The sequence below is a fragment of the Netta rufina genome (assembly GCF_964035555.1).
Source record: "Netta rufina genome assembly, chromosome: 26".
NCBI classification, from domain to species: domain Eukaryota; kingdom Metazoa; phylum Chordata; class Aves; order Anseriformes; family Anatidae; genus Netta; species Netta rufina.
In genome coordinates, this window is record NC_140150.1 from 6,530,054 (window position 1) to 6,670,732 (window position 140,679).

The 140,679-nt window shown below is 47.6% G+C and overlaps 6 protein-coding genes and 1 long non-coding RNA gene across 9 annotated transcripts; 6 read left to right on the top strand and 1 right to left on the bottom strand.

Moving 5' to 3' along the window:
* Positions 1–3,434: 3,434 nt before the first annotated feature.
* CDKN1A (cyclin dependent kinase inhibitor 1A) lies at positions 3,435–7,730 on the top strand. 2 transcript variants are annotated; one of them, XM_084301714.1, is made up of 3 exons: positions 3,435–3,440; positions 5,481–5,891; positions 6,392–7,730. In XM_084301714.1, exons 2-3 carry the CDS (start codon positions 5,489–5,491, stop codon positions 6,439–6,441), a joined length of 453 nt encoding a protein of 150 aa, XP_084157840.1. In that variant the 5' UTR covers positions 3,435–3,440; positions 5,481–5,488; the 3' UTR covers positions 6,442–7,730. The 2 variants fall into 2 exon arrangements, with proteins under 2 accessions (XP_084157840.1, XP_084157841.1); XM_084301715.1 differs by lacking the exon at positions 3,435–3,440 and adding an exon at positions 4,153–4,274.
* Positions 7,731–11,026: 3,296 nt separating this feature from the next.
* RAB44 (RAB44, member RAS oncogene family) lies at positions 11,027–21,072 on the top strand (the record flags this gene model as incomplete). Its single annotated transcript, XM_084301971.1, has 17 exons — positions 11,027–11,212; positions 11,285–11,399; positions 11,640–11,808; positions 12,068–12,211; positions 12,557–12,647; positions 12,755–12,850; positions 13,196–13,383; positions 13,844–13,892; positions 14,144–14,238; positions 14,677–15,916; positions 16,340–16,535; positions 16,920–17,873; positions 18,335–18,416; positions 18,746–18,860; positions 19,635–19,736; positions 20,458–20,534; positions 20,988–21,072. 17 exons carry the CDS (start codon positions 11,027–11,029, stop codon positions 21,070–21,072), a joined length of 3,984 nt encoding a protein of 1,327 aa, XP_084158097.1.
* An 8,782-nt stretch (positions 21,073–29,854) lies between these two features.
* On the top strand, positions 29,855–55,318 carry LOC311218848 (bombesin receptor-activated protein C6orf89 homolog). Its single transcript, XM_084301725.1, has 8 exons — positions 29,855–29,908; positions 34,970–35,177; positions 36,456–36,621; positions 47,524–47,678; positions 48,021–48,160; positions 49,453–49,579; positions 50,226–50,349; positions 50,772–55,318. Exons 2-8 carry the CDS (start codon positions 34,989–34,991, stop codon positions 50,855–50,857), a joined length of 987 nt encoding a protein of 328 aa, XP_084157851.1. The 5' UTR covers positions 29,855–29,908; positions 34,970–34,988; the 3' UTR covers positions 50,858–55,318.
* A 2,227-nt stretch (positions 55,319–57,545) lies between these two features.
* Positions 57,546–66,536, top strand: PI16 (peptidase inhibitor 16). 2 transcript variants are annotated; one of them, XM_084301806.1, is made up of 6 exons: positions 57,546–57,880; positions 60,370–60,588; positions 61,236–61,345; positions 62,156–62,244; positions 63,035–64,768; positions 65,156–66,536. In XM_084301806.1, the coding sequence occupies exons 1-6, from the start codon at positions 57,725–57,727 to the stop codon at positions 65,293–65,295; spliced, it is 2,448 nt and encodes an 815-aa protein (XP_084157932.1). In that variant the 5' UTR covers positions 57,546–57,724; the 3' UTR covers positions 65,296–66,536. The 2 variants fall into 2 exon arrangements, with proteins under 2 accessions (XP_084157932.1, XP_084157933.1); XM_084301807.1 differs by having other exon boundaries at positions 65,159–66,536.
* Positions 66,537–94,311: 27,775 nt separating this feature from the next.
* MTCH1 (mitochondrial carrier 1) lies at positions 94,312–106,739 on the bottom strand (the record flags this gene model as incomplete). The annotated part of the gene is made up of 12 exons (XM_084301972.1): positions 94,312–95,844; positions 96,277–96,352; positions 97,908–97,975; positions 98,173–98,220; positions 98,582–98,675; positions 101,903–101,962; positions 102,556–102,607; positions 103,006–103,063; positions 103,378–103,455; positions 103,901–104,007; positions 105,290–105,374; positions 106,458–106,739. 12 exons carry the CDS (start codon positions 106,737–106,739, stop codon positions 95,770–95,772), a joined length of 1,083 nt encoding a protein of 360 aa, XP_084158098.1. The 3' UTR covers positions 94,312–95,769.
* Positions 106,740–115,256: 8,517 nt separating this feature from the next.
* Positions 115,257–119,853, top strand: FGD2 (FYVE, RhoGEF and PH domain containing 2; the record flags this gene model as incomplete). Its single annotated transcript, XM_084302055.1, has 13 exons — positions 115,257–115,402; positions 115,783–115,939; positions 116,062–116,200; positions 116,716–116,774; positions 117,160–117,306; positions 117,690–117,782; positions 118,119–118,198; positions 118,277–118,307; positions 118,443–118,535; positions 118,772–118,897; positions 119,091–119,237; positions 119,394–119,537; positions 119,623–119,853. Exons 1-13 carry the CDS (start codon positions 115,272–115,274, stop codon positions 119,851–119,853), a joined length of 1,578 nt encoding a protein of 525 aa, XP_084158181.1. The 5' UTR covers positions 115,257–115,271.
* A 5,936-nt stretch (positions 119,854–125,789) lies between these two features.
* Positions 125,790–128,170, top strand: LOC311219072. Its single transcript, XR_014619147.1, has 3 exons — positions 125,790–125,864; positions 127,085–127,138; positions 127,551–128,170. It is a non-coding gene; the product is annotated as an uncharacterized lncRNA (long non-coding RNA).
* Positions 128,171–140,679: the final 12,509 nt, after the last annotated feature.

A 140,679-nucleotide genomic window follows, 5' to 3' on the forward strand; every position in this document is an offset into this window, starting at 1 on the left:
TAACATTCTCCCATGTAGGTCTCTGAGTGCATTTAAAGCAGTTAAGAACATGGGTTGGAGACTTCAGCATCTCACCCACCAAGAGGTCCTTTCTTGGCACAATGTTTTGCCAGCTTCATTCTTCTGTTTGGGCTCAGGATTACTTTAGGCAGATGCCTGTGGCTCAACAATTCCCAACTTACCCCATTCTCAGTGTTTGAAGCCCAATTTCTTCACCCATCTCAGATTATTTCCCCCTTCCCTCTGCATCCCCCAGCACCAGGGTGCTGCTCACCACGTCCCTGGAGAGGACAAAACTCGGTCTGAGAGGAAATGTGCTCAGGCATGCTCCCCTGTCACTGCCCCGGCCATCCCAGCACTGAGCACGGGCTGACTCACGCACCTCTGCCTACTGTGAATAATTTATTTGCATACGTCTGAAGCAGCTGCTTCTTCCCTTGACATCTGCTAGGACTTACCTGCAGTGAGCTGTGTGGAGAGGAAAAGCTCCCAAGGATTTCCCATCCCAGATGGCAACAGCCTTTCTGTATTTAAGTGCATTCAATGGCTTGGAAGAAGGATACTTTGAAGGTTATGAAATGTGCATTAATTTCATATATCACTGTTGCCTTCAGCCCTTAGGATCTGTTTTGCAAGCAAATTGCAAGAAAGGATTTTCCCATGATCACACCATGGGGGTTTGGGACAAGTGGGTGAGGCTGGGACAGGAGAGGTGACAGCTCTGATGGTGTGGCTGTAAAAAGAGGGTGAGAAGGAAACTCTCTGCCTGTCCTCACACCACTCCTGGTCCCTGGTGCTGTGCCTCTGACCTGTTCCTCCTACGTGTTGTTGGGATTGAACATCATGAGTCACCTTTGGGGTTTTCTTTAGTTCCCGTACTGCCTTCTGCATTAATCACACTTTTCCCCCCCTTTTTTCTGATGATGCCACTGCAGACTTGACCATGGACTGTCTGACCCAGACCCTGACACCATTTCTCTCCCCACTTCCCATTTCCAACAACCCACTATGCGTAGGTCTCTACAGCTGCTGTTTTGCTTCCTCCCCTGGGGTGCTGGCTCCACACAGCCAGAGCCTGCAGGTGTAGCTCAGCCACTGATCCCAGCACTAGAACCTGAGGGAGTGAGCCACCCTCACCCTGGGGACCCTAAGCCCATCCCAACAAAACTTCCTGGCCATTGTTACGGAGCCACTTGCTAGGTTGGTCCTGGAACATGCCCCTCCAACTGTAACTGGGGGTATTCACATCAGCCAATCATGTTGGTTGGTTGTCTCACATCACTTTGCTTCTCTAATCCTTCTTTGCAGCATCACTCACTCACTCTCACATCAGCAGTTGCTGGAGTTTGCTGCAGATTGCAAAAGCAAGCCCACTCCTTCATCTGCCAATCAGGTGCTGCTTTAAAAAGCTGCCAGCTTTGACAGCTTCATTCTCTCTTTTTTTTTTTTTTTTTTTTTTTTACTTTTTTTTTCCCTTGTATTTGGGAGTCTTTTATGAAAAAGAGCTCACTTAAACAGTGAGCATCCTCTTGGTAAGTGCTTCTCCATCCAAGAGCCCCAGGTGGCAGCTGGAGACTGCACTACTTGGGAAGGATGCACACTTCACCACTGCTGTGGTTGGGCCGGCGCTGGGCTTCCCTTCGGTTCTGAGCACATCTTTTTGACATCCAGAGGAAGTAAACCAGTGAACTTCAGCTTGAGCAGCACTGGCAGTTGGCAAGGAAATGATGCACAGTGAAACACATTGTGTTGCTGAAAGGTGCTCCTGCAACCAGGAGCAAAAATCTCATGGGAGAACAATGGGAACGGCTTCCCTGCAAGGAAAGGCTGCTCCAGTTTGCCTGTTGTCTCTGTGTATTACAAACAGGAGGACAGGTTGAATTTGTAGTGCTTGTTTTCAGCCTGAGGGGGAGGCTCAAAAAACTGCACTGGAGCCTGTTAAGTTGTGCGTGTGCTGGACAGCAAGCTTCCAGCATCTCCCACTGAGCCCCAAAAACATTAACAGTGGATCAAACTCCAGTGATTTGGCAGCATTTGGGTTCAGCCCCCAGCTTTGCCAGGATGGATTTTCTGCAATGTGCAATATTAATTTAGGATGCTTTCATATTCCCGAGAGGCTTGCAGGGACCTTTCCTCCCCATCCCATCCTGCCTGTTCGGAGGGAGCCAACCTGAATATGAATGTCTTGGCCAGGTCCTGTGCTGCAGTGGGGACCAGCACTGGAAAATACTGCTGCAGTGTGTGGCTGCCTCCAGCCAAACATGCCCAAACATAATCTCTGGCTGCTTGGGCTAGGTGGAAGCTGCTGGTCCAGACAGGAAATGCATGGGGTTTTTGCATGCTGAGGGTCCTGCTGCTGGGAGGGCTCAGCCCCCAGCACCCACCAGTCATGGGGTGCCTGGTGCTCTTGAGGAGTGCCTGCAAATGAGAGCTTGAATCTGGCGTTGTATGCCTCTTGAAATCGTGCTGTCATCTTATTGTACCCCAAAGGAGAGTACTATGTTTGCACCCTTGCTGCCCAAATCATCATGTCCAAGGTGCCTGGGCAGTTTATGTCATGCTGAGGGGATGCTGCAGAGCCCGTCCCTGTGCATCACAGGCAAGCTGACCCTAAAGGCATTGACTCTGGTGCTGTAGGGCAGACGTGGCCCCAGCACAGCACAGGGGTGGGTGCTTTCTGCTTTAACCCCAATGGAAGCTGCCCTGGTTTTGGACCTTTCGTGTGCGTGAACTTGGATGCATTTTCCAGCCACACATCCCTCCAGATACTTCCCACAGTTTCCTGCAGGACATGCACAGACTTGTTACTCCTCCTCGCCCTTGTCTGGGAAGCTGGAGGACTCAGACCATCGGATGCTTCCCCAAAACTATTCGCTGGTGCAGCCCGGTGCAGGGGCTCCGCTGGCGGAGCAGAGCCCGGCCCTCTGGATGAAAACCCCGCAGGAGAGGCCAGGGGCAGACCTGCAGCCCAGGACAGGGCTAGGCAGTGCCTGGGGACAAGGGGTGCATCACCCCCGAGCCGAACACCCGAGGGGCAGCGAGAGCCGCCCCGCGTTACTGCATCATTCCCCTTCCCATTTGAATTCCGCCCTCCAGCGGCCCAGGAAAGACCGCGGTGGGATGCGGAGCCCCCTCCAGCCAGCAAAAACGCCGTTGCTGAAGATCCCAGCGTCTCTTGCTTGGCAAGGAGGCGGCCCCGCGGCCCCCGTTTCCTGCATCCGCTGATGGGGGGTTCCCGCATCGCCCCGCGTCCCCTGTCCGGCAGGCCCCGCATCCCCCCGGACGCCCCGGGTCGGGGCCGGGGTGGGGCCGAGACGCGGGGGCGGGGGGGAAATCCCGGGAGACTCCGTGAGCGGCGGGAGGCACCGCCCCGGCCCGCCCCGCCCCGCTATAAAGGGCGGAGAGCGGCACCGGGCAGCGACGGGAGCGGCGACGCGAGGGTGAGTGCGGCGGCGGTGGCGCTCGGTGCGGGCCGCATCGCCCTGCGGGTACTGGTGCTCGCCGGGGTTAGGCTGCAAGAGGAGGAGGAGGAGGCGGCGGCGGCAGCGGCGGCAGCAGCGGCAGCAGCGGCAGCAGCGGCAGCAGCAGCAGCAGCAGCAGCAGCAGCAGCTCCTCCTCCTCGCTGCCGCCGCTGCCGCTGGGAGGGCGGTGGCTGTGCGCCGGTAACGGGGGAGCGGGGAGGTGGCGGCCGGGTTTAGGGTGGCCCGACGCCGGGTGGCGCTCGCCCCCCGGTGGCGGCGGGCCGCAGAGCATCCTTCGCCCCAGCCGAGCCGGGGGCGGTGGAGCGGGAGCCCCTTCCCCACTCCGGGCCGTTGGCGCCGTGAGCGCGGCGCCCTTTGCCCCTTCCCCGGGCTTAGCGTCGCGTCCGCTGCCGGGTGCAGGATCTCCTCGCAGCGAGCGGGTGGAACCGGGAGCGGGCAGGTCCCGGTGCCGCAGGTGCCAGCGGGGCCGGGAGGGGGACGAGGGGGTCGTCGCTCGCCGCCCCCGGGAGCGTCTCGGCCTCGCCGGACGAGGTCCGACCGTGCGCCCGCATCACCTGCCGGCCCGGCCCGTGGAGCTGGGGAGGCTGCGGAGCGGAGCCACCCCCGTGGGAGGGGACGGCGACCTGGCCCCGGTCCTTCCGCGTTCGGCCGCCCGCAGCCGTGACTCAGGCCGAAGCTGCGTGGTGGCACCCGGGCCCCCGCGGCGGCTGGAGGATGGGGACCTCGAGGCGTGGCGGAGGCGGGCAGGGCTGAGGGTGGCCGGGCCGGGTGTCGGAACATGTCCCCTGCCCGGTACCTGCCGGGGCTTGCCCGGACATGCTGGGACTTGCCTCGCGATGAGGTCACCCTGCTCGCGCTGTGGCTGCCAGCGGATAGGAAGCTGCATTTCTGTTTTTCCTCGGGGATGCTCGCTGTGGGGTGGGAGCAGGGCAGAGGGTCGGGGCGACCCCGTCTGGGGGCCCTCCGGCAGCCCCTGGGTGTGCTGAGCCGGCTGCATGGGTGGTGATGTGTGGTGGGGACCTGGGCTAGGACAGATCTTCCCTAGACTTTCCCAGCTGCTGGGGCTGGGGACAGGAGGCTCACCCCCTATCCTGGGGGAAGTCTGGAAGGGTGCATGTCTGGGGGTCTATTGGGGTCCTGGCTTTGGGGATCTCAGGTGGGGTGAGAAATGGCAAAGCTGTCTTGCATGAAGGGATTTTTGTGTGTTTGTGAATCCTTTTTTAACCAGATCTAGTGAGCACAGCTGCCAAAGTGGGATTGAGTTCCAAAAGCCATTAATCCCAGAGTGGTGTTGGTTTTGCTATGATAACAAAGCTGATCTCACAATGGTGGGTGGTGCAGGGGATCCATTAGCCCCACACATGTGTCAGGGGAGGGCTGCTTGGAATGGAAGCCTTTGCCGCTTACCTTGAAGGTCAAGGCTGTTAGCATTAATTTGGAAAAAACAAACGGGGTCTTGCCCCTGGTTACCCAACAGCTTCTTAGAGTTGACAAATTGGTTAAAAGTGATCAAACTTGCGGCATGTTCTTGCAGCTGCTTAAAAGGCTTCCTTGTCACTGAGCCTGGGTTTTTGAGATGAAGAAACTAGCCAGAAAAACATCCGGTTGCTTCACTTGCATGTGTGCCTGCCTGAGTCTTTGTGACTGTATGGAAATGGGAATGTGGTGGGATTTTAGACTGAGGTGCTGGATGCTCTGCCATGGCAGGGCTTCACCTGCTGGAAGAGGAATGGGGAATGACAACACTTGTACATTTCCCCATCTCTCTGAATCACTCCAGGCTGTGTTTGACTTCATTTATGTTTGAGTTTATGACCAAGACACCACTAAAAGCCCAGAACAAGTGTTGGCAGACAGGGGCTCCACTCTAGGCTGTTTTGCTGCCCAGCAAGTCCCACCCTGGCTGCAAGCTGCTTTGCCCTGGCAGTAGATGTGTCAGCCCTTTGGCTTGCTCATGGCTCACCCAACACCCTCTAACCTGTTCTGCTTTCCTCCCAGCTGCCACGATGCCCCTGTCGCAGAGCAGGGCTGGGCAGGTGCCATGCAGTAGCAAGGTGTGCAGGAACCTCTTTGGCCCTGTGGACCACGACCAGCTCCAGAATGACTTTGAAGATCTGTTGAGGCAACACCTGGAAGAAGCTCGGCACCGCTGGAACTTCAACTTTGAGACAGAGACACCATTGGAAGGACACTTCAAGTGGGAGAGGGTACTCCTGGCTGAGCAGCCTTCCCAGGAGATCCTCAACCTTGGCAAGGCCACCAGCAGTGAGTGCAGGAGCTCCTTGGCTCACAAGGTCCCATCTAAGGACCATCTTGGTGGGTCTCATGCTGAGGCATCTCAGCAGAGCTCAGAGTTTGGCAGGGCTGGTTCTCCACAACACTTGAAACGTGGGCAGGCCACTATTAAAGGTGAGTTTTGGTGTCCTCCTGTGTACTCAGTGTCATTGCTGGTGTCATGACCATCCTGGTGGGGACAGGTGGAGGGGATTAGGTGCAAGAGCCTTGTCTGACTCCTGGCCATGGGATCTTCATTCATCTTTCCTTGGGAAGTGGAACCTGTCTTCCAAGGGGAAAGGCTGCAGACTGGGGTTCCTTTGATTGCTGAGGGGTGGGCAGTGAGTTCACACCAGGGTTGGAGGTCTTGTGACTCAAAATGACCCAGGACAGTTCATCAGCTTCAGTTCCCATGACCTGAGCCTGTCCTCAGGATCAAGGTGAAAATACAGTTCAGAACAGTCACTCCTGGGAGAAGAGATGGTGGAGGCTATTCTCTCCTGGAACTCATGGCTTTGATAGGTGGCTCTAAGATGAAGCATCCCTGGGCTAGGTTTTGGGGTGCTGACATGGGAAGCTTCTGCTGCTTCTGATGGGCTGGAGGCATTTTTTAACCCTCTCTTCCTGCCCTCCAGACTTCTACAGCTCCAAGCGAAGGGTTGTCCGTGACAAGCCCAGGCTGTGACTGCTACCATCTGGGACAGATGCTGATGTGCTCTGGGGTTATCTCTGGCTCTTTCCCCTACCCTGTACTGTGTAAGTTGTGTGTATCAAGCAATGTTGAGTCTGTAGTTCCCTATTTATGAGTCCCTCTGGGGTCCTGAGAGACCTTCACTGTGTGCAATGTGTAAAGAAGAGTAGGAGCCCATGTTGAAGATTGCAGCCCTGCTAAAGGGATTGAAGAGGACTGAAAGGGGGCATGTGGGACTGTCCAAGTCTATCCTCTGTCCTGTGTTGGTAGGACCAAGCACTGTCCTTGCACCATTTTTGCACTATCCTGCTGTCCAACCACGGTTCTTCCCTGCCTGATGGCCAGCTACGGAAGATGTGTCAGCTCTGTGGCACTAGAATTCATCAAGGTCACCAATATGGATTGCAGAGCAGTGGGACAGCCTGGCGCAGAGTACACAGCATCACTGGCATGTGGTGCTGGCACAGCAGGATGGACATGTCTTGGTGAGCCTTCTACCACAAGGGGAAGCACAGCAATGCTGGGGGCTGCTCCTTCCCCCAGGAAGGAAGTGCTGGTACCTGGACAACCCTTCCTCTGAGTGGCTCTATGATGCTATCAATGGACACCAAAGTGGTGATGTGCTGGAGGTCCTCAGCACAGCCCCTGTGGGGCCAGCAATGCCTGAAAGACTTTGGGTTGCCCTGAACTCTGACCCAAACTCCCATTTCCTCATGTTGTTGGCTTGAGTGGTGCTGTTTGCCCTCCTGTTGTGCCTCATTCAATGCTGACACTAGGCTGGAGAGCTGCTGCTCTGGCACTGTAAGACTGCTTGAGGGATGGAGTCTTGCTTGTGAGGACGAAGCTGAGAGAAGTTGTAGCCTTTTCCTGAACTTTTTTTCTATTAAGGAGCTGGGGGAGAGAACCCTTGCCTGGCTCTGCAGAGTGAGCAGCTTCTGTTGTCTCTGGGATGCGGGGATGTCCTGGCAGTGCCACATGGTGCTGCAGGACATGTCCTTGCTCTTGAGGGACTCAGTGCTGCCAGGTCTCAGCACTTTCACTGGGTTCATCTCCTGCCCTGCTGCATTTGGACTCTGGAAACTGGTGCAAGATGGTCCCAGGTGGAGTAGGGATGGGGTCCACCTCCCACCTTGTGCCATGGTGCACTTTGCTGTCGAAGAAGCTGGCAAGCTCCCAGCACTAAATGTTTATTTATAAAAATGCTATTAAGGCTGCCTGGGGGAGGGGAAATACCTGTTTGTCTATAAGTGTAACTGAATAAATACATGTCTTGTGTAAGGAAATCAGTGGCTGTGGATTAATGGAAATAACTATGCTTTGTGGTGAGCTGGGAGCAGGGTCTGTCTGTGGGGGGAGGTGACTAGGTACCTGCCTGGTAGGATGGGCTGGGGACTACTTTAGGGATGCAACCCTGCATTGTGGGCTGTGCCTGCCTTTGGTCTGTCTGGGAGTAGGGATGGAAGCTTCAGCAACCATGGAGCTGTGCTTTATGTGGAGCCAGGTGGGGAGGGGCTGTCATAGCACTGGATGATATCTTGGCTTGAAACATTGAAGCCATGAGATGGGAGTTGTTGAAGAGTGGTGGTGTGGTGAAACCTCACCCCAAACAGTCCACTTAACCCTGCCCAATTGTGGAATTGGGTGTGGAATTAGCACTGTGGTGCTCCCCCAGTGTCCTCAGCAGAAGCTGCTGCCACATGTGTGGGGACCTCTGCTATCTGTGTCACGCCTCTGCTTCCACATACCCAGAAGCGCCCCTTGAAATTCTTGTGGAGTGTTATCATTGTGCAGTCTTTTAGCTGTTGCTGTCTCAAGCCCTTTTAATATTTTCCCTTTAAGTCAGTCCTTCCAGCCCCTTTGGCTGTTGCCAGCTGCTCCCCTCTGCTGTCACTTCACCTTTGTCAACAGCAGTGATGGTTGAAGAAGGGAGAAGTAAATCTGCAGCTGAACATCCCCCAGCACTGTTCATGGGGCTCTGGAGACAGCCAGGACCTGGCTCCTGTAGTCCTGGATATGATGTTTGTGCTGCCCTGGGAGACCCCAGCCCTGACTGGGGAGTGGCTCAGGCACTAACCCCTCATGTTCCTAATATGGTGTTAAATCCCCTTTGATCAGTGCCTTCCTGGGGTCTTCTCAGGGCCAAAGAGTGCTATGGCTGCTGCAGGTTTGTGCTGCCCTAGAGCTGCTGAAGGATGCTGGAAGGATTCTGCAGAAGGATTCTGCAGTTGGTCAGCCCCACCTCCCCCTCCCTGCCTTGCAAGCCATTCCATTGTAAGTGCTGCTGTTTGGAGATATTTAGGGTTCTCCCCAAAAAATCATCCCCAAGGAAAAGCAAAGCTGAAATGCAGCCTTCTCTGTGCAGTGGCAAATGGCCACAGGGGCTGCAAGAATTAGAGATCAACGTGAGATTGGGGTGCTCTCCAAACAACCCAGCCTGTGTCTGGAGGGAGGCTGTGTTGATGCAATCTGGGGTTATGGGCACAGGCTTTGCCTTTGGAAAGCAAAACCAGAGCAGTCATAGACTTTGCCCATGTAATGAAGCAGTCCTCTGTGAGGGCAGTAGCTGGATGTAAATTCTAGTTATAATCTAAAGATAATAATTGACATTTCCCTTTGTTCTTTAAGCTTTTTCTTGGGATGTCTTCTCATTTTGCAGTTAAAGCTAAACAAAAATGAGTGCAACCCATTTATTCCGCCATCCTGCTGCAAACCAGAGTGGTTGCAGGCAGCTGAGCCGGCAAGTACTTTCTCAGTACTGGCTGTACGTGGTGTCAGTAATTCCAGCAGCATCCCCTGGAAAAGACTGGTACAAGCAGCATAGAGGTGATTTCTCCAAATCCTGGGGCCAAAGCCAAATCCTACAAGGGGATTTTGCAGGTTTGCTCCTTCATCACTGGGGTGTTATAATCCAGTAGTCTTTTACATAGATTAGTAGATTGAGTTATTTGGCCTTTTGAACTAATGTTTGCTGTTTCTCTGATGCATTTCCCCTGCCTTGCCCCAGACACGTTCCATCCTTGGCCAGATGCTGCAAATGAGGAGAGGACAGGGACTTCTGCTGTGCTTACAAGTGGTGGTGGAGATGCTGCTGCAGGGCTATTGTAGGTTCAGGACAGTTTTAGGGTGTCCAGTGACCCCCTCAGGCAGGCTCTTTGCATACTTGCTTGCAGCACAGCAAACAGGAAATGTGTGCACCGGTAGTTGAGTGCAACCCAAAAACGGAAAGCTGCCTTGAGTAAGAGAAAATGACAGCTTGGGCGTGGGGCAGGCGGGTGTGCAGCAGCAATGCCCTCGGCGTGGGGCTGATATCCCTCTGACCTCAGGGAACCTCACAGCACGGCCAGACAGTGCCCTGAAGCTCAGGATACCTTTCAGCACACAGAAAAGGTAAGTTTTGCTCTAGAGGTGGCTCATGCATCACCTTAAATAATAGAAAAGCAAAGAAAAAATATTTTTGCTAGTGTTAGTGACTTACAGTTTAGATTTCGGCCCTCTGTTACTCCTGGCTGTGCAGCTGCCAAATTTTGGCAGTGATGACCCTATGGAAGCCTGTCAGCAGGAAATATCTCAGACTTCAGTGTTTAAATTCATTTTTTTTTCCATCTTTTCCTTGTTCTGTGTCCCCGTTTCATGGTGTGCAGCAGGCTCAGCTGTCTGTGGTGATGGGGCAGGTAGCTAGGGATTTTTCCACCACCTTCAGCTGTTTCCCCAAAAAAATGTTGCTTATGCTGTCTTAGAGGCTGGGATCACAAAACAAGGTACCCAGATTCTGCCCCCACCTTGCTGGGTTCCCTGTGGGACCCCAGTGACTTTGCAGGACCCTCTTATGTCTTCATGATGCTGTGGGATGGTGCTTGTGGGTGCTGCACAAGAGTTGAAGAGGATGTGGACATTTTGGGGGCCTATTCCTGCATTTCCGGTGCACCTTAGGGCTTAGCAAAATTGCTGTTTCACATTGCAAAAGGAAAGAAGCCAAGGGATGGAGCAGCAGGGGGTTTCCCCAGGCAGAGCACAAAGACAGGCTCCTACCCTGGCCAGCTTTTGGTCACAATTTGGTGATGCTGTGAGGCACCAAGGATGGGAGGGTTGAACCAGGGGAGAACGTATGGGCACAAGAGGAAACCTCCCCAAGGCTGCATGCAACTCTGCTCAGGGATGACTCACAGCTGTGAAAGCTGGGGAGGGGAATTTTAAAAGATGCTGATGAGCTCCCACAAAACAGGTGGAGCCACTCAGCTTTGCTCAGACTGAGCATCACCCCAGCTGGTCCTTTGCTGAGGGCTATGGCACCTCCCAGGTGGCCTTCAGCCCTGGATGCTGCCCTGCATGTCCCCTGTAGCCCGGGCAGCCTGAGCAGGGCAGAAGCTGTGTGCCTGTTGGGTGCTGGGCTCAAAGCCTGGCTGGTGGGGATGGCTGTTGCTGTTGGCTGAGGCCACGTTTGCTCTGTGCAACCGGAGATAAGTGCCTCTCTTCCTATTGCCAAACCTGCCAGCCACTCAGGGCTGTTTCCACCAGTTAAAATGAATTTCTGAGGCTCAGTAATCACTGGTTCCCCCTCTGCAGTACCCAGCTGTGAGCCATGGCTGAACACCGGGCAGGTGCCAAGGGCCGGCGCATGGGCTCCAGCCGTCGCAGGCAGCTCTGCAAGGATTCTGGTCCCAGCGAGGAGCCACTGTGGGCATCTAAAGTCATGCAGAAGGTGCAGGACTTCATCCAGGGGCACCACAAGGACCAGACAGGGTTCATCACTCGCTCAGACATGCAGGTAAAGGATGGGACCACTGGGATCCTGATGACTGGATGTTTTTTTTTTTTTCCTAATTTCTTTTATTCTTAGAAGTTGCAGGAGAAGAATTTCCCATGCAGCACGGAGGAGCTGGAGCTCCTCTTTGATGGGCTGGATGCTGCTGGCACCGGGCAGTTGAACACTGAGGAGTTCGTTGCCGGGCTCTGTAAGTACCAATACAGTGTCTCCAAGCATCCTGGTCCCATCCCAGTGCCCCTTTTCCAAGAGGGATCTGCAACACTCCCTGTTCTGGGTGGCACACAGTGGCCCAAAAACAGCCCTGCAGCTGGGCTCTGAGCCCATGGCTCACGGGGTCCAAGTGCACTGGAGCAGCTCGGAGAAGTGCTGGGATGGTGAATGCCAGGATTTGGGTTGGGCACTGAGGGTTCGGGCTGTGTTTTGACAGGGCAGTTCCTGAGCTCCCAAAAGGCCAGCAGGGACCATCGCCAGCGGAAAACAGCATCCTGGAGGAACTTAGTCTTTGCCGGCCCTTTGTTGGAGGGGGTGGACAGTGAGGAGCAGAAACGCTTTGCAGCATTCATGGACCAGCTGGGCACAGATGACATCTCTGAAGAGTGAGCAGCCTGGCTTAGCACCTATGGGTGTCCTGCAGGATGGGGCAGAGCTGCCTGAGGTTGGAACAGGGCAGGATTTTCCCCCAGTTTGGTCCCCCTACAGGCTGCAAGCACTTTTTCCTGGGTGCAGGAGCAGGGGACAGGATCATGGCCACTGTCAGGACCACATGTCCCCAGCAGCATGGGCTAAATGATAAGAGACGCCAGAACTGGCAGGGCATTGGGGGATGTTTGCTGCCAAAAGCCTCTCTCTCAGCAGGCGGGAGATCTGGCAACTCTGGGCCAAGCTCCGGAAGGATGAGCCACAGCTCCTGGGCAACCTGGAGGACTTCCTGGCCAAGATGAGGCACCGCATTCAAGAAGCCAGGAGCAAGAAGGAGGTCTTGGAGGTGACCCTGAACAAGTGAGTCACCCCATGACATCAGAGAGGGACAAGGAGGGGAACAGGGACAGGAAAGATGGGGTTCCTGCTCACCCCAGCCATAGAGATGCGCCCAAGGAGGCATCCAGCAGTGAATGGAGCTGAGGTTTTCCTTGATTTCGATGTTTGGGATTGAGCTCCCTCTACAGTCACTCACAGGACAGCAAAAGTGTCAGACTCCTGGACACATCCTTGCTGGGTGAATGCCTCCAGGCAGCCATGGCTGCAGTCTGCAGGTTGCATGGGCAACATGGGGTCCCCAGACCTGCACCCTTTTTGATGAGGTCTGAATCCCACCCGACCACTCAACCCTGCTGTCCCTACCAGATGTGTGGCTGACCACAACCTGGAGGTGCAGCGGCTCTGTGCAGCCATGGAGCAACAGATCCAGCAGGAGCAGCAGCGTCTGGAGCAGGAGGTGGGTTTATTAGCTGCTCATCCCCTCCAGTCATCCACTCTGGGTGGACCTAGTGCCCCCAAACCTAGATGGATGGGTGGGTGCCAATGTTCCTGTTGCCACTCCAGAGCATGGCCCGAAGCCACTTGCATGGCATGGAGCTGCAGCGAGTCCTGGATGCCAGTGAAAGGGAGGTGCAGCGCTTGGTCACAGCACAGGTAGAGGTGAGATGATCCCAAATCCTGGTCCCCATTGCAATGCAGAACTTTGAGCTGTGCCTTTACCTTTGGCATGGTGTTGTACACCTGATCCTGGACAGTCCCTACCAGCCCTTGATGCAAGTTACCACACAGGACCTCCATCACCTCACCTCTGCCACCCTCATCCCCTTCCTCTCCTCCTTCCCTGGGAGCATCCAAATTGAGTTTTCCACCTGACACCCTGGGGGAAATCCAGCCCCAGGTCTAGAGGATATGGTGATCCACCATTTAGAGATGGTGATCCATTGTTTTTCATGTTGGGCCAAGGGGTCCCAGCTGGGTGTGAGTGTCATAGTTGTCATCCTGCAGCTGGAAACACGGTGCCACAGCCTCCGCAGCATGCAGCAAACTGCCAGCACTGAAAAGCAGCAGCTGGAAGAGAGCAACCGGGTGCTGGAGGAGCAGCTGCAGCACATCAACCTGCAGCTGCAGCAGACCCATGGGTACCTGTGGACCACAAAGGCCGCGGTAGCTCGAGAGCACATGGAGGAGCTGCAGTGAGTAGCTGAGGGACCAGCATCTCCTTCTGCTCATACCCGGTTTCCTCCTGGGGTTTGAAGCAGATGGGATGTGAGTTGTGATGGTGCTCAGCCATCATTTTGCTTCAGTTGGGGAGGCAGTGGTCTGGATGGTATGGATGAATAGTGGCTTGGTGTGCAAAGTATTGGAGAGGGGAGGGGGGAATACAACAAACAAACAAACAAAAAAAAAAAACAGGACTATCAGCATTATGCACTGAATGTCCTTTGAAGGTAGTCCCAGGAGATGGGGGCAACCTTCACCCAGGAGGACCCCAACCAGCACTGGTGCTAGGGCCAGTGGTGGGTTTTGTTGTCCCCCTCCTGGCTAGACCAAAGCCCATCACTACTTCTGGAGCTAGTGATGACCTGGGGGCAGGGATGGAGGCAGTGCAGAGGATGCATTTCCCATTGTGACCCCTGTGCTCTTTGCTTATAGGGACAGAGCAGTGGCAGAGCTGCCTGGTGAGATGCCACCATCCCTGCAGGTACTGCAGCCATGCATGGTAGGAACAGGATGGGGTGTCCCTGCTCCAGAGCCTGGCTTTCACACAGGGGGTTGGCACCATGTCCCACATGGTTGAAGAGGGATGGGGCAGCAGCATATTAGGGTTGGTACTTCCAAATTTTGTGTGGGAATGTCTGTAAACTGAAGCTGGAAAGCTAAACATCATACGACATTGATACACTCCCTTGTCAAGCATTATTTTTCCCTTCTTTTTCTCTCCGTTCACCACAGATGAGTCCACAGCAGAGTGAGAAGTGTTGCTCAGAGGTGCAGAACAGGCTGGGGTCACAAGTTGGCAAGCCACAACGCAAAAACACCCACCAAGTGTAAGGGATCCTGGGCCCAGGTCCTCCACACTCCCCAGGCTAAACAGCACGTTTCTTCCTTGAAGTGCTCCTTTCTTACCCATCCATCTCTCATCTCAGAGATCACATAGTTCCTTGCTCTGCATTGCTCCTGTTGGAGCAGGCACTCACTGTATCTGACTGAGATTTTTCTTTTAATCTCTGATAACATGAATGCGGAGCTTAGGAAGAAGCACGTTCACTTTCTCAGCTATGATGTGATCCTGGCTCTGTTTCTTTGCTGCTCTCTGAACTTGGCAGCTCCAGCCCAGATTGGAGATTTTGAGCATGGCACTGTCTGTAATACAGAGGGGTTTGGAGAGGGATAGGCAAAGAGGCAGAGGAAGCATCCTCCAAGGTGGAGGTGGATGGAACAGAGCTGCTGCCAAACTGTTCTCACACCATGTTCTGCTCTTGCAGGGTTTGGGAAAAGCTGCCAGCAGAAACAAGCATTTCAGGACTGCCAAGAGCACTCTCTGTAGAAGAGGACCCTTTCCCTGAATTTCTGAAAGAGGAATGTTTTTCTGACCAAGGTTCTTTGCTAAGAGAGATGAATGATGCAATAGCAGCTCTGAACATGCAGCTGAAGCCACAGGCACCAGCTGCACTGGCAGAAGCTGCCTGTTGCCTGCAACATGATGCTGAGCCCCAAAAAGGACCAGAGGCAGCAACACTGCATAGCTCAGCCATTGGGGCCCCAAGGGATACCCATGTCGGTCACAAGCTGTTCAAAGAAGACCTGAGAGAGGGACGAACTGCAGCTGAGCTTCCTGCTTGGAACATGACACAGGCCAGTGCGTCCACTGAGGAGCTGGGGGCAGAGCAGGGAAACAGCATGGAGGGAGCAGGGCAAGGCCTGGAGAAGGTGAAAGGGACATTATTTGGGAAGGGAAAGGGTGCTGATGAGAGGGGGCAGATACTAAAGGAGGCTGAGCGTCCACAATGTGCACCCAGAGAGAGAAAAGAGACAGCTGATCAGGAATGGGTGGAGGTGGAGGAAGCAGAATGGGTGCGCAAAAAGACAGAACAGGAAAAGGCACAGCTGCCAGGAGATGCTGGAGAAGCAGCGTTAAGCCAGGGAGAAAATTTGGAGGCAACACCCGAGGGCTGGGAACTGGAGCTTGTACCAGGTTGGGACTTGGCCAGAGATGTGCTTGGGGAGCTGGGAGGGTGCCTGGAGCCGGAGCTGACATGCAGGGGTGAGGTGCAAATGGCAGCAAAGCAGGAAGACAGTGTCCTCCCAGGGGTGACAACAGTTCCCAACCCCAAAAATGTAGATGGGGAAGGTGACGGTGCAGAGGTGCAGTCATGGGGACAGGACAAAGGAACAGTGCAGGTAGATGCAGAACCAGCTCAGGTGCATGGAGCAAAGCATCGCAGGAGTCATGGAGCAGCCTGTGAGCTCCCAGCTGAGGCTGCAGAGGAGGAGAAGAGTGCAGGAGAGGCAATGCAGGGAGGGCAAGGTGATGCCTGGCTACAGCCCAGTGGGGAAGATTTTGGGGACATGAAGGAAGGGACCACACATGCACATGTGCTACAGCTAGAGGCAGTGCCACAAGCTGAAACACAGGAAGGGGCAGTGGTGGCAGGTGTGCAACAGCTGGAGGCCCTGAGCAGTGCTGCCAGTGTGCAGTTGCTTGCAGAGCTGGGGGAGCTTGAGGCAAGCCCAGGAGGGAGCCCAGCAGCAGAGCTACAGCACCGAAGTGTTGCTGGTGCCACAGGTATAGAGCACGCAGGGAGCAAGGGGCCAGATGTACAGCCCCTGGAGGGGGCTGGTAGAGCACAGCCAGGGCTGGAAGAGAGAACCAGTGCTGCTGCAGTGCTTGGTGAGGGCCTTTCCCCAGCAGAAACCCCTATGGAGTACCTAGGTCTGCCTAGGCTGGTCCTGATTAATGCTCAGACACTGGGAATGGAGGAGGCAGAACACTCTCCAGCAGAGACTCTGCTCCATGGGGGTCTTATCCCAGAAGCCCCAAGGGATGTGGGGCACCATATGGCCATTCGTCTCAGGGAGGAGGCTGGGGATGGGGGACAAGGACCAAGCGAGCCTGGGCTGCCAAATCAGCCTCTGCTTGATCCCCAGGGAGCAGAAGCTGGGCTGGCAGAGGGGGCTGCTTCAGAGGTGCCACAACAGAAGAAGGCTGGAAGCATGGACGTGCTGGAGGCCCTGAGCAGTGCTGCCAGTGTGCAGTTGCTTGCAGAGCTGGGGGAGCTTGAGGCAAGCCCAGGAGGGAGCCCAGCAGCAGAGCTACAGCACCAAAGTGTTGCTGGTGCCCCAGGTACAGAGCAGGCAGGGAGCATGGGGCCAGATGTACAGCCCCTGGAGGGGGCTGGTAGAGCACAGCCAGGGCTGGAGGAGAGAACTAGTGCTGCTGCAGTGCTTGGTGAGGGCCTTTCCCCAGCAGAAACCCCTGCGGGGAGCCCAGTCCCTGATGGACTGGTCCAAGATAATGCTCAGGAATTGAAATTGAAGGAGGCAGAGTCACTTGTGCAGGTGGAGGAGCTCTTATCAACCCCTGGAGGGAGCACATGGGCTGACCTGCAGCCCCTGGTTGAAGAAGGGACTGGGGAAGTGGCACAGAGCCAAGCTGTGGCTTTGGAAGTGGGGCTGTGCAACACAGATGTGTGGGATGGGGATGCTGATACACCTGTGCCCCTTCCAGCTGTGGCTGCTTTGCATCCTGAGTATGCTTCTGCCACTAAATATCCTTATCCAGATGTAAAACTGGTAGCACTTAATGATCCAGATGAGCAGGTCCTGGAAGAAAACCAAGCTCTGGAAATTTTCCAGGAAAAGAGTGCTGATGCAAAGGGGAGGCCTCTGGATGGAGCTCAAGGTCTGGGAGTTTTGCAGGGAGCTAGAGTAGAGGCAGAGACAAGGATCTTAGTTGAAGTTCAGCATTTAGAATTAAAGCAGGGCCATGATACTAATGCAGCCACACTGGTCGCCTCTGTTTCTGAGGTGCCTCTACAAATTAGCACTCTAAATTGGGATATGGTGATGCAGGAGGATGTTCTTATTCCAGATGTGCAATGGCTAGGTGGTTCGGGACAGGCAGCCCAAAGTGAGCTCCTGGAGGAGGTCTCATCACAGGAAGAGAAGATAAGGCTTCATGCTGCTCCCCAGCAGCCACAGGAGAAGCCACCATGTGTGATAGAAACCAAGCGAGTAGCTGCTGGACCTGCTGAGCCTCCAAAACAAGAGGTGCCACCAGTGTCAGCCTTTTGCACAAGGGTCCAAGAGCAGGAAGGTACTGGGAATGATCTGCTGGGGATGAATCTCAGAGACAGCACACTGGTGGATGCAGCCAACAGCAGGGTGCAGCCTCAAAGTCATCTCTCAGAAGAGTGGAGGGAAGACCTTGATGTTAGCCAACCAGAGAAGAAAAAAGAGATTGGGCAGAAAATGAGCCAGGAAGGTGAGCCCAGCCCAGCAGAGCAAGGAGCTATGACTGTGAATGGAGCAGGAGCTTCCCCAAGGGGCTCTTCTGAAGTCTCCCTGGACCCAGACCACTTGTACAATGTGCTGTTTGTCGGTGATTCCCATGTGGGCAAAACATCCTTTCTGTACCGGTTGCATGCCAACACCTTCAACCCACACCTCACTGCCACAGTAGGTAGGTTTCCTCTGACTGCGCTCTTGAGGGCTCTACACCTACTTGTGTGACCACCACAGTTCCCTTTCCTCTGCCCCATAAGCTGCTGGAAGTCATTACATGTGCATTACTGCTCACTCAAACCTGTCACCAAGGACCAAGTAGGACCACCAACATACCTGGGTGCTCACAAGCAGGTAATGGTGGTCCTCCTTGCCCTCTCTGGGGCAATACTGATGGCCCCAGTGGTTTTTCTCTCTGGTCTGCCTTTTGTCTCTGTTCTCTGAACCAAGCTGGTCTTACTCATTGTGAAATTTGAGACCTTTCCAAAATTCAGCCATCAGAGATCATGGGTTCCTCTGGAACCATCCTGCTTCAGATGTGGCCCCACACTATGCCTACACAGCATGGCTTCTCCATCCATTATCTATCACAGTGGTCAACTCTATGATAACAAAACATCCCCTTTCTGTGTATCCTAGGACTGGATTATCAGGTCAAAAGCCTCATCATGGACAACAAGCACTTTGCTCTCCGCCTATGGGACTCAGCTGGGCAGGAAAGGTGAGGTGCTGTGCTGTATGACTGGGAAGAGCAAAAAAAGCTTTTCATTTTTTTTGTAGCTTAGTGGAATCAAATGTTTTGCCTGTGCTAAGCAAAGGCGATTGTTTAGGGATGGACTCTGTGTGATCTGATAAAAAATAATAGAGAAAGTAATTAAGATAAAAGTAAGCACTCAGGCTGTCTGCATGGCCTCTTCAATCAGGATAGGAGCAATTTTTTTTTTTTCCTTTTTGATCAACCCATGTTTCCGGTTTTCCCTCTGGGATTTTAGATTGGTTCTAGGTGAAACCTCCATACTCCATCCTGTTGATGGTTTGAAATGTCCACAGGTACCACAGCATCACCAAGCAGTTCTTCCGGAAGGCAGACGGGGTGGTGCTGATGTATGACATCACGTCACAGTACTCCTTTGCAGATGTGCGCTACTGGCTCAGCTGCATCCAGGTGAGCAAGGCAGGAAAACCTTGTTCCCCCTCACGGCCTGGGGTTTCATGATGACTGGCATCAGCGTTTCACCATTTGACTTCTGTCATTGGTTGTGGCTGGGCAGCTGGTAGCTGCTAAGCACTTTGCAAAGGGCATTCTGCCTTGCTTTGGTCATAAACTGATTTTTATGGAAGGATTTAAACAATTCAGGTGCTCACGTTTTTCATATTTTTGCAGTGAAGGTTGTTAATAACTTTTGTTTTGATTGCTAAACTTTTTAAAATTAAAAACTGCTGCAGAAAAATGGATAATGTTGAAAGTGATTTTGGTAACACTTAAGTAAAGCGTAGTCCTCTTTTGAGTACTGAGAAATAGGAGGTAACTCATGCCTTCTTAAAAACTTCCTGCCAGAGATTTTTCAATTAAGTATAAAATGTTTAAAAAATAATAATAATAAAAAAAAAAAGGAACAAAATAGTCTGTCACTATGCTCAGTGCCCATAAATCACAGTCAGCATCTTCTGCAGGGTTCTTGAACTCAAACACAAAGCAAGTTAACCCTGTAGTGAACTTGCCTGGTTCCCTACCCTATTAATAGACCAGGACAGATGACTTAACAACAAACATTTTCTTAAATGCTGTTAAGTGAGTTTAAGAATTTAAAGTTTTGTTACCAGACCAAATCCATGCACATACTTCATGATGTTCCAGGATGTCTTTGGGCAGTGTGTCTGGCTGTGATTCAAGGAGGATGTAGGTGTGCTCCTGATTCTTCCCTGTTTTATTGTCCAGGAGGGAGCAGATGATGGAGTCACTATTCTGCTTCTTGGGAACAAAACGGACTGTGCCGCAGAGAGACAGGTCCCTACTCAAGAGGCAGAACGCTTGGCTGAGGTAGGTGCATGGCCCTGCTGCAGCATGCTGCCCACACAGATTCAGTAGGGACACCCAAGGATGGAAGCCACCAGCTCCTGCCTGCCTGGAACCTGCATTACAAAATGCAACTTTAGTGCATCAGGGGACAGCAAAACGATCTCTGAACCCATCTTATCATTGCTGGGAAATGCCATGCATCTTCCCAGCATAATCCAAATAATAAAAACACAGAACTCTCTCATGTTTTAAAGATACTGAACACTAAAAATATGATCAATCTCTTAAAATGTAGGTGGCTAATAAAAAGTAGATAAGAAGAAATCCACCTTTACCTATTTAATTTCAAAGTTTCTGAGGTTTGGGCCAGTATCCCCTAACTGATTCTGCCAATGGAAGCAGCAGGACAAGGGATTAGATGCTTTGTTTCTCACAAACCTGTCACTGGCAGGTACAAAAACCCAGTAACACCTCATTGCTCTCTCTGCATTTGCTCCACTAACCAGGCTGGATTGCATTGTTCTCTGCAGTAGTAACCTTCTTCTTGACACTAAATGTTGGTGTTGCAGCTACCAGAAGAGTTGGATTTCACCCTCACATTGCAGTAAATCAGTTATTGAGTTACCTGTTCCTTTGAGTCCTTCTGTTTCCACTTGACCATGATGTTTCTTGGCTATTTGCTCCCATATGAAGCTATTCCAATGCAAGGAAATCACATTTCTCTGTGGACTCTGTCTTCCAGGAGTATCAGCTCATATTTTATGAATGCAGCGCTGCCTCTGGCCACAATGTTGCTGAGTCCATGGTCAGCCTAATCAGGTGAGGCCTGTGCCTGTATTTTGTCAGCTGTCCTGAATTTCATGGACTTCCTCCTGCCTTTTTCACTAGGAAATGCCGGCATCTCACTGTCACCACAGCCTCCGTGTCCCCAAGTGCCATGGAGAGCTCCCAGAGCAGCACATGCATGGCCAGGATGAGCTGGGGAGGTGCTGTGGGATGTCACCTGGATGTACAGCATTGCAAGGGGATGAAGGAAACCCTTCTCAGGATGCTGCTAATTTCTTCCTGAGTTGCTTGAAATCAGTTCTGTCTGTGATTGGATTTAGGTTGGCATTTTCAGCACAGTCTGCAGTTCTCACAGCGTGCTGAGCTGGAAGGCTCTCAACTCTGCACTGCACTGAGTCCCCTTACCAATGCTTGTCCTAAAAAAATATAATAGCAATGCAAAATATGGGGGAAAGCACCTGACTGACTAACTTTCTTATTGCCCAGGTCACTCAAAGTTCGTGAAGATCAATTGAGAAATAAGACAGAAGAGGTAGCAAAGCTGCCTCAGAAGAAAAAGGGCTGCTGCTAGTGATGAACAGAGTCCCTGCTGTAGTCTGAAACTGCTGTGGCAGAAAAGCAAAAAAAAGGATTCTTGACCACCAGCTCTGCTCCTTGTGTGCCTGTCTTGCCTGAGCTCCCTTGATGCTGAGAGCAAAAAATGCTACAGAGGAGAAGGCTGTTGTCTGTTCTGCTCCCTGCTCATCTCTGCTATTGCCAGTTGCCAGAGAGAACAAACCCTCCAAGAGACTTATTGGGAAACTGCACTGCCTTCACTTGAGGACCAAAACTGGGCTAATGAAGGAGGCAGAAAGGAACCCATCTGGATCCAAGATACTAGAACCATCCTGGAAGCAGCAGGCAGCAAAACCCAGTCTCAGGATAAAAGAAATGAGTACAGGGAGTCAGCAGAATGTTTAAGGCCATTTGTGCTGCTGTGCAGTGGGGACTTTGGCTCTGTCTTTACAAGCTGGTCAGATTCGGTTTGGACCAATGAAACATGCTGTATATCCTAAGTGCAGTATAAGTCTCTCCAACTTGGCAAGGCAAAGCTGTTTTTCCCTTTTTCAGTTTCCAATGGCAGTGATCAGCAATGGGTCCTGTCTGAAAAAGATTAAAAACTTTGATCAAAACACCTTGAAAAGCTCCAAAAGCAAGTCCAGGATAACAGAAAGGACACTGAAGTGGTGGGGTGGTGAGGTATATAGACAGAGAAATGCTCATGGGTCCTTGTTTCACTTTAGTGCACCCAGAGCGGAGTCTTGCACTGTCACAGCAAACCCTCAGTACGGGCAGGGAAAAGTGAGCTTCTGCACCCTGCCCTTTAAAAGTGATACTTCTGATGAAGTACTGAATCTCAGTGTGACATCTAAAAAGGTACATATCACAATTTCTTTTTTTTTTTTTTTTTAACAGCTTGATGCAGATAACCATATTTTTGCAGAGAAAGGCATACAGACTAAATAGATAAGAATATGAGTGTTACATTTTTGTGTTTTTATATATTCCAAAAATAAAAAAATAAAAAACCACAACTGAGTTTCTGAATCTGTTATAGCTCGGCTTTCCAATGAAACAAGGTTACAGAACTCCTCATGTATGTACCTAGTTTCTCTTTCCCTGATCCTAACAGTGGCTTTTTTTAATGGTATCTGATAGTGATATCAAAACTCTGAGAAATTGCCACTTCTGTATTAATAAAGGCAGAAGTGACTGAGACTAATTCATGTCACCATTGTTGAAAAGTTGCTATATAAGTTTAGTCTTTATTAGGCAATGGAAAACTTACACTGCTAGGCAAGGACAGACTGCCGTTGCCCGGCTCACAGAATTATCCATTTAAACAGGGCACATGTGCTGCTCACAGTCCTGTCTAAGAAACACAGAGAGGTTTCCCTGCTGTCCCCAAAACCAGGTGACATCCAAAGCCAGGCTGGGGTTTTATTCCCTTATTCTCAAGAAAAGTCAACTCTGTATGATCCACAAAAAGTATTCAGAATTGATAATGATTTGCAGAGGGAGATGAATGGAGACAAAAGAATGACCATGCTCGGAAAAATCAGGGTCATGAGCTCCACCAGGGAGGGTGGAAGGTACTGTCACTTTGTAGTGACTGTAGTTGAAGAAGCAGCATCAGTGCTGATAGCTCTCTTAGACGTGCCATCCCCTTTGCAGTGCCCCAACACCTCTGTATCACCAAAGCCCCCATCCCCTAAGAGTCCTTCCCAAGTCCATCCTTTTGCCAGTGGCCATCCTCCACTGGCCCTAATTTTTAAAGAACTTTATTTGCTTAATGTAATATATGATACCACTCCATGGTGATCACCTTCTACCGTATTTCATTATAGAATGGTTTTATTACTTGTTGCATTGTGGGACCAGCCTGAAAAATGCAACTACCCAGGAAGAGTTTACTTGGCTTTGCTCAGGGCTGTGGCTGGATTCTGGATATCCATAACAGGATTTGTTTGTGCCCATCTTCACTCTTTCTACTGTTTTATCTTAAAACAACATAAAACACACTTTGCAAGTCTGATCTGTGATGAGAGAAGCACCATTTCAGCCTGATCAACCGAAGTGGGCTCCTTTCACCGGCTCTGTAATGGTTCCTGACTGCACGGCCACTGTACAAAACTGCCCATGTGCTGAAGTTCGACAACAGATTACCTTTTCCCTTTACTCGCATTGCATGCAGCTGTTTCTGCTTTTCCTGCACAATCCTGCTACTACAGAAATATTTGTATCTGCCACATAAATGTAAGGCGTTGAGGCCGCCGAGGCTATATTCTCCCGTTAGATGGCAGCAAATGCAGCAATACCTTCAAACCATGCAACTTTGCTGCTCCAGGGAAAGAACAGAGGGCTTGAACAGGGCCCAAAACAGTGATCTGCAAAAGAAAAGGCTTCATAGAGCAGCAAATAGAGAGAAATGTCTGTTCCATTTCACTGGAAATAGGTCTATAAAAGAGGATTGACTTTGTGCCCAAAGGTGTTGCATAAAGCAAATGTTACTGCTCTCAAATCCTCCTCTTCAAACTCTGAAATGAATTTCTCATTGAGAGAAATGCTAGAAAGGCATGAAATATTGATTTTGTTATCCCAGCAACATTTGATACTGTTTCCCACATCATTCTCCTGAAGAAACTGTCTGCTCATGGCTTGGACGGATGTACTGCTTGCTGTGTAGAAACCTGGCTGGATGGCCAGGCCCAAAGAGTTGCTGTGAATGGAGTTCCATCTGCTTGGTGACCCATCACCAGTGGTGTTCCCCAGGTCTCTGGACCGGGACCAGTTTTGTTTAGCATTTTTATCAATGCTTTTGATGAGGGGATCAAGTGCACCCTCAGTCCATTTGCAGACAACACCAGGTTGGGCAGGAGTGTTGATCTGCCTGAAGGTAGGAAGGCTCTGCAGAGGGACCTATCCAGCTGCATTGATGGGCTGGGGCTAAACACTAGTTCTGCACTTAGGTCACAACAATTTCATGCAGCAACACAAACTTGGGTAAGAGCGCCTGGAAGGCTGCCCAGCAGAAAAGGAGCTGGGGGTACTGGTCAGCAGCTAACTGAACAAGAGAGAACAGTGTGCTCAGGTGGCCAATAAAGCCAAAGGCTTCCTGGCCTGCATCAGAAATAGTGTGGTCATCCCCTAGGACTCCCCTTGTCCTTGCCCCCGTGTACACAGCACTTGTGAGACCGCACTTCATGTACTGTGTTCAGTTTAGGGCACTCACTACGAGAAAGTTATTGAGTTGCTGGAACAAATTCAGAGAAGACCAACATCTGGGAAGGAATTAGAAGATGAGTTATGAGGAGTATCCAAGGCAGCTGGGGTTGTTTAGTCTGGAGGCTGAAGGAAGACCTCATCGCTCTCTACAACTACCTAAAAGGAGGTTGCAGCAAAGTCTCTCACAGGCCTGCGTCTCAGCTGTGGAGAAACTTGCTGAAGAGTTCCACCAACTTAAAGAGAATCTATCTATCTTCCTCCACACCTGAGCAAACCAGTGTCCACCAACTAAAAGAGAACACTTGGGAGAAACTTTCTGAAAAGGTTCACCAACTTGAAGAGAGATTATTTTCCTCCCCACCTGCACAAACCAGTGTCTCAGCTATCAGGGGTAAGTGTTCATTCACACAAGGAAGACGATATGGTCGGTACTCACCCCATGCCACACTGTGGTTTTACTTATGAGACTGTGGAGAGGACATGAGAAAATGGGATGGAAAATCTACCACGACCCTAGAGGCACGGGTACGTGAGTTGCAAAAGAAAACAATTGGGAAAAAGGGATTCTCTGAAAAGTTTGCTGCTCCAACTTCCAGCAGACAGTCCTTCAAACACAGAAATGAAGAAGATTCTGACCAGTATTAGGGGGGCCCTGCCTCTAGCCAGGGGGAGGAAAGGTACAAACGAGTTTATTGGACAGTGTGGATTCGATGGCCTGGCACGTCAGACGCACAGAAATATAAGGCTTTAGTAGACACTGGTGCACAATGTACTATAATGCCATCAAGCTATAAAGGGCCAGAGCCCATCTGTATTTATGGAGTGACGGAAGGATCTCAGCAGTTAACTGTATTGGAGGCTGAAGTGAGTCTGACTGGGAATGAGTGGGAAAAGCACCGCATTGTGACTGGCCCAGATGCTCCATGGATCCTTGGCATAGACTATCTTAGAAGAGGATATTTCAAGGACCCAAAAGGGTTCCGGTGGGCTTTTGGTATATCTGCCTTTGAGACAGAGGGCGTTAAACAGTTGTCTACCTTGCCTGGTCTCTCAGAGGACATCTCTGTTGTGGGGTTGCTGAGGGTCAAAGAACAGCAAGTGCCAATCGCTACCACAACTGTGCACTGGCGGCGATATCGCACTAACCGAGACTCCCTGCTTCCCATCCATAAGCTAATTCGTCAATTGGAGAGCCAAGGAGCCACGGAGCAAGACTCATTCACCTTCCAATAGTCCCATATGGCCAGTGCGAAAGTCTAATGGTGAGTGGAGACTACCAGTGGACTATCATGGCCTGAACGAAGTCACGCCACCACTGAATGCTGCAGTGCTGGACATGCTGGAACTCCAGTATGAGCTGGAATTGAAGGCAGCCAAGTGGTACGCCACAATTGATATCACTAATGCATTTTTCTCCATCTCTCTAGCAGCAGAGTGCAGGCTATGGTTTGCTTTTACTTGGAGGGGAGTCCAATATACTTGGAATCGGCTGCCCCAGGGGTGGAAATACAGCCCTACCATTTGCCATGGACTGATCCAGTCTGCGCTAGAGCAGGGGGAAGCTCCTGAACACTTGCAGTACATCGATGACATTATTGTGTGGGGTGACACAGCAGAGGAAGTTTTCGAGAAAGGGAAGAAAATAGTCCAAATCCTTCTGAAAGCCGGGTTTGCTATAAAACAAAATAAAGTCAAAGGACCTGCATGAGAGATCCAGTTTTTAGGAATAAAATGGCAAGATGGATGCTGTCAAATCACAATGGATGTGATCAACAAAATAACAGCTATGTCTCCACCAACTAGCAAAAAAGAAACACAAACTTTCCTAGGTGTTGTGGGGTTTTGGAAAATGCACATTCCAAATTACAGTCTGATAGTAAACCCACTCTACCAAGTAACCTGTAAGAAGAATGAGTTTGAATGGGGCCCTGAGCAATGACAAGCCTTTGAACAAATCAAGCAGGAAATAGTTCATGCAGTAGCCCTTGGGCCAGTCCGAACAGGACCAGATGTAAAGAATGTGCTCTACACCGCAGCTGGGGAGAATGGTCCCACCGGGAGCCTCTGGCAGAAAGAACCTGTGGAAACTCGAGGTCGACCCCTGGGGTTTTGGAGTCGGGGATACAGAGGATCTGAGGCCCACTACACTCCAACTGAAAAGGAGATATTGGCGGCATATGAAGGAGTTCAATCTGCTTCGGAGGTGGTCGGTACTGAAGCGCAGCTCCTCCTAGCACCCCGACTGCCTGGATGTTCAAAGGAAGGGTCCCCTCTACACATCATGCAACTGATGCTACATGGAGCAAATGGGTTGCAGTGATTACTCAGTGGGCTCAAATAGGAAACCCCAGTCGCCCAGGAATATTGGAAGTGATTATGGACTGGCCAGAAGGCAAATACTTTGGGATATCATCAGAGGAGGAGGTGAGTTGTGCTGAAGAAGCCCCACTATACAACCAGTTACCAGAGAATGAGAAGAAATATGCCCTGTTCACTGATGGGTCCTGTCGTATTGTGGGGAAGCATCGGAGATGGAAGGCTGCTGTATGGAGTCCTACGCGACGAGTTGCAGAAGCTGCTGAGGGAGAAGGTGAACCGAGACAGTTTGCAGAAATGAAAGCCATTCAGATGGCTTTAGATATTGCTGAAAAAGAAAAGTGGCCAGTTCTCTACCTCTACACTGATTCATGGGTGGTAGAAAATGCCCTGTGAGGATGGTTACAGCAATGTAAGCAAAACAACTGGCAACGCAGGGGCAAATCCATCTGGGCTGCTGCATTGTGGCAAGATATTGCTGCTCAGGTAGAGAACCTGGTTGTAAAGGTACGCCACGTAGATGCTCATGTGCCCAAGAATTGGGTTACTGAAGAACATCAAAACAACCATCAGGTGGATCAGGCTGCTAAGATTGAAGTGGCTCAGGTGGACCTGGATTGGCAGCATAAAGGTGAATTATTTATAGCCCGATGGGCCCATGACACTTCAGGCCATCAAGGTAGAGATGCAACATACAGATGGGCTCGTGATTGAGGGGTGGACCTGACCATGGATGCTATAGCACAGGTTATTCATGACTGTGAAACATGCTGCAATCAAGCAAGCCAAACGGTCAAAGCCTCTTTGGTATGGAGGACAATGGCTGAAATATAAATATGGAGAGGCCTGGCAGATTGATTACATCACACTCCCTCAAACTCGCAATGGCAAGCGCCACGTACTTACAATGGTGAAAGCAACCACCGGATGGCTGGAAACATATCCTGTGTCTCATGCCACTGCCTGGAACACTATCCTGGGCCTTGAAAAGCAAGTCCTATGGCGACATGGCACCCCAGAAAGAATAGAGTCAGACAATGGGACTCATTTCCGAAACAATCTTATAGACACTTGGGCCAAAGAACATGGTATTGAGTGGGTGTATCACCCTTTTATGCACCAGCATCCGGGAAAGTTGAACAGTACAATGAACTGTTAAAGACTACATTGAAAGCAATGGGCGCTGGGACATTCAAAAATTGGGATACGCATTTGGCAAAGGCCACCTGGTTAGTCAATACTAGGGGGTCTGCCAACAGAGCTGGACCTGCCCAATCAAACCTGCTACGTACTGTAGAAGGGGATAAAGCTCCTGTAGTGCACATAAGAAATATGCTGGGTAAAACAGTCTGGGCTACTCCTGCCTCAGGAAAAGGCAAACCCATTCGTGGAATTGCTTTTGCTCAGGGACCTGGATGCACTTGGTGGGTAATGCAAAAGAACGGAGAGGTCCGGTGTGTACCTCAAGGGGATTTAATACTGGGTGAGAATAGCCCATGAATTGAATTGTACCATGTTAATTACTATATAATACTGTATGTCATCACTACCATGATTACTATATACCCTAGATGAAAATGGTGATTAATTAGAATGTATGGGAAAGAGTGTAACCTGAGCATGACATAAATGGTATGGAATAAGGGGTGGATAGATGTCCTGGTTTCAGTTAGGACAGAGATAATTTTCTTCCTAGTAGCTGGTAGAATGCTGTGTTTTGGCTTAGGATGGGAAGAGTGCTGATAACACCCCGACGTTTTAATTGTTGCAGAGTACTGCTTACACCAAGCCAAGGACGTCTCAGCTTGTTGCTCTGTCCTGCCAACGTGCAGGCTGGGGGTGCAGCAGGAGCTAGGAGGGGACAGACCCAGGACAACTGACCCAAACTAGCCAAAGAGGTATTCCATACCATCTGATGTCATGCTAAACAATATATAGGGGTGGCTAGCCGGGGGAGGGCGGCCAGACTGCTCGGGGTTAGGCTGGGCATTGGTCAGCGGGTGGTGAGCAATTGCATTGTGCATCACTTGTTTCGTACACATTATTAGTAGTAGTACTATTATCATCATTATTGTTATTATTATTGTTATAAGTTGCCCCCTTAATTAATTTTCAGAGAGCATTGCATTAATAATAGAAAGGAATTTATTGAGTAAGCAACAGCAAGCAAAACAGCGCTGGGCGGCCGGGGAGTCTCGGCTCCGCCAACGGCGCGCACCTCACCCCCGCCAGGGTCCCTTTTTATATCTTGGTAATTCCGGGATTACGCAGCACATCCTGGTATATTCTGCGACTGCGCGCACTGTTGCTAGGGGGTCGTCTCTGTCCCTCTGGTGGTCGTGAAGATGAAGGCCGTAGTCTTCCTCCGCATTGTGGTTCAACTTCTTTTTTTTTTTATTTGGTCATGTTGGCCCAGCGTGAGACAGGAAGGCAGGATGTTGATACACTAGTTTAGCAACTTATCAAGAGATGGTTACATGAACTTTGCAGCAGTGTCTTTGAACAAAAGAGGCAACTGAGATGCAGAAGGAGAGAAGGGGAGGGGGTTCTCTTTTTTGTTACATTAAGCAAAAGAATTTTCATAGTGTCTAGCCAAGTATTATACATCTTACTTCAGCAGGGAGCTTTTGCAACTCCTGCTCCTCAAACGGAACTCCTTGTTTTATAATACAAAAGACAATGAACAAACATTTATTGTGTATTACAATTATCATTATTATTTTCCTGTCTTAATAAACTGTCTTTATTTCAACTCACAGGCTTCACTTTCCCGCTTCTCTCCCCTGTCCTAGAGAGGGAGTGGGGAGGGTGAGCGAACGGCTGTGTGGTGTTTAGCTGCCGGCCGGGTTAAACCACCGCAGGGGGCAGGGTTTGAAGCAGGGATTAGAGATGCTTGGGGTTGGAGGAGGGTATCGGGAGTGCTGCGACATCAGGTGCAGGAACGCAAAGGGGGTGATTGGGGTGTCCGGGAGAGGTTGGTGGTGGTGGCGTGTCTCGGGGCGCTGTGGACGCCGGTGGGTGCTGGGAGGGTCTTTGGGGGTTCTCAGGGTGCTGGGGGGACCTCAGGGTGGTTTTGGTGTCAAGTGGGTGCTGGGTGGGTGGTCTCAGGGGGAACTGGGCCCCGGTGTGTGGTGCGGACTGTCCCGAGGGTGCTCAGGACAGTCCCAGGCTCTGACTAGCGCTGGGCGTCCGGGGCAGCCGGAGATGCTCCCCGCGGCGGTGCTGGGCCGGGCCGGAAGCAGGAAGCAGCGGCGCGGCCCCTCGGCCCGCCCCCACCGCGGGCGGGAGGAGCCCGGAGCCGGGTGGCGGAGAGGGACGGCCGCAGGGTGAGGCAGGGGGCGGCAAGCGGGGTGGGCAGCGGGGTGCTGGGAGCTCTGGGGCGAGAGCCCAGCGCTGGGCGAGCGGGCCCTCAGCCCCCTCCGGCCTGCCCGGGCCACGACCACCGGAGGGGGCTCCCCTGGGCCTGAAGCGTGAATGGGCCCTTCCCCCGCCTCCCCGCTTCGGCTCCCGGCTGCGGGGATTGGGGTGATTTCTGCTTCTGTTTGTTTATTTGTTAAAACCTGGACGGAGGTTCTTACAAATAAATAAGGGCGATACAGTGTTACCGTGGCGGTGGGATGCAGGCTTCTTCCCGGAGAGGGCGGGGAGCTTATAGGCCAGGGCTCGCCGCCGCCCCCTCCCCTTCCCCCCTGTACAGGGGGCAGCAGAAACGGTGTTAAAGCAGGTTAAAATTTTTCTCGTATATTGCTATTTCGGGTTTACCAGATAGCAGTAGCAATGCAAACAGCTGTTCCCATTTAAAGACTTCTCTAATAGCATTTCTTTCTAAATATTTATCTTTTTAAAGCCTCAGTCCAAACGCTCCAGTGTACGTCATGGAGGCAGAGCATATTCTCTGCAAAGCCCTGTATAGAGTTTGCTGCTCGGACTGGGTGCATGAATGGAAACCTTTCAGGACAAGATCTGCTGCTAATTCTGGTTGTGGATTGGCCAGCAGAGAGGGGCTGCTTATTCCTCTTGGGTTGGTGGAGTTCATAAAAAATAGCACTGACCATATGGGTTCTCTAGTTTAAAATGCCTGCATCTGAGAGGTTGCTGTGTGGAAGGACTCATTGTGTAACAGCTAAGTGGATACAGTAGTCTCTTATTATTATTTTGTTAGTCTTATTTTGCTGATGGGAAGGAATATAATGTATTATTATTTTTAAAGCTATCTGTTCTCAAAGCAGTGTCTGAGGATAATGCCTTACTTCTTAGCTGAGAACACGGATTACTGTTGAATTTGTCAACAAACTATACAGGGTTTTTAAATGACCACCTGTGACTTGCAGGCATTGTCCTCAAACATACTTGCTCAGAGCTGAATACAAATGTAGAGGTGGGGAGAACTAAGATGTGTCTCAACGTTTTAGTATAGTAGGATGCTTCTGCTATTTGGAAAGGGAGAAACTCATGTCTGACAGCATTTCTGTAGGGATAATTGTTTTAAGTGGCTCAGGAGAGATTCTGCACACAGAGGAAGCTCACTGAATCTGTTGGAATTCAGCATGGGAGAGCTTCACATGCAAAAAAAGCTTTGGCACATGGGAGTAAAAGAGGAAGCTAGGTAACCTTTCAGACCATTTAGCATACCAATTGTAGTGTCAAGGCAACCACTGTAATTCTAAAAGCTGGAAAAAAAAAGGATTTAATATCATGCAGATGTGCTGGCTCTTGCTTCTTTTATGAATTGGGGTATTACATAAATGAAAGAGTTAGTAAAGCAATGAATTGTTTTTATAGAACCAAATGCATGCCAGGTGCTTTACAGACCAGAAGAAAAGGTCCCTGCCTTGGAGAGCTTATGTTCCATAATAAGATGTTGATCAAACCTGCCTTGGAGTAGTTTTGCCAGCCCATGAAGCTGCTCGGGTAGTAAGATCTGGGACAAATATTTGCATAGAATGCTAGGAAAGGTGGCAGAACAGGACCAGGAACTAATTAACCTGGCAGTGTAATGCAACATGTTCTCCTTGCATGCTTGGTGTTTGGTTTAAAATGTCAATTTGACTCTTTTGTTGTTTCTAGGGCTGAAATCAGATATAATGCAATTTATTTTAACTAATAAATTAATTTAACATCTGACATTAGCTACTTGAGCTGGATGCCTAGGCAGTTGCTGACTAAACAAATATGGGTTGTTTTTCAGCCAGGTAATTTTCCTGATTCACCATGTGACCACATAAATGTGCAAAGAGCAGAACATGGACTTAATCTTGGGAGAGAGAAGTAGTTGCTGAAGTTAGTAGTAATACTGATTTTTTTTTCTTCCCCACTCCTCCCCCAAAACTACACCTTACTATTGAAGAAAATCATTAGAAATGTCATTGCTTGAGTTCTGACTTCTAGAAACCCAGGGTTTAGGAGGAGAACTGTCAGCCAGTCCTTGAAAGGCAAATCAGATTTCAAGTTTGGTTGCCAAAAAGATGATCTTACTTCATGGTGTTATATATGGACTGGTAATTTGTATCGAGAAAATGGTTGACATTAATAAAGAAGGGGGAGATTTGGGAATGTGGCCATGGGGGCTGGAAAACCCCGTGGTTGAGATAACATTAGACTCTTAACGATGAGGCCATCAGGAATATAAAAGAGTTTAGAGGGAACAAAGAAAGGTGATTCAGGAGACTCCATGCAGTCTCCGGTTTCTTGTTCTCCAGCCATTAAGGCATGGATGTTTCGGGGTGTTTGCTGTTGTTGTTACATTCAAAGTTGTTTGACCAATGAAAAGGTGTTTTGAAAAGAACTGCTGTGGGGAGAAGGGTATAAGAGGGGAGCCTGCCCTCAAGATAAAAAAGGCAACACGATGAAGTTACGTCTTCAATAAAGAAGCAGGAAAAAGAAGTGAAGAGGAACAGCCTGGCAGAATGGAGACCAGGATGGGAACAGGCACTTTGATTGCCTCATGAAGATGGGTTTGGCCAAACTCAGCAAACCGCTTAGAGAAGCTTGTACAGAAAGTTGCTGGAAATAGGCGCACTGGAGCTGGAGAGAAGCTCAAGCTGAGAGAAGCGGACCCGTGCACACAACTGCCTCTTGCTGGTAAGCAGTTGCACATTATGGAGAATCATACGTCCTTAGGAACAAAGACTGTCCTGGTAACCTTACAGCTTATTCTCCTTATTAGCAATCGGACAGTTTATGAGCCTGAAATATGGGACCAAACTGAGGTCAAGGTGTGGGACTCTGCAACTAAAAACGACAAGGTTGCAGTGGGATTGCTCGGCACCTGGTGAGCTGTCTCTGAGGCCTTAAAGAGCCCTGTGGGACCACAGTCAGAAGCATGTGGTTTCCCAGATAGTGAGGGAGCTGCGGGCTCCTTTACTGATCCGACTGCTATGCCATGGGCACCTCTGCTGCTACAGCCACCGAAGACCTTTGCTATTATGCCCCCTGCTGACCTGAATGTGCCTTTTGACCCAGGCCTATTGGCCTTGAAAAGGAGATGGATATGCTTTTCTTTGATCCGGGAAGAACGGGATACAAAAGGCCTGAAGGCCGAGTTGCTTGACAACTTAAAGCAAGACATATTGTTCAAAAGGAATGGAAAATGGAGACTTGTATGTAATCAAGAAAAGGAGTGGAAAATGGAGACTGTTGAGTTGTGAAACTTGGAGGATTGTTTGTTACCTTTTCTGATTGTACATATGTATAGGCATACTTGCGTTTAGTATGTAAAGCGATGTTCTGTATATTTAGAATGTTTGATGTTTGTTTGTGCATGTTGGTGGAGTGTAGACTCCCCGCACACCCAGCGCTGTTTACTTGCCTTTTATACCTTTTAGGAATATTTGTTTTATAAATATTACAAAATTCAGATTGAGTTGAGATCTCATTTATAACAATGGTATATACATACGTACATTTATGGCTGATTTGTCCCGTGTGTGCAGCCAGGATGGGTTACAGCAGAGCCAATCTAAGTTTAAATAACATGTTGCTCAGTGCTTGTCAGCTTGTTCTCAAGTGAGCAAAATGGACCTGTGTTCTTAAAATGCAGGAAGTACTGTGAGGCACATGCAGAGAAAACCTGTGTGAAATTAGGTGATTATTGCAGTACAGCAACAGACTTAGCAGGGCAAGGTGTTGCACTGGGTGAAGCAGCACACTGGATTTGTGAGCTGTTACTGATGTCAGGTAGTACATAAAGCAAAAAGGGGTTGGGGGCCTGATTTCCATTTTCAGCTGTGAGCTGGGTGTATTGGTCAAGCTCCTTGAGTTTCTCTGTGATGGTTCTCAGCCTGTGCTTTCAGGGCAATGCATTGCTAAACTGTGACTCTCCAGGAGAAGTGTTGGTTTGATCTAGGTTCGAGTTTTCCCATCTCAGAAACGAGAGGCAAAGCAAGACCTCAAAGATACTCACATCAGCAGTGTTTTGTCAAGGCTAAATGTCTGGAACAATGGGATTCTCACACTGCCTGCTATTTCCTTGTTCTGCTATTTCTTTGTATCTTTTCTTCAGCCTGATCTGCTGCTCTTGATATTGTAAGGCTCATCCTTTGTGGCAGGCAGGGGGAGTGGTAGAAGAACCACTTTTTTGTGTGTTTTAATGTTGATTGCTCATAGGTGTGTTCTTACAGGCTTCCCTGTTGAAATTTCACGATGGAAAGTAATTTGCTATCAAATGCCATTTTGTCTCTGTCCTGAGTTCACAATGCAGTTCTTACTGCAGTTTTAGTTACATTATCTTCAGGTCGTTCTTAAATGCAACCTTTCAGAGGAATGCAAGAGTTTTCTTTTTGCCTGCAGACTGTGCTGCTATCTTGTAACTGTTACTCAATAATCAGTTGGCCTGGACATTAGGTTGCAAAAATTTAAACAAATTGTAAACTGTTGAACTTTGCCCTGCGCTTGCTGCTCATTTCCCTGTTCTGTACTTAGTTGCTGACAGGGGATTTAATGAAAAGAAATCTACGTTAAAATAAGTGACTACAGTTACAGTGCAGGAGAGCTTTGCTTGGCTACTGTGTGTGATGATCAACTTTGTGTTGCTGGCATTCATACTTGGTGAACAACACTTTATGGGACAGATTCATTTGGAACAGATGAATAAATGAACTTTAAGTGATTTCTGGGAAGTATTGTTCATTTACATAATGTGAATCTTTACTGTTTTTTTCCTGTTTTCAGGAAAGTATACATATTCTTTTGTTCCTTTGGAGGTACCGGACTACCAGAGATTATTAAGATTGCAGCTAATGTTGTGTCTGTCAATGAATGGGCTTGCTCCAGAGAAGCCTTCCTTCTTGTCTAGACATTCTGGTGTTCCTGAGATCTCTTTGCACATGCTGGTGTTGAACTGGATGACTGGGGTATGTTTTCTGTTAATATATCGAATCTTTCCATAGGGATTTTTCATTGGAGGCCATGGAGCTTTCAGCCACTGACCTCAGCATCTATGACAAGCTATCAGAGACAATTGATCTAGTGAGACAGACTGGCCACCAGTGTGGGATGTCAGAAAAAGCCATTGAGAAATTCATCAAGCAGCTCTTGGAAAGAAATGAACCCCAAAGGGGACCTCCACGCTACCCTATCTTAGTGGCTGTCTACAAGGTAAGGTGTATTATGCATGTACAGGCTATTTGAGGATCTGAATTTCTCCTTTGGCACCTGAGCCTTTTGTTTCCCATTGCGTTTTCCTGATTAATTTTTCAGAGTCTTTTATTCAAAAAACTGTTAAGTGTAGCTGCCTTCCTTCCTTCCAGAATTTGATCTGAAAAAAGAAGACAGATGACCAAGATTTGGAATTGCTTATTTGAATTGAAAGTTGAATATGTCAATGCCCCCCTTTCCTTAAATTATTGAAGAACAAAGCCTTTGGATTTTTTTTTTTTTCAGGCATTGATTCCAAGTGTCAGCACACATAGTGGAAAGGAAGGAGATTCTTAAAGTTCAGGGTTGACTAATGAAAACATCCATGTTCTGTTTCTGACCCTGTCATGAGCTTCTACCTATCTTTACTCTCCTTCTAGTCAATAAAATGAATCAACTGCCATGGTGCGTGATGACAGAAAAATGTTTTGAGGACCATAGTTAGAAGATGTTGTAAAAAGTGTTACAAAGTGGGTGAAAGGATTCCATTCTCTTAGGTAGCTTGGAGATATTACAAGTATGTAAAGCTTCCTATTGACATAATATTCCATAGTGTTTTAGTGTTGTCTTTGAAAAATCATCGTAATAGTTTCTATTTAGAAAAAAATCCATCCCTTCTGTCTTCCCTCTATCATATAAAAGATGTAAAAATGAGTCAGGAGAACAAGAAACTGGAATTTTGAACTTTCAACTTCTGTTCTTGTTTTTGCTGTTGATTCTTTCTGACTTTGGCCGGGTGGGGGGGGAATGCATAATGTCATCTCCTTAAGGCTTATTTGAGGTTCTGTTACGAGGGAGGGAGCTGGCACTAGCGCTGCCAAAGTGTTTCAAGGCTTGGCGGATGTTTACAAAAGGCTTTGTAAACTTTGTGTAAGAGGCATGGTGGAAGTGCAAGCTTTTATTTGGTTAGGTGGGAGGAATCAAAACCATCTGTAGATCATTCTTGCTCTGGTGCTGCATTATTCACAGTGCTAAAATAAATGAATGGAGATGCATGGGTCTGATTTGAAGGCTGCTTTACTTCATCTTTGGAACTGCCCTAACAGTGAAACTGTATGACAACTCCCTGTGTATGTAAATAGAATTGCAGTTGAATGAGGAGCCACAGTAAAAAATTTGAGTGTTCATCTTACGGTGCACAGCCACAGTCCTTTGATAACAGCCAGAAGGTGTGTCATGTTCTGAAAACGCATCAGGTCACTGCAATATAATTAATTACATGGCTGTTTTCTCTCACAGGGCCTGCTCATGCTGGGATTGGTTTTGCTAACTGTTTACTTCATGATCCAGCCATACAGCCTGCTGCCACCTGAAGCTCCGCTCTCCAGAGCCCATTCCTGGGGCTCCCTCATCGGTCACCTCCGACTGCTGTCTCTGCCTATTGCTAAGAAGTACATGCTTGAGAGTAAGGAAATGATTTTTCTGCTGTAACATAACCCTAGAAAGAAATACCAAGTTAAATACCAGCCATGCGAATCACTTGAGTGTCTCCTTAGACACCAAATAGCAAATGCGGTATTGACATGGCACCATGGTTTTCTCTTCCCCTACCACTGTACTTAAAAACAGCATCCTGAATTCTAGCTAGCGTACATTACCTTCTGTTCACTGGTGCTGAGGCATATTTTCTCTCTTAAATTCATCATTTTCTTCTTGCACTCTTTTCCTTGCTTTTAACACATTTTTATTTTCCACAAGGGTTCTCCTTTCTCTAAAAATCTTTGCAGTTCTGGGAACTGTAGTGTGATAGCTATGCTGGATAAATGTCAACTTTCTTTCTGAGTAAGCATGCAAAAACAGTTTGTCTTCATATTTGTGAGCAGGGTGTAGAAACCTCAGCACGTGACCTAGGTTTAAGGAAAAGTGTTTTTTACAAAGTGGCATACTGGTAAGGAACTGTGGGCTTGCGAGCCTACAGTGTTTATAGCAGTTAAAGTAATGTTAAGTGTAATATGTGTGAGGAAGCTAGATAATTTCGTAATGAGATGGTCCCATCATGGGAAAGGAACATGACAGATATTACTAGTCTGGCATAATAGAAGCAGAAAGTATGAACGTTTCTCATTCTCAGTTAATCATTTCAATTGACTTAAGCTGGCAAGTGGTATAAGCATGGGCTCTGCCTCTCTGATAAAATACAAAGACTGTCAGTAATGACAAAGCTGTGAATTATTTTGAGCAGGGATGTGACACAATGTTGATCGTCTGTTGGCTCACTGTAAAAACAAACTCTAGTGTCCATGCTCTTGGGTGGCTTATATTTAACTTCTGCAGCTCATTGTGTTGTGGAATTCTGTTATAGTTCTGACCTACCTGCTGTAGCTAAAAAGGGTTCCCTGAAATGCCAGCACCATTCTGCATTTTCTGCGTCTCTCTCTCTCTTTTCTGCTGACGTGTGATTTCTGTTGATTTGAGTTTGCATGGGTTGGTCAGGGTATCCCCCGTTATTCATTTCCTTATTCATTAGAATCTCTCACAGGGAAGAAAAAACAAAGGTGAAGAGATGGCTCTTATAGCCACTTGACATGAGTTGACATGGCTCGGGTAACTTTGATCTAGCCTCAGAGAAAGAACTTGAGTTAGAGTCTGACTATTTGAATGACAGAGTATAGCACCCAGGCTGAACCTCATCTGGATTCCTGTGGAGATCCCTCATGTCCTGGCTTCTCAGAGGGCAGCTGTGGCTACCAGGCCTTTCCTAGTGCTGGCCCAGCAGTGCTTGTGTCACACTGCTCCCTGCTGGATGAAGCGTGGTAAAATCATTCATGAGGGATAGACAAAGGGAATGGCATGGGGCTGGGCTGGGTGGTCTCCATCTCTCTCTCACTACTTCCTTTTGCAGAATGTAACGTTTTTCCCTTTCTTTTGGCCTTACGGTCTCTTGAAGGGACGGGGTAATGCTACCATTTGTCATCCTGTTCGTTGACAAGAATGTGAGGATAGGAGGTCTTGTAAGCAGGTCTAGCATTTTTCATTTGCAAATAAGACACCATGCAAAGAGTCTGCACAGCAGAAGAAAAACACTAGCCAAGGGACTCAACATACTTACTCGTCTTCCGTTCTTGTGTATATACCTGCTGGATTAATTTTTTGAGGGGGCTGAGGATGAAACTTGAAGTTTCCTGGGCTCAGACACCAGTTCAAATCCAGCCTGGGCTATTCGTGTTGAACACCACCTGTTTGCAGTTTGGAGACTATATTGGCCCACCAGCAATGCTGGCAGAATTCCCGTCCACATTGCTTTGATGAAGCCTGGCCACAGGGTGTATGGGTGGCTCGTTTTACTTCCTCTGGAGCAGGCAGGGGCAGCCTGCCTGTGTGGGGCTGCAGTCTGGGGTTATGCTGTCCCTCCTGGGCCTGTTCTGGAAGCATAGATTTTGGGCAAGTCTACAGGATTGCAGGTTGGAGCATCTTCCATGGCTAGATGTGGGCTGAGCAGTCAGGTTTATGGGGCAGGTTTGGATGCCTAGTTTCTCCAGGTGATAGAGCCCCAAATTAGGGTGGAGGAGGGGCTTTGAGAGAAGCAGGGATACAGGATGCTGCTCTTCTCTCCCTCCAATTCAGCGTGGCCTGCTTTCCTCCTAACCCTTATTCTAGTCCCTTGTACACCAGGAACTGTGCTGTGGATGAGAAAGGCTGCCTGTCTGCCTTTGGATGTGGGAGGACCTTTGAGCTTTTACAACAAAGACAAGGTGAAGAGCAGTGCACACAAAGCTGTGACTATTGCATTAGGTTTGTAGGATTAGGTCCAAAGTAAATTTCCTCTTTGCCTGTCTTTCTGTTCTGTTGCTTGCTTGCTTTCTCCTCTGTATGAATTCACATATTAAAAGTAATGTTCCCAGTCTTTGTGTCTTCAAAGGTGACTCTTAGATTCTTGGGTTTGGCCCCTGTGCTTCTTTTTCAGCTGTTTTCCCAGGGCTGGGAACCAAGGTCCCTTTGGATGGGGAAAAGTTCTACGGAAATGTGGTTTGCATTTGCTCTTCCTGAGCTTGTGTTTACGCAGAGCTTGTGAAAACCTCAGTGCTGGGTCATGCTGCCTGCTCTGGGAAGGATGAACGCCTCTCATCATGTGGGCATGTTTCTTTTAGCTGGATAACTTGGCACTTCATGTTGTACCGCTCCCCATGAAGGTTGCAGATTTGCAGACCTCTGGGCTCAGTCTGTTGCATGCAACACAGATAATTTTGGTTGGGCCTGTGGATTAGCACAAAACTTCCTAGGAGAGAAAGTAGAGCCTGTATAATCTGGATTCATTTCTGTTTTCTGAATAGGTTGGGATGGACAAGTCACTGCCTCTGTGTTTCTGTTCTATGCCTGCAAAATAAGGCTACGAGTACTTCTATCTCCCCTGCAAATGTTAGGAGGAAAGATAATGAGAGTGGAGCTCTTGGAGCATATGGTAATATGAGGCAAATGAAAAGGGATTTTCTTTCTTTAACAGAAGTTTTAAAATCATAATGGGGAATATTCTACATATTTATTAGTGGTTCTTCCTTTTGTGACAGTATGACATCTTTATAGCTTTTTTGATATCTAAATGTCAATTTTGATGTCACGTTGGTAACTGTTCCCTGCCAACCACACAGAGCATTGATGAGGATTTATGTTGCTCTTGCATTAACTCATATGTCTGCCTATGGTAAGTACAGTAAGTCCTTGCAGCTCAAAAACCTCCACAAAGCATGTTGGTCAATGATGAATGAACTGGCTCTCATCCAACAACTTGACAATTCATGTGCTGATAATAACCCCTGTAATAACCTGAAGGAAAATCCATTTTGCTTCAATAACGAGGCCCAAACCTTACCAAATTCATAGCTCAAAATCAACTGGGTCAGTAGCTGCTCAGCACCCCAAAAATCAGATGCAAGCACACACACCTATAAAAGTGATCCTGTATAAGTTACCCCCAGTTCAGAGAAGAGTTGTGATAAAAGTTCCCTTCTGTATAGACCAGAATGGCTAAAAAACATTTTATTGTTTTTTATACAGAACCTATTTTAGAGAAATGAACCCCGTTGGAGGAGTTGTGTTTAAGCAACACCTTGTAAATGACACGTCACTGTCACATCCTGGGGCCTGTGATGTGCCTCTGGGAGTTATTTGTGGGGATGGGTCACAGCAGTCTGGGTTACTGGAGCTGTTCAGCTGGGAGAAGACTGCAGCCTCTGCCTCTTGGCAGGCCATCTTCAATTTAGCTTGAGGCTTGCCTTGGCGCCTGGCCAGGCTCTGGCTTCTTTTTGCAGTTAACCTTTTGCAGGCAGCCTGTGATGGGCCAGCTGCTGCCAGATTTCTTTGTTTCATGTTCATTGCCACCCCTCTTATTGTAGCCCTGAAATATGTTTATCCTTGGCTCAGCTCTGTGCAGAAAGGGAGCATCCAGTGTGCCTTTTTTTTTCACCCGAGGGGGGACATTCTGCTTCCTGAGCTCCCTGTGGGCTAAGCATCTTAGTATTTGGACTGTTTTTCCCAGCAGGTTTTGCAGCCCATGCTGCATCTGACCTGCTGGTTTCATTGATGTATGAGCCCAAGGAACATGGGTCTTCTCTGAATTAAAGGCTTGAACAAGAAAGCTGCTTGGGGCATACCTGTACTGGGCCTTCATTTATTTTGTTTGTTTTCCTCCCTTCTTTTTATTTTTCCCTTTTCCCCTTTCCCTTTTTATTTCCCCTTAGTTAAATTGTTTAGTTCATGGTAGTCTTTATTTAATTGTTATTATTATTTCCCTTTAATTAAATTATCCTTATCTCAACCTGTGAGTTGTTCTTTGCTTTACTTCTCCCCCTCCTCATCTAAAGGAGGGGGAGTGAGAGAGCGGTTGTGGGGTTTAGCTGCCCAGCACGGTAAAACCACCACAATACCTCGAGGTCTGATTTCCAACTTCTTGCTCATTTTAGTAGTCTAATCACTAACTGACCTTTCTTCCTGCCTCCAGCATAGCCTTCCCCTCTTGCTTACAATGGATATTGCTTTTTTTCCTAAACCAAATGCATTTTGGCCTATTCAAGCTGTTTTGCTATTCTGTTTTTACATGCTCTCATGTTCCCACTTTAGGGGCTTGACCATTTTGAGGTGTGACATGGGTTGCAGACAGGGCTCCCTCCCATCCCCATGCAGCTACTAATTTATCTGATTTGTGCGTATGTGTAAACAACCCTTAATAACATAACCTGAGACTGGCCAACAGACACCTGTGTCGGCTCATTCAAAGGGGGGGGGGGAAAAAAGGCTGATATTGCAGTGTAGGTTGGTGCCAAACAGTTTTCAAATACTGCTTTACTTTGGTCTTCATTCAGCCAGTGGACTGTTTACTGTTAGCAAATCCAAATAAACTAGCTCAAAATAATTGTGGTAATCCAGAACTTTAAAAAACTCTTTGTTTTGTATTTGGATGTCACCAGAAATCTCTTGTTTAGTCATTTGCAGAGCAAGTGAATTCTCATTTTGGTTTGCTTCCCTGGAGTGATTGTGCCGTATGTGACCTCTTGCAGAGGCAGAGCTCTGCAGAGTAGCAGAGCTCTGGTTTGCACTAGTGATATGTGCATGTCAGACCTCTTGCAGACTCAAGTCACTGTCAGGCAAGTGGAAGAAGCTGAGAGGGATTTGCTTCAAACACATGCTGTTCCTCCAAGCCACATTGCTCATCTAGACACTGCCAGAGCAGCACAGGCTGCCTTCTAAGGCATGTAACCAGAGGTGCAGGTGGACTTTGGAGGATTTTCTGACAGCTTAATGCCTACCTTCAGTTATGCATATTTGTCCTGGAAGTAGCGCTCTTTTGTCCCAGTGGTCTGAGAGTTTCTCTTGGGCTAGGCTGAACAGACTTGATTTCACAATGTCTTGTTGGATCAAGGTCATTTTTGTGCTTTGCTAGAGATTGACTAATCATCCTTTGGTTGTTTGACCAGCCGTTACCCATTAGTGAAATGAGTGAGAAGTTATTTGAGCTGTTGACTTTTTACCCAGAACAAAAATAAGTGTTTATTGATGGGCTTACTTGTAGCTGTTATTTTGTTGCTAGCTTTTCCTACAAATGCTCTGAAACCAAATGGGAGGTACTTCTACAGGTATAAATACGTTAAGAAAAATCAGAGCTACAGACACGTTCAGTATGAAAAAGAGGTGAGGATCTTGTGTGGAACAGAAGCTCTGCATGGTGTATTATTAAAAACCCACTGTGCTGCCTTCCTTAATCAGAACTTCCACACTGTAATTAATAAGCACTTCTGACTGTTGCTTTCTGACTTACTCAGGAACCTGTTGGTTTAGCCTGAATTTGTCTTGACATGTAATCATGAATTGATATCTTTGAATAATCATGAATTGATGGCTTTGAGTAAAAACTCAGTCAGTAAAACACAGTTTTATCTTTACATGAAGTCCGGGAAAGGAGGCACAACAATAAGTTTATAGTATATCTGCTACAATGGTATAGCTCAACAGCATGCAAACTATTTACTTGAGAAGTGTAGTGTCTGTAAGTCTGCAGTGGTCCCAAAGCAACAAGAGGCTAGTCATATCTCAGGAGCAAGGATGACCTGGCCTGCAATATTCTTTGGCTGTCAAAGCAATAACAGTACATTATGAGCTGCAACTTCACTTTAAGGTTAAGGGCTAGACCTTGCAAATCCCTGTCCTAAAAATAATGGAAAGCAGCATGGTAAAATCCAGCATCTGGAAGCTAGATATATTGAAATGGAGGAAGAGCTGCAGCTTTTCTGTGGTGGTAGTAATTGGAAATCAGAGCACTGAGGATCTCATGGGCCCTACATCACTTGGAATTTTACAAGTGGGACTGAGTGTCTTTTAAAAAGCTCTGCCCTGTGTCAGCTGTAAGAACTAGCTTGTGGCCCTAGCTACAAAAATGAATGGAGGAGTTATCTTACTGGCTGTCGGGTGCGTATCCGTAAAGGGCAGAAGTATGGTCACAGCGGAGGGTAGATTGAGGTCTTAACCTCTTCCCTTCTAAGGGTCTTTTCAGATCCACTTTGAAAATCCCTTGATTTTGACAAATGTGAGGAAACATGGCAAATGTGGAGATCAGCATCTTCTCATTGTTGCATCTAGCACATAGGAATAAGACTGTGGCTGAAGTGCAGCATCATCAATGAGGCAGTGGGCAAGGCCCAGGTGAGTCCACCCCCATCCTGAGCCTACCTTTCAGTTCTCCAATGTTAGTCATGCTTTTTCTGAACCCTTAGGCTTGCCTGCTCACCCACCCTGCTTACAGGTATAGTTCTTGATGGTATGTTGAACCCTGTGAGGGGTGGTCCGAAATAGTTGTGGTTAATGGAATATTTGCAGCCATATAGTACGGTCAAGCCATACAGTAGACCTACAATAAAGGATAGAGAAATGTCTTGTGACTGTTCAGTGTATAGACAAGTGTATAGTCTTTTCTTGACAGTCCTGAATTCATTTCAGGCTTGTTAAAATTGTTCGTATATTCCTGGAACTGGTTTCTAGCAAATTATGTTGCAGGACTAGGGAAGAGTGTCAGGCTCAGAAGGATGAATTGAGGATTTGGAACCAACCTTTGCAGGTTGTGGAGCTGCTTAGTGCATTAGACAGTCCTCTGGGAAGCTTTCTTTTGTAGGTGATGGTGGCAGAAGATCTAGGGTGGCTGCAAATTCTTGGGAGAGGCCCCCATCCCCTGGAACAGATTATCCTGTGCAAATTTAGCTGTCACCTGCCTAGTAGAGAATTCTTCAGCCTTGCAGTCCTGAGTGCTGCGAAGCAAACCAGCTTGTTGGAGAGCCAGCAAGCTGCTTCTGCACCTGCAATTCTGCAATTTTGTTTCCAGCACTTTGTTGGGGTCAGGAAGAGCCCTTGACTTCCTGTGTCATGCTGGAGCAAAAGGTTTCCCTGCTAGATGGCTTCACTCTGAACTTGTTGCACTGGCATCAGCCTGATACTTACCCCTCTATATGGTCTGTTAAGAGACCTGGCCCTTCTCCTGGTCTCACATCGATGTGGGCAAGTTTCTGTAAGTTTTACTGCTTCACTGCAGTGGGTAAAAGCAGGGCTGGGTCTTCTCAGTAAACTCTTAGCCTCCCATCTGACTGTACACGCCTAGCATCTCTGGGGCTGTGTGCACACACCCCTCTGTAGATCTGAGGACAGCCAAAAAGCTTGGGAGATCCTCTGTGAAAATGGCCAAATAGGGTGGGGTGCTCATTTTAAACTAATTGTAAATTGAAAATTATTTCCCTACACAATGGAAAGTACAGCTATAAACTCCTGCCAGCATTACTCAGAGATGCATTTTACGGAAAGTTGTCATCTCTTCGTTTGTGCTACGTTAGAAGCTGGAAGTCCTCAGCACTGGTTCTGCTAGGAGCTATCCAAACACAAGGGAAAAGACATATTTTGTTCTGTAGAGCTAATTAAGTATAAAAGCAAGCGTTAAGTGAGTGTGATCAACAGAGAACAGGTTCTGTGTACGAAGTGAACGCTGCTCCTCAAAGAGGGGTGAGAAAGCACAGGCGTGTAGGAGAGGTTCGTTGGGTCTGGCCCACACTTCCGTCACGTAATGAATAGTTGTATGTGTCAGTACTACAGCTGCTTTCCTGCAGTCAAACTCCACAGGGATAATTGCACACGCCCAACAATTTAACATTTGAATGTGAGTGGATAGAACCATCGTGTGACAGTTGCACGTGATGGTTGCATTGAGATGAAGAGTGCATCTTTCTTTTCAATATCCGAGCAAGCTATGCATGCGCACAGTGTGCATGACTTAAACCAAAATAATCCTCCAGGGTGTCTGGGCAGGGTGGTAATGTAAAAGGAATGCAGGGAGTGTAATCAAAAGAGAGAATAAGCATCCTTGGTAAAACTCCTGCTCTGGTCCCCAGTGTGCGGTTGCATGCCCTCTGCTCTTTGTGCAGTCTCACCTCCCTCCATCCCTGGGAAGGGCAGGCCCTTCTCGCTGCCTGTACTTGTCATGCCAGTCACATACATGCTAGTGCACAGACTAACACCCTAAACAATAAATCTAAAAGATTAATTACAAAAAAAAATAATAAAATCCCACAGTCTCACTTGCGGCATTTGAAATGTGTCTCAACAGTGCTCTGCCTGGGTTATTCATAGGGAAAAGAAATAACCTCCTGAATCAAGCAATTGAGAATGCAAATATACCAGCCTAGCTCAAAAGAGAAATCAATCTCTATACCGTCAAAGCTGATTAGTATCCAGTTATGGGGTACTGTCCTGAGCCCAGAGAGAGAATTTAGGGATAACTGGGCTTAACACTGTAGGATTAACTTTCTAAATTTTGCACAGAAAGAAATTATAGTAATGTTGCTCTCTCTATCATGACAGACCGTAAGATATTTTTTCTTGCTCTTTTCGTGGTGGCTGCCCCTCCTCTGGAGAGATCTTTCAGCCTTTTGTTTCCCATTGCTGACCAGCGGTTTTTCATGAGTTGAGTTTTTTTGTTGTAAAATTGAAGTTTTCTACAGCCTGTGGAACAAAGATTTTCTTTTTTCTCTTGTGAACAGGGAGGGAAAATGCATTGGAGCAGTTTCTCATGGGAGTGGGACTTCGGCTTGCGATAAGGATTTTCTACTTTGTTTTGCCTTTTTACCCCTTTCCTCAAAAACAGGGATGCTTTTTCCAGAAAGACTAGGAATTATGTCCTGATCCCTTTCAGTCTATATACCGGCAGTAGGTGTGGCATTTGTGAGTTGATCGGGATCTGTTTTGCTTTTTTCGTCTGAATATATCCAGTCTGCTCTTTGTTGTTATGTCCTGATGAACCTAAACCCCTCTATAATGTTACTATTTGTACGTTGCAGATGTCAGAGGGGAAAAATTAAGCAAGTGCTTTCCTGTTAAGTGGTGTTCATCAATTATGACCCATGAGCAGGAGCATCAGTGTGGCTGATGCTATGGGAAACCATGACCATAGTAACACAAAGGCTACATGCCTGAAGAGCTGCTGTGTATCATGGTTTCCCAACTATTTTTCATACAGGCATCACTGTCTCTTCTCTCTCTTCTTTCCCATTCACCCCATTTCCCAAATGGGTGGCCTGCACAAATGCCCAGGAGACCCAAGCTGTTTTGACATTTGCTGGCTCTGGACAGGACAGATGAGTCTGTTATGAGGGTAGATTTATGGATGTCTCATGTGAGGTGTGGCCAGGGCCTTGGGTTCCTAACCCACCCTGACAGATCAGGTGTTTGGTTGGGTTTGTTGCCACTGCCCAAGTTAAACATCTTCCCATAGGATTAAAGCTGTTACTTCCACTAAATCAGAGCCAAGTCCTTTTAGTCTGGTGGCTGCAGGTGCCTTAACATAGAAATACATGGGGCATTCAGGATTGTCTTCTCTTGTCCTGTTTGTTCAGTGCAGGAAGTCGATTCTGTTACTGTTTGCTTACTCTTGTGTGCTGGGAGAGCTGCAAGTTGGAGGAGAGAGGTAGGATATAGGCATCAAGTAATAGTTTCACGTGAAAAATTATATTTTTGAAGTAGTAGATATATGCAATGTTCACTGTAGTCCTGCTTAGCTGATGGTGGTGTAACAATGATTTCTGGAACTTAAAACGGATATAGATGTGGTTCAGGAGGAAGGTGGGGGGACTGTGTATCAAGTTAATAAGCTACATATATTGCAAAGTTTTTCCTCATGTTGGGACTTTTCTCCCCAGTTTATCTTCAAGTCAATGCATGAGATGAAGGAATAATATATCAGCACCACATCTTGGTGAAAACCCACATTTCCCAGCATCCTCTGCATATCAGGGACTGGGCAAACTTTGCCCAGGACAGAGTCTTTGTAAGTTAATGCAGGTAGAAAAGCAGGATTTCAGGAATGTCTTAGCAGGGCTCATGGCATCAGTACTAACCACATTAGAGTTACTATTTTCAACTTGGAGATATTTTTTTTCTTAAAGTAATTTTTGTCTTCTGGATGTCTCACTTGTAAATGCTCTTTGGATTGCACTATTGCTTGTGGAGTTGTTTCAACTTAATTGCGCTGTATATGGTGGTTGCCTTCCTCATGTTGATAGCGAAAGGGTAACTTGGCCTGTATGCCTTATATATACAGAGAAGTGGAGTTAATAGAGAGCTCTCCCATTTCTCCAAACCATGAGCCAATTCTCTAACATCTTCAAACTGTGCTGGAAATGTTCCCTACCCCAGTGAAGCTTGCTTTTTTGAGTAACTTGCATCCATTGGAAGCTATAAGTAATCTCAGTGTTTCGTGTTAGGGATAATGAATTTATGTTTGAGTCTGTCTCCTTTCCATTTTGTTTTTGGTTTATTAAACACATTTCTCTTATTTCCTCCCAAGAATGCCAGGACTGGTGGACAGCAGGTTGTAGACAAAACACTTCTACGCTGCCTGCATGTTGCACAGCATGTTCTTCTGTGAAAAGCCTTCAGATTGTGACAGACATTGGAGAACTATCAGGAGAACTCCAGAGGTCTCAGCCTTTTCTAATCAAGGTAATGTCTTGATTCATAAGGCTGGATGCTTAGTCCAAGCTCTTGAATAGCACCAGCCGAAGAACGCTGCCATGTATTTTCAACCACAAACTCAAATTGTTTATACAGGTGGAACATATATCTAAGAATACATTTAGCCCCATTTTAAAAATATTGGGGGTGGAGAGCTCTCTGCAACCTTAGCAAGTTGTTCCTCTGAGTAATTATCATTGTGGTTGAAAATTTAGCAATCTAGATGGCTGTTACTCTTGGATGTTCTTCAGTGGGATGGAAATGGGAGAGGGGAGAAACTCCAGGTGCACAACTTTTTTTTTGTTTTGTTGTTGTTCTGTGTTGTTTAAGACAGGACAGCATCTCTCTTATGAAGAACTAAAGCACTTTCAGTCCCAGCATCCAGAACTGGCAGAGGTTGTAATAGAAGAAAATTCATCCGAACTGTGGAGCTGCCCCCCGAGACAGAGCTTCCCATTTTTCTTTCCCTGGTGAGTCAAAGATAAAGGATGCGATGGATGTATATATCCTGTCTTCAGGGGTACCCAGGCTTTACCTCTGTGTGTTAGCAGGAGCTTGCAAGTTGCACTTTTACTGGAGTGAAAAGGTGTGGGTTATAGGTGCTGTCCACCTGCTGACACTGACTGGATCCAAGCAGAATACTTGTGCACTAAAAATGGAATGTTATGCGTTGGGACTTCATGTGTTGCTCCCCTTTCAAGACAAAAATATCCTAGTGACTGCTCAGTCCTATTCTTTAGGCCGTATATTAGTCATCTGGCCTGTGGTCTGTGGCAACCTGTGGCAACTGGTTTACGTTTCTAGTAACCTCTGGAAAATTTTCCACCCTTAATATCAACTGAGAAAAGGTACCATGACTTTTGCAAAACACTGAGAAGTACCAGAACACTAACGGATCCTGTAATTTGTATTTGGTCTCATTCAGGAAAAACAGCCTGGCCTAATCCTGGACCTCTGTTAACTGTGGTACAACTTTCAGAGTGACTACAAGACATTTGAACAATTCAGAACTCTCTAAGGTTGTGAAGCAACCCTGTATGTTAGCAAAGTCTTTTCATGTGGATAAGAAGTAACATGGGAAGGTGCCACAGTGGAGCAGACTGCTCCTTTGCTCATACGAACGTGCCAGGTAGTGTCCTGTTTGGTTTGTGCAGACAGACTTGGAGTATAACAGTATTAATCATGTCAAGCCACTTTACAGAATAGTAAAAATAACAGACCCAACACTGCCTTTTCCAGCTATATTGCCCGGCCTAGAGAATATGCTTAGACATGCCACCTCCACCATCACCCCCACTGCCTTGCCATGTGGTCTCAGTTATGGTTGCATACAATACCACCTCTCTGCATTTTTGTAATTATTGGCTCTGATTGACAATTTGGATCATTTTGAGGGAAGGAGAGGAGGAAAATTGTTAGGTATCTAAGGCAATGTGTTTGTTCCTTGTTTATATGGGCCTGCAGCAGGTACTAAAAGGATATGAAGGAGCGCAGGTTCATCAGCTGAAAAGTCCAATATTGCTCTTAGGAGTGATGTTTGTGCTCTTTTAGCTTCTCTAGTCTCCGCCTCAGTCTCCCCCTCCAAAAAGGGGGAGTGTATCAGCCTTCATGTTTATCAAGCTTTGATCTTGGTGAACAATTTTGATCTTGGATGTAGACTTAAATATAAGCATTGTCATAATGTGATCTTTCTCTAATACGGGTTGTTTTATTTATATATTTACATGTTTTATTTATACAGGTTGGATTTTTTATTTTTTAGGAGCAAATCTGTAGATAGAACTCAGATTCTGCAGGAATTTTTCCCCACTTCCTCTTCATTGTCTTTCCACAAGACAGTGTCCCTAGAGACTTGCTTCCTCATACGCCATCCAGATTTGGGGAATAAGGTGAGAAATTCATCCCTATCACATTATTTCCCTGTCTGTGAGTTGTCATCCATAAGCTTCACACCTTTAGGGGTTTTGCAGGACATTTTCAGTGGATGCAGAGTTGTAATGGTTCTTCCCATCCCTGTGTAATATGGCATCTCCAGAGTTGCTGTACCATTCAGGAGGAGGAAGGAGGTGTGTATAGTTTTGTGCTGCTAGTACACTGCGTCCATCTCCCTTGGCAGTTAGAAATACCCATGGGATGTCCCAGCTCCACTCAAATGTATGTCCTGGCCTTGCTCTGTAGTGGTGAAGGGATGGACTTTGTATGTGCAATGGGGCACAATTCACTTGAGAAGTGCTTTTTTGGAGCAATTCCTGGCAATAAGTTTCATCTATTCTGAGATACCTGCCATGGAGGCACATCACTGAAATGGGTTCTTCTAGCCTGATCTCCTCCTTTGTTTTCATGTGAGGTTTTGTGGGTGTGGAGGGCCTGCATTGTCTTGGAGAGTTTTGCCGTGATCTATTGGTAGCTGGGGGGAGCAGCAAACCTGTGATTTGTGCTGTCTTGCCTTGTTTCAGGGCAGTGATTGTCTCTCGATTAGACAGACCCAAGAAAAGGGTCTGTCAAGGCTTCTGAAATATTCTGCTCTCATCCTAGAGCTACAACTTGCATGGCCTCTTTGTTGTTGGAAGCGGACAGCTCACCATGACTGTTGTACCTCTGGACAAGTGCAGAGGACACTGTGAGATGTTCAAGGTGGAGCTGGAAGCTGGAGATTTGGGTGAGTATCTGCACTGTAGTATGCAGGGTCTGTGAGATCCGTTAAAGCCAGGAGACTTCTTCCAGCTGGATCTGTCATAACTGACACCTGAGGAGGTGGTGTGTGCCATTACCACCTCTGAACTCATGTGTGCCTTCAGTGTTTGCAGCAAGATATGAATGTGATTATTCTGAATGTGGGAATTCATGGCCTGGAACACAAACAGCTGGATACTGTGAGATGCTGAATGGGTAGTTGAGGTTACTCAGAGATGCCTAACACTGGGCAGCTGGGGTTAAGCAAGACTGTGCTCTGCGAGGTGTTACAAACCCAGTGTGGCACAGAGGGCAGGCTCTTCACAAAGAGTGTCTGCATAACACCACCACTTTGTGGGAAATATGAGCAGTGATTAGGCGTTGATTCATCTAATGTGTCTTCCAAAGGTTATGCCAGCACAGATTACTGGATGATGAGCTTCATGGCCAAAGGGACAGAGCCGGCGGTTGTTTGTTATGGAGCTGCTAGCTAAGGACAGTGGGTGGGAAAACAGAACTACTTCCAGGACAAGAAGATTTTCAGCTGTGAAGCCAAGGCAACATCTTGAAAGCGATAGACCTGGGGCAACTGTGGCAGGCAGCTTTGCCACCTTGCATGTTTACAGTGTTAAAAAATGACTGTTTTCCTGATCCTTTGCCCTTCCTCAGATGTAGTTTGGGAGAAGCTCAAGTTATTCGTGACCTTCCCTGTCCCCTCAGGTAAGCCTTGAGCTGACAGCAAAGGCTTTTTCCAGGAGCAACAGAGGGATGTCTCAGGATGAGATTCACCTTTGTGGATTATGGCACTTCTGAATCTTTGTGGGAGGAGGTTAGGAGTGGGAGGGGTGTGTGTGACATTTCTGTATACGTTCCTCCTGGGGAGGAGGCCTGAAGCCTGTGTTGGCAGGCCAGCTCTATAAAGGGAATTGATATGTCCTACATCTGCTCCATCTCTCCATCACGCTTATGGCTGTGTGCCTCAACAGTGTGCCCTGCAAAGCCAACCTCAGTTCTGTGCTTCAGGGCTGACATGAGCCTCCCAGCCTAGTGGCAGGGACACTCACACACAGCATTGTTCTTGTACCAGATTAATCTCTTCAGGGCTCTTTGTGTCTTGTGATCGCTCTTCTACTGTTCTCTATCAGCAGATTGTAATTCAGTCAAATAGTAACTGTGCTTTTTTTCCCCCACTTCCTTTCCTATAAAAACACCGATGCAAGTTTTGGTGGTCATGGTGCCAGGAGTGCAGTAGTTCTGGATGGAGGTGGAGCTGGGTGCAAAGAAGCTTTTTATAAGTTCATGTTCTGATTGTGCACCTAAGATACTGGGGTTGCATGACTGTTTTCATATATATTCTGTTAGGAGAAGTACTGCCTGTGTTCCTGACTTGGGGTACCTGCAGGAGCACCAGAACATTTCCTTGTCACTGGCTTTTTTGTACCAACTTCTTCCAAATCTGATACATTGTCTTCAGAATGAATTTTGATTTTTTCCTGAGTTCCTTCCAAGCTGCCTTTGCATGCTTCCTGTTGCTTGAGCACTGCATTATCCAGTGTCCTGAGAGACTTGGTTTCAGTGTTTGCAGACTGTGGATGCTGCAGTCCCTTCCAAGTTTGATCCTTTGGGTCTGTTCCTGCTGTTGAAGATCATTTACAGATGTGTAAAGCTGAACTCATAGGCCAGGGCTGGGGTTCAGGACATACTCTCACACTTGTTACTATGAAATTGGAATGGGTTTTGTTTGAAAGCAAGCTAACTCTGTTCTTAGAAGCAAGAACCTTTTTCTCTGTAAATATTTTAGGTACACTTAAAATGACCAATTGGAAAAATGTCTACCCAGCCTTTGCTTTTGAGCAAAAGCAGGCAAATGGGAGCAAACGTCTTACTAATCATATTAAGGACTGACAAAAGCTGCCAAACTGGATGACCATGTCTGGCTCATTAAGAAAGATAAGGCAGAGGACAGTTCTTGCTCCAAAGAGTTTAGCCTGGGAGAGCTTAGTCTGCATTACAAATATTTCTATGCGTAACACTTGTTTTTCTCCTGTAAGCTAATGAGAGCAATCTCAGCACCTGTGTCAGTGTGTTTGGCCCTTGACACTGAACCAACATACATCAGATACAGTAGAACCGAAGAGGGAGAGACTGAGTCAGAACAGAAGACATTTAATTTGTAGCAAAGCTATTAAAGGGAATTGAATTAATAAGAGTTATGTTAGTATTGTTAGTGCTTGGAGTGTGTTTTGGACTTGTGACACTACGTACAGTCCTGTACATGCCAAGACACACACACCATCCCTCTCGCTCTTCTTAAAGCCTGGGTCTTAGTTAATGGAAATTTGGGAATTCAGTGATGGCAGAATCATCAGAGGGCCCACATTAGTGACTGTTGCTATTTACACTTTGGCACTTCTCAAGTCAAAGACTGACAAGGTTACTTCACCTCTTACTGTTTTTTTACCTGATCCATTTCGTTGGGTAGGAGTTGTATACGGGAAGAACCTGCTTGGACCCTTTGTTGCAGAGATTGCAGATGGTTTGGTCATGCTGTTACTTCTAAGTGTCCTTGAATGAAACTTGTAAAAGAGCTGCAGAGACAATTCTCAAGTGTCTGTGAAATGCCTGCTTTTTGGGAGTCGTACTAAAGTCATTGTGGCTGTCTGGCTCCTTTGAGAAATAGCAGAGAAAATGGATCTATTTACAGCTGCTGTTTAGGTTGAGGGTAGGAGGGGCGCTAGAGCAAAATTGTGCCTGATTAGCAAAGGTGCTTTCAGATATTGCTTCTCCCCTCGTCAGTGTGTTACAGCTGGTTGGACTGATGATGGTGAATCTGGACTGTCAGCTTTTGAAGTGCACTTTATGGTGTCTTCATAAGTTTCCAAATCTGTGTCTAGGTGATATATTGCATATGTCCCAACCTTACTCCCTTTGGAGTTTACATAATTTGTTTTTAAACTTCCAGTATATTTTCTCTTCTTCTTCCAAGGACTGTAAGGAATTGGCTGCTACACTGAAACAGGAGGGCAATTATTTGCTGATAAAGAGCTGATTTTGGCCATAGCTGCTGTCAAGCGTGGAGCCTCAATCTGTAGCGCAGCATCTTGAGTAGCTCCTGTAATCAACTGCCAGAAAGGTTATGCTAATGCCTTCTGCATTGTGACATGGGTAAGGAACTGGGTATGGACAACTCAGAGGTGAGGCCAAAGTGGGAAAACTAAGATTTAAAAAAAAAAAAAAAAAAAAAAAGGGGGTTGGCATCTTGGTCAAGTGGCCATCTTCCTCATCAGGGGCTTCAGCTTCACACAACCTTACTAAAGGCTGTGGCCTCCCTAGAGAATTCGGCAATTCCTAATGAGCTGCTCAGTCTGGAGTAGAACTGGAGTAGAAAGTGTCTATTTTCTCAGCTATCGAGACATTGTGGCAATGAACATGATCTGGATGAGTCACAGAGGGTGTGTCTCCCAACACAGTCTCCCTTGCCACTAGCTTCACTTTGGCACTTGTATATCCAAGTGTGTGTGCTGTTTTGCATAATACCCCCCTTTACTGGCCAGCTCAGAGGGGTGCCCAGTAAATATGTGCATCCTCATTTTAAAAATCTATTTAAATGCTTCAGAGCGCTTTACGTCTAAGCTGGGAGAGGGATGTCTGCACACCTGACATCCCACAGACTGCAAAGGTGCTCTGAAATCACACTAGTGAGGCCCTGAAACTGGTGCTACCCAAGAACCTAGTGGGTGGAGATGTGGAGGGGTCATTCTTCTGCTTGTCAAGATAGAGAGATGGGCTGCCACCCATGATCTGGACTGTGTTTTAAAGATAGTTTCCAAAAGCAGGGGTCATTGACCATTGCTCTCAGTCAGCCCTGAACTCAGGGTAATTCAAAGGAGGAGAAAGGAGTATTGTTTTCTTCAGTAACAGGAAATCAGTATCCCCTGTGGGGGGCAAGCTGCCAGTTTCTGTTGATTCCTTTCTGTCTTTCTTCCTCTCCCCATTCGCATTGTGCACACACATTCCTCTGGGGCAGCTCTGCAGATCCCAGCCCCAAACTCCCTTTGCAATGTTCTGGAGAGCTTTCTAGGGTCAAGTTTCCTGTGTATCCTGGGCCGTTAACTTCTCCTGCTAGTCTTCTTGTTGTAATAGTCTGTCAGGGAAGCTGGTTTTACTGCAGGGAACAGGGCTGGATAAAAGCACCTCCCTTCTCTTCTGGCTTGGCCTCCCTGACTTTCCAGCAGCAAACCTTGCACACCTTTCTCAGCAGTCCTGCTCACAGCGTGGGAACTCCCTTAGTGAGATGAGGTGGAGAGTGGCAAAGCACGTTCCTCGAGGTGTAAATGCCAGCATCTCAGCAAGGTGATGCTCCTGCTCGCACCAGTAATGCTGCTCTGGAGAGTGAAGTCTACAGGATCTGTCCAATCCTGGGCTCAGTGGTCTAGGTTCTCTGGCTCCCACTTGGTTCCCTTGGGAGCCACAGAGCTGAGCACTTTCTGGGGCCAGATCATTTTGGTGGGCCTTGCAGTGGGTGTGCAGAGAACTTCTACTTCTGGGAAACCTTTCTCCTCTTCCTAAATTTTATATGTAGAGTTATATATTCTCGTCTTCAGGAAACTACTTCTCATAAAGGATATATTTAATGTCCTGCTGAGTTAAACAAGGGAGATGCTGGTCTTCCCCTTTCCTTTGAAGATTCAAACAAATGACAGGTGATTTATTTTTAGAATTCTCTCTCTCTGTGGGGAGAGGAGTCATGTTATAAAGGCTCAGGGGTGCTGGGAAGTAAAGCTATATATGCATAAAGACTGTTTCAATGCTGTACACTATAAATTCAGTGGTGGATAAAAAAAAAGAATGTAAATATGCAATTAATGCAGAATTTTATGGATTGTTGTAATTTAATATATTGCAAACTTTGTAAATACTTGGGAAAAGCCTGTAAAGTGTGTAAATAAATGAGATTTGTATGTAGAGAAGAAGAATAAAAAGTTTTTACTTTTTGCAATTAAATGGAAGTGTTAATGAACCTTTTCCCTCTTCTGATTTTTGCCATGTTGCGTGTCAGCTGTTGAGGGGTTATTTAACCTCTTTTAGGGCACTTTGTGGAAATGTCATTTTAACTTAAAAGTTGGAACAATTTTGTTTGGAAAATGTCAAAAGAAGTGCTTTAAAAACAGTTTGCCAGTTTTAACCTGATTCCCTAAGCAAAGGTTATGCAACAGCTATGTCTGTCCTTCTAGCTAACAGCCTCTGTCACTCCTTCACAATCCAGTATATTTCAGCCAAACCTTGACAGAGAGTTAGAAGAAGATGATAGTCTCTTCCAGACCTGATAAAAGCAGGCAAGTAGAAGAGAAAGATCCCACTTCTATCAGGATAATGTGCTAGCTTTGATAGACACCCAAGCCATGCTGAAGACCCTCAGAATGTGAATCAGTAGGAAACCCGGCTTCATTTCTTCTGCAGTGCCTTTCTGGAGTCCACCAGTGTTGAGCTGAGCCCTTTACAACCCATCAGGTATCAGCACATTGCTCCTGTCTTGTGGTGAGGCTGTTGGCTCCCAGGGGTGCAGTGGACTGGCTGTTCTTTGAGTGAGCAGCAGGAAATCTGCATTCCTCCTGCACTTACCTAATGCTGTCTGGACATGAGCTTGTCAGCTCCAGGGTGGGGCTTGGACCATGTGCTGCTAATCTCCATGTTTCAGATGCTGGCTTCAAAAAGAGCTGTTGGGGCAGATTGGGAAGTTGGAAATTATCTCCCCATGAGCCACATGCCCTGGTTGTGACTCTTCCAGGCCTGTTTTCTCGGAGAGCACTGTGTCCCCCGATTTTTTTATTCCTTGTTGCTATGCTATCTTCAATAAGGCCTAATTAGGATTCTATAGAGCCAGGGACTACTTGCTGCTTGGCTCTTTATCTCTGCGTCACTTGGAGACATCAGCAAGTTCATTGGCGTCTTAGCACTGCCTTGTTCCTCATAGGCAGGTCATAGTGAGCTCACTGGTAGGAGAGGGGATCTAGTGTTGTTCCTTTCTAGCTGTTTCTCCAGGTCTCCAGAGATGCAGCTGCTGAGATGTCTTTTGATGGAGACAGGTTTGCCTTTTTGCCTTGACCCAGACTCCAGGCCTGTAGTTGACCTTAGTGATAAATATGAACCTCTCATTTGAAGCCTCAGACCCTTCTTGCAGAAATTGTTGGGCTACTGAGAGCATGGTAAACTCTGGACCTAATGAAGGAGAAGGTAATGCACAGAGGTAAGAAATCTGGGGGGGCAGTAGGAGAGCAATTGTTGCAAGAGAGGTGATCAGAGTGGTGCAAAGTGGGAGGGGAGGAGCAGGGGGAGAGGCAGAGCAGACTGTGTGATTAACTTGGCTCTGCTAGCTAGGGCTGCCCACTCACTGATCCTTTCTAATAGCCTGTGATCCCCAAAGGCAGATCCAGGAGCAGAGCTGGAGTGACTGCACAATCGCAGATGGGGAGGAAAAGGTGGCAGGCGTGTGGGATGGTTTCTGCCAGACAGTCCCCAAGGCAAGCAGTGTGGCATGCAATTCAAGACACCTCAGCCCGAGCCCGCCAGGTGTCTGGCTAGGGATGGAGCAGTCTGTCCCTGCAGAGAAAATGGTCTAGTATTCCAGCCAGACCTGGAGCCTGCTAACTCCTCTTCTGGGGGCAATTTCAGCTTTGCATCCTGTTCTTCCTTCCCTCATCTTCCTGATGGCGTGGGGAAGGGTCATCAACTCTCTGCTACCCTCTGCCTTCCTAATGGGCTGGGAGAACCTAGGGGCTGTTTTCCAGCTACCTGCTGCTTTCCCGTGGCATGATCAGTGTACAGGTGCAGGGACTGGACAAGGTGGGTCTGACTCCCAGCCTGGTTACAGCACTGGGGTTACAGTACTGCAAACCATTCTCAGCAGTTGCATCTTGTTGCCTTTTCTAGAAATGTCTGTGCCCCAGTGACAGGGGAAGACCCTTGTGTAAAATGGAGCTTTGCATTTATTTGCTAGTTGCTTGGGAATTATTGCAGTTTAGGAGAAAACATGGAAAAGGAACCCTATAACTGATGATTAAAGCAACGTCTAAGATTTGGAGTAGCAGAGGCTTGGATGAAAACGCCAGTGCAGGGAATTACGATTCATGCACAGGGTCTGTCTCAGGGAGTGGACCCTGCGAGCTCATTGGCACTAGATACTGCTGCTTCTCTATCAAGTTTGATATGTGAGATGGGTGTGTTCCATGTGGCTCTGAAATCCTCCTCTAATAAATACATTTCCTCCCCAGTCTTCAAGCTGTTGGGTGTTCCTTGCTTTTGGGAGGTGCTTTAAATCTGACTGCCAGAGCTGTGGGCTGCTAAGAGCAGAAGCTGGCTGCATGATGTTGAGCACAGGTCTTCCTCCTGTTTTCCTGTTGCTCACTGCACTGGAGCTAAGCTGGTCTCTGACTGATGAAGAAAAGAGGATAATCTTGGATGGGCATAATAAATACCGCTCCCAGGTCTCTCCTCCTGCTATGGATATGCTGAAGATGGTAAGTGGCTTTTATTGTGAGGGGGATTTCAGAGGGAGTTTATGTAGTGCAAGCTTGAATCTTAATGCTAGCAGGGATTTGGGAGGCAGAGCAATTATTGTGTGGGTTTGCAATTTGGTATTAATGTAGGGGTTCCCTAAATTGCCTCTAAAAGATGAATTTCCTTTCACTTAGAGAGTTGACTTTGATGATTTTTGGAAGCTCACGAGTGTGATCTGAGTCCCCTGATGCTCTGTGAGAGCAATGCAGCTTTCACAAGGAGCTGGAGCTCCTTGTGATGGATAGGAAAGGCAAATGCTTGCACTGAGACCTTGCAATAAGTGGGGCCCTGCAGCTGGAGGAGGAATTCTGCTCCACCACCTGCGTGAAGTGTCACCTAGTGTGCTTTATTTGTCTTTGCAGGTGATTGGGGTTTAATTTATGAGAGGGAATGTCAAATTCAAGCATGACTACCAGGTCAGTTTGGGCTCCATCACACTCCTACTTCCTACCGTGACCTATGCGTGATGACATGGAGGTGAAGGATCTCCCATTTTTCTGTAAGAAACTGAGTCGGGTGCCCACCAATGCTTGTGGCTTCAGTGGAAGCAAAAATGACGTCTTGAGCTGGTGCTGGTTTTTGTCTTATTTGGCCCCTTTATCCTGTACCCAGTTATTTTCCTTGCTGTTTACAACACATGCAGAGGAGCAAGAGAGCTGTTCATTACAGCTATTTGGGGTGTTGTGCTCTTTTGGTCACAGTGTAGTCAGAGGAGACCTTCTTATCTGGCCTTGAAGTTGCACCACTTGAATTAAATGTTCATGACCTGGTAAGTGGGAGCTTGCTGAGCAAATGAAGAAAGAGGCGATGTTAAGGCATAGTGGGGGCCTAACAAGAGACTTTGGGTTCAGAGGGTGTGAAAACCCTAAGCACCACAATTTCCATGGACACCCACCACAGCAAGGCACAGAAAAAAAATCAGGAAGTACGGGCTTTGGAGCCAAACTCTTAGGGAAAGCATGAGGGAAACGATATCTCAAGTACCTAAAATGTGAGTCAAGGTCCTTAAGTTGGTGGCAATTCTGATCTGGTGAGTGCTGCTGCTGGCTGTAGGAGTGATGGCAGATCACATGCTTTGAGATGCTGCCCTCTGCAAGGCTGTGTTGTCTCTTAGTTTAATACAAATTGCTTAAACACAAGACCTACTGACACTGCAGAGCAGAAGGCTTTCTTTGAAGCACAACAAATGTTTATCATAAAGCAGCCCTAACGATTTCTTATTAAAGGCTTTCTATGTAAGAACCATTCTTGCCTTCCTCCCTGGGACTTCGCTTGTGCTGTGTTTGTCTTTGAGGTCACCTGCTGCTGTGGCACCATGCCTGACTGATGTCACCCTGTGTTTCTGTTTGGGACATGAGTCTTGTTGCTGTGGAAGTAGTTAGGCACTGGGGGGATTCCTAGCCTAAAGGCACTTTTTAAAAAAATGAGGCAAATCCTGCAGGTGTGAGCCTGCTGTTTATGGAACCCAGCTCTGTGCCAGAGGAAGATGGGTGTGCATTTCCCCAGCAGGGTTCCAAGCCATCACTCTCAGCCTGGCTTGGGGCCATGAGGCAAGGTCAACTAGCTCTCTGTGCCCCCACCCGGATATTTTAGTGTTTCCTTCACCTACAGCGCTACTGCTTGGGGGCCTGTCCGTGTCCCCTCGACACCCCAGTGGCAATGCCTTGTAACAGAGCTGTGCTCTGTCCCCCTCTAGAATCCAGCTCTGACTCCAGCCAGGAAGGTCCCATTGAGGACCTGTTGTTTGTTGGCTGCCTTCCAACCTGCTGCAGAAGCAAAGCTGCTGTCACCATCAAATGGTGTTAGGATAGTCCAAGCAGTTGTGGTGTAGGGTTCCTCATATGCCTTTCTGCAAGGCATAGCAGTATGGTCACTAGGGCCTGGGGACTCAGCTGGCAGTGGGGCCACTGCTGCTCCCTGTGCTGGAAGGGCTCTTGGTAGGCAGGCAGCTGCTGCGTTTTGGATCCAGGGGAACTGATGATGTCTTTTAGGAGCATGTACTCCCAGGAACTGTGCAGCTGCCAGGGGAGATGTGTTCTGCTCTTCTCCCATCCCCACCCTGGTGAGAAGGATGTCCCCTGTTCTCTTCCTGTGTGACCCAGTGTGAGCGTCCTCCCTTCCTCCATTTTCACTGCTTCTTCATTGCTTTTCCACACTGAGTTGAGGATGCTGATGTTATGGGTGCTCCAAGCAAGGTTGTGAGAATTATGCTCAGCACTGACCTACCTGTTTGTAAGTTGCGGTTTGTTTTGTGCTGAGATAGACTGAGGAGCTCCCATCTCCTGAGGACTTCTCAGAGTGCACTCAGGGATACCCATGTATTGAGTAGCAATTTTAGTTTTACTCATAAATGGAGAAATTGCAACTAGGGAGCCCAGGAGCACATGTCCTTGTGTGTGTTGGAGAGCCCAATGTCCCTCTCTGTATGCTGACACTGAGGTCCTTTCAGAGTTGGGACACAGAGCTGGAGGCCTTTGCCCAAGCCTATGCGGAGAAATGCATCTGGGACCACAACAAGGAGAGGGGCCGACGGGGAGAAAACCTCTTTGCTATGGCTCCGACACTGGATCTGGAATTTGCTGTGGACGACTGGAACGGGGAAGAGAAATACTATAACCTGACGACTTCCGTGTGTGTCCCTGGGCAGATGTGTGGTCACTACACCCAGGTACTGGCCTGCTGGGGCAGAGGGAGAGGGTTGTCAGGAAAGGAGCTGTACCAGAGCCCTGGGTCCTCTCAGAGTCTTTGCAAAGAGATGGGGAACTAATGCTGGGCACCAGGTAGGAATCACTGATACAGGGGAATCTGGGCATGGTGCCAACCATAACCAGCATTTTAGATAAGACCTCTCTTTAAAAAGTGCTCTGCACCCCTTTTCAGCTACACAGCAGAGCCAGGTGCTGGCTTGTCTTAGGCAGACAAGAGATGTGAGTGTGTCTTTGTAGCTTGGGTGGATGGGTGAGAGTGGAGAAGAGCATAGATGGTGGTGGTATAAATATCAGGATGGATCTGTGGAGGTCCCCAGGACCAGAACAGAGGTAGTGATGCTCTACTTGGGTGAAGTATAGGGTAGAAAAGCTGTGGCACTTGGTTATGTGGGCTGTGGCCCTACGTTGGGAATGTGGTCCAGACAGATGCAAGTAGCAGGATTCTGAATGTGAAAGCAACACGGGCATGTGGGATCTGGGGCACACACTGAGACATGGGGGGTGTTGGTGTGATGACGGAGCAGCCTTCAAGGCCAGAGGATGGGTTGCCAACAGGGCGTTTGCCTTCATCCAATCACCTCACCTTCACCCCTGGTCTTTGTCTTAGGTGGTTTGGGCAAACACACATCGTATTGGCTGTGGGGCAAAGTTTTGTGAGAAGATTGATGGAATCGAAACAGAGGACATGTACCTGCTTGTTTGCAACTACTATCCTCCGTAAGTCCTATGCCTTGTATGACTTGGTTCATTTTGATCGGCCTTCTGCAAGGAAATGCCCTTCCTTCCATCCCTATGAGACAGCAGGAAAAGCTTTTGGTGTTGCTCAGAAATGCAAGCAAGGCAATTTCAAGAAAGGCCTTTATTGTCTTGGATTGGTCACTAAGGAAGGAAGGGTTGTCTGTTGATCCTTGCCCATGAGGACTACTGAGGTCTGGTTCAGCTCCTGCCACAGTTCAGGGAGGGAACTCCCCCAGAGTGCTGCCCACGGTTGATGTCACAGTAACTAAGGATACAAACATTACCTACCTGCTCTGTGCCTTGTTCTTCCCCAATAGCAGCAGCAATGGCCTGGGAAGGGGTCAGGAAGCATGTATTGTACCAGCAGGATGGGTTGCACATGGGAGGAGAGGTGGGTACCTGCTTGTGAAACCCTGGGGCTAGCCTTGGAGACCACTCACTTGGAGATGGAGAGCAACAGCGGACCTTCTTAGGGGTGTTTAGTAGAGGGGAGATAAAATCATGTGTCCAAATGTCCAACAACTGCTCTTTTCTAGGTGGTAGTGAAGGACCTGGTCCATGGAACTTTCTTCCCTGGTTTTAGTCACCCTAGGGTCAGGCCACTGAGTAAATGGCATTGAAAGTGTGTGGCAGGAGACAAAGACCTGATTTTTTTTAATTTTTATTTTTTAACATTAATTCTGAGTTTTGTCATGGCTGGGATATTCCAGTTGAATCAAACCTCCCTCTTTGGGGTTGGCATTTACCCTCTTTCCTTACACTTTTTTTCTTGGTGTCTTCTGCGTCCAGGGGTAATGTGAAAGGCCGAAAGCCATACAAAGAAGGACCCTCTTGCTCACAGTGTCCCGAGGGTAGAGTGTGTGTCAAGTCCTTGTGTGGTAAGTGAAGTAAAGCAGTGTATGTGCCTTGACAGGCTATTGGGACAGAGACCCCTGGGTTGGGGTCCAAACTCTGAACCTGGACCAGCAGCTCCAGGCCTGGACTGTGAGGCATCACATGGGATAGAAGCCCTTGAGACTGGTCAGCTGTCACTAGATGAGGATTGGACACAGACCTCATAACCCCCTTAGCTAGGAGTTGTTGCCTCATCCCCAAGGGGCAGAAGGTTGTGTGAGGGAGATGAGATGTCTCCAGGTTGGGACCTCAAGAGTGGGAGATGGCCCAGAGTGACCTAAGCTTGCAGATGACACCAAGCTGGAGTGAAGTGTTGATCTGCTGGAGGATAGGAAGGCCCTGCAGAGGGACCTGGACAGTATGGGTTGATGAGCAAAGGCCAGTGGGGTGAGGTTCAACATGGCTAAGTGCTGGGTCTTGTGGCACTTTGGCCACAACAACCCCATGCAGCACTACACGCTTGGGGCAGAGTGGCTCAGAAGCTGTGCAGAGCAAAAGGACCTAGGGGTACTGATTGATGTTTGCTTGAACATGAGCCAGCAGTGTGCCCAAGAAGGCCAACGGCATCCTGGCTTGTATCAGGAATAGTGCAGCCAGCAGGACCAGGGAGGTGATCACCCCCTTGTATTCTGCTCTGGTGAGGCCGCTCCTTGAGTGGTAAACCAAACCTCTGTGTTTGGTTTTAGGCCCCTCAGTACAAGGACATAGAGGCCTGGACAGCAACGGGTCAGTTGACCCTAGTGCTAACCCATGGTGTTTTTCATCTCTTACCAGAATCCACTGTAGAAGAGACCACTCCAACTTCTGTGACAACATCCACCACAACCACACCAGAACCTACCATAACATCACCCACCATGGCCACAGCGAAGCCAGAACTCATAACCATACCCCCAACCCAGACACAAGTACCCACCACATCCATGGCAAAGCCAAAATCTACTGTGCCAGAACCCACCATAGCTACAGGCAAGCCAAAGCCCATCACACAAACAACTGCCATGCCAAAACCTAACACAACCACTATGGCCAAGCCAGCACCCACCACGCCAAAATCCCCCACCACTACCATTATGCCGTCACCCACCATGCCACAACCCACCACAACCACCACTACAGCCAAGTCAGCACCCACCACACCAAAACCCACCACAAACACCACTACGGCTAAGCCAGCACCCACCACCACGCCACAAACCATCAGAAGCACCACTATGGCTAAGCCAGCACCCACCACAACTACCAGCACGGCCAAGGCAGCATCCACAACATCTAAACCCACAATGACTGTAGCCAAGACAGTACCCACCACGCCAGGGCCCACTGCCAAGGCTAAGCCAGTGCCCACCACGCCAAGGCCCACCACCAAGGCTAAGCCAGCACCCACCATGCCAAAATCCACCACAAACACCACTACAGCTAAGCCAGCACCCACCACCAGACCACAATCCACCACAACCACCACTATGGCTAAGCCAGCACCCACCATGCTACAACCCACCACAACTGCCACTATGGCCAAGGCAGCACCCACCACATCAAAACCCGCAATGACTACAACTAAGACAGTGCCCACCACACCAAGGCCCAGCACCACTGTGGCTAAGCCAGCACCCACCACGCCAAAACCCACCACAAACACCACTACAGTTAAGCCATCACCAAGCATGCCACAACCCACCACAACTACCACAAGGACCATGACAGCACCCACCATGTCAAAAACAACAACCACTATAGCCAAGTCAGCACCCACCATGCCAAAACCCACTACAACATCTACAGCTAAGCCAGCACCCACAATGCCAAAACCCACCACAACCACCACTGTGGCTAAGCCATCACCAACCATGCCACAACCCACCACAACTACCACTATGGCCAAGTCAGCACCTACCATGCCAAAACCCACCACCACTATGGCCAAGCCAGCACCCACCCCAACTATGGCCAAGACAAAACCTTTTACAGCCAAGCCAGCAACCGTCTCACCAACATTTACCACCATTTTATCCAAGCCAACACACACTTACACAACTTCAACAAAGCAAAATCTCACCACCTCAACAGCAAAGATGCTAACAAAAACTGAAACAGAAAGACCCAACCCAACTGAGGCAACTGGGCTCACACTTTCCTTTGAGCCCACATTAGATGGGGATTATAAAATATTTCCAGATGTAGAGTTAGACACTGGAGAGCCCATTGGCTTAAGTACAGAGGATCCTACCTTATTAGAAAGTATTGGCACAGCCTTCAGCCCCAAATCAGTCCCAGAGACAAATAAAGGTGTGAAAGGGGATGGAGGAAATAAATTATCCTTCTTTTCCAGTCCACCTCCATCCTTCAGCAAAATTATTCCAGAGATCAAGTTAGATTTCAATAAAACTGAGCATATAACCTCCTCAAAGTCAGTGGTCTTCAGTCCTGAAGAACCTACCTTCTTGCGTTTGACATCATCTTCCAAAGAAAAGGGTCAGAGCCCTGCTTTCCAGTCCTCCTTCTCAGGTAAAGTAATTGTGGAGTCTGTCCTGGCATGGACATGTAGATGTTGAATGATCCCCAAGCAGCATGGGGCATGGCTTGGGAGGAACCAGTATCAGACTGGTCCTCTGGATCCTCATTTCATGTGTGGTACCAACCCTTTTCCTCACTCTTTCCCCTAACACTGAAAAGGGGCAGATTGGATGTCTGGTTCATGAAGCATGGTTTTGTTTACAGCGTGCTCCTCGCTAACACCCACCAGCTTTCCCTTGCCTTTGCTGGATCTGTGCACTTCTGTCCCTTGCACCTCAGGGTGTCTTGGTGCACATCACTGAAGGACCTGCATGAATTGGAGCTTCTCTTTTGCTCAGATCTTTCCCTCTAACTCCTGTTTTTCTATTGTTCTGCCAGCAGATACTCTAGCCATTGAAGAATGGGAGACAAACTCAGACCAGAAAAGCATGGATCAGCCCACAGCTGGAGCCCCCAGTACCTGCTGGGGCCTTTCACTCTTCCTACTCAGTGTCATCCTGATGGGCCTTTTGCTTTGAACAGTCTTTCTCAGCTGTCCCTGCACCAGTCACCAAGCCTTTCTTCAGCACTGGTTGTCCCACAACCCTGGTAGACTTGGGAGACACTGTGGACAGTTCAGGTTGACACACTCACTTACACTGACTGGCTAACGCACTCCAGCTCTGATGTGCCAAGGGCAACTGTCCATCCCATGGGTACTCAGTCCCCTTCTGAGGAGGCCCAAGGGCAGGAGGGGGTCTGCCATAACACTGGTGAACCTGGACACCAATGCTTTGCCTTTCTTCCCAGACATCCTGGGCTTCTGGTTTGTTTCCAAACAGGAAATGGTAAGGTCTCTCATCCCCCTGTGCAGCTGGCAGGTCCTGCTGCACCGTGTCTCCAGGGAAAGCAGAATGCCTTGGAAACCAGAATGGCAATGAGACATGGTTGTTGGCTTTGGTGTTTGTCTGTAGACAATGCATGGTTGATGGGTTTGATGTCTGCCTACCAGAAAGAGTTTCTAACAAAAATGCTCTTTTTTCCTCTCGATGTGCCTGTTTGTCTCAAATTTGGACGTATCACCTCTTCCTTCCTTTTCCAAAAGAGTGGCTTTTTTTTTTTCTTTCTTTTTTTTTTTTTCTTTTCTACAGAAGAGGATTTATATTTTCTTCCTGCTTCTGGTATAGCTATGGCCAGTACCCTATGTACTCCTTTCTCCTTCTCACATCTGCAACCTTTGCTTGCTTCCTCATTTCATGTACCCATTCCACAGTTACTCCATTGGCATGGCTTTATTTTACCCATGTGCCTGCACAGAAGAAAATCCTTCAGCTCTAGAGTGGAGTTACTGGCTTATTCATACAGCTTTCTTCTGCATGGCTTCCTTCTTTGCATAACTTAAGCGTACGATGTATTTGAAATTAGATACAGATAACATGTATTTTGTGAATGGTGGAACCTGGTCCAGAAGAAAACAAAATAATCAGGTGTGCTGGTACAATTTCAGCTTGAGAGAGCCAATTGAATGATGTTAGAGGTTACCAATGGTTCCAGGCCTTGTTGCAGGATGGTATTCATTCTCTGGAGCACTGTGTGTTTTATCCCTCCATGTTTCTGCTCTGTTCACCTGAAGATTCCCAGTAAGGTGGGTTAAATAAGTGACAAGTTTTACAGACCAGCAGAAGGGACTAGAAGATCCAGTCCCTTCTTTGGTTTCTTAATAGATGAGTGAGGTGGAGAAAGACCTTAAGTCCAATATTTGTCTATCCCCCCCAGAATGCTGTGTCCCGTGCAGCCGCAGAGCATGCACTGAATAAATCTTGTTCTGAAAGTCTGCTGTGGGGCATGCACTGTCTTTCTGGGGTATCCAAGACCAGCTTATATCTGTAAAACAATCTTGCTTGTGTGTTTAAGTAGAACTCCTAAAACACATTGTAGCTCCTGGGGAATGCTGAATGGTTTTTTTTTTTGACTTTCCAAAAGCATCTGGGTGCTGGTTTCTGTAAGGTTGCAATTTTATGTTTTTAAGCCTTTGTAAAGGCAGCAGAAGGAGGAGATTTAGCATGACATAGGAAATATTCCCCTAGCTCCCAGATGAGTGCAGAGCAAACAAAATTGTCCCCAACAGGAATTTTTGAGCAAGGAAAGTAAGAGGAAGAGAGCTCAGAGAAGAACAAACAAACAAAAACCAAAAACCTAGGGCTAGAGTGCTTCTGGTTCTGCATTTAGAGAGGCCCAACAGTCAGCATCGTCCCACCCCCAAACACACACTGTTTCATCTTTTCAGTAAAGAAAAAATGTAAATGTAAGTGTCCTCCCCTGCTTTTTCCCCAGACTTTGCATTTCTGCAGTGTTTTCACTGCAGAACATCACCCAGCCACAAAGAGCATGTGAAGAATGGAGTCCTTATTGTGAGGAGTAAACCTGCTGCACAGGAGCAGTGGTGACACTGGACCTTTGCATTTTGCTTTTCCCTATTCTTGCACCCCTGCCTTGCCTGGTGAGGCTGCCCTGCAGTTCTGTGTTACACCTCTTCCTGCAGTCCTGGTTCAGGAGCCCAGCAGCACCAGATCCCTTACAAGAAACCAGCTGCCTGTGGGGTGTTTTTAGATCATGGTCACCATTAGCCCTGCTGAACGGTGGCCAGCAGATGGGAGTGGGAGAGTCACCACGGAGAACTGAGCAAATTCAACCTCACTGCACAGCCCTCTGGAGAGTCTAGTGCTCAATTTAATCACAAGCATCAGATGTAGTTAAGAATCAGATTAGAAATAGCCTCCTGCTCAGGTGCCATGGTTTTTGCATGGTCTTGTTGCAGGCTGAGCTTTTGCAAGCTCCTGTGGAGCTGCTTCTGGCAGAAAAAAAATCCAGCGTGGGTCTGGATGGTCACTAGACCAATGATGTACAGCCAGAGTGGCTGCTGTTCACCTGTTGTAAGGAGCTGCAGCCTCACGAAGGGTAAGGCAGAGACAGAGCATTTCAGGCCTGTAACGTTTTTTCCATTTGGGTAAAGGAGAGTGCAGCATTAATTACCAACTAACAATTAAAAGAGCAGAAAAGCATTTCACTTTCCAGCAAAATCAAGACATTTGGTCAACACCTGTGGGTTTTTTTTTGCAAAGCTGGGTACCTCACAGTCTCCTGCCTTGGGATCCATTATGGAACTGGACCTAACAGTGATGCTGGCATGTGTCTATACAAATAATTCTACAATTTAAGTATTTTATCATGGTTTTGAGGCTGCTGATCTCTATAGAGTTTTGTTTTCATTAAGGTTTTGACTTCTGTAATCATGCAGTTGTGCAAGGACCTATTTATAGAGTTCTTTCTAACAAAAAAATTCAAAAACAGGCGGAAAATTCCCTTTCTTCTTCCCCATGTTCCCTAACTGAGACCTGCCAGCAAGGGGATTTGGAATGGTTTGGTTTAATCCCAAACTAGGAGGATGTAGGGAAGGAAAGAAGGTGACTGTATGGTAAAGGTGGGCCAGGGTTATGGTGGGGTATGCCAGAAAAAGATGCAAAACATTCAAGGGAGACTTGCTGCATTTCCACCCCATTTCTGGGGTTGATATGAAGGATGCTCTAGCATCTAGGTGAATTGGTGGGAGATTCCAGGGTAGGCAGGGAAGGAGCCAATCACCTGTCAAAGATGCTGCTGGTGCTTGGCAGCACCACAGTCCCACAGTTGTGTGTGGCAGAAGTGGCAGGTTTGTATACGGGTATCCTTTCAATGGTGAAGAGGGCTATGCTAGAAAAGGACTGTGCTTCATGTTCTTGCTGTCTGGCCTCCCCATGTGACCAAAGTCCTTGGGGACAATGTAGGTATTTTAGGGTGGCAGATGGCATTTGCCTTGACAACTGAAGGAAAACAGCAGCTACCAGGTCATAGTGGAGCCTGCTGAGGGTGGCCAGGCCCTGCTTATGGACAACTTGCCATCATTCATTCACAACACCTCTAAAGGATGCCCCATGACACTGGGTTGATGTTTTTGATGTTTGTCTGACCATGGGCTACATGGCAGCAGGCTATGAGGAGGCAGGAAACAAATTCCTGTGCCGTGGGGGCCCATCACCATGGCAACACAGCACCACAGTTTTCCATCCCACAGGCTCTGACATATAGCCTCAGAATGCTTTAAGGCATTTAACCATCAGTTTTGGCCAGTTGGGTTGAAATCAGGGGATTTGTGGTGTTTATAAGACCTGGGTGCTGCATGAACCCCACCTGCAGATTTCCCTGAAGCCCCAGGACCTGTGTTCCAGTGGATGTACTCACTGCAGGCTGGGGGAGAGAAGGTCATCTGGATTCAGCTCCTGAAGCTCCTCTGAAGATGGTGAATTAGAAGGGTGGGGGGGCAGCATATGTGCTGTCCTCAGGAATTTACAGTATGGGCCATGACACCAGCTATGAAATGGCCACTGCCCTGCCAGTGTGGTGGGGACCTCAGTTTATGGATAATTGGTATATCTGGAAATCTGTATTAGATTTACAAATGTGCTTATAACAGTGGCTGTACAAAGCAGAGAGGAGCCCAGCTACAGCCCCAGAGCTTTGCAGTGGGATTCAGCTAGAGTGCACTGATAGAAAGACCTATGGTCTCAGCTGCATGGCCAATCCCATCTGCCCCACACCCTTATAATGTCCTGGCTGTGGTTTTCCCTTCCTGCTCAGGGGTTTGGGCGCATGGAGAACTTGGGAACACACAATCAGGAGCGCTGGCCAGCCCTAGTCCCAGTTCATCAGCTGTGCTCATTTCAAGACGGTAAAAAGACATTTTTTTTTTTCTTAAGTCAAAACAAGTTTGTTTTTACAAGAGAGTATCTCTAGTAATAATATTTTATTCTTGGCTTCCACCTCATACAGTTTTGCTGCTTAAGATTCTCCACATTAACATCAATGCAATGGATGGGGCTGAACTGATTCAATCTGGGACACAAAGGATTAATTCTTCTCTAGGGGATACCTCTTAAATATTGATGTGCTGCGCTATTCTTCTTTGGTACCTTCTGAGCAATCTTGGGGGTAGGAAAGGCCTGCCCCTTAGCAAGCAGCTAGAGGATAATAATGCGTAGAAGAGGAACAAGCTGTAGCTTTGTGTGGCAGGTCCCCAGGACTGCTGAAAAGCCAGATTTATGGAGAGAGGGCTGCATTCCTCTGATGCTAGACACTGCAGCATCCCCACCCACCAGCTGTTGCCCAGCCTGCAGAAATCACATCTCAGCCTTACTGCAGCTACGCCCCATCCCAAGAAGCAGAAGAGCCTTAAACAAACTGCTTCACTTCTGGGAGTCCCATAGCCCAAGCAACCAGGTCTCATTCTCCCTGTCTCTCGCTTCAAGGCTGAAATTTGAGGGCTCTAATGTCTTTTTGCAGCTCTCATTCTCCTACTTCATCTGTGAAAGTGTCCTCAGTTTGTCCTTGCTCCCCGGTGTCTCAGACCTCACATTTCCCTGACAGTGTGCTGCCAGTGATAATCTCCTGGGACATCCCTCAGTCTTGAAGAACTGGTGTAGCCCTGATCACATTACAGTCCCACTCATGACCTTGATCCTATTTACTCTGGAATATAGCAGAGGGATAGTTCTAATTGCTTCTTGAAAAGGGAAAAACCTGTTCCCTGTCCGTTGTCAAGTGCTAGAGCTCTGTAGTGCGCTGTCTTCTCATTTGTCTACTATCAGATGTCAGTACTTCCTACCTGGGAGAACCCAGAAGTGTTAAGTCTTGCTGCCTTCACGTCACGTCTCTTCTTCACCTGTCTCACATTTAGGACAGGGTGTTAGTACAAACTGCTGGCTTATTCTATGTAAATATACGAGCACTAATTGCTTTGCTAGGGTTTGCATATCAGTGAGTTCAGATAATATAGATTATCAAATTAGAAAGAAATACCCTCTAACTTTATAACAGGGTAGAGCTGGGAACTTGTCCAAAACCTGAATGCACTTACTGAGCAGAGGCCAACCAGCCAAAATCTATCAGCTCATGGGGTTTTGAGTCCACAAGCTAAACTTACTCGTGGATATAGTTCTTAATCCAAACTTCAGAACTGGGTTCAACAAACTTAAATCACAAGTACAGATCTACCAAAAAATACACATACACTTCCCTCCACACTTGAGAATAGACCGAAAAGAACAACACACTTAAACCCTTCACAACTTGAGCTCATCTCCAGAAAAATAAAAGGGAGTAGGGGTGGGGAGGGATAGAACTGAACACCAGGAGCTGAGGCACCAGCTCATTACTTGTTTGTCTTGCACCCATTAAACAGAGGGACTTTTTTATTTTTTTTTTAATATATAGATGACTCCCTGTTCATATGACTTAAGCATGGAGCAGTCCCTGGAATAATGCAATCCTGGATGCTGTAAGAGAAAACGCACTGAGTTGGTCAGCAATGGGTTTGGATCCTCAACAGAAAGAAATGATGTCTCTGGACCTCTGTGGCTGAAGCAATTCTCCAATGGTTTTGCTGCTCTTTAAGGAAGGCAATAGACTGTATAGTTATCACCTGAAATGGGATACAATCCCTCCCACCAAACTATACAACCTACTACCTCACCTCCACAGAGCAGTACAGAGGTCTTGTGTGATTCACAGCCACATTACTGGCTTTCTGTAAGAACAGGATTACTTGGACCATCCGTCTCCACGCTTGGTGTTGAAATAGATGATGAGAACTGAAGACCTGACTGTCTCCTTAGGAAAGACAGTAGATTGTATAGTTAGCTCAAAGGGAGGATAGGACTCCACAACTATTCAATCTACTACCTCAGCCTCAAGGACAGCTTGGGACCATGGTGGTCTAAAGCAATGAGATGACCCTTATCCAGGAATTGGCTACTCTGTGGCTCCTGTAAAGAGAAATGCATGAAAATTCATCAGACTTTATGATGTTAGGGGAACTGAGTCTCATACCCAACCTTGCCCTCTAGCTCTCTTTCCTCCTTTAAACCTCTTTCTGTCCACTTTGACTACAGTTTATCCTTGGCAATCACACTGGCTGCAAATTTTATGCATCCAAGCCCTTATGGAAGCAGCAGCCCTGCCCTTTGAACCCAGGGCCATGCACACAGTTAGTAAAGCCTCCTGAAACTGCAGTAATGCCAAATAATATACAGGCAGGCTGACCTCACCTCTTGAACACAAAGCATATCTAGAACAAACCTGACAGACCATATAAAATAATCCATCAATTTAGCTTCTATGCATTCCGGGGAACTGAGCAGATCGTAAATAAGTGAGTACAAGGAAGCTTTTAGGCTGCAAATGTAATGGTATTGAGTACATTAAGGCAGATCTCATTTCCTAAACAAACAAGTACAACATGCAGGCTTGGTGTCCCTTTAATGCTATATAACAGCCAGGCAATATTAGCATGGATCTGAGACAGACTGGCTTCTCCCCAAGCCCTTGTCTCACCTTCTGAGAATTTTTCGTTCTTTGTACACCTAAACACAGATGCAAGGTATTAAGTTGGCCATTTAAAAGAATCATTTTAGGTTCCTCTTGAAATGAGAAAGAGTCCCCCTAAAATATTAAAGAATGATGTAACAAAAAGGAAGCCACTAGTAGCACAATAAAGGGGTTGCATGTGCAGCACAGCAGAGACCCAAAGGAGGACTTCTCATGGGAACTTGACACCTTGAAGCAAGAGGGGTCCCCAGCCTCTCTGAACATCTGTTAACTGCTGTTGTGGGATATGCTGGGGCTAAGGCAGAGGTTTTCAAAAGGACAAAGGCTGTGTTCGTGCTTTCACAGCTAACAGGCAATAGCCCAAATGAGTGAGATTCTGAAAGGTCTGTTTTAGATGGAATTCTTAAGGTGAGAGTTTAGGATGAGTAGGTACAAGGATATTTCTGCAGTGATGCTTGTAAAGTGCCCCTGTTCCTTTGCAGAGATGTCCAGAAGTCATTCTCACTAGCAGTCAACACATTCCAGGTAATTCCTTTAATTTCTTTTGACAAATTCAGCCTTGCCAGGCCTCTCCTAGTATGATTAGATATAAATAATGTCAGAAAACCAGTGTTGCAGGACTGATTCAGACAGCATTTAAGTACCCAGCCCATCCACAGTGCGAAGTACTTTGAATCCCAAATAGCCTTCTGATGGGAAATATTCTTCCAGTTTTATTGGCATAGAAAGCAATGCACCAAGGTTAAATAAGCCTCTTTAGTGCATGGAACACCAGTCTGAGCTTCATAGCAGTTACAATCAGGAACAGGGGTATTAGTTTAGATTAAAGTCAGAAGTTTAGCAGTTGGACTTGATCCTTGTAAGTACCTTCCAAATTGAGATTTTCTATTCTGAAGTGTTTCAGCTTCTCAAAGATTAAGCTAGTGCCACAGACAGCAACCAGAGGGATTTTGGTGGCAAGAAAGCTGTAAGTTGTTGCAGTGGTTGAGTACTGAGAAGGTGAATGGCCCCAGATGATTGCATCAGGTGACGCCTATTGCAAAGAATCATAGAATCATAGAATCATAGAATATTCTAAGTTGGAAGGGACCCATAAGGATCATCAAGTCCAACTCCTGGCACCGCACAGGTCTACCCAAAAGTTTAGACCATGTGACTAAGTGCACAGTCCAAACACTTCTTAAATTCAGGCAGGCTTGGTGCAGTGACTACTTCACTGGGGAGCCTGTTCCAGTGTGCAACCACCCTCTTGGTGAAGAACCTCTTCCTGATGTCCAGCCTAAACTTCCTCTCAGCTTAACACCGTTCCTGCGGGTCCTATCACTGGTGATTATGGAGAATTTGTCATCTGCCTCTCCACTCCCCCTCACGAGGAAGTTGTAGACTGTGATGAGGTATCCCCTCAGTCTCCTCTTTTCCAGGTTGAACAGACCCAGTGATCTCAGCCGCTCCTCATATGTGTTCCCCTCTAGGCCCTTCACCATCTTCGTTGCGCTCCTCTGGACATTCTCCAACAGTTTAATGTCCTTTTTGTACTGTGGTGCCTAGAATTGCACACAGTACTAGAGGTGAAAGGATGCTCACCTTCTCCCATGAGGCCCTTAACAAGTGAATTAGAGAAACCATCATTTCCTGATTCCCATTCTGGTGTTTTGTATTATTTAAACATATAAACATGTTGTATGGGCCATGCATTTAAAAGGTCACTTAGGTCACTTTTGGTACCATTGCAGAGAATAGGAGCTCGGGCCAATATCAAACTGTGGATAGGAAATTACAATAAGTAACTCCCAGTTTACATAGATCTAATTATACATTGAGAGGAAACAAACAAACAAACAAACAAAAAATTCCTTCTGACTTTTACAAGCAATCCTGAAAACAGGAGATTTAATTATGATAATTGTCTTAATGAGTCCAGGTTTTGGGAATACTGAGCTGCTGACACTACAATCCTGATCTTGCCAGGGCTCATGAAGAAAGCAGTCAAACAGGAAGGAAGATTTAGAAGTGCTATCCTCAGTAAGGATCAGTATGACTATACTAGTCTTTGTATCACTGTCACACTTGATTGTTCAAGCTGCTATAGAAATTGTAAGGCTAGCTAGCCCCTCTCCTGGATTACTTATGGTTTAAATCATGAAGTCAAGGTGGGGAAAGAAGAAACAGAGAGGTGAGCAAATTTGCCAAAGATCACACAGCGAGTCCGTATGAAAGCTGATACTGAAACCATCATTGTCAAGTCCTGCTCTTGTCTCTGGTCACACTGCCACAGGATCAGTTGATATCCACCTCTACCAACAGTGTTTCACAGAGACAGAAAAAGTTGTGCTCCATTCTAATATTTGCAGGAGAATCACACATCCTGGGAGAGAGAATACCACACACATATTGAATAAAAGCTCAGTAGAATAGAAATGAATGCTCACAAGCTTTGTGAAACCTGCCGGGATTTCACAAAGAGGCATATCAATATATGCATATATGCATACAGCCATAAAAGCTGTAGTTCTTATGGCATACAGCCATAAGCCAAGGTCTGCCCTCGTTTCCAGACATGAAGACTTCCCTTCCAGCACACTGCGGCTAAGGCATTAGATGTACAAGAGCCTAAATGTGATGCAGCTATGTAAAATTCTGCATATAATAGCCAAAAGGGTCTGTAAGAGTCAGGAGCCCATAACCCTAAGCCACTAACTAAGTTCTTAGTTATTTAAGCCCAGAGTTTCTGAAGATTTTTAGATACTTCACTGTGAAGAGCTGGGCCACTTTGAAAAATACCATTTTCTGTGCTAAAAATTTAAGGGATTGGTACCACTGTTTTCCCCTTCCAGATCCACATGAGTTCTTAAAAATTAGCCTTTTTTTTTTTTTTTTTTTTGACAAAGCTAGTCAGCTAGTCAGCTTCTGAGAAAGATTGCAAGACCATCTCCATGCTCAGAGTATGCCACAGCATGGTCTTGCTGTCTAGATGTTTTTGGAAGAGTGAGGGGAAATTGGCAGGTAAAGGATTAATATATTTCTTCACAGCAAGATCCTTTATCTTTATGCTGGAAAAAAAAAAAAAAAAAAAAAAAAAAAAAGACATCTCCTGTCCAGCTTTCCTACTAATTTCTGGGAGAGAGTGGTGACCTAAAACACCACTGCTTTTCAGTTACCTGGTCTCATAATGAACTAGCTGATCAGACCCCCAGGAGACAACTCAGAGCCTCGGAAAGTAGCTGGAACAGCTCTGAAGCTTTGAGGTGCTGATCTGGCTTATTAAGGAGAACTGAATGAAATGGAGGAAGGAGGAGGAAACCATGAAAGAACAAAGTCACTCTTTGAAAAGCAGACACTGCTTTCAGCCTTTGTATAGATGCAGTCTAGCACTTTGGTGCCAAAATGTGCCGGGGACAGGCAGGACTTCCTAGTGGGAAATCATGGCCCTGAATCTCTGAAACCCTTTTCAGCCTCTTGGAGTCACAGCTGAACTAGGGCAGAACCAGCCCTGATGAACACAAAACCTACATTAAGCCAGCTGCCTGCACTGACACAAAATGGCTGAGTGTCAGCCATTTTCTTTCCTTAGCTTTGCCAGTGGGGAAGCCTCTAGTAACTTCATGTACTTGCCTTGCCACCTTGCCAGGGTGGGAAAATGAAAAGCAAGTGGACAAAAAGAAAAAAAATAAAAAGGGAGGTAGGGAAAATTTTCACTAGCTCCCTAATGTTGCTGGAATGCAGCAATGCTGTGTGCCTGCCACAGTTCTTTTGCCTTGTTTGCTTCCTTTAGACACAGTATTGCTGTAAATGTATTTGGATTTGCTCTAGGCTGGATGGAAACACTGCCCTGGAGCATACACCCAGACTGCCAGCAGCAAGGAACAGGCAAAGCAGCAATAGTCCAGAAAAATCTCTTGAAGCGCTCAGTACCACCAGAAGGCAAAAAATACAATTGCCGAACTAGCCATACTGACAAGTTTATTTTAATGTTACACAAACCAGGTGGACCTATCAGAAAAGCAAGACAATCCAACTGCTCATACACCTGACCCTGGAGTTGACTGTAAAACACCACTCTGCAGAAGAATTAATCAAAGGTGCTATAAATAAGCACAGTGGAAAAGGGAAATGGAAGCAAAAATATTTAAAATACTTTCGTTCAGCAACCCCATGTTTCAATAATGCTTTTTGTCCGTGCTGTTTTAATGGTGTAGATAGCATTTCATATAAATGTTGCAGCACTTCTTTATAAAGAATTATTAAACAATTAACAGTTATTGAATACCTACTCGTGCTAGGGCTTGTCTCAATGCCTATCAGATGCTTCTAAATTTCTGGATCATCATTAATCAATCCAGTATTGTTATCTACAATATATGCATCTGTAACATGCTTGTTACACTATTTATGTTTTATTAACCCTTCATAAATCCATTATTAGAGTTGGCCACAAAGGTAATACTTTTTCTAAACATAAATATATTTTCATTGTCAATTAGCCTATAATTAATACTTTCCTGAAAGAAAAAAAAAAAAAAAAAAACAACAAAAACAAAACAAAACAAAACAAAACATTTTTGTCATAAAATTAAAAACAAATGTTATTGATGTTTCATGATTTCTTAAAAATAATTAAAATCAAGAGATATAAGAGAAAAAAATGATTATTTTTTAACTGCTCTATATTCAAGTCTTTAGAAAAACCCAAAAATCTAAAGAAAGATCCTTTCTTGTAATACTCTGTAAACTCTTCCATCCATACTGCTTTCCTTCATGATTTTCACTTCAAAAACTGCTCACAAAAGGTACACAGGTAATGTCCACCTGTAACATATATTTTGACCAGAATATTTCATTTGCTACACAAACCACCTGCCCAGTGTCCACACATGCAGCACTAGCTCTGAGACCACTGTTTCCAGTGCAACTGCCTGCACTGTCCTTTTGTAAAAAAGCCAAGCAGATATGGAGACAAATACCTTTTCTATCTAAGAACAGCAATTCCCAACTTTCTGTTCTCTTTCCCAGCTTCTCTCTGCATTTCTCCAGATGCCTGAGTAGTCCCTCCAGGAAAAGTGAGACTATCACACCACTGACACGTTATCAAAGCCCAATCCCCCTATGCCACCAGACAGAAAGCTGTTCCTCCAAGTGTCCGGGAACAAAGAGTCATGACTACTGAGAAGATATCCTAGCTACTAAGGGTAATGCAGAATAACTTAAAGTAAAAAACAAACAAAAAAAACTTTTCTTTGGCACATGTTCAGGTATTTTTGCCATGTGACTGTGCAACATCGTATGGTAATGCCACCAAGTTCCCTTAAAATTTCAAGGCACTTTACTGTTCATGGTGTATCTGATGTGTACCACACCTTAATGCATGCAGACAGTGGTGAAGTAAACAGCTTGGTATCAGCACTGCACCATCCAGGCAAGAAAAGCAATTGCTTACAAAGCCAGGAACATCTATTTCTTTTAATATTTAAATTAATATTTTTATTCCCAAGATGAAAGCTTTTAAGGCAGTAAACAAAACAAAAATACCTAAAAAAATCCTCCAGATCCCATTAGCTAAATTCAGGCACTGCCAGATCAGTGGATAGGTCAAACCCTGTATTCACCAAAAACAAGAGGACACACAACAGGTTAAAATGCTACTGTCCGGCAATGACTGGCTCTAATCATACCAAGCCGACGTGTAAAACCATCTGCCCGTCCAAAAACAAATTAGACAACAGTGCTCACTGGTACTTTATAAATACACAAGAAAGGAGGGCTGTTTTATTGAATATAGTGAACAAACCTTTCCATCCAGCTATACCGTGCAGCCCCACGACTCTGCATGCACCGAGTAGCCTTACTCTGCTAATACAAAAGCTCAGTTTGGCAATTCCAGGCATTTTCAGTGCTCAACATATGCCAAAACTACCCACTCTCTGTCTCTGACTTTGGTCTCATTCCAGAAGGTCCTTTTTTTTCCCCGCTACAGCCGGTGCCACGTCGAGAAGGGAGAGTTGGGTTCTAACATGGCTGCAGCCTCCAAAAAAAAAAGAGCCAAGTCCCAGCGTTCTTGCTTCCCTCTTCCAGGCAGAAAACAAAATGGCCCTGCAGCAGCCATTTTGTTTGCTGGGAATGGGAGGGAGAAGGGAAGGGAGGGGAGATGCAGGCCGGGAAGGATGGGGAGGGTAGAGGGAGGGAAAAGGGAGGGAGTGGATTTAACAGGAACTGCAACACTTGGCAGGGATGCCTGGTTGCGTCCTGCCTGCCTCCTGCTGCAGACTGAGCGGCCCTGTCCAGCCCTGTAGCCAGATCGACGTGGCGGGACAGACGTGGGTTGGGACTTTGAGCTCACCCAAACCACTTGAGGTCAAATTGCCTGTCCTGAAAGGATTTACGCAATGTTCCTAGGCCTTGTGGGCACCTCCTTTCCAGCAGGCTCCAGTCCCACCATAGCCAGTACTGAGGGGTTTGTTCTCTCATAAAGCTTCCAAAGGGAACAGGGCAGGAGAACAGAAACCAACTCAGTAATGTCAAGCTCCTGAATTTCTCTGGACACTAAATAGTGTAAATAATGTGATGTGCTCCTTTCCCAATAACAAGGCTAGAGCTGCTATGCAGCACTCTCCTGGTGGTCCAGAGCTGGAGAGAATGGATTATAGACATGCTCTGGGGCTGGGATTATTGAAGACATGTATAGCCTCCAAAAAAACTATGCATAATTCTTCAGCATTTGTTGCTTATTCAATATAACTTAGTCAAATGGGTGTACAAGGAGTGAGAGATGGGAATAAGAAATTAAGGGTAAACAAGAGGGTGTGCTTACTTGGTCTTTGGAGGCTTATTAGCATGGGGAGAGAGGAGGGCAATCTGACCATGTAAGCAAGGGAAGGAGATCATGAATGCATAGGTTTTGTGGACGTGAGCTACTGAGAGAGCTGGGAAGTTGTTTTCAATTAGGAGAGGGGGGCAGTGAATGCTATTAAAATGCTTGACATTGCTGTTCAATCTTTCAGTGTTATTAAGGGTTTACTACCTGGGCAAAAACTGGTCAAAAACCAGGAACACATCACTGGTAAGTCATGTGGGACCATACTCAGGCCCCAGGAGACTCTCTTCCTCAGGAAAATGATCACTGAATGCAGGAGTTGGTGCTCATTCTTCAGTGCATGTTTACTTGCTGCTCAGGAGGGTCATTGGATGGTAGATAGAGCAAAGAATGCTGTCTATCTTTGGATCAGACCTGCGTAGGGAGAAAAAGACTGACAATTTCTGTTTGCAACTGGGGCTTTTGAGACAGGATCTGTGATACAGACGGGTCTTGCAATCCAAAGAACTCTATCTTTGTGCTTTAGCTTTATTTTGTTGTTGTTTTGTTTTGTTTTTCCTTTTTCCTTTTTTTCACTACCATGTTGTAAAGCCGTGGAAATCAGCTACTTGTCATTATGGGAGACCTTATTGCTCTCTATAACTACCTGAAAGGAAGTTGTGGGGAGCTAGGGGTTGACCTCAGATGTAGCTAGCGATAAGACTAGAAGGAATGGTCTCAGGTTGCACCAGGGGAGGTTCAGGTTGGAATTTAGGAGACATTTCTTCTCAGGAGTAGTAGTCAGACATTGGAATGGGTTGCTCAGGGAGGTGGAGGAATCACTGTCCGTGGGGGTGTTCAAGGAAATGTTGGACCTGGTGCATGGTTTAGTGGGTGACATTGGTAGTAGGGTGATAGTTGGACCAGATGATCTTGAAGGTCTTTTCCAGCCTTAATGATTCTATGATTTCTATGATTCTATGTTAGTGTTTGAGTCTTTGGACTTGATCAGCATCTTAGCTTTCCCTCTGGCTGTTTACTGGAGTCTCTTCAGGTCTCATCGTTCTGGTTTATTGACATCCCTATGTGCCTGTACAAACATAGCCCCAGAAATCACATTTCATGTGCTCTCTTCTCCCCCCACTGGCCATTTGGCTTCTGGTTCATGAAGTTTAGGGTGGATGAAAATGTGAGTAAGATGAAAAGTGATTTTAATTATTTGATGATGAGAAGAACTTTCCTTGCGAATGGAGAGAAACAGTGTTAGCTTTTTTCCTTAGTTGGTGCTAGAATGTAGGTGAACCAAACTGCCTTATGTGCATATATGTGGGTGGATTCTTCTACAGGTGTGTCCAGTGGCACCTTTCCCCATGAGGCTTGAGCATTTTCTTGGGAGTCTTTAGGACTCCTCCACTTTTGTCTGAAGGGACAACATACATAAGGCGGCAGCAGCAACAACAGAATCATTTGGGAAGAAAGCAAAACAAAACAAAACAAAACAAAAACAGACTTTACACAGCTGCATTGATGAACTACATCTAGTCTTAGTGTAAAAACTTTGCCTCTGTTTCCTCCTTTGGGAGATAGGTAGTCCCTACCTGGGATGGTGAGAAGTTTAATCAGTTATTCAGTTAATGTACTAATCAACTGAATGTGTTTCAAACTTGGAACTGCTTGAGGCAGTAGATCTCATGAAGGTCTAGTTCTACTACTGGCTTTAACATGTATGGGCTCCTAGTTATTATCAGCCAGTACACCTTGCCAATCAGACAAAGAAAAGCACTGAACTTATCTGCATTACTCATACACACATCACATTACTCACAACACATCTGAAGTGTTGAATGGCCAGAGTCCATGCTAGATCATTCCTGCCTTTTACTCCCATGAAAACTGAAGATGCAGTTGATTTTCTTTTCACCAACACAGCTCTGGGGCTCTAGACCAAGGAAGCAGAGAAGTCAAAGATAGCGTTTTTGACAACATTGCCAGTCTTTCTGGTACATGCCCAGCACTCTGTTTGTGCCCCATATCCACCTTGCTCTGGAGGACTGCACACAGCCAAGGTGTTTTCTCCTTTCTTCCAGAAGGCAGATGGTGGTAGGAAACACTCTGCCTGCTAAGGTGGGAGGTGAGTTTGTTTTCCACATCACTGGGACTCATGCCAAACTGCTGCAAGTAATCCCACAAACCAAACTATTTGGTATGTTGGCCAGTCCTGAGCTCATCCAAAGACCATTTTGCTGAATCCCACAACAGAGGCTGTAACCTAGTTCTGAAAGGTCCTAACGAAGATGTAACCACTGGTGCTGATGGAGGTTGTTTGCCTTCCTTAGATATGAACACAGCAATCCATTTAGACTCTGCAATTCATCAGGATGCCAAAAGTTACCCATTATGAGTGAGACTCCCTCCAGGTCATCCTGTGTGGGCTGGATGGAAAAGAAATTGTGACAGTTTTGATTGCTCAAGGAACAGAGGTCAAGTTTGATTTGCAAATCTGAGATTAAGTTCTTTCCACATCATTCTGCAAGCTCTGAAACTTTGTAGATTTAGCTGTGTTCCTCCCCATCTGGCAAAGAGAACACAAGACAGTGTCACACACAGACTTGAGGGCTGAGTTTTCAGAGCTGCATTTTCAGGAATGAACTGTTGCTGAGAGCTGGCCCTCTAAAATAAGTATTAGCAAATGTTCCCACCTCCAGCAGTTCTGACAATGACACCAACAGACAGATCTTCAGCACCCATTTGGCAGAGCCCTTCTGGAACCATGTACATTTTCTACAGAGTTCTTTACAAAACTCCCCTTTTTCAACACAGAAACTATACAGATTCCTAATTGCAGCCAAGTTTGACCACAGATACTATAACACAAATCCATCTCTTTCCTCTTTATCGATGCAAAAATGCCTTGGAGAAATAATATCAGTATGCCTTTGCTAATTGATGGTGTTGTGTTGGCTTTGACCCATCAGTTGATTGGCCATCCTCAATTGCTATTTCCTATAAGCAGTATTTTTCTGTTTGTTTATCTTCCCTGGCCTTGTTTTTACTCACCCACCACCCCAAGCCCCCTCTCTATCCACGGAGTAGGATTTATTGCTTCTGTTTGAGTAGCAGCACAACACAGAACAATGTAGAGCCTATGCAAACAAGTGCTGCTGTTTTCTTTTGCTTTTCCATTATTCCTTATTGGTAAATCAGTGCATTGGAGAACAAATAAAAATCAAAAGATTTAGGACCCAAATCGCAATCCTGAACAATATAATAGAGGATGACAATAAGTTCGATTTAGAAGTTAAGCAACAAGTGCCCCTTGAAAGCAAATTAAATGTTTAATCCTGTGATGCATACTTCAAATTGTTTCTGGCTGGTAAAGATGTTTTGTCTCTCTGCAAGTGGCAGAAGTTTAGGTGCCTGTATCACTTAACACACAGGAGAGATCTGAGGTGATTGTGTAAGCTGCTTCAGGTTGGAACCATCTTTATTTTCTGTGTGGACAGCACTTAGTACAGTGGATTGATCCCTCAAGACACTCTGATGACAAAATGTGACACAAGCAAGAGCTAATGTAAATGCAAGTTCATACAGTTTGAGTATACAGGACACCAGAACCACAGACACCTGAACCAGTACTCAGGATCCCGTGTGATGGACACAACTTCACAAGCTCAGTGTGGCACCTGAACATAATCTACCATTACCTGCTTACAGTAAGGTTGAGCTCAGGGGAGTAGGCAGTGTCTGGAAAACTGAAGCTATCAGTACATTACAAAGATCACTCCAGAAAATGTAAAGCACTTTGGAGGAGACACCCACCCACCATTCTCTTGGAGAGCCTTTGCCGGTGCTTGATCCTCCCATTTGCGGTGATCACAGTTGGTTTGTTGTCCACAGCTCTCCCAGAGCTCCTGCTGAGCCTGGAGGGCAGAGGGAACAGGTGAAGTTGTTGAGCGAGCCTTGTCCTTGGGCTGCCTGGAGCATCCACAGCAAATGCAGATAACAACAGTGCCTGGGAAGCATCTGCATGCAGTGGGGTGTGCACTGCTGATGTGCAGGGATAGACAGATGGGTTGATTACACAGGGAGAAATGGACTCTAATTGTATCCAGATTGACCAGCTGCAGGATTTCTTCTTCAGCCATGAAGGACAGAAAGCTTTTGCCTGCTTCTTTAACAGATCTCTGTTCATTAGCCCTTTTCCTCTGCTCTAGGAACCACATCTAAGATAATCTCATAGGCCCAGGGGCCGATCCTGGCTGTCAGCTCCAGCATAGCCAGCCTTATGTTTCTGTACCTGGGGAGCTCATTGCAGGACTCTTCCTCCACTGCCTCTTTGAAGAGCAGGGAAGAATTCAGGTCAAACAAGAGCAAGCTGTGCAACAAAGATTGTGTTGGGGATCAGTACAACATATGCCACCATGTCCTCCACTGAGATGCAGCCAGTTCTGGGGTGATGTCCAGTGTGTGAATGGCACATATCCAGTGAAGCCGCACATATCCAGTGAAGCCAGGGAATAAAGGTGTTTTAGTAGACTTAAAACATCAGAAGTAATCCCCTAGCAGGCTGCCTGATGACTTGTCAGACTGAACTGGGTGACAATGTTGGAGAATTTAACTGCAATCTTATTTCTGTGGGATTGAAGCTTCTTAGAATCATAGAATCATAGAATATCCCAAGTTGGAAGGGACCCATAAGGATCATCAAGTCCAACTCCTGGCACCGCACAGGTCTACCCAAAAGTTTAGACCATGTGACTAAGTGCACAGTCCAAACACTTCTTAAATTCAGACAGGCTTGGTGCAGTGACTACTTCACTGGGGAGCCTGTTCCAGTGTGCAACCACCCTCTCGGTGAAGAACTTCTTCCTGATGTCCAGCCCTGATCTTGAGTGGTCAGGTTTCATAGCCTGCTTAACTTAGCAACACCACCTTGAAGAAAGGAGTAAAAACGTCCTTGACCCCTTTATCCTGGTCCCTCTGCATCCATCCCAGCTCTCTTCAACCACACTGGCATGCTCCCAAGGCAGCAGGGCTGCAGGGATGGTCTCCGGTGTCCTCCCTGTGGGTCAGTCAGGTCTCAGAAGCCTCAACTCAATCCTTCTCCCACAAACAGGAACCCTGGGAGCAGAGGCACAGATATTCAAGCTGTTTATCATGTTGTTATCAGCGCCTGCCTTCACTTTTGGTGGTGTGCATGAGTGTAGCCTGCTTGAAAAATGCTACAACCCAAGCTGTTGCTCCGAGTGGGGCTTTTGGGGACCCTCTATCCTTGCATGCTGTGGGTGACTCCATTCTTAGCCCTCAGACTTGTGTTGTCAAACTCAGTTCAAGCAAATCAGCCAGCTCCCAAGCCATCCTGGCTTTGTTCACAGGTATGACACAGAGTTTTCCTGTGACCTCTTCTCGGCAGAGCTGGTGCACAGTGCTGAGCAAGCCAAGACTGAAGGAAAGGAAAACCACTCCATGCATTCTTGGTGTAGATCCCAGAATCTCCCTGCCCATGGGAGATGCTTCAGGTCACCATACCTGGCACAAAAACATCAGCACAGGCCATCCTGCAAGTTTAAATTATAACCTAGAAATGCTGGCTGAGCAGTCAACCAAGTTGAATGTGGCCACAACTGCTGCACAGACCTCTTCAGCCAGGAGGAGGAGGAAGGAGGAAGCACAACGGGTGCTTGCAGGTGGGGAGAAACCTTCTGCCCTAACTCCCATGGGCAGGGGTTGCCCTGCAGGGCATGGACAGCTCTTTTGATCTATTCCTCTGTCCCTCAGCCCAGCAGCATAGTGACACTGATGTGCTGGCAGCAGCCACAGTACACAATAGCATGGTTGGGTGTGACTGGGGAAGATGCTCGTGAAGCTGCCACCCTGCTGCCTGGTACAGACCTCACCAAACCATGGGGTGTTACATACAGGGTGACTTTTCATTGTTATCATCACAATAATGTAATACTTACCTCTTAGTCTCCATAGACCTCACTTTATGCAGCATGCTGGACTTTGCTGGACTGCCTGTTCTCTTACATGTTTTGCAGCCGGCAATAACTTGTGAGTGATCTTATGGTGCCAAACCCTGCCTATCTCACCAGCTTTCCAACTGTAGACCCAGACAACACAACTCGTAAGCAGCCCTACAAAAAACAAACCATTTGTCTCTCTTTGTCCTCCCAGACCTCACCTTTCACAGCAGCCAAGTAACATCAAAGAGAAACAGAAGCCATGAGCAACACCACAGTAACAACCCAGAACTACAGAAAAAGTGGAGGGAAAATAGGGAATGAAAAAGGTGACAGAGAGTAAAAACTGCAGCAAGGAAGATAAATGACATTGATTCTTCAAAGGACCAGATGTGGGGTGGTACTGGGGTGAATCAGCATCGAGTACCTCTGGGTAGTCCGTGTTCCCCCATGGTGCATGAAGCATCTTTCCCTTGGATGTGTTTCTACCAGGATCCCATTAGGCTTGTGCCCTATAGACCCATTGGAACAAGTTGGCAATTAGTGGAAAGGCTGAGGATGAAATCCACAAAGATCTAATTGTCTCCCTGCCTTTTACACCCTTTTTCTTCATCAGAAGTGGTCACTAGAGGGATGAAGCGGGTTGTGTGGCTGGTGCAACCTGGGGGATGATGGTCCCCAGAGGGCCGGCCTGTGCACAAACAGCACAGCACTGTCTGCAACTGCAAATCAGGCAATTTTCACCTGTGCAAGTTTTGCTGCAAGTTAAGAAAAATAATTAAAAATAAAAAAGGAGGAGGAGGAGAAGAAGAAGAAAAGGAAAGCACAGTCCAAACTCTGCTTTGGCCAAACCTAGCCCTTTTAAGGAAAGAAAATCTCCCAGAGCCACACAAACCTGGAGACCTGATCCTGCTCTCAGGAATGTCAATGTAAATCCAGAGCAGCTCTGCTGGCTGCTGGGGGGGAGGAGGGGGGTGTTACAGTAGCCAAGAGAGGCTTGAGCTTTGCAGAAAAGCTCCTGGTCTTCCCCCTGAGATGGCACAGAGCTCAAGCCAGAAGAGCTAGAGAGCAAGCTCCAGATTCAAAGGCAATAGTGGCAGAAAGATCCACCTCCCAGTTTCAAGTATTTGTCCTTTTTGCTGAGCCATGTTTTGTAAGCCTGAGCCCTATTTTTCTGCAAGCCATGTAGAGGAAAACAGCTGCATCCCTTGGCTGGATGGCTCTTACAGAGGTGCCAGATGTTTTGCTTAGGACACGTCAGAAGTGTCCTTCCTTAGTTCAGACTTTGTCTGCTCTAAGGCTGCCCACTGCAGTCACAGGAGGCACATCATCGGCTTTGGCAATTATCTTTCTTTCTTACTTTTCTGTTCTTTTTTTTTTTTTTTTTTTTTTTTTTTTTTTGGTAGCAGCCCTCTGCCAGCATCTCCCACTGAAGCTACAGAGATTGTGGACAAAGAGAAGAGAAGGAAAGAAAGGTCTGCTTCTACCCCAGCCCCTATTTATGTAAATAACATGCAAGGAGAAAGCTGTACTGATGAGCAAAAAAGTGTTCCTGTCTCATTAGCATTAAAGGTCTGGTTGTAAACTGTTGTGTAAGTGAGCTCCACTGCAGTTGGCATCCTGAAACATTTTGGGGCCAGATCCCAAGAATGACTGACTGCCCTGAGCTTCTGCTAATAGCAATGTGGGCGTTTCAACTCCCAAACCAACTGCTGTGCATCATGAGAGCCATGGACACAGAAGAAGCGGCCTCACAAATGAGATCTGCAGGCAGGAGCCACAACACTGGTCTGCAACTCTTAGAGGCATTGTGGGGCTGCACTCACCCCAAGAGGTGTTTAGTAGCTGCTTTCAAGACCCCTGTCAGCATCTTCCTACATCTGCTCTGGCCTATTGCATGCTTTGCCTTAGAGACACACTATGGCTGTGCCAAATGACAACTGAATGGGAAGTTTCAGAACTGAAACCAAGCATCCCAGCGTCCAAACCCCAATGCACAGGGCCACAAAGATTGCTGCTAGGCCCACAAGACATCCAACACCCAGAGAAGCATCTCTAGGAGGTGCGTGGTAACTGAGACAATCTTGGAGATGTCCCCTGGAGCATGGCTGGAACAGCAGCTCATTGAGGCAAAGCTGAATTCAAAGGCTTTGCTGTAGAGCTGCATGTCACTTGCTGAAAGAGAGTTTTTTTTTTTTTTTTTGACAAGGGAGGAGAAGGAGGAAACCAGGAGCAAGGAAGGAGGAGGAAAAATTTGGTGAAAGAGGAGGGATGGTTTCCATGGCTCCCAAGCACCTGTGTAGTGTGTAGCACCTGGGGAGGAGGCAGGGGAACCCTGACCTGCGAACAAGCTGCTTTTGTTGCATCCCAAATGGGCCTAAATTACATTTGACAGAAAAAGGGCAGATTCACAGTCACTATGCACAAGCCCCCAAGCTCAGGCAGACCTGGAGAGCTTTGCTGCAGCAGTGCAGAACCTTTCTGGGCAACCAAGGAGAGGTACAAAGCCCCGTGAGGGTGGATGTGGCCAAGCAAATTGCCCTCTCCAACCACCCCGTGCCTTTGCCAAGCAGCTCCTTCCCAAGGGTGCCCAGCTGAAGCCATCTCCAAAGCCTGAAGGCCACCATCACTGCATGACAAACAGCCTCCCTGCAGAGAACACTGGAGCACTTCTTCATCCACCTTTGCCCGCTGGAGCTAGTGGAGCCTCACACCCCACTCCTGGGTTTGCCCTGGCCGTGCACCCAAACCAGCGCACTGTGCCAGTAGAAAAACAATAAGCTGGCTGCTAAAGGGTTAGCACTGACAAAACCAGATTGCAGGGGTTCCCTCATTCCCAGATCACTCCTGGTTTAATTCACCACTCACATGAAAAAAATAAAAAAATCATTTCCTCTGCCCCAGCCTGGGCACCCACCTGGCTCTTTCTTCCTGTGCCAATTGCCTGCCTGGTGTGGCCAGCACAAAACACCCATGCCTGCTGGGGCTCAGTGCACAGGCTCCTACCACATTTGCTATGGCTGCCATGTTGAATTGCAAATCCGACATGATTCAACATATTTCCGCCCACACCCCCCGAGTGGTTTGGAAGCACAAAGCATTCACGTGACAACACCCAGCTCTGAGTGGCTCTTGGGGATGCCAGTGTCCCAGGCAGTAGGGCTAGGGTGGCAGGAAAAAACACCTCGAGTCCTGCTCCAAGCACTGCCCATAGGTGGATGCATGTCTGCTATACATCCTTCTCTCTAGATCAATTTAATAGTCAGTTGTTTTGGCACCAAAGGCTGGGGGACTCAAATTAAAGGGGTTTTGCGAGAAGGTAGGTTAACAGCAACAACAAAGCAACCGAGTGACTGGAGGAATGTAGTGTTATTTCAAATCAAAGGCAAAAGAACACCAACCAACCAACCAACCAACCAAAAAAAAAAACAAAAAACCAAAAGCAAAGCAAACCAAAAACAAATCAAAAGTGAGGTTCGATTTCATACCAAGGCAGCAAGAGAGACGCACCGTGGAAGAGAGTGGTTTTGTTGTGGAGTGGCTGCTGGATTTAGTTCCACTTATCTGGACAATCATCGGGGAAGGATCCTTTTCCAAGAAAGGCCAGTTTGAGTGAGATAGCTTTTATTTTTATTATTATTATTTTTTCCTCTTCTCTGGCTTGCTCTCTCCCCTTCTCCTCTCAGCTCAATGCCAAGAAATGGGCGGTGCCTGGATGCCAGGCTCCATCCGAACGAGACACCAATGCCCAGGCTGGCACAAAGGCAAACTGGCAGGAATTCCTGCACTTGGCGCCACACACCCACTCACCCACCACTCCGAAAAATTGCTGCCGACACTGCCCACCCTGAAAAATTGCCCTGTTTGATTTCAAAATGCCCCAAGGGGCACAAGGGTGAAAAAAAAAAAAAAAAAAAAAAAAAAAAAAAAAAAAGCTAAGACCTTCCTTCATGTCGATGCAGGTTAAACAAAAGGCCTGGAGATGTGGATATAATTCTTCCTCCTCACCCCCTCCCCCGCTGATCCTATCCTCCCGCCTCATGCTCTCTATCGCCAGCTCACTTACCCACCGACCCACATCCACACAGGGCACCCTTCTGCCCAGGTTTGGCATGATGGAAGGCAATGGGTGCTTGAACAGGGACTCGAACACCCAATGTCAGAGAGACCCAGTGCAGGAGAAAAAATAAAATAGCAAAAAAAGAGAAAATAAAATAGAAAACAACCCACCCACTACAGAGGAGGCTTGGGAGCAGTTGCCTTCAGGAGGGCAGACTGTGGGTAGTTTGGGTTGCGGGGGGTATTTTGTGCCTTTTTTTGCTGCTGTGAGCACATGGGTTGTGCTGATTATAAAAAGGGAGTCACAGTGGGTCGGCGAAGGCAGTGGGGAGGGGGTACAGACGGGTTGGTGGCGCTACTGGGGAGATGCCAAAAACACAAAACAAAACATGCTTTCATTTTGCCTGCATTAGCCTGGTGGGAGAGGGGCAAGCGGTGGATGCACACTGCTGAGCAGCCACTGTGCTCCCCAGTGGGCCTGCAGCTCCAGCCCTCCGCGGCTGCCTCGCCTGTGTCCCCGCGCCCTCCTGGCTGGGCACGCCTGCCAAGTCCGTCTTGGCACGGCTCCCTCAGCTGCTCCGAACAAAGCCGTCACCCATCCCTGAGCAGGCGCTGACAGTAAGCAAAGTGACAGGCACATCTTCTGCATGTTAATCCAAACGGCAAGAAGGCAAGTGAGCAGTGCCAGATCCCCTGCACAACCACCCCCAGCCTGTACACCCCACCCTTGGCACCCATCAGCCTTGTGCAAGGCTGGTGAGGCCCCCGGGTGTGCCAAAGCCTCCCTTCGGCATGTTTAAATCAAAACAAACGGCCGAGCCACCCCAGTCGGCGGGCAAACGAGGCCACTCAGCTTCCGCGGTACCTGTTCCTGCTGTCTTCATCTTGCCTTGGACGTGTGACAAGAGCCAACTCGCCTCTGGTGGGCTCTCCGAGCTGCGGGTCTGTAACCCTTTGCAGGAAGTTGGCACCGATCCCAGGTAGGACTCGACTCCCACATTGCTTCCCCTGCTGCTGCCGCCGCCACTCCCGTCCCTCCCTTCACTCCCCCACCCATCCTGCCCCCAAGGCCCAACGCACCCCCAGACCCGTGCGCCCCACTCGCCTCTTCCGCGTCGTGCCGGGTGCCCACGGGGCTGCTGTCCAAGACACGCATGCACGCCCACTCTTGCACACATACCCTTTAAGGATGACCTGGGCAACACTGAGAACAACAACTTCCTGCTCCGGCTCCCTAAAATGCCTGTTTCCATGCGGTGCGCTGAGACGGGGGGGAGCTGGGAGGAGGTTTGGGGGTTTGTCGTCATTGAATCATGCTTTTTTTTGTGACTATGTATTTTTTTGCCCAGCAGCCTGGACCCAACATGAGGGGAAGGGGGGGAAGAAATCGAATGGGAAGAGAATAGCTTCACATCGGCAGGACAATGCATGGGAAACGGGGAGATTAGCGTAGCTCTCAAAATCCATCTTGCCCGCCCTGTTTCTGAACCATTTGCCCCTGCGCCTCGTCTTTTTAATATTCCCAGCTCCTGAATTATTCCAGTCCATGAGCGGGAGGGAGCACACAGTGCAGAGTCCCTCGGAGCTGCCAAGAGCATTGCAACAGAAAAGAAAGAAAGCGCTAGAGGGAGAGCGAGGCAGAATCCTCACAATTGAGCAGTGAGAAGAGCAAAGAGAAATTAACATCCAATTAGTGCCATGTTTGACGAGGGAGACAGAGGCGGCTGTTGTTTTATTGCCCTTTTCTTTTCAAGCACATCTGACAGGCAGCAAGAAAGGCACCCCTGCTCAAAGTGACGTCATCACATATATGTATTTTTCCTTTTCCCCTGTCTTTCCTCTTCCAAGTTTCACAGCAAGGTCTCTGCAAATTGGCCAGGGCAATTTGGGACTTTCTCACATTGGAGCTGCTGGCTCCCCCCTCTACTTCTGGTCTCCTTTCCCCCTCCCCAGCACCGGCTCTGGAAAACAAACACACCAACCCAGCCCAAAGTCTTTGTTCTTACAAAAAAAGAAAAAAAAAATCAGATAAACCCAGAGGGAGCCCAGAGGAGGTTTCTCGGCATGCATGGCTGAGTGTGTGCGTATGTCCGTCTCTCTTGTGTTCCTCTTCCGAGACAGCTCGCTTGGCTTGTAAAACTTTGTGGCATGTGACACTGCTCCCAGCCTCCTTTGGCAGTGTGACAAGAACCACACTGCTGGATTGGAGAGCGCAGGCGGCTTTTAAGGAAGAAACTGAATTCACCAAGATTAGAGAATTAGGACGTTTTAATCAAGGGACTGCAAGGGGCTGCCAGTGGGTGGCTGGGAGGGACGGCACCCATGCAAGTTGCTGCATGGACGGCAGTGCCATCACCCCACTGTGGGGCCATATTGGGGGGAGAAGAGCTGAATCAAAACTAGGAGAGACTTTAACAATCTCAGCTCGCCAAGTGCCCCTCCTCCCCCTGGGGTGGGGGGGGGAGGGCACGGCACCATGTAAGCAGGGTGGGAGGAAGGCATGTGGATCCAGGCAGCTGCAGAAAAAGGCATCTTGTCTGCCCCAGCAAGCCTTTGCCACTGCTGCCAGCTCCAGGCCTCTTCCTCAGAGACCCAGGTTCTCCTCACAGGGGATGAAACACAGCTGCAGACCTTGCATACAGGAGGGAATGGGGTGGTTTGGCTGGCCCAGTCCATGGATTTTCCCTAAAAAGGCTCTGCACAAAGCAAAAGGAAGTGTGGAAAGCAGTTCCACACCTCAGGACAGCCAAGGTTCCACATGCAGTTCCCCTCCTCTTCAAAGCTTCCAGCCATGGATGGAGACACCATGAACAGCCTGGCAGGCCAGGCCACAGCTCCAGAGATTACCTGCTCTCTTACCTAGGACTCCATTTGTGCTGTTTGTAGTGTTTTCTCCTCACCGCGTGCTGGAATTGCCCATGTTACAACCTTTGCCTGCTCCAACTCCCCCTCTGCACCCTGAGCAGGACCTGGTTCCATGTTCTCTGTAACCTCCTGCTTTGGGCGAAGGCCCTGCCAGTGCTACCCTGCTCCTCCCTGTCCCCGTGCCAACCAGAGCTGAGCTAAGACAGGGAACAAGTCAGGGGCCACCATGCCACTTGAACCTGGACTAGGTCTGAGTTCACATAGTGAGCCTTTCCTGGCAGGACTGAGAAGCACCAGCTGGCTCTGCCAGGGTTATTACTATTTTTTAAAAAATAATTATTTGCCTACATGGAGCTGGCAGCCCCTTTACTGACTCACACAGGGGTGAAGGGCACTGTACAGCCATTAGGAGAGGCGTGCTTGGCTGCTCTCTTTCTGGCTCCACAGTGGGAAGAGCAATACTTTGGTGGGAGCTTTGTCTTAACAGAACAGTCTTTATGAGAGCAGGAGAGCTCTGGAGGGGGCAAGGGAAGAAGGGAGGTAAAATCATTGCAGTTGGTCTGAACTAAGCTGCGGCACCCCTGGCTTAACTAGCACCTCACTGCTTCGCAAAGCCTGCAAGACCCATGCATCCAGGCCCCAAGGAGAGTTAGGGCAGCTTTGACCTGAGTTTCTCTCTCCCAGCTGTGATCCCTGCTTCCCTTCTCCCTTTGACACCTGGGAGTAGATGAGGGTAAAGTCCCATCAATCTCTGCTTTCCACTGTTGGCTGATAAACTGCAAAGGCACAGAAGTGCTGTAACCTGCACCCATCCCCTTTCTGTGTCAATATTTAAAACAGGTTCGTTTCCTGGCTAGATAGGGGAGTTCCAGGACAAGTGCCCGACTCCATCCTGGGTGCTGGACCTAAGCTTCCTTCCATGCCAGTTCATTTATTCTTCTGACTGCAGGTTTCACCCCTGAGCCCCTCTTCTGTAGAAGCAAGGCCCCAGTCCCTGTGAGCTCTGCTGCAGTGGCAATGGCTGCCGGGCTGGGTACCCACCAACAGGGCAGCAGTTAAAGGTGGGTGCGAGTGCCCAGCCAGAGCTTTCTCATTGCCTGCTCCTGGTACAGGCACTGTCCCTGTGGTGGGATACCTCAAATGAAGCAAAGGACAAGAAAAACTAGGGTTAGAAAGAGGAAGTAAGGAAACATTTAATCATTGTATGAATGACAGCCCTTGCTCCAAGGTAAGCCCGAGGATCTACATTGTGCTACCATGGGCCTTTGAAACCTGGTTTTCATTTAATTGACGAAAAGCTTACCAAGTAAGAATTGTGTGTCCTGCAAAGGTTGTGGGGCTCAGTGAACTGAGCTGGAATAGCAGGCTGGCTCTAGTGCAGATTTAGGTGAACTAGTTAATGGAAATCGTACTTTTCAATGCAGTGACTGCAGCCAGGCTGTGTAGAAGGTGTAGGAGCCTTTTACACGTTTTAGAGGTATATCATCAGCAGATGGTGGCCTTAAGTTTGAGAATAAAGGCACATGTTCCTGAGCAGGTGTTGTGTGATCTAGGAGATGCAGTGCCCAATGGTACAATAGTCAAGAAACCAACTAATGCATTAAGATAGGAAGGTGAGGCCCCACTAAACAACACAGGGGAGGACAGAGGGACTGAGCCCACCTGATGAGCTCAGACCAGGAGCAAAGGATTTTTGTACCTTCCAGAAATGCTCAGGGACAATTTTAACTACAAACACCTGCTTTATCAGGTTTCAAGTAGCCATGACAGCTATACAGTGAAGAGCCACAAAGATGATTCAGGGAGTGGAGCATATTCTTTATGAGGAAAGGCTGGGAGAGTTGGGTATCTTTAGCTTGGAAGACACTGAGGGATGACCTCGTTAATGTTTATAAAAATGGAAAGGGTGAGTGTCAGGAGGACATAGCCAGGTTCTTCTTGGTGACAGCCAATGATAGGACAAGGGGCAATGGGTGCAAGCTGGAACACAGAAACACTGCTTAAATATGAGACAAAACTTTGTCATAGTGAGGGTGACAGAACACCAGAACAGGCTGCCCAGGGGGGTTGTGGAGTCTCCTTCTCTGGAGACATTCAGACCCAGCTGGACACATTCCTGTATGACTTGATCTGGGTGTTCGTGCTCTGGAAGGGGGATTGGACTAGATGATCTTTCAAGGTCCCTTCCAATCCCTAACATTCTGTGATTCTGGGAAGACCACTGCTTTCTCCACCCTTGGTCCGGGTGCACCCAATGCAGTTTGCTCAGCCTAGAATTGCTGACCTTCCATGGAGCTGAGAAATATCAGCGGCAATCTGAGTTAGCAACAGCTGTTTCAGCCCCTACTTTTGGGGGGAGGGGAGGGGAGAGGATTGGTTATCTTAACTGGAAGCCTTTCCCAAGTGAGGGATCCTACTGTACAGAAGAAATCAACGCTTCTAAAAAAAAAAAAAAAAAAAAAAGAATCAATCAAGAAGAGATGTTTTATAGCTGTATTTTGGAGTATAGTTAAATATTCTTTGAGATAATCTCTGGTGTTAGGAGATACGGCCATGCATTGAGTATTGTTAACGTAACACAAGCTGTACATGAGGAAGGGAGGACAGACAGGACTGAATCCACAACACCAAAGGGAGCTAGTTTGGGGACTGCAGGTCCCACATGCACTGGTGCTGGCCCTTCCTCCTGCAGACCTCAGCTTTGAAATGTGGATCAAGCCCCTCTGATAGAAGAAAATGCCCATGCAACAGCAGCACACAGGAGTTTTCTCAGGGCCCCAGAAACCTCTTCCCAGGGAGTGCACTAACACACTGAACTGTGCAAAAGACTGCTTCATGGGGAGTTGGAGTTGGGGAAATCTGCCTGGCTATGGTAGCACCACAGACCGGTTAAAAAGTAACCACCCCCCCCAACAAAACCTCTGAAAGGGGAGCTGAGAATGAATCTTGTGCTGCTGTCACAGGTAAACTCTGATATGCAAAGGCAAGCCCTGCATGTGAGGAGGCCATGACCCCTGACTCCTTGCAAACTTTTGTCCAGCCCGAGGTTTACTCCTTCACTCCACAGTAAAAAGGCAAACACATTTGCAGCACCAGGCCAATGCCACACAGCAACCCGGTGCTATTACATGGCTCTGTGTCCACCAGAGGCATGGTGATGCTCAGGTTTGGCAGGAGTCCTGCCAGCTGGGAGATGTGTCCTAAATGTGCCCTACCCAAAGCAGTCAACATGTACAGTGAACATCCCTCCCCCAGTGCCTTCTCCGTTTTCAAGTTCTGCCACTGTCCTTGAGATAAGTCATACCCGTCTCTTAAGGACTGCATTGCTCTTTGTAGTGGGGCTGTTTCTCTCTTCTGTTTTGATATTACTTCCCTTTCAGGGGTACTACCTAGTGTTCAGATACCCTCAAAACCTTAAGTATGGGTTTCAGGGTTGACCTTGCCCAGTGTAAGCTACCTGCCAAACAAATAATTGCCCTCTCCAGAAGAGATGAGACAGGAGGCTGGCTGTGCTGTTGTTGCTTTCTCAGCAAGGCAGTCTTTGATCTCTTGCGGCTTCTCAGCTCAGGCAGAAAAAAAAGCAGTCTTTTGTCCCAGCATCTCAGGCTTATTTAGTACCTGGGCATTTTCTGGTTTCCCAGACTTCCTCAGTGACTCCAGACTCACAGCCCAGACCAAAGAAACAACTCTTCTATGCGCCCTGGTCAAGGCAGCCATGAGGACGGGACTTTGATCAAGCTGGAGCCTGAAGCCAGATCTCTGCAGGTCAACTTGTTGCAGGCCTTGCTGAAGAGTGTCTTGTTCTGGCACAACAGCCTTTGGATCATAAAGAACAAATATATATATATATATATATATATGGAAAAATCTTAGGGTCTTTTGAGGAATCCAGGTTCATTGCCTCTCCCTGCAAGCTGGAGTCAGCCAATGGGGAAGCAGGCTGCTTGCATGGGTGCTCTGCGGAATACCAGGCTGGAGCCACGGAACAGCTGCCCCTGAGGAGGAGAGCACTGGGGTTAGGGCAGCCAAGCTGCAGTATTGCCTCACTGCTAGATTAGCAGGGACGGAGTTGTGCCTGCTGCACAGCTGCAAACCCTTAGCACCCTGGTTGCTAAGAAGGAGAAAGTGGGCCTTCAGCCTCATGAGCACTGAGGTCAGGTACTTCCAGCAAGGATGGCTGATGGAGAGGGGCAGAGCCATGGGGCTTTGCTGTGTGCAATGCCTTTGCTAAAAGATTGCAGGCTGCAAGCTCAGGTAACACAGGCACACTAATTACTGTCACACCTGGTACCAGAGCCATAACTGGAGGGATGGAGATAGTTACCAAGCACATAAAGGGTGCAGCACAGGTACTCAATGGGCAGTGCCAGAGCCCTCAGGAAAGAGCAGAGGGAGTCCAAAGCCTTGTGTGTACTCCACTCCCTCACCTGGGCACTGAGATACCTCCAGCAATGGATCCAGGACGTGAACACGGGAGCGTAGGGAGGCAGGCCAGCACGCAACCTGCATGGCAAAGAGAAATAGCCAAGATCGTCTGTACAGATGTAATGTTATCCAGACAGAGTTAAATAAGCAGCGATAAGTGTAAATGAGTACACAGAAAAAGTGTCTGCACTGGGCTGAAGACCAGATCACCAGCTTGTTACTTATACAGCAGCAGATCATGTAATTTATGGTCCCCCTGCCATCCAGCAGGACCTAGACAGGCTGGAGAGTTGCACAGGGAGAAATTTAATAAAATATAACGAGGGCAAGTGTAGAGTCCTGCATCTGGGCAAGAACAGCTCCAGACACCAGTATAAGTTGGGGACTGCCCTGCTGGAGAGAACAGTAGGTGAAAGGGACCTGGGGGTCCTGGCAGAAAGCAGGATGACCATGAGCCAGCATTGTGCCCTTGTGGCCCAGAAGGCCAATGGCATGCTGGGATGTATCAGAAGGGCTGTGGTTAGTAGGTCAAGAGAGGTTCTCTTCCCCCCTCTATTCTGCCCTGGTGAGACCACATCTAGAATACTGTGTCCAGGTCTGGGCCCCTCAGTTCAAAAAAGACAGGGAACTGCTTGAGAGAGTCCAGTGCAGAGCCACAAAAATGATTAAGGGAGTGGAGCATCTCCCTTATGAGGAAAGACTGGGAGAGTTGGGTATCTTTAGCTTGGAGGAGACTGAGGGGTGATCTCATTAATGTTTATAAATATGGAAAGGGTGAGTGTCAGGAGGACAGAGCCAGGCTCTTCTCAGTGACATCTAATGATAGGACAAGGGGCAATGGGTGCAAGCTGGAACACAGGAACACTGCTTAAATATGAGACAAAACTTTGTCATAGTGAGGGTGACAGAACACCAGAACAGGCTGCCCAGGGGGGTTGTGGAGTCTCCTTCTCTGGAGACATTCAGACCCAGCTGGACACATTCCTGTATGACTTGATCTGGGTGTTCGTGCTCTGGAAGGGGGATTGGACTAGATGATCTTCAAGGTCCCTTCCAATCCCTAACATTTTGTGATTCTGTAATTTAATACCCCTGGAGTGTACAAACAAGGTGTGTTACCTGGACACATTAAGAGTGCAGGACTATAGGCTGTATCTATACCTTCAAGAAGGAGCAGATATCAAGACAGCATTATTCCAGTGCGTCAGATCCAGTCCCATTTCCATAAGCACACATATAGGAAGACACAAGCAGCAGTGGAATTGGGAAAGCAAGCTGGGTGAAGGAGGTATTTCTGTCTGGTCCTGCCTCACCTGTTCCTGTCTCCCCTTGCTGCATTAAGAGTTTTGTTTTCCCTCGTGCTGCTCCCTGGAGTCAGCATCCTCTCTTTGATCCCTTCTGCCTCTGGTCTAGTTTAGATCAGGCTGCACTACCAGAACTCTCCCTGTTCCTCTACATTTGTATTTTTATCCTGCTGTTGTCTGTGCCCTCTGATCTAAAATTTTAAGTAATCTGAGACAGGAAACCATATAGTTTATGGTTCTGTATAAAAGCTTTACAATCATTAGCAAAGGCTTCAGACAACTAGGGGCTGAAAGGAAGGGATGGAGTTAGATCTCAGTGTGAGACATACCCACAGTTGTTCACTGCCATGAGGTCTCCCACGAGAAGGAATGGGTATGTCAGCATGCTCATAGCAATCTGAAAGCAAAAAAAAAAAAAGGTAGCATCTCTACATGATCATGCCAAAAACAGTAGTTCTACCTTTTGTGTATTAGCAAAGTTATCCTGGATACAAAATACAGACTTCAAACGCACCTGCCTTTGTCCTCAGACCATGAACTCTCACCCCACAGATAGAAGGAAGCAAAGCAATGACATGGCAGTTGCCTACATACCCCCATCACAAATTTAGTGTAGCTCCGGATCACTGATGCCTGGCTGAACTGCAAAGAGAAACAAAAGCATTGTGGAGGAGGCAGATGCCACCAAGCTGTCCCCATCGCTATAAGACATCTCTGTGAGCCTGAGATGGTGTGCCTGGGGCATAGGAACAAGACAGAAAGCAATGGGGTAGCCACACCACATCCCCGCTGAGACTCAGGGAAGACATTTGCTATCAAACCTGAACCTCAAACTGCAGCTATAACAGTGCCCTGATTAGACATGGCATATATTAGCACTTATACAGGGCTTTATCTGAAACTCACTATTTGTATTAAATTAGTCTCCCCTCCCCATTAACTCCTTACAACTCCGAGTGCTCCGTATGGACCCCCAAGCCCTCCATCAGGCACTTCCACTCACATTATCGTCCACTGCGTAGGTGTTGATGAAGTGAGCCAAGAGATTGCAGCACCAGAGGAAGATGACATCCCCCACAATGTGAGGGACTACACCACTGCAATGGCAAAAATATGGGCATGAGGTGCAGAAGGGTCCAAGTGCTGCCTTTGGAGCCCTCCTTTCCTCTACCAGCATGAAGGAACCCTGCTCCCCAGAATGCATCTTTATTTAGGGAGAAGGGGAGACTTAAGGGAAGAGCTTTCATGGCCTTCAGAAGTGGTGGTTTGTGCTGCTAGCTGCTGCTCCAGCCAGGGGATGCTAATGACTAGGAAGTTTTGGACCTCTTGTTGGGGTATGACTCAGCCAAGTCCCCTTGTTTTACTCCAAATACCTTCTCAGCCCAGCTACTGCTCTGAAACCCATGCAAGACACAGATGGAGCAGGTTCCCGTTAAGTTCATTTTGCAGATGCTCTTCTGGATAAAGAATTAGAAGGTCACCTCTGATGACCATCTCCCTCTCCTTTTAGAAATTAAAATGGGAGGGGAAGGGGGGGGGCTTCCTACCAAGTCTGCTCTAGTGCAAAGTGGGATTAACTGGGGGCAGCACCTTAGCCCCTCTGATCTTCCTAGTCTCCAAGTCCAGGCTGGCACCCTGCTGCCACCTGGGAGCACAGAGACAGGGGTTGACTTGCTGCTTTGGCTTATCCCTCTCAAAACCCAGTACTGAGATCCCAGTAGCACAAGCACCCCCAGCTTCTGGCACTAAAACAATAATGAAGCATTTCTGAGCGTTTCTCCAGTTTGTCAGAGCCTCAGCAGTATCTGCTCTGCCAGCATACTCACCAAACCTCAGGCCTCCTGCTTTGGCTTTGCAGTTGTTACACTGCAAAAGGATCCAGGTGTGTTTTAAACCTGTGTTTCACCAGATGTATTAAGACAGTTCTCCTCAAAATAAGTCTAATATGGGCTTATTAGAGATTTTGGGGCAGGGTATTAATTTTGTTTCCTGCTCTGACTGCTGTAGCAGCAGAACAGCAATTGGGACAGCATGCTCTGAAACAGCTTGCTCCATCTGCTTGGTTTTTACAGTTTTTGGAGACAACCTGTGTATTGTCAAGGCCCAGGCAGCTCTGGAGATGCAGCCAAGGTCTTGGGGCCAGGCACAGCACACACGTTCAACAGAAGATCTGCTGACTTAAAAGACTTGATACCTGACAGCAACAGGCAGGACAAAGAAATCAAAGCTGTCTGGTCCCAGGGATTGTCTGCTTTGCATTCAGCCTTTGTAACAACAACAACAAAAAAATAAAAATCCCTCATCTAACTCAAAGTAAAGTCTTAAGAAGATTCCTGAAGTACCACTGATATAACAGAGGCTTAAGCAACTCCAGAAACAGAAGGCTGGTCCAGGATTGTGCCATGCCACGCTTGCAAGTAAAGCCTCACCCATCTGTTGATACAGGATCAGACCACTTGTTCCATTTGCAATAAGGATCATACCCCTCTCTATCCCCAGTTATGCAAGTAATGATGAATGTTGGGTCTGTGCTTAAAGGATGGCAGGAGACCAGGGGTCTGAGAGCTGCAGAAGGGGACCAAGAAGAAATTAATTTGCACTACAGCTCTCACACCTGATGAGATGTCCAAGGACATTTGGATGAGGAGCAAATTCTTAGAAGACCGCAAGTCTTCTCAGAAAAGCTCAGAGCAGAAGACCAGTGAGGAAACCTGTATGATGTACAGTGCTGTGACCTACTTGCTTCATGCAATCCAGCAGGAGAAACCCCAGTGTGGGGAGGGGTAGGACAAGCCATATTTGAACTGACCATGTACAGCAATTTCAGTGCCCATTTCAGAGGCCATAGAGCATCATTCTTATCTGCTGGCTGCAGGAAACTGCTAAGATATCAGGGGAATTAAGAAGTCCTCTCATTGAAATGTCTTCTTCTCCAGCTGGTCATGCACCCAGAATGAGAATGTGCCGATATTATGCTATGACTATGTAGAGGTTCTCAGACCATGAGAAATAAGTGTTCCTCGATGATTTTAAGGGAATGGATGTGTTTGGATTTCATTAGAAGTGCTGAGAGCAGAACAGCAACAGTTTGGTCTTACAGATGTAGTTTGTGTTCCTCTTACTGTAGTGTGATTACCTAGCTGAGTTGTAGAGCACGTATAAATTCAGAGCCCTCCTGAGATATTTTGGGTTATGTTAAAGCCTTTCTTGTGAACTGCTAAGTTTAATTAGGCTACCAAGTGTTTATTTTACATGGAGGAAGAGAACACAGCTGGCTCTTTTCACAGACTGCTTTCTAGGGAGTTGGAGGAAAGGGGAGCTCAGCAAGACCACATGGAACATCCTGAAGGAAGATGTATTTAATGGAGATCTGGGGCTGCAGATCCTGAAGAATAGCAGTAGACCACAAAAAATATAGTGACACTTGATTGATAAGGTCTCTACAGACCTCTGGCCCTTTCCCCTTGGGGAAGAACAGAGTGAGACCCCCTGTGACTGCTCATCCTTTCCTGATGCATTTATATTTAATCTGGAAGCCCGTATTTTGTGATTCCAAAGCCATATATTTCAGGCCTGAAAGCCCCTCCTGAAATTTTGGAGCTGCCTTTACTATTATTGACATAATAAAGCAAGTTATGTCTCCACTGGGAACAGAAGTAGCAGGTAGTTTTGTTTTATATAGATGTGAGAAAAAGTCAAGAAGTGTTAATAAAGGGTTTAAAAAAAGGTGTCTGCTAGACTTTCACTTTAGTGATGCTGTCAATTCACCACATTTTGTAAGTACAGTCTGAGCTCCTTTAGGCAAGCTAGTCCAGGCAGCAATGCTGCCGCATTATGCGGTCCTGCTCCTGCTGTACAGACAAACCTGTTGCCAGAGCAAAGCACCTACTCATTACAAGCACCCATGGTGCTTTGCTGAGGAATGTGCAGGCCCTTATCCAGGCCCTGGCTTTTATTTCAACAAAGGGCCTCATTGTTGCACTTGATCTTGGTGCCTGTTGCACAAATGCTTTAAATGCTCCTTCACTGAAACACAAAGAAGTACAAGGGAAAAAGAAAGGTAAGAAAAAATACAGTTTTCCCCGGGCTCTGAAAATTTGATTGAAGATAAGGTCTGAAACAAACTTAATGGTCCAACTGGAGCTCTGTCAAAGCCACAGATTTAATCTGTGCTCTTGGGAGTGATGTGAAAGTCCTGCAGTCAGACAAGGTTTCAGGGAGGAGGGAGCTCAGCACAACTCCTTTCAGTGAAGTTGGAATCATAACCAGGAGAGCCACTGGCATCTTCTGACTACAGGAGACAGTATTTAAACAACTCACGTACACGAAGAATCCCAGAATCCCTTCTTCCTTAAATATCCTGACGATGGCACTGAACACACCGCTGCCAAGAAAGGAAAAGAACAAGCTTGCAGAGGTTTTTCCATCTCTGTCCTGCACAGCTTCATGTGGCCATAGAAGTGTCCCCCCTGCAAGTCACCCTGCCATCAATGTAGCAGGCAGCATCATTCTAATCCTCAACTCATGAAGAAGGGTAGTGTCTGTGCTCTGCCAATTTGCAGTAACTCCAGGACTCAACTTGCCAACATCTATGTTTAAATGCTGAAGATAGAAGAGGTCTAATTGGCTTTGTGTGAGTGGGTAAGTGTGCCACAACCATGGCATGTAAAGTGCTTTGATTTGGCTGATTCTTCTGCTGCACCCCTGGGAGCTGGTGACAGCAGGCGTGTGTTAGCTGCACCAAAACACCCACTGGCACAAGGCTGAACTGAGAGGCATGTGAAGGGACAAAGTCCAGCCTTCCCACATCCCTTCACCCCATGCTTATCCAACCTCTATCCACAAGATTCACTTTTCAGTCTCCCAAACCTCCTGGATCACCATAATCCCCACTGTGTGGGAACATCGGGCATGCCTGACTCCAGGACTTGTGCTTCTGTGTGCCCACACTCTTCATTCAGAGCTGCAGCCATTCACCTGTATTTGACTTCCCGGCCTATGAACTGGACCATGCAGCGCATAGAGATCACTAGGAGAACAGAAACATAAGCTGACAAACAAATCAAGTTTGAGTTGTGATGGAGGTGAAGGAAAATGCAACCCGATCCTTCTGCCACCCCTCTTCTCCTCTCAAATCAGCTCCTCTCAGTGGTCCTCATTACTGCAAGGCTCATTAGAAAACAGTGCTTTCCCTTAGTTTCTAAGTGGAGGGAGGGATTTCTGGTCCCAACCCCAATGGGACCTCTGTGACAAGCTTTAAGACGAGTGAGAAGAGATCACCTGGGACCCACATCTGTTCTGTAGTTTGATACAAAGCCACTTCTAATAGAAAACCACATCAAGTAAACAGGATTTTGGAAGTGATCCTGAGCCAGGGAAGGGTTCCTCAATCTGGAGAGGACAGCCAGGCAGAAGGACAGAACTCACCATGCAGTGGATGTGACACGACCCGAGACACACACTGCATCATCATCTCGTGAGATGTCTGGGAAAGGGAGAAAACACCACAGCTGTGTGAAAAGCTCCACCTGTACAGATCAGGATCTTTCCCTTAGTGTAGGAAAGCCCACTTCAGGTCCCAGACCTGTTTTTAAGTATGTTTTTCACAGTAAACCTCTATTTCTATGAAATATCCCACATCTGGACACAATGGCTACTAAATACTTCAGTCTTTTTACCCAGAATTTCCCTCCAAGTAATTTCACCCAAAAGCCACAGTTTAAGCTTCCTTTGCTCTTCGGGCACATTCCCGGTGTGATCTCCCTAATCACTCATTAACATGCTATATCCATTTCTCACCTCTTTCACCACTTTCCTAAGGGAAGTCTTCATATCATCCTTGTTAGAAACATGCTCCATGTCCTCCAGCGGAAAGGCCTGAGCAGGAGAGAAGAAACATATGGCCAAAACTGATGGAGATGCTGACCCACAAGCCCGTGATTTCTGAGGACTGGAAGGAAACCTTCAGCAGTTGTGCTCTAAACTACAGTAGAAAAACAGACAAGGAGGAAGACAGGAGAAGGAAGGGTGGAAGGTAAAACAGAGGAAAACTACCATGAGACTGCTTGTAAAAGATAAAAGGCAAGTGACTGGTCAAATTCAATTGAGATTCTTTAGAAAGTAAGTTCTGGGGATATGGGCACTGTTTTCCTTCTGTCCTGGAGGACTACTTAGAGCCATCAGATGGTGGAGTGGAACAAGTACTTTAATCCTCCGTATTCAGTCATAGCTGGGTACAAGCACATGCAGGCTCTGTTGCTCTTCTACAGTAGCACTGTCTGCCCCAGCAAGATGATTTATGGAGAGAGAAGACGACCTTTACCTTCTTCACGTTTCCCCTGGTGACAGTCGATAAAGTGCTTGAGATGAGGCGAGGAGTAAGACCACGGAAGAGGCCTCTTTTCCCATCCACTTTCACAATGTGTCTGGCTGAGTAAGAAAAGACCAGGCTGCTGTCAGCTGGGATACAGCCAACCTGTGGAGAGTACCCTGCCCCACTTCAGCATTCAGCTGAAACCACACTGGAGCTCTGGAAGTCACAGCAACTGCTCTGCAGTCCTGCCACAAATGTTTTATTATAAAGCTCTAAATAAATTTAATATAGGTTGCAAAGAAACCTTAACTATTCTTTGTCACATCTGTCTAAACTGGAAGGATGAGTGCATCCTTCGACTGTTTTGCTTACCTGAAAGGGCTACACGGCAGTCTGGACTGAACTAAGGTAGGGTGGGATAATCTCTCGTGTTGCGTGTTGTGACCTTCTCCCTCTGCCCTGCAGGGTCAGAGTCAGGGTAAATAAAGACCTTGCAAAGTCAGATTCTGCTCCTGCCCTGCCACCTTCTCCCAGGCAGGTTTACAGACAAAAAAAAAAAAAGCCAAAGGAGCCAATATGTCCCTGGTATAACAGGATGGAATACAACCCAATACAACCCACTGTGAGCTTGCAGGTACTGACTGTTCCTCCTCCCCATGTTCTGCTGTCCCGAGTGAAGGCAGTGCCCATCTCCCTCTTGCAGTACTGTAAATCTATTTGTAAAATGCATCATCTTCCAAAGCACAGCATTGGAGCATTTCTAGCTCTGGGTGTCCCAGCTTGCAGTGTTTTTGTACTGCTCCTGCTCTTGGCTCTTCACCCTCACGTACTGCTGTCTGATTTGGGGATTGGCCCCATTTAACTCTCAGGGCTCACCTTCCCCAAAGTTCTGCACACCTGTGAAAGTAGCTCCTACTTTCAGGCAGTATTCACCTGCCTCTCCTGTGCTGCAGCCACAAAGAAAGAAATATATTACCTTCCCCTTTCATGGTATTTTTGTCCCTTTAGGGCTCCACCTACAATACAAATGAGCTGGGCAGAAGGCCAAGTTATTGCAGTGCTGTTCTGTAGCAAAGAAACACAATGCGCTATCTCTAATACATGCAAAACCCTCCACCAAACAAACCTACACCATACAAACCCCCACTGCACTCTCAGCTATGGAAGCAAGCCAGTGCAACATGCCATAGGAGGGGGATGCAGACTGGGCCACCACTTCCTTGTCCCTGCCTCATAACAACAGGTACATCTGATGGCTGTGCAACTGGTGGTAGCATATAATGTCTAACTGCAGCCTCAGAATGAGACCAAGGTGGTGCTGTGAAGGTGGAAGAGCAGCTGGAGGCTGGATCCAGCATTGCACTCAGCATGTGTGGGCTGGCCTGGAGGAACACTCACCATAGGTAAAGAAGCCAGGCAGGTACAGTACTTTCTTTCCCAGCACGTTTCTTCCAATGGTTGGTGGTAGTGGCTCATGCCCAACCTGCAGTAGAAACCCCATGAACAGGTTCCCAAAACAGTTCTGGCATTCCTGAACCTGACAGACCACATGGCCTTGATTCCATCTTCCTGAGCTGCTGAAGCGCCACGTCCCACTCAGTTACCATATGATACATGGGGGTCCCATGACATGGGCAGTCCCCTTCCTATTAAACAGGGTCTCTGGAGAACAGGGGTCCTCATCCCTCTCATTTTATAGCATTTACCATTACAGAGGGGTTCTCAGGATACTGTGGATCCTCAACCCCCCATTATACAGGAATGTCTCATCTTTTATTATATAGGAGTCCCCACTGCATAGGTATCCTCACCTGTCCCATTTTATACGGGACCCCACCTGCTGTCATATAAAGGGGTCTCAGTTCCTCTCTTTTAAAGAAGTCCCCACTGCACATGTTGTCTTTGTCCCTCCATTATATATGATTTTCTATTTCCTGTCCTATAGAGTCCCTGTCACTGAAAGTATTCTCATCCTCCTAATATATAAGGCTCCCTGTTTTATAGGTACCCTCATCCTCCCAATTATATGTAGGCCCCCCACTCTGACATAGGGATCCCCATTAGAGAGGGTGCCATCCTCTGTTATACAGGTGGACCCTGGGCAATGGGGCCCCCTCATTACCCCATTATGCAGGTGCCGCTTTCCCCATTATCTAGGTTGATGTACACACAAGACGCCCTTATCTCCTCAGTCAAACAGGGATGCCCCTCCCCAACCGTACAGAGGTCCGTTATAACCCTGGTACACGCGGGGTTTGCCCTCCCGTGGCACTCCCTGAGCGCCCCGCTCCCCTTCACACCGCGGTCCCCGTTGCACAGAGGCCTCGGCTGGGGCAGTACAGCACAGTCCCTCCTTACACGGGGTGTCCTCATCCCCCCGTACGCTGCGGTCCCCGTGTCGGGGGTCCCTCCTGCCCCGTTCAACCCCCGCTTACAGGGGGTCCCGGTGCGCGGGGCACCCCCTGCCCCGTCACACAGGGGGCCCGGCACCCCTCCACACACAGGCCCTCCTCGGACCCCCCCACGCGGGGGTTCGCCCCTCACCGCCCCGCAGCCGGCCCCGGACCTGGACGAGCAGCTTGACGTAGAGCAGCGGGTGGCTGGCAGCGGCGAGCCCGGCGCCCAGCACCACGAACAGGCCCTCGGCGCCCTCGGCCCGGCCCGGCCCCGGCCCCGCCCCGGGGCCGCCGCCAGGGGGCGTCAGCGCCTCCGAGGGCAGCGCCGCCGCGTCCGCCATGGCCCCGCCGCCACCGCGCCTGCGCCGCGCGGGCGTGTGAGGGGAGGGAGGAGGGGGAGCGCGCGGGCGGGACCATGGCGGGAGAGGCGGAGGGGGCGCGGGCGGGACCATGGGCGGGCTGGGGGGAGGCAACGCGACGGAGGCTCAGCAGCGGCCCGGCAGCGCCGCCAGGCGGCTGGCGCCGTAGGTGCGGCTTGAGGAGGCCGCGACAAGGCCGGGCAGGGGCGGCTGCGGCGCGCCAAGAGGCTGGCCCCAGCGCGCCCTCCTCCCGCGGGCTCGTGTCCCCTCGCACCAGAGCAGCCCTGGAGGGCCAGGGAGCCTCCGCTCCGCTCCGCTCCGCTCCCTTTCAGCCCGGTCGCGGCCCCTCGCAGTGCCATCGGCCCTGCGGGGGCTGCCCCGGCACAGCCCCGCCGCCGCTGGCTTGCCGCGGGCCGGCACGCGTAGCGGGCTCGTGGCATTGCAGCTGTTATATATGGAGTGGTAATTCGTGTCGAGAAAACGGTTGACATTAATAAAGAAGGGGGAGATTTGGGAGTGTGGCCATGGGGGTCGGAAAGCCCGCGTGGTTGATGATAACATCAGACTCTTAATTATGAAGCCATCAGGAATGTAAGAGAGTTTAGAGGGAACAAAGAAGGGTGATTCAGGAGACTCCATGCAGTCTCCGGTTGCTTGTTCTCCAGCCAGTAAGGCATCGAAGTTGCTGGGTGTTTGCCGTTGCTGTTATTTGCAAACTTGTTCGACCAATGGAAAGTTGTTTTGAAAAGAACTATTGTGGGGTGAAGAGTATAAGAGGGGAGCCTGTCGTCAAGATTAAAAAAAAAAAAAAAAAAAGGCAACACGATGAAGTTATGTCATCAATAAAGAAGCAGAAAGAAGGAATGAAAAGGAACAGGCTAGCAGAACAGAGACCAAGACAGGAACAGGCACATTGATTGCATCATGAAGATGGGTTCAGCCAAACTCAGCAAACTGCTCAGAGAGGCTCGTACAGAAAGTCACTGGAAACAGGCACACAGGAGCTGGGAAGAAGGTCAAGCTGAGAGAAGCGGACCCGTGCACACAACTGCCTCTCACTGGTAAGCAGTTGCTCATTATGGGGAATCATACGTCCTTAGGAACAAAGGCTGTCCTGGTAACCTTACCAGGACATATTATTACCAGGACAGAGCTTATTCTCCTTGTGAGAAACACTCCGTAGCCAATAGCTTAGGCTCAGGCGAGGATCTCAGTGAAGTAGTAATTTATTCGCGATTGCAATGGCGGGTGCCCCACAAGCAGGAGAGAGCGCATCTACTAGTTCCAAAACACAGTTTATATACTTTTTGATGACAGGACCCTCCCCTGTTTCCCCACTGAGTGGGTAATCCAGATTCACAATCTACCTGATGCTTCACAAACAATGCATGGCCTTCAGTTGCCGGCCTGTTAAATTTCAAATTTCTTTTGACATTTTTACTGCTTGAAGTGGTAATGTTTCTTCACTTTTCTGACTTGACTTGACACCGTGATTTTCACCTAATTGTCCTAAGGAGTCTGGTTGTCTGCATTTTACAAGGTTGCCTGCTTTCTTATCACTGTAAGCATATCTCAGTACCACATTCCCTCCTTCTAAACAATGTAACTCTGCAAAAACAACATTTATATTCCCACATCCTTATTAACAATCAGACTGTTTATGATCCTGAAATATGGGACCAAATTGATGTCAAGTTGTGGGACTCTGCAACTAAAAACGACAAGGTTGCAGTGGGATTGCTCGGCACCTGGCGAGCTGTCTCTGAGGCCTTAAAGAGCCCTGTGGGACCACAGTCAGAAACGTGTGGTTTGCCAGACAGTGAGCGAGCTGCGGGCTCGTTTACTGATCCGACTGCTATGCCATCGGCCCCTCCGCCGCTACAGGCCTTTGCTGTTACGCCCCCTGCTGACCTGGACGTGCCTTTTGACCCAGACACTATTGGCCTTGAAAAGGAGATGGATATGCTTTTCTTTGATCCGGGAAGAGCGGGATACGTAAGGCCCAAAGGCCGAGTTGCTTGACAACTTAAAGCAAGACATATTGTTCAAAAGGAGTGGAAAATAGAGACTTGTTTGTAATTAAGAAAAGGAGTGGAAAATGGAGACTGTTAAGCCATGGAACTTAAAGGATTGTTTGTTACCTTTTCTGATTGTACGTATGTATAGGCATACTCGGGTTTAGTATGTAAAAGCAATGATCTGTATATTTAGAGTGTTTGATGTTCTTGTGTGCGTGTTGGTGGAGCGTAGACTCCCCGCACACCCAGCGCTGTTTACTTGCCTTTTATATCTTTTATAAATATTCTTTTATAAATATTACTAAATTTAGATTGAGTTGAGACTTCATTTATAACACAGCTGCTCTGCTGCTGCCCTGCCTTTGGTGCCGCAGCCAGTTTGGGGCCAGGCTGAACAAATTCCCAGTGTTTTTGAGAGCTTCTCCTTGCAGCCTGGTGCGCTTCCTCTTTCCTTTTTGAGGCCGCGCCAGATAAAAGCTCATCTGCTGCAGAAGGGACAGCAGCTGGGCTGTGCTGTGGGTCCCAGGGACACCTCAAAGTGGAGTAAGGGAGGGAAAGGCTCAGGGCCGTGGCCGGGAGCCACAGTCACCTGCCTCTGCAGCTCCATCCTTACACCTGGGATCTGCTCCCAGCTGACGCAGCCTGTGCCATGGAGAGGGAGGCAGGCAGGCAGTGGAACATGCTGAACCTGGTGGCTGTTTGAAGACTGTGGGTAAGAAGGAAACGTCAGGGGCGCTACAGGTACATTAGGGCTCCATGTGGTGTGGTTTTGGAAAGAAGACCCATGGTGGAGGTGGTTTGGAGGCTGTGGGGAAAGGCAATTGGGGAATTTGTTTTTCTTTAGCACTCAGATTTGCCCTGTAGCCTTCCTCATGCTGCAGGTCATGGAGCAAAGTCTGAAAACCTTAGCTAGGAGGTGACTGACTTTGCTGGAGGTCTCTGTGCCAGGATCAGGTTTAGGCTCAGTACCTTTGCAGTTAGCCTGCCTGCTGAATGTTGTTTTTCTGCTGCCTCTGGAGAAGAAGATTTTGGTTTGCAAACATGCAGACAGTTCTCACCCAAAGGCAAGTACAGCCTGGGGCGGTAGGTGTGCACGCTTCCTGCCATAGCTCCATCAGTACACCTCCAGCTTCCTCTGCAACTCATCTGACCAGAGCAGCCCCACGAGCTCTGGGCCAGCAGGTAGACAGCTGGGCGCTTCACAGTCCTTGGAAATCGGCTGCTTGAGTGTCTTAGAGGGCCTGAGCCTCAGACACCAGCTTCAGACATCCAGTTGTTTGCAGCAGTATGACCCATAGGAAGGGGAACAGAAAGCATCTTGCAAGGGAGTGTGTGTGTGGAGGGGAGTCAATGCCTTTCAGGCTGTGTGGCTGCTCCATAAAACAGCATCTTCATTTGAAGCATGAGCTGGGACCTGCAGATCGCACGGGATGACAAACAGCATAGGCCAGAGTCAGGGCTGGTGATATGCCTTGCTCCAGTGAGGTGGTTCTGAGGCTTGGGGTGGGTTGTGTTTGTGGTCAATGCCTAGGTTTTCGTATCTGCTAAATAGGGATACCAAATCTTGCCTTTTCTTGTATCTGTGAGGTGCTCTCAGTGAGCCTTGGTTTTGCAGCCCTTCCTAAAAATGGTGAGACATAAGATTTCCTTCTGCTCCAGGTGCTTTGCCTACATTGTGTGCTCTGCTTGACCTTTGTGCTCTGGAGGGCTTCAAAGTAGTATGGTTGTTCCCATGGTCCTACAGTCACAATTTGTCTTGTGATGTTGTGTTGGAACCATTTGTGGTCTTTGATCTATCCCCATTTTGCTGCTGCAGTGTGTTTGTTGTTTTCATATGTTTGAGTTAGGGGAAATAAAAGTAACTTTTATCACTTTTAGAGGAAGCTGTAGAACCTGGAAACAAGTTTTATGGAACAGAAAACAGTGTAGCCTAAGTCAGCACAAGTCATACTGCAAATAGGAACAGAGAAGTTCCCTGTTGGATCTCAGCAGTGGATTTAGGCTGACACAGGTCTGGAAGGCACTGGGAGAGATGGATAAATCATCTCTATCACATGAAGGGCTATGACTGCCTCCAAGGACAGGTGTGCGTGTCTGTGGATGCACTCACGAGCTCACAGACACGTGTCCATGTGGGGTAGATCTGTCCTCCTCTTCAGATGAGTGTCTGCTATTGAGTCACTTCCTGTCTGCAACTTCATGGTTTTATGTCCAGTTTCATCCTGCTTTTCTCCTCCTCCTCCTCATTCCATTCCTGTCTGCAGGCCACCACTGGATGTCTTACTAGTTTCTGCCTGGAGGAATTTACTAAAAAACCAGCTCTTTGGTGACAGACAGCTCACTGCTGTCACCTTCAAGGTGCTGCTCTGTATTTGTCTTTGTCTTTGCCAGAAAAGAGAAGAGAGAAAGCCACTAAAAGATCACCCTTCTGCAAAACCACAAACCTTCCTCAAGGCTGAGACCTCTTAGCTATTTGGCTTTTAAAGCCTTGTGCCCAGGACAGTTGGTTCCCTGCTTTGGCTCCACAGCAGCAGTAGACAGAAAGCCAGAGCTGTTCCAGTGCTGCAAAGGACAGGTCTGCACTTTGGGCATTAAACAGCTGGGAGCAAGCAAAGATCCAGATGCACCATTTGCTGACACCAAAGCTAAATGGCGTGGACTTGAAGTGGAAGAGGATCCTGCTGGGAACAGGGATGATGCCCCTCTATGGATAAACAGTACAGACAAGCTTTGTCTGACATGTATCCAAAGTGATGGTGTGAGCCCAGAGATGGAAGTGGTCTTCATGTGGGATTTGTCCTGACCCTGGGGAGGAAGTTTGAAAGGATAAGGTCTGGGATGATCAAGGACTGGCATTGCCTTGAAAGTTGTTGAGCTGGTGAGAGGTATTCAGAGGCTGTCAGGTTTCCCAAGTCAGGCCCTAGCACAATTAGTAAAATTAGTTTTAAACTAGAGATCCAGACTGGAAGTGGCTTGAAGAGCACTACGCCAAGTCAAGCATATGGAGACATGGGGAACAAGTTGGCAGAGACATATCTCTGGGAAGAAACACTGAAGTGGGAGGGGAAAACCTCCAGGTGATCTGTTGTAGCCCAGAATTTTGGCTGCATTCAGCAAAACGTGGTGGCATGTTTGTGTGTTATTGCATGGAGACATCAGGAGTGGGGGGGAGAAGAGCCTGGGACAGGGCAGAAAACCCAGCAAAGCTTCAGATTTCAGATTGCTCCCACCTAGTGATGCCTGAGAGGAAATGATGGGCTGTGCCAAGGAGATACGTGGCTTGTGCAAGTCTGGAAGGCTAAGATGGCTCAGGCTGCCTGTGAATAGCTGAGCTGTGCTCTTGTAGAGCAGGATGGGGATTAACCACACCAGCAGGAGGAACCAGGAGAGGAGAGACTGGATCATGTCACCCTCAGACTATGTATAGGCTTTCAGACACTGGTTTGTATCAGCAGGGTTGTGGCAGAGCAGGGTAGCATCAGCACTGAAGTGCTGCCATTTCCTACCATCTTGCTTGAGGATGGTAGCCTGATCCTAGGCCAGCTCAGGACAGTGCTGTGGGAAAGCCAGCCTATGGGCTGGCAACCGGGAGGCCTGCACTGTGCTGGGGCGTCTGATCATGCTGGTTCCCCTCCTTGCAGGGTTGGCAAATTCCCCTCGAGGGATTAACACTCTCTGCATGGCCAGGCTTATCCTGTGACAAGCCAGCCCCAACAGCTTCCAACATCCTCAGCCAGCCAGGGCCAGAACTTCTCCCAGATGGCTGCCAGGCACCAAGCAGAGCAAGAGAGTGAGGAGGAGGAGGAACAGCAGAAGAGGAAGGCCTCAGCAGCAGGGCAGAAAGAGCAGCAAGTTCAGAAGGGGCTTAGCTTCAAATGCCTTCGTTCTTTCCGACACAAGATCAGCGGGGACAACTGGAGGAGGCAACAGGATCCAGGCCTGGAAGCTGTCAGCAAGGTGAGCTCTGGAGGAGGTTCCTGGTAGGCTGATGGGTGCTCACACCCAGGTGTGTGTGCTGGATCAGAGCTGAGGTCTCTGCTGAGCAAGTCACTGCCTGTTCAAGGTCTGGTGCAGGGGGTGACAGAGAAGTGGCCCTGTTCCTGGTGCTTTGGGCACAAATTCCCTGTAGTCAGATAGATCCAGGTAAAGCTTGTGTCTTCTAGCTCTGATATAACTATAGCATGGTTGGTCCCACAGCGTCACCCATGCCAATTGCAGATGCATTTCTGCAGGTCTCATTCAGAAGCCTTGGTAGAACTGCAGACCATGGGGTTAACCCACCCCATGCTGCCCTACTATATGAGATCACTAGGCCTGTATTGCCCTAGGAGAAATGGACATGGAGAAAGGAGTGACCTATAAGAATGTGAGCCAAGCTTCCCCACAGCCTGCTTTGTTTTCACACAGTTTTGTTTTCACACTCAGTTTTGCTGGATGCTTTGTTGAAGCCCTTCCTTTGCCCTGACCCAGAGTAAGGTCCGCTTCCAGCTGCACTGTGGGCTCTGAACCCTGCGGAACAGAGCTGGATCCCCTCAGGCTGTTAGGGACAGCTCACATCACTGCCCATGAGACTGAGCCCTTCTCCTCATGCAGGAGCCAGAGGAAAAGAAAATCGCTCTGGAGCTGCTGGAGACAGAGCAGGCTTACGTCAACCGCCTCCACCTTCTTGACCAGGTGAGCTGGGGAGCAGAAAAGTGCATGCAAGCCTGGGAAGTGATAGCCCTGCTGCAACCAGCCCCCACTAGCACAGCCTGGGCAGCCCACGCTGACAAACCAGGCACACACTTAGCAGTTGTCTTGTTCTCCTTGACAGGGCTGGGATACTGTGGCAGTGCCTGGGCTCAGTTCAGTGTGTGCATAGGCCAGGAACTGTTTCCTGGAGGTTATGGAGAGAATGAATCTGTGCAGATGTGAGCCTTGCTGGGTTGCTGGTCATCACAGCCAGAGAATCACAAAATCATAGAGTCATAGAATCACAGAATTGTTTGAGTTGGGAGGGACTTCAAAGACCACTAAATTCCAACTCACCTGCTGTGGGCGTGAACACCTTCCATTAGACCAGATTGCTCAAAGCCCCATCCAACCTGGCCTTGAACACTACCAGGGATGGGGCATACACAGTTTCTCTGGGCAGCCTGTTCCAGTGCCTCACCACCCTCATAGTAAATAATTTCTTCCTAACGTCTAATCTAAATCTACCCTCTTTTACCTTAAATCCATTACTCCTTGTCCTATTCCTGTGCTCCCTGATAGAATCTCTCTCCAGCTTTCTTGTAGGTCCTCTTTAAGTACTATAAGGCCTCCCTGGATCCTTTCCTTCTCTAGGCTGAACTCAATGCCAACTCTCTCAGTCTATCCTCATAGCAGAAGTGCTCCAGCTTCTGATCATCGTTACAAGCCTCCTCTGGACAGGTCCATGTCTTTCTTCTAACAGGTCCATGTCTTTCTTCTGCTGGGGGCTCTAGAACTGAACGCACCACTGCAGATGATAGCATGGAGAGCAGAGCAGGGTGGGAGAAGCACCTCCCTTGACCTGCTGGCCGTACTTGTCATGCAGCTCAAGATACGATTGGCTTTTTGGGCTGCAAGCGCACATTTCTGGCTCATGTTCAGTTTTTCATCCACCAGTACCCTCAAGACCTTTTCCACAGGGCTGCTCTCTTTTCACTTCATCACCCATCCTGTATTTATGTTTGCGATTGCCTTGACCCAGGTGCAGGCCCTTGCACTTGGCCTTGTTGAACATCTTGAGGTTTTCCCAGGCCCACCTCTCAGTCCTGTCCAGGTCTCTCTGGATGGCATCCCTTCCCTCCAGTGTGTTGACCACACCATGCAGCTCAGTCTCCTCAGCAAACTTGCTGAGGGTGCACTCAATCCCATTGTCCATGTCACTGACAAAGATGTTAAACAGTGCTGGTCTCAATACTGACCCCCCTGTGGGACACCGCTCCTCACTGGTCTCCACCTGGACATTGAGCTGTTGTCTGCAACTCTAAGTGCAACCATCCAATCAGTTCCTTACCCACCAAGTGGTCCATCCATCAAATCCATGTCTCTCCAATTTAGAGAAAAGAATGTTGTGTAGTGCCATGTCAAGTGCTTTGCATGTGTCCAGGTAGATGATATCAGTTGCTCTTCCCTTATCCACCAATGCTTTAACTCTGTTGTAGAAAGCCACTAAATTTGTCTGGCACGATCTGCCTTTAGTGAAGCCATGTTGGCTGTGACAAATTGCCTCTCTGATCTCTGTGTGCCTTAGCATAGTTTCCAGGAGGGTCTGCTCCATGGTCTTGCCAAGCACAGAGGTGAGACTGACTGGCCTGCCAGGTCTGTTCCCTGGGTCTTCCTTTTTTACCTTTTTAAAGATGGGGTTTAAGTTTGTCCTTTTCCATTCACTGAGAACTTCACCAGAATGCCACAGCTTCACCAGACTGCCACAGCTTCTCAAATACGAGGGGTAGTGGCTTAGCAACTTCATCCACCAATCCCATCAGGCCCTGTGGATGCATTTTGTCAGGTCCCTTGGGCTTGTGCACATTCAGGTTCCTTGGATGATCTCGAATGTGATCTTCTCCTACCTTTCTTTCAGGTGTTCTATACAGAGCTGATGAAAGAAGCCAAAAATGGGAAGACAGTCCCAGAGGATGTGGTAAAAATGATCTTCTCCAACATTTCTTCCATCTACCAGTTCCATGCCAAGTTCTTCCTGCCAGAGCTGCAGAAGCGCATGGAGAATTGGTGAGCTGTGGGAGGGGAGGGTTCAGGATGCTTGGGTTAATTTCCCAGAATAAAGGAGCAGTGGCGAATTTGGCCTCCCAATAGGACTAGAGAGTTCAAGCCTGTTTTGCTCCAGACGTCTTTGTGCCGGAGAGCACTTCCTTAAAACAGTCCAGCCCAGATTAAGCTATTTCTGAAAAGCGGAGTGACATCTCATGTGGCTTAGGGGTGTTCCCAGGAATGAATGCTAAGGCTGGCTGGCCATGTACCTGTTCTAGAGAGTGGGGAGTTGTATGAGGATGTAGCCATAAACCTCTGTCATGCATAAACTGCCCCCCTTTTTTTATCTCTTGCTGTCCATCTTCCCTATGGTCTGAGGAAGCTGTGGTTCCCTACTGCAGGAGCTCCCACCCAAGGATCGGGGACATGATCCAGAAGCTTGCACCATTCCTGAAAATGTACGGTGAATATGTGAAGAACTTCAACAAGGCTGTGGAGCTCATCACCGTTTGGACAGAGAAATCACTGCCCTTCCAGGAGCTCATTGCTGACATCCAGGTGATAGGCCATGGCAGTGTGGGGGGACCACAGGAATGCTTCCCAAAATCTCCCTCTAGGGAGGAAGCAGAGGAGAGTAGGAACTACTGTGTTTACTGTTTCTTTCTCTGTGCATGGGTCAGAAGAGGAAGGTCTGTGCTAACCTAACACTGCAGCACCATATGCTGGAACCAGTGCAGAGGATCCCACGCTATGAACTCCTCTTAAAAGACTATATCCAAAAACTGCCACCTGAGTCCCCAGATCGGAATGATGCAGAGAGTAAGAGCTCCTTGCTGTAGTGAGCAGTGGGGTGGGTTGGTGGGGGAATTGACAGCTCCTGACATTGTACATGGACATCAGGCTACCTGGGTCCTCTCAACAGCTGCTCTTGGATAAACCTCTGAGTATGACACTTTTCTGACCCCTTTAGGGTTTGTGAAAGTTGTTGGGAGAGGTGGGTGATGGTTCAGGACAAGGTGCCCTGCTGCAGAGCATTTCCCTGCAGGGAGATCTGCCACGACCAGGAGAGGTATCACAACCGTGTGGATAACAGCAGTTCCCAGTCCAGCTGGGATGAAGGATAAATTAGCACCCTGTGTCTCCCCACGACTGCCTGTGCTGCACAATCTAGCTGGACCCAGGCACCTGTGTGGTGCTCAGGGCCATTCAGATGGTATCCAGGGTAGGACAGCAGCCACTGCATGTGCGGTTGCTGGTGAGGACAGATGCAGGAGTTTTCTCCTACCTCTCCACAGCAGGAGCTTAACCCTTCTTCCTTTCTCTTTTCCTTGCAGAGGCCCTGGAGATGATTTTCATGGTGGCCAAGCATTCAAATACAGCTATTGCTGAGATGGTGAGTACCTGTCACAGCTGGCAATGCTTTGCAAGTCATGGCATGGTGATTTGCTGGCACTCTGCCAGATTTTCTTATGGCCTCTTTGCTGTGCAACTCAGAATAGAGCAAAACCCTGCCCAGAATGGGGCAGGGTTCAGCCGGGGAGGTTAGACTTTGCTTTTGATGTCTGACCCTCATCTCCCCGAGCCTGGGGAAATAATGCCTGTAGCGTCAGCCGTGTTGTGACTGGCTGTTTCCAGGCTGGAAGCTGCTCGTGAAGGTCAGTCTGGGGTGAGTGACATGTGCCATCTCCCCCAGTACTCAGTAGCTGGGCTGGGGCTGGAGGGGACCCAGGTGTTGGCTGTTCAGCTCCCTCCCAGACAGGTTCCTCTGCCTCCCCCAGGAGCGGCTGCAGAACCTCTGGGAGGTCTACCAGAGACTGGGCCTTGAGGATGACATTGTGGATCCCTCCAATGAGCTGATCAAGGAGGGGCCAGTCCAAAAAATCTCAACCCGCAACAACAGCACATCGGAGAAGTACCTGTTTCTGGTGGGAGCCAGGATGCCAGGGGGAAGGGGCAGGGAGCAGGTGGGATAGGGATGGCGAGAGGGGCAGACAGCTTGGCCAGGGGTGGTGGTGGCTCATCTCTGTATAGAAAGGATTATTTCACATCTGGGGGGTTTGAACACCCTGGTTCAGGGCTCCATGTGTTTGGGAACCTCTGATTCCCTGGGGGACGCCAGAATCCTGTAGTGTTTTCCCTTTGTAGGGCAGGAGAGGGCTGGGGCAGAAGTAGGCACCTTCTAGTCCAAATCCTTCCCAGGGATCGGCTCAGCTCCTAGGGTCTGAGGGACCCTTGATCCTAGTGAACCCCTCAGCCCTGAGCAGATAGGTTGCTGGGCACAGACCCACACTCTTCTTCTCCTGCACAGTTCAACAACATGCTGCTGTACTGCGTGCCTAAGGTCATTCAGGTGGGCGCTGAGTTCCAGGTCCGCCTCCGCATTGACATGGATGGCATGAAGGTCAGACAAGCCCTTTGTCTTTTTGCTTTCCCCAAGGCCTTGGTTAGCAGTTTCAGAGGCTTCCTCCAAATGCAGCCCTCTCTGGGGTGTAGTGTGGCTGCTACCTTGTACTTCCTGGGAAGGGAGGAAGAATTTGGAGCCAGGGTTGATGTTGTGGGTGAGGGGGACTGGTTGCAGCCTGATCCTGTGAGATTGCACTGCAATGTCATGCACGGATTTGAGGGGCTGAAGGGCTTCTGCCTGAGGGAACTCCCTGTTACTCACTTCACAGATGGAGGTCCCTTTGAGCTGGATGTTTGTTCAGCTGCTTCCCATGTTCTCTTTGGTGTCTCTCAGGTGCAGGAGCTGAATGATATGCAATTCCCTCACACCTTCCTAGTCTCGGGAAAGCAACGGACACTGGAGCTGCAGGCCAGGTAAGGAAAAGTGTGATGGCCCCATTTCTCCTCAGGGAGGAGGGATGCCAGCTCATCCATCTCGCTTTTTGCACTTAGGTCTGGGGAGGAAATGAATGCCTGGATCAAGGTACGGCTGAGTGCTGTGAGAAGTGGCACATCCCACACCAGCTGGATGCCTGGGTCCCCAGGGGTGCTTATCCCCTACCTGTCAGTGTTTGGGTATCCCCCCTATCTGTCCTTCCAGCCCTGCCTTCCCTTTTAGGCTTTCCAGGATGCCATTGACAGGAAGGAGAAGAGGAGTGAGAGCTTTAAGATGGTTGTGCGTGGGCTGGAGACAGGAAACCCCACACTCAAGGTAACCCTTCTGTCCTTCCCATGTTCTGTCTGCCTCCAGCACCCCCATACGCTGAAGCTCAGGGAGATCCCACTTTGCTGTGCCTCAATTTCCTAAGCTAAACCCTACAGAACTAGTGGGGGCAGACTGGGGAGGGACAAGTAAGTGCAGAGGGCCTGAGGAGGCTGAGAGGAGTGTGAGCAGGACCACCCTGACCATGACTAGCTAGCCCCAGCAATGCCATTTCCCACCCTCAGACAGAAGAGCTGGGCTGCCGAGCCCCACAGTGGGTGCGGGACAACTTGGTGACCATGTGCATGCGCTGCAAGGAGCCCTTCAATGCCATCATGCGCCGGAGACACCACTGTAGAGCTTGTGGATATGTGAGTTACCCTCTCCCCCAACTCCTCCCTTCCCTTCTGGCCTGAGCAGTTGGGCCAGGAATGCAGCCTTTGTACACTCTGCACCCCTTTACCTGGGTTTGGGGCTGTTTCCTGTCCCTCAGCTCCTCATGGAGTTATAGGGATGCCCCAGTTTTACCCTAGCCCCATCAGTGTCCATGCCTGATGGTTGTAGGTGGTGTGTGCTCGCTGCTCAGAACACAAGGTGAAGCTTCAGTATGATGGGAACCGCCTAAACCGTGTATGTCAGGAATGCTATGTCTTCCTGATGGGCCATGTAGTGCTGGAGGACCAGGAGTGGAAGCACAAAGGCATCCTGGAGGTCAGTTGTACCCCTCTCTGCCCATCCTCCCTGTGCCCTGCTCCTCTAACCTCTGCTGCCATTCCCAGCCCTTTCTGCCTCCACTAACACTGAGTGTTTGGCTGGTTTTTTTTATTATTATTATTTTATTATTTTATTTTATTTTTTTTTTGGCAGAAGGGAGCTGCAGAGATATCAGGCAGGAGTCTTCTGTGCAGTTCCCTGCAGCTGCTGGACAAGAACGGCAAGGGAGGCATGAGAGGCTGGTTTGTTATCCCATGGGATGATCCCCTTGTGCTGTACATTTATGCAGCCCCCCAGGTAAGGCTGGGCTCAGCTCCATCTGCAAGGGGGCAGCCCAGTGCTTAGATTGCCTGCCTTTCATTGCTGTGTTCTCTCTTAGCAGGATGTCCGAGCCCACACCTCCATTCCACTGCTGGGATACCAGGTAAGGGACCTGCCACAGGGCAAAGCCCAACACCTCTTCCAGCTGGCACAGTCCCAGCAGGTCTATACCTTCCTGGCCGACACAGAGGAGCTGAAACAGCGCTGGATGAGGATCATGGCACGCTGTGCTGCAGGGATCATACACCCAGAGGAGAGTGAGGATGTGGACTCATGCAGTGCGTCAGAGTGAAGCCAGGCCCAACTCCTGGGCTGCCTGGTGGGTCACACCTACCCATCAACACCTCCTGTTCATAGCCAGACTTAGGCAGATCCCCTACCTCTCTGTACTTTAATTTTTCACTGCAAAAAGGGCAAGGTGGGGGTATGTTTGTCACCATATGGACAAGCCAACTCCCCCTCCCCTCCCCTCCCCTCCCCTCCCCTCCCCTCCCCTCCCCTCCCTGAAGATGGAGGTACCTAGGATGTGAGGTGGGGGGAAAGCCAGGGCATTCGGGAGAGCCCACAGCCTGCCTGGCATCGGTCTGCTGCGCTGTGCTGCCGCCTGAGGGCAGCACAGCTTTCACACCTCAGCTTTCCTCCAAGCCTGGTGGTAGATGCCATATGGCAGACATAGCCTGCTGCCATAAATCCTTCTTCTTACCCCAGTGCAGTCTAAGGAGCCTTTATGGAGGGTGTATTTTCTGGAGTGTCCTGCAGGATTGTCAACAGAGACTGTTCCCTGGCATCATCTTACCCATAACCAGGCCCAGTCTTGCACCCTGCTGAGACCAAGCTGGTAGCTTGCCCTCACCCAGCTCGGGGACCTTAGTCCAGGATTTAGGATGCTGCTTTCCCAGCCTGTCAGCACTCCTGGCCTCACAGTGCTGCAGTCCCATGGTGTGCGGGTACCCTGTAAAAATGGACACCCCCACCTGTGTCCCTGTGCTGGCCTGTACTCTGCCCATCCCAGACTTCCCCAGGACCTCATTCTGCTCACAAATGCTTTTTGTAATACACCATAAATGTTTGTTCATTGTCTTTTGTATTATAAAAAACAAGGAGTTCTGTCTGAGGAGCAGAAGTTGCGAAAGCTCCCTGCTGAAGTAAGGAGCTGTATAATACTTGGCTAGACACTATGAAAATTCTTTTGCTTAATGTAACAAAAAAGAGAACCCCCTCCCCTTCTCTCCTTCTGCATCTCAGTTGCCTCTTTTGTTCAAAGACACTGCTGCAAAGCTCATGTAACCACCTCCTGATAAGTTGCTAAACTAGTGTATCAACATCCTGCCTTCCTGTCTCACGCTGGGCCAACATGACCAAATAAAAAAAAGAAGTTGAACCACAACGCCAAGGAAGACTATGGCCTTCATCTTCACGACCACCAGAGGGACAGAGATGACCGCCTAGCAACAGTGTGCGCAGTTGCAGAATATACCAGGATGTGCTGCGTAATCCCGGAATTAGCAAGCTATAAAAAGGGACCCTGGCGGGGGTGAGGTGCATGCTGTTGGCGGAGCCTAGATTCCCCGGCCGCCCAGCGCTGTTTTGCTTGCTGTTGGCTTACTCAATAAATTCCTTTCTATTATTAATGCAATGATCTCTGAAAATTAATTAAGGGGGCAACTTATAACAGCTCCACCGAGGAACGAGTAACAGTCTGTCTGCTTCTGGAAGAACAGCACTGATGTATCAGCAGACTCATATGCAAGCTGATCCAAACTGGGTGCATCTTGGGTGTACCTTGTCTGTTAGCTATCTCTGACATTGTGCCACCTCAATAATATCAGTGGATGAACCCAGCACCGCCTTGGGGCTACATAGAACGTGGAAATTTCTAGTATGTTAATGTTACTCTGTTAACAAAACTGACATACTAGCCGCTTGCTGTTTCTATTTTTTTATTTTTTTTTTTCTGTTCAATAGTCTCCTCAGAAGTTGTTGTGGACATGTTGTGTATCTTTTCTGTTGTTCCAGGATTCATTTGTCAGGAAAGACGACCATGAAATCCAGTGGCTGTGGACAACCATCTACCAGATGGTTGTTGCAGATGCTTTTGGTCACCTTCATTCGTCTTCTTAGATCACCTTTTCCTATATCCTGAGTTGAATTTTTGTGCAGTGCTATGTTTGCAGTGGTAACGTTGTGGCCGAGGTGTTTTTGACTAAAAATGATCTTATCTGTAATAGTGAATTCACCATGTGTGGCTTTGTGGAATGACTCCCATGATCAGAACATTTTTCTTCTTTGTCACAGATATGAGAAAAGCTCTTTGCAGAGAGATGGAGAAGGAATTAATTATACCTCTGCCTCATCCTGTGAGACCAGAAGACATGGAGTAAATGGAAATTGCGATTCTCAGGAGACATACTAAGAGTCTTGGGTTCCTTTTCTGCCTTCCCCCTAAGGCCTTGGGTAGATTGGGTTCACCCTGGGAAGGGCATGTTGCTCAGGGCAGTTATTTCCTACCTGAGACAGCGTGGGGTGTGTATTTCTGCTGTTTTCACTTGCAGTTTTCAGTGCGGTTTGCACTGCTTCCATTATTGAGAAAATGGTTTGATGTGTCTGCCGTTTCTCAGGATTTTCTGCCACTGCCTGCTGGCAGAAAAAATAAGTAATGCGGGTGGAACCATGTAGGACTTCCCCAAGGTAAACCTTCAACGGACGGGGACCCCTAAACTCGTGCGCCGAGCATTCAAGACAAATGTCCGTGGCACAAAGATCAAGGACAACTTCTTAGAGGTAAGCAGCTTTCCCTTTGTTTCCCCATCCTCTCAGGAGCCGTCTTTACTATGGTTGTACACACTTCAGGCTCACAACACTCGTTTTCTCCTCTACTTAGTATTCCTAGTCCCTGCCTGGTGGTGGGTCAAAGTCTACGGGTTGGTGTGTTTCCAAGTTGAAAGAGATAAGTACATCTATTTAAGGTGACATTTAGTAGGATCATTAAAGTAAATTAATCTATGTAGTAGTAGGTGCCTTTATTGCATGCAGCTCTTCTTCAGGTGAGTAATTCTTATAGCATAAGTAATTCTTTTCCCGTGTTTCATTCATGATGTTTGTAGCGTGCTTCTTTATGTGTGTGTTTGGCCTGGAGCTGTCCTACCTGGCAATTAGTGATGGTAGCTAAAGTGGTGTTCCATCAGTGCAATAATACATTGTGCTGACTGTTTTGGAAAAGACATCTGGTCTGTCTGTGGGTGAATACTCAAGCTCTGGGCGAGTACTCAAGGGCAGCTGGCACAGAGTCTTTTTGCTTTTTTTCCAGCAGTAGGTAAACATTAGGAAGAACCGGTCAAAGGAAACAGTGCTTTCTGGAACCTTCAAGTTCTTGTTCGGCAACTTAGTGACTGGTTTGATCTACTTCACAGATGTAGAGGCAAGTGGACTGCTCTTTTGAAACAATAAAATTAAAAACATAAAGTTTGTCAAACATGGCAGTGCATGTTTGCAGTCTGTTTATTGCTTTTGCCAGTGGTAGATAACATTTATAAGGAATCGGTCAAAGGAAAGAGCGCCTTCTGGAACTGTGAAGCTCTGTGTTGGCAACTCAGTGACTGGCTGGACCTACTGTCCATCTTCAGAGGGAAGTGGAATGCTGTTTTGAAATTAAAAAATACTAATCAAAAAAATAAAAATATGGTGCTGCTCTATGGTGCCCGGAGGACTGCCACTCTGCATGGCAGTTAAAAAGAATGTGGTTTGGAGATGGAGAGCGGCAGAGGTAAAGCAGCTGGGAAGAGAGATATAAGTATTGCAGTAGGTAGGCTGTGGTTATGAGGTGCCTCAGGATGTGCTTTTTTTCTTGTTTCCGCCCTTCCCTCATGCAGCCTTGGAGAGGTGAAGTCCCCATGTTGTAGAGTGGTGCAAATAGGTGAGAGGGTTGTCAGCCCGGTCAGTTTCCTTCACCAATGCTAAGGCAAGTCTTTGAAGAGAAACAGCCTGGTTGCTTGTGCTGCACCCTGTTGAACTAAGCCAGACCAAAAACAGGGGTGCTGTTCCTCCTGCTCTCTTTACCTCTTCTCATCTTGCAAAGGAATGGTCCAGCAATTTGGGTCAACAGGGGATAAGAGAACAAAGGGGTTTCAGAATAACTGCTAACTGTTATGACTATTGCATGGGGCACTATGCAAGTCTCTGACATCCAGCCAAGATGGACAAAGGAGAAGGACAAGGGAAAAGCCTGGGAGGAAGACTATGAGCCTTCAGTACGAGAGACCCCCAGAGGGACCACCAGAGACTGATAAAGCATGCATCAGTGGGCGGGTTCGGATTCCAGGAATTAATTATAATAACCCTGCCTTTTCTAGAAGTAGTAACGAATATGTATTAGCCTAGGAGCATAAAAACCAGCCGCCTGATGTAACTTGTGTGCGTCTTGGTGGAGCAGAGACTCCCGGCGCACCCAGTGCTGTTTGCTTACCTCTATTCATTTAATAAATTGTAAACTTTGATTGTAATCCTATTTGGGACTTAGTCATTTATTACAACAGACAACCTTGTAAAATGCAGACAACCAGAATCCTTACCGCCATTAGGTGGAAATCACGGTGTAAGAAATATTACCACCTCAAAGAATAAAAGCCTCAAAAGAAATGTGACTTGTAACAGGCCAGCAGCTGTGTATTTTCTGTGAAGCACCAGATAGAGCATGAACCTGGATTGCACAGTGGGAAACAGGAGGGTCCTGGCCCTTGGGAGGAAAAAAAAAGTATATAAACTGTATGGAATTAGTAGGCACCCTCCTGCTTGCGGGACCCCCACCATTGTAATCTCAAATGAAAATGCTACTGTACTGAGATCCTCTCCTGAGCCTATATTATTTTCCAAAGATTGATTCACACTTTTAAGGTTTAGGGGATAGGGCACTAGGGTTGGGTTTCAGGGTAAGCGTTCTCAGGGTTTATGTTTAGGATTTTAAGGTTTTTAGGGTTGGAGTTTTAACAGTTAGGATTTTAGGAATTTGGGGGTTAGGGCTTTAAGGGTTTCAGGGTTAGCGTGTTAGGGTTTTAGAGTTTTTCGTGTTGTAGTGTTGATATGTTTTTTAGGGTTAGGGTCTTAGGGTTTTATTTTTGGTCAGTTACTTAGGGTTAGGGTTTTAAGATCTTAATTTTTTTTTTTTTTTCAGGTTAAGTTCTCCAGGATTAGGTTTTTGAGTGTCCTAATTTTTTTTTGGTTAGGGTTTTGAGTGTCCTAATGTTTTGGGTTAGGGTTTGGAGCGTCCTTATTTTTTGGGTTTGGGTTCTGAATGTCCTATTTTTTTTTTGGATTTGGGATTTGAGCATCTTAATTTTGTGGGTTTGGGATTTGAGCGTCTTAATTTATTGGTTTAGGGGTTTTAGGCATAGGTCTTCAGGGGTTTAGTGTGGTAAATAGTTTGGGTTAGGTCTGTAGGGGTTTTGATGATTTTTAGGGTTAGGGCTTGAAGCTTTTTTGTGTAAGGGCGGTAACGGCTAGGGTTCTCTGATTGGCCATGCCAGCTCTCCAGGGAATGCTAGTAGGTGTAGTTTTCCGGCACCAGGCTTCCAGGAGGTCATGCTGGGTGCCCAGAGCATACCGGGAAATAAAGTTCTGGGACTCCGGACTTCCGGGAGGCCATGTTGGGTGCCCAGAGCACGCCGGGAGATGTAGTTCTGGGACTCCGGACTTCCGGGACGCCATGTTGGGTGCCCAGAGCATGCCGGGAAATTAAGTTCTGGGACTCCGGACTTCCGGGAGGCCATGTTGAGTGCCCAGAGCATACCGGGAAATGAAGTTCTCGGGTTCAGGACTTCCGGGAGGCCATGTTTGGTGCCCAGAGCATACTGGGAAATGTAGTTCTCAGGAACGAGGGTTGTGGTTAGGGGCTAGGGCTGGGGCTAGGGTTAGGCCTAGTGAATGCTGGTTCTCTGTGTTTGCAGATGATGGTGAGCCCGTTTAAACTAACTCCAGTTGAAGAAGTTTCAGTTACTTGCTTGGTAATATTGTCAGTTCAACATTAAAAGCTGCAGCAAAAGGGGATTTTTGCTTCTAGAAACACCCCAGGTCTCTTGTCTGCTCTCTGCATGCTTTTGAGATAAAGCAGATTTTAAAAAAGAAACAAACAAAAAAAGAAAATCAAATAAAACATCACAGCTGCTGTTGTGCCTGCTTTCTACCTACTTTCTTTTGATTTGCCCCTCCCCTTTACCACGTGATTTGGTTTGGGTGCTGGGTGGGGCCAAATGGTATATGAGCCGCAGGCATGCCATCAGAGAGCTCCTTCTGCCTGGGCTGCTCTTTGGGGTAAGTGTTTTGATTTTCCTTCAGTCAGTTGCAGGGTTCTCTAGGCAGGCTGGAGTCTATGGATTTCTGGATTTCTAAGTGCTTGGAATTCACTTAATAGAGGGATATTTAGTAGAGGTTGCTGGCTCACTGTTTTTTGTGATGGTGGTATACTCTTCTGTTTTTGAGCTATATTTTAATCTCTAAATGTGTAAAACCACTGGTGTAACTCTCCAGAGGACTAAAACCAGCTTGATTGCATGGTACACATGGCTTGATAGCGTAGATGCAGCATTACCAAGAAACTGAGCAGGGTTGTATCAGAGTCACCTTTTTCATCTGCAAAGGGTAAGTCTGTGATTACCCCTGCCGGGGCTGCTGTGCGTGCATGTCTTTTTGGCATTTGTGGAGCTCAGTTGTTTTTTTTTGTGTGTGCATGTTCTAAGTTTTTGTGTTTTTTTGAGGGGCAAATAGTGTGTGTGTGCTGAGTGTGGTTGGCAGGAGGAGGTGGGGAGCTGCTCAGGACTGGTAGGTTTGGTTTCTAGGAATATGCTGCATCCTTCTTGTGCGATGCAACTGATTGTTGGGCGGGAACATTCCAGCTTGTGTGTCTTAAGCAATTGAGCTCGTGTAGTGTGTGTTGTGTGGCCCGGGCAGAGTTTGCTGTGGCGCTGTGAGCGAGGAATCTCAGTTAGAACTGGTGAGCAGCTGAAGTACCAGAGCTGGGAAGAGAGAGGTATTGCAGCAGGTACGCTGTGGCTATGAGGTGCCTCAGAGTGTGCTTTTCTCTTTTCTTTGCAAGTGCTTAGTGCAGTAGTGGAGAGGGAAGGGAAATCCTCATGTCACGGAGCACTTGCAGGAAGGTTAGTGTTGTCAGCCTGGTCATCCCTTATCTGAAGCAAAGGGAAGATTGTTTGGTGTTTGATTGTTTTGGCATATAATCTGTTTTGCTCCTAGATTTTTCTTTCTACATAAAAAAATGTTTGAGCTATTTCCAGTTAAGAAAGTTCCAGTTACTTGCTGGGTCGTATTGTCCTTTCAATATTCAAAGCTGCAGCAATAGCATGGGGATTGTTGCTTCTAGAAACACCCCAGTTCTCTTGTCTGCATGCTAAAACAGATTTCAAAAAAAAAAAAAAAAAAGAAACAAGAAACACACACAAACAACAACAACAACGAAAAACCACCATTGGGTGATTTGTTGTGAATGCAATGATCATTTAATCCCTTTGTTTTCCCAGGTGATGTGGATGATACTGGCTGCACTGTTGGAGCTTGGATTCGGAGCGGAACAGGTGAGCACAATGGTATGTTGCATCAGTACTAGTCAGCATTGTGGAGCAGGTGGGCACTGGGGCTGGTGTCCTAGTGAATGCTGGTACTCTGTTTTTGCAGCTGATGATGACCCTGGCAATTAACTAAGATGTGATGACAGCTGATGTGGTAGGCCATGGGTGTACTAATACATTGTCCGGACTGTTTTGGCAAAGATATCCGGTCTGCCTCTGGGCACATACTGAAGGGCAGCTGGCACAGTCATCTCTGTGGTGTTTGGCAGATGTGGATGGGGGAGAGTTGAGCTGCTTGCGAGCAGCTGCTCGCATAGTCCTTGAATAGTGCTGGAGGAGAGGTTTGTTGTTGAATCGTCAAAGCTTTCAGATGTGGACTGTTTTTTTTTCTTTATTTTATTTTTTTTTTTTTGGCAAGCCTTAGATAAACCTCAGGAGGAGTCAGCCAAAGGAAAGAACACCTTCCGGAATTTTCAAGCTCTCATTTGGCAGCTCAGTGACTGGTTTGGTCTATTTCTAAGGTGCTGAGGCAAGTTGTCCACTGTTTTGAAATGATAATGTTGTAAATGGGGTCCCTTGTGTTGTTGAGGGATGGGTAGTAATACTGGCAACTGACTATCCTGTGACTGTTTTCATTTGATAAAGCTGAAACACAGTGTACAACCTGGGACATCACACCCAGAGCTGCCTCTGGCAAGGTGAGTGAGTTGCAGGTGTGGGAATAGAAATGTTGTTTTTGCAGAGTTACATTGTTTAGAAGGAGGGAATGTGGTACTGAGATATGCTTACAGGGATAAGAAAGTTTAGCAGGCGACCTTGTAAAATGCAGACAATCAGACTCCTTAGGACAATTAGGTGAAAATCACGGTGTCAAGTCAGATAAGTGAAGAAACATTACCACTTCAAGCAGTAAAAATGTCAAAAGAAATTTGAAATGTAACAGGCCGGCAACTGAAGGCCATGCATTGTTTGTGAAGCATCAGGTAGATTGTGAATCTGGATTACCCACTCAGTGGGGAAACAGGGGAGGGTCCTGCCATCAAAAGGTATATAAACTGTGTTTTGGAACTAGTAGATGTGCTCTCTCCTGCTTGTGGGGCGCCCGCCATTGCAATCGCGAATAAATTACTACTTCACTGAGATCCTCGCCTGAGCCTAAGTTATTGGTTACGGAGTGTTTCTCACAATTTGGGGGCTCGTCCGGGATCCAGTCACCTACTGGGGAGCCCCACCGCCACAGCAGCAGGAAGGCATGCCCCGCTGATTTCAGCGGTCCTGTGCATCGACGGTGGTGGTTCTGCGGAAAGCTGACAGAGGGCCCGAGACTGGTTAAAGAGGCAGGATCCGTGAAGTAGTGGGGAAAGGAAGAAGGTAGTCACTCTTTTTTTTTTTTTTTTTTTTTAAGAATCGATCCGGTAACTCTGTGCACAGACCAAGGTAAGAAATATTAAGTATTGCCTTGGGGGTCGGGTGATCTGGTGTATGGTAAGCCCTTGCACGGGGAAGTGCTGGCTCTACACCAGGGGAATCTGGTGTACAATAATCTTTGCACGGGGAAGTGCTTGGAAGTACACCAGGGAATCTGGTAAACTCAGTTGTGCGGTAATGCTGGCACGGGGAAGTGCTTGGTGGTACACCCCCATCTTTCAGTACGTTGGTGTGTGGTACACTGCAGAAGGGAAAATTCTGTAGCACATACTGGCGAGGGTTAGGAAAAATGGGAAAATATGAGTTCCAGGGGACAGGGATATCCCTGGGGGAGTGCCTACTAATAGTTCTTCCTGAAGAATGATAAGAAATTGGAAACATAATCCCAAAATTAGAGGGATTGTAAAAGAAAAATAATTAAAAAAAAAAAGGGTTAAATATTGTGTATCAGTCTGGACAAAAAAAACAATTAAGGAAACAGCAGTATTTTGGCCAAAATACGGGTCTGATGAAAATTCAGGCTTTAAATTTATGTGTAAACAATAAGATTCCTTTTTCAGAGAAGGAGCCAAGTTACGCTCCCTATAATCTTAATATTGAACTGGTGGCAGCAGCAGTCACTCCAGGAAGGGAGACAGGGACTGGAATTAACACTGTATTAACACTGTCCCTAAAGAAGGATCGTACTCTAGGCTCTGGCAAGAATTAGAACAAGGTAGAAGATATGTTGAGAATTTTGCCTTCCCTGATACTAACAGTACTAACACTAACTGTGTATCCTCTTAGGTGAACTACCCCCTCCTCCTTACCAGCAGAGAGGTTAGGACTTTTAAGAAGAAGAGGAAGTCTTTATTCGAGGACCCCAACAGCCTAGTTGAACAATTAGACCAGTTCCTACGAACTGATTTATACTCTTGGGGGAGGGAATTATGTCTATAAGTATGTTGTTTACAGGGAAAGAAATGGGAATGATCAGAAGGAGAGCTGCTATACAAGAATAGGAAAGAGCTCATCCTCCAGGACCAGGGGTAATACCAGCAGGGCAGAAATACCCACTTGCCAATCCTGGCTGGAATAATAATAGTGTGCAACACAGAAATCATATGAGAGACTTGGGGTCAGAATGAGAAAGTACTTGGGGATGAGACCTGAGGACCCAGTATCCCAAGGGCTCTTGAAAGTTCATTGTGTGATTAAAGCCTGGCAAAATACGCAGAAAATGCTTCAGAAGGTGGGGGGATGTAGTGAACAGTCACTGGGGGACCCTCCTGCAGGAGACCCTGGAGGTGTGTGTCCGGAGGGGAGATGAGAAAGAAAAGCAGAGAGCGAAACGAATGGTATTGACAGTGCAGCGGGTAGTGAGGCAGAGGGTTGGAGAAAGATGAAGAAAATCTTCAGGGGGAGTCAGGGCCAGGATGGAAAGGAGAGGAAGAGAGATGAAGGAATGGCAGGCAAAGAAGGCTGCCTGTGTTGTGACCTGAATCCTGGCAGGGACAGGCTTTCATAAGATGTTATAAGTGTGGCCAGGCTGGCCACTTCGAATAGGAATATCTGGAGTGGAAGAAGGAGGAAAGAAGGAAAATGGGATGAAATATGCTATATTGATATGTTGTTTCAGTATCTTGGAGGGAAAAGGTATGGAATTAAGTTGGACCCTGAGCCTTTGGTGCTGGTATTAGAAAAGTACAGGCTGGAAAAAGATAAAGGAAGTGTTAAAAGGGTTGCTGAAGGTGTTAAAGGTGTGGCATGTAGTATTTAACAGAGCTGTTTGAAGTTGAATGAGCAGGGAAAGGAGATGTAGGCATTATCTAAGTAACAGTCTAGAAGTTTTGGTATATTTGCATATTTGCTGTGGTGTTTGGTCAGTTTCCCAAGCATCGGGGAGGGGGGGAACAGCCTGCTCCACCAGCGGCCTCTCCAGCGGCCGCAGGGGGGCTTCGGCTCCAGTGCCTGGAGCGCCTCCTCCCCCTCCTTCTGCACTGACTTTGGTGTCTGCGGGGGGGGGTTTCTCGCTCTCCCAACTGCTGTTGAGCAGCAGGTTTTTGTTTGTTTCTTTGTTTGTTTTCGTGGATGTGCTCTCTCAGAGGCATGGACTGTGTTGCTCATGGCTTGGCTCTGGGCAGCAGTGAGCCCCTTTGGGCCAGATGAAATTGTCCCTTATCTGCCACGGGGAGGCTTCTGGGTTTTTCTCACGGGGGCTGCCACTGCAGTTTCTCACCCCCCTACTCACAGCCCCCGAACCTTGCCATCAAACCCAATACACTGGGGAACAGCTAGGTCATTACTAACCTGTAAAGTATCAGGGATTAAATTAACTAATGAAACCCTAAAAAGTGATGGGGGTAGAAGGGGCTGGGATAACAGTGCCACTTTGGGGGGGATACCAAGCTGAGACTAGGGGATAAAATGATCACTGGGTAATTATTGTATGTACCCAAGGCAAGGACTAATTTGTTGGGAAGGGATTTGATGATGAAATTGGGCATTCAACTAGTAAATTGTTAGACTGGAATAACAGTGTTATTAATGGAGTGCTCTCTGGCCCTGAGAGCAAACATACATGTATATTCACCTCTGACTGGAAAGACCCTGAAATGGGGGCGGAAGCAACAATATAGGTGGACAATTTTACCTCAGGGGTTTACAGGGACACCTATCTATTTGGGTAAGTTCTAAAAGAAAAAGATTTTGGAGCAATTCCAACCTCCCAAGAAGGTATTAATGTTAACAAATATGTGGATCATTTTCTATTGTCAGGACAGGAGAAAAGAGTTGTGAAGAAAGCTACTAACAAGCTATTCAACTTTCTGGGAAAGCAGGGCTTGGGAGTATCGAAAACAAATAAATAATAAATTACAATATGGAGAAAGAGAAGTCAGGTATTTAAGGCATCTAATGTCTGAGGGAAAATGAAGAATAAATCCAGAGAGAGTTCAGGGAATTATTGAAAATTAAGAAAGAACTAAAAAGTTTTAAAAGAATGATTTTTTTAAGGAATCAGGAGCCATGAAGTCTGAAGGAAAACGGATACTCCCTGATGGGAGAGAAATGCTGAATAAAGTGATAATGAGGCAAATATTAACTGGTTTACATCAAAAGAGTCATTGGGAGGTGCAAGCAATATGTGATGTTGTGCTAAGAAAGTATGTCTGTGTAGGAATATACACTTTAGGGAAGCACATATGTAGAGGATGTACCGTATGTCAAAAGGTAAATAAAAAGGTGTTCTGTAACCCACCTAGAGGGGGACAGGAGCCAGGGGTTTGACCTTTCCAAGGTATACAGGTAAACTTTACTGAGTTACTTGTTTGTCCTAATTGACCACGTGACTAGATGGGTGTAAGCTTTACTGCAAGGGTTAAAGCAGGCCTTAGAGATTGAGTGGGATTTTCACAGCCCCTGGCACCCTTCCTCTTCTGGGAAGGTAGAGCGAATGAATCAGACATTAAAGAAGCAATTAACTAAACTAGTGTTAGAAACCCAACTTCCTTGGGTAAAATGCTTACTCCTACAGGTTTAAACAGCACCAAGAAAGGATATAGGAATTTCACCATATGAGATGCTGTTCAGATTGCCCTATCTGGGCAGAAGGGATGAGATACCACAATTCAAAATAAGAGAGTTTTCTTAAGAACTGTATTCTGGGGTTGTCCTCTTCTTTGTCATCTCTCAGGACCTGTGGGTTGTTGGCTCAAACCCCACCTTTGGAATTCCCCATTCACCACCATCACCCAGGAAACCGGGTCCTGATTCGGACTGGAAAGAGTCAACTCCGGCCTGAATGGGAAGGACAATTACTGACCACTGAAACAGCCGTAAGAACTGTGGAAAAAGGTTGGACTCACTATACTTGAGTGAAGGCATCTGTCGACCCTAGTACCTGGGAAGCTGTTCCTACAAAAGACTTGTTGGAAGTTGAAATTGAAGGGAGAAATCTCATAGTGGACTCTGAGCAAGATAAGAGCTTACAATTGTAAACTAACCTTTTATTTTCACAGGTAACTAACGAGTGTGACTTGTGATTGAGAGAAAGGACAGACCTATAGTGAATTGCAGTGCTCCCAAGGGGGGGTTGTTATAGTAGTAGTGTACATCTCATTTTTTTTGTATCGATAATTATTTGGAAACCTAAGGTTTAAAAGTAATGACAGGGAAAAATCGATTACTAATTTTGTTTTTAGTGATTCTAGGCCTCAGAGAAGGCCTCGGTCAATTGGTAACTTGGAAAAGGCATGACCAGATAATAGCAAAAACAGGATACCCCATCAAAATATGGGTGACTGTGACAGAGGGTTATGTACCACAGGCCGTCACGTTTGATGCTTGTGAGGTGTTAGCTTGTGGAGATTTAAATGCCCAATGACAACTGAGCAGAGAGAACAAATAACTGGGAGAGACCCAACAGCCAGATTGAGAATAGCTGTATGGAAACGATCCTCTATTGCCATCAGAGAAAGGGAGAAACTCAAGGAGAAAACAGGAGGCCCTCTGAAATGTGGCAGTTCAAACATTTGAGATTCAAACAGGGTATGGGGATGTGAATGCCTGGATAGAATGGGTCAAATATACTGTCCAGAGTCTCAACCGTAGCAACTGCTATGCTTGTGCCTCGGGATGACCGATTGCCCAGATAGTGCCCTTCCCATGGGGGTGAACTGAAGACTCCCAAGGGATGTGATGTATGATTGCATTGTACCAAGAAAAGACTGCCTGGGGAAATGAGGCCTGTAAGTCTCTCTTTGCTGTTCCTTGCATGATAACAATATCACGGTTCCCCCTGTATCCTCCACAGCTATAGGTAACCGTACAGCTTGCCTCTCATGGCAGGGTGTGACTGCTACCTGGCATCTGGGAGAATTTGCCTTGTGCTACCAAGGACTTGATGGGAAACTGCTCAAGACTAGAGATCCCCAGGGCAGATCTCTGGTGGTACGGTGGAGGGAAGATCTTACGGTCCACCCTACCATCTAATTGGGGAGGCACTTGTGCACTTGTTCAATTAGCTATACCCTTCACCCTGGCATTTGAAAGAGAAACATCACAAATACCCAGAAGAAGTAAGAGGCTTAGGAATATCATTTGATGATAGAGTATACATAGATTCTATTGGGGTACCTAGAGGAGTTCTGGATGAACATAAATCCAGAAATTAAATTGCTGCAGGGTTTGAGTTACTGTTCTGGTGGGTAACAATCAATAAAAATGTGGATTGGATTAATTATTTCTATTATAATCAGCAGAGATCCATCAATTATACCAAGGATGCGGTGAGAGGAATCGCTGAACAACTAGATGCCATCAGCAAAATGGCTTGGGAAAACAGGATAGCATTAGATATGATGTTCATGGAGAAGGGTGGTGTATGCGTGATGCTGGGCAACCATTGTTGTACTTTTATCCCTAACAATACTGCCCCGTATGGCACAGTAACTAGAGCATTGCAAGGGTTTACCACCCTTGCCAATGAATTGGCAGAAAATTCGGGAGCAGATACTTCCATCACAGGATGGTTGAAATCTTGGTTTGGTAAATGGAAAGGGATGGTAATGTCCATATTTACATCCTTGATTGTAGTAGCAGGAGTTTTTGATGGCTATTGGCTGTTGCATTATCCCCTGTGTAAGGAGACTTGTCCAGCGGTTAATTGAAACCGCATTATTGAAACAAATGACCATAGATCCACCACCCTACTCAGATAAAATGATTATATTAGAGGAAATGGAGAGCAAAGAAAGTGAAGAAGAGGAAGATATTTACCAAATTACACTTAAAATAAATAAATAAATAAATAAAAACAAAAAGAGTTTTTGCAAAAATCAGTTTATAAAAAAAAAAAGAAAAGGGGGGAATTGTGGGAATAGAAATGTTGTTTTTGCAGAGTTACATTGTTTAGAAGGAGGGAATGTGGTACTGAGATATGCTTACAGTGATAAGAAAGTTTAGCAGGCGACCTTGTAAAATGCAGACAATCAGACTCCTTAGGACAATTAGGTGAAAATCACGGTGTCAAGTCAGAAAAGTGAAGAAACATTACCACTTCAAGCAGTAAAAATGTCAAAAGAAATTTGAAATGTAACAGGCCGGCAACTGAAGGCCATGCATTGTTTGTGAAGCATCAGGTAGATTGTGAATCTGGATTACCCACTCAGTGGGGAAACAGGGGAGGGTCCTGCCATCAAAAGGTATATAAACTGTGTTTTGGAACTAGTAGATGTGCTCTCTCCTGCTTGTGGGGCGCCCGCCATTGCAATCGCGAATAAATTACTACTTCACTGAGATCCTTGCCTGAGCCTAAGTTATTGGCTACGGAGTGTTTCTCACACAGGTCTCACTGTTACTCTAAGCATCCCCTCTTTGTCTTTTAGAGGTGGTGTAGCTGTTTGAAGAGGGTAGATGGAAAAATCTGCCTCAGGGGCAGGTAAGTGGGCAGAGGTAAGGGAGCAGATGAGAGTAACTGTTCTAGCTGTGCTGTGGCTTTGGATGCTGCCTCGGCCTATGCTTTTCTTTTTCTTTCACAGGTGTCTCCAGGCTCAAAGGAACAAACTGCACTCTGAAGAGCTGTGCAAGAATAGGGGCTGGTCATGAGCTGGGTTGGAGCAGAACGGCCAAGTAGCACAAGGTGACTATGAAAGGTGTCCATCTTGCTTTGCAGGTGCCGTGGAAGGCTCTCCACAGAAGTGGCTGAGGATTTCAGATAAGGCCAGAGAGCAACAAGGAGCGGCACGTGCAGGGATGGTTTCCAAGCGCTGCGGTGGCTTTCTCTTTTTCCCATGGGGGGCAGGCAAGCGGCTGAGGTACAGGAGGGGATGAGAGTAACTGTCCTAAGGGTGCTGTGGCTTTTGCTGCTGCGGTTGCTTTCTCTCCTGTTTATCAGGTGCCACAGACAAGGTGGGCTGAGATATCCTTTAAAGTAGGAGGAAAGCAGGTCGCTGGAATGCTGCGTGGTTCCTGAGAAAGGTGTTGTGTAGGAAAAAGGTTTTCTGGTGTGGCAGTTCCTGATGGCAGTCTTCTTTGGTAGGCAAAGAGGTGCCCGAAGCCCTGTCCTGTGTAGCCTGAGCACACCTTGCTGAGGATGAAGCCTGCTTTCCAGCAGTTCCCAAAACTGTGTTGAAGCTGAAACGCTGTGTCTGTGTTTGGGTTGGGGTTGCACCTTGGTGAGTGTAGGGATGGGTTTTAAGTTGGTGCAGCGGAGGGCCTGGCCCCAGTGTTCTGTAGCGTGTTTTGACCCGTCAGCATAGCCTTTTGGTTCTCAGCCTGGTGAAGTAAGTGATTTTTCCTGCGAGTGGAATGGAATTGATTTTGTTGGTGTATAATTTGTTCTATCCTAGATTTTTCTTTCTGCGTAAATAAAAGTTTGAGCTAATTCCAGTTGGGAGAAAAAAAAATCAGTTACTTGCTTGGTTGTGTTGTCCTTTCAATATTCAAAGCTGCAGCAAAAGCATGGGGATTGTTGCTTCTAGAAACACCCCAGGTCTCCTGTCTGCACTCTGCATGCTGTTGAGCTAAGCCATATAAAGAAGCTAATAAAACCACAGCTGCTGCTCCTCCTCTTTCTGCTTTTTTTTTTTTTTTGTGCTTTCCCCCTGCACTTTCCCAGGTGATTGGCTTCAGGTTCCAGGTGGGACCTAATGGTAACTGAGTTGCAGGTATCCCATCAGAGAGCTCCTTCTGCCTGAGCTGCACTTTTTGGTAAGTGCTTTGTTTTTTCTTCAGTTGTTTGCAGGGTTCTTTAGGTGGGTCAGAGTCTATGGACTGATGCGTTTTCAAGTAGAAACCGGTACACCTATCTTTTTGAGGTGGTAACTAGTAGGATCTGTCATTGTAAAGCAATCTAGTAGTAGGTGCCTGTATTGCACTCAGCTGTTCCTCAGGTAGTTATTATAGTAGTATAGTAGTTATTATAGCATGTTTACAGATAGTATAATGATGTTACCTTGTGTGTTTGCTTTGTGATTCTGGGTCCCTTATGATTTTTGCAGAATTACGGGGCTTTTTTTTGAGTCTTTGCCTCTGTGTCAAATACTATCAAAGTCACAACCTTGGTGGCAAAGTGATGGAGCAGGGTTTAGGAGAAATGTATCATTGAAGCTCCCTGTGGGAGCATGTATCTGAAAATGGCAGCAGTGGGCACGTAAGGGGTACTCTGTTTCAGGTTTAGGAAGAGTTTGTTATATTTTTGGAGCTTTTGCCTGTGGTTTTGCTGTCTGTCAAGTCTTTAGACCTTGCAGCCCTCTACGCTTAAAGTGCTTGGAATTCACATATTAGAAGTACGTTTTTAAGGGGTTGCCAGGTACGTTGTTTTTGGGAAAAAGTGGGGTACAGTTTCTTGACCACATAAGTGCAGTAGTGCCTAGAGAGTGAGCAGGGTCACCTTTCTCGATCTCTAAAGAATAAGTCTGTTCGGGCACATGGAAGCGCGGCGCCGCCCGGGCACATTTCTCAGGTGGAGCTACTGAGCAGGTGAGGGAAAGGAGCTGGGAACAGAGAGGTATTGCACAACTGTATGTTGCATCAGAAGTAGCGAGCGTTGTGCAGGAGGTGGGTATCAGGGCTGGCATGCTAGTGAATGCTGGTTCTCTGTTTTTGCAAGTGATGATGAACCTGTTTGACGTAATTCCATTTGAAAAAGTTCCAGTTACTTGACTGGTCGTGTTGTCCTTTCAATATTAAAAGCTGCAGCAAAAGCATGGGGATTGTTGCTTCTAGAAACACCCCAGGTCTCTTGTCTGTTCTCTGCATGTTGTTCAGGTAAAGCAGATTTAAAAAAAAAAAAAAAAAAGAAAATGAAAACCAGCTGCTGCTGCTCCTGCTCTGCTCCTACTTTCTTGTGCTTTGTCCCTTCCCTTTACAATGTGATTGAGTTTGGGTGCTGGGCGGGGCCAAATGGTATATGAGCCCCAGGCATGGCATTAGAGAGCTCCTTCTGCCTGGGCTGCTCTTTGGGGTAAGTGTTTTGATTTTCCTTCAGTCAGTTGCAGGGTTCTCTAGGCAGGCTGGAGTCTATGGATTTCTGGATTTTAAGTGCTTGGAATTCACTTAATAGAGGGATATTTAGTAGAGGTTGCTGGCTCACTGTTTTTTGTGATGGTGGTATACTCTTCTGTTTTTGAGCTATATTTTAATCTTTAGATGTATAAACCTACTTGTGTAATTTTCCAGAGGACTAAAACCAGCTTCATTTCATGCTACATGTGGCTTGGCAGTGTAGATGCAGCATTACTAAGAGCCTGAGCAGGTGTGGTGTAAATGCCTGAAGTAACTAGGAAAATAAAACTAACATTTTAAACAAATAAATAATAAATAAATAAATAAATATTATAATAATAAATAAAATAAAAATAAAAAAAAAATAAAAAAAAATAAAATAAATAAACTAATAAATAAAACAAAACTAACAAAGATAGAAAATAATATAAATTGGCCCAAGAGAGAGGGGATGTTAAGGAAGATACCACTGTCAGGGGAGATACCATCCCAAGGAAATACAACATCCTTAGGACCTCCTGACTCCTGGGATCAGTCGACAGGCTGAGCCTCTCTTCCCCCCCCCCCATTGGGACGCCTTTGGGTGAGATCTGAATACTTGCTTATAAATCTCTATAGAGTCTTTGATCCTTTTAACGCGTTTATTTTTGGGCTGTGCACCTGTGATATCTGTGACATCTGTGACACCTGTAAACACCTGTAACACCCATAACACCTGTGTATTTCATGCATACTAGCTTGCTTTTGCAGACAGTCCCTATCACCGGCAATCCAAAAGAACCCGATTATCTGTTGCTGTAATAAACCATACTTGATTGCATTGTGATAACTCTCATTAAGTGCAACGAGGGTGAGGGTGGTTATCAGTGATAGTTCAGTGTTCTGAATCTAACCAGACGCCCAGGCGGTTAATGCATTTTTGGTGAATATCCGAACGGACCCCCAGATGGTTAATGCGTTTTTGGTGAATGTCTGACGGGACCCCCAGACGGTTATCGTGTTTTTGGTGAATGTCCGACTGGTTCAGTACTCTGAATCCGACCGGGCCCGTAACGGTTAATCAGCTACACCCCTTAACGCGACAGTAAAATTGGCGTAGTCGGCAGGATTGCTATGGATAAACTTCTGCAAATATAGAAATGTGCCCCTTCCCAGGCGGGGAAGGAGTGGGCCCAAAAGTTTTGGAAAGATGAGGAAAAAGTTGTGGAGCGCATTGAGCAGTGTCAGGCTTCACGAAAGATTGGTCAAAGAAAGGGTAAAGGTGTGATTTGTGCTGTGTTAGGAGCCTGTTTGTCTTGTGCTCAGCAAGAAGCTAAGGAAATTCCTGCTCCCAAACTGATCTCTGATGCGGAACATACAGCTTTGAAACCAGAGATTGATGTGTTGAAGTCATCATTGGCCTTTGAAAGGGAGACGGGAAAAACATTAGGAATCAGAGTGGATTAACTTTTGGATGAAAATAATAAACTTTCCATTGAGAATGACAAACTTGTGACTGAAAATGATAAACTTGTGAGTGAGAATAATCATCTTAAACAATTGCTGGAGAGGGTTAGTCGTCTATTAAATAAAGTACAGCCTTGCGCTCCGGTCAAGCAGATTCGTGGAGTGCTGCATAGTGCAGAACCTGAAAGCTGGGACAGTGATTTCTGGTCTGACAGTGATGATGGTGTTGAAGAGATTTCTGATTCTGAACCTCAATCGATTTCCTTGAGACCTTTGGTTAAGACTGAGACTGCTGTTGATGATAATGATGAAATCTGCACTACTGTGTGAACGATTCCGTGGTCACCGGAAGAGTTGGTTAAAATACAGGAGAAATTCTCAAGGCGTCCAGGGGAATCGGAAGTGGAGTATGTGTGGTGAGTTTCTCTTGAAGGAGGAGATCGAATTATGTTGAGTGAGGAAGAAGCAGGTGGCTTTTGGGGACCTGGAGTGTTTTTAACCACCACACCAGGAGACCATAGTTACTCTATGCCGCCCGTGCAGTGATATTGGGCAGGTGGTATAGATCCCCAAGAGAGAGGGGAACCCCTGGAAATTAGAGCTACAGGATATTCTGACCTGGCTGTAGCAGTACAAAAAGCAGCCTGTATTCAGGCGATATATGAAAGAGATGAATTTAGGAAATCCCCGATGTTAGCTCCTATTGACCCGGTTCAATTAACCCCTCTCATCCATGGACTCCCTGATTGTCTTAAGATGTTTGTAGCAAACACCCAAGGTCACATACTAGCTGCTTGTAGGGATGATGATAGTGGTTGTAGGCGAAATCCTAACTCCCCTATTCCCACCTGGAGTGAATTGGTACAAGACGTAGATAAGCACAGACACCGAAGGGGCTGGATAAGTTCTTCCAGTATTAAACCCCAAGACCACTCTCGGCGAGTCCACCAAATCCACACTCAAAATCCCAGATATCCCAAATTCAAAGAGAGGTTGAAACCTAATAGGGAACGAGGTGAGTTGTGGTGTCGGCAAAAAACCTCTTTTCCCCGGGGAGGGCAGTGAGCCACCCTGCTCAGCGGGTATTAGCAATTCAATGGCTCTCTAGTGAACACTCTGACCCTACCATTGCCATTCCTGTTGAACCCCCAAAAATATTGGTAAATTTTCTTATTGATACCAGGACCCAAATGTCAGTAATTACACATGAGACCGCACAGACCCTGAGCATAACACCTGGTCAACACAGGGTTGAATTCACGGGAATCAATGGTGTGGAAAAACAATGCCCCACTGCAACAATTTCACTCTGGTTGCCAGAGGAACAAAAATTAACCAGGATAGAAGTATTAGTTGGTGCTGCATATACTAATATTTTAGGATTTGACATACTGCATGGTTGTATGTGGAAACTCCCTGATGGAACTGTGTGGAGTTTCGCGACACATCAAAGGGATTCAGGCACCGTGAGACTGAGCCTGTTACAAACATCCATACCCTTATTCCCCGATAAAATCATGAATGATCGGCAATATCTGTTGTCAGTAGCAGCACTTATGGGGATTGACGGGGTGGTAACTGAATTGGAAGAAAGAGGCATTATTAAAAGGACTCATTTACCTTACAATTCACTGGTGTGGCCAGTAAAGAAACCAACCAGGCAATGGCATTTTACAGTGGAATACAGA

What these genes read in the sequence shown, in the direction of transcription:
- CDKN1A (XM_084301714.1), top strand. Translation starts at nt 5,489, where the DNA reads ATGCCCCTGTCGCAGAGCAGGGCTGGGCAGGTGCCATGCAGTAGCAAG. An exon ending in TGGGCAGGCCACTATTAAAG is followed by an intron (nt 5,892 to 6,391) that starts GTGAGTTTTGGT and finishes CCTGCCCTCCAG; the next exon opens with ACTTCTACAGCTCCAAGCGA.
- LOC311218848 (XM_084301725.1), top strand. Translation starts at nt 34,989, where the DNA reads ATGGAGCTTTCAGCCACTGACCTCAGCATCTATGACAAGCTATCAGAG. An exon ending in TAAGAAGTACATGCTTGAGA is followed by an intron (nt 36,622 to 47,523) that starts GTAAGGAAATGA and finishes TTTCCTCCCAAG; the next exon opens with AATGCCAGGACTGGTGGACA. An exon ending in GCTGGAAGCTGGAGATTTGG is followed by an intron (nt 50,350 to 50,771) that starts GTGAGTATCTGC and finishes TGTCTTCCAAAG; the next exon opens with GTTATGCCAGCACAGATTAC.
- PI16 (XM_084301806.1), top strand. Translation starts at nt 57,725, where the DNA reads ATGATGTTGAGCACAGGTCTTCCTCCTGTTTTCCTGTTGCTCACTGCA. An exon ending in CTATGGATATGCTGAAGATG is followed by an intron (nt 57,881 to 60,369) that starts GTAAGTGGCTTT and finishes AGGTCCTTTCAG; the next exon opens with AGTTGGGACACAGAGCTGGA. An exon ending in TGTGTGGTCACTACACCCAG is followed by an intron (nt 60,589 to 61,235) that starts GTACTGGCCTGC and finishes TCTTTGTCTTAG; the next exon opens with GTGGTTTGGGCAAACACACA.